The sequence below is a fragment of the Sceloporus occidentalis genome, unplaced genomic scaffold (genome assembly GCF_023333645.1).
Source record: "Sceloporus occidentalis isolate IW3139 unplaced genomic scaffold, rSceOcc1.0.p SCAF_118, whole genome shotgun sequence".
Lineage (NCBI taxonomy): Eukaryota > Metazoa > Chordata > Lepidosauria > Squamata > Phrynosomatidae > Sceloporus > Sceloporus occidentalis.
Window position 1 is genome coordinate 1,289,829 of NW_028317098.1, and position 142,929 is coordinate 1,432,757.

The 142,929-nt window shown below is 40.1% G+C and overlaps 2 protein-coding genes and 1 long non-coding RNA gene across 8 annotated transcripts; 1 reads left to right on the forward strand and 2 right to left on the reverse strand.

Moving 5' to 3' along the window:
* Positions 1–21,543: 21,543 nt before the first annotated feature.
* LOC149282338 (uncharacterized) lies at positions 21,544–24,208 on the reverse strand. Its single transcript, XR_016277967.1, has 3 exons — positions 24,096–24,208; positions 22,427–22,614; positions 21,544–21,627 (listed from the first exon to the last, which is right to left on the reverse strand). It is a non-coding gene; the product is annotated as an uncharacterized LOC149282338 (long non-coding RNA).
* An 18,098-nt stretch (positions 24,209–42,306) lies between these two features.
* On the forward strand, positions 42,307–46,163 carry LOC149282339 (DNA-binding protein inhibitor ID-2-like). Its single transcript, XM_089498328.1, has 3 exons — positions 42,307–43,139; positions 44,435–44,499; positions 45,511–46,163. Exons 1-2 carry the CDS (start codon positions 42,702–42,704, stop codon positions 44,489–44,491), a joined length of 495 nt encoding a protein of 164 aa, XP_089354454.1. The 5' UTR covers positions 42,307–42,701; the 3' UTR covers positions 44,492–44,499; positions 45,511–46,163.
* Positions 46,164–63,672: 17,509 nt separating this feature from the next.
* LOC149282340 (kinase D-interacting substrate of 220 kDa-like) lies at positions 63,673–118,665 on the reverse strand. Of its 6 annotated transcripts, XM_089498313.1 has the most exons (30): positions 118,558–118,665; positions 117,115–117,213; positions 116,165–116,263; positions 115,440–115,538; positions 113,788–113,889; positions 112,720–112,818; positions 110,118–110,315; positions 109,863–109,961; positions 109,309–109,407; positions 107,731–107,829; positions 107,410–107,587; positions 105,480–105,644; positions 100,786–100,965; positions 99,340–99,505; positions 98,394–98,545; positions 97,558–97,847; positions 97,091–97,231; positions 91,734–91,977; positions 91,451–91,539; positions 89,928–90,072; positions 89,472–89,634; positions 81,767–81,945; positions 79,436–79,662; positions 78,469–78,579; positions 76,997–77,053; positions 73,884–73,916; positions 70,740–70,880; positions 67,884–67,982; positions 67,046–67,291; positions 63,673–65,992 (listed from the first exon to the last, which is right to left on the reverse strand). In XM_089498313.1, the coding sequence occupies exons 1-30, from the start codon at positions 118,663–118,665 to the stop codon at positions 64,724–64,726; spliced, it is 5,376 nt and encodes a 1,791-aa protein (XP_089354439.1). In that variant the 3' UTR covers positions 63,673–64,723. The 6 variants fall into 6 exon arrangements, with proteins under 6 accessions (XP_089354439.1, XP_089354441.1, XP_089354440.1 ...); XM_089498315.1 differs by lacking the exon at positions 76,997–77,053; XM_089498314.1 differs by lacking the exon at positions 73,884–73,916.
* Between the last annotated feature and the right edge of the window lie 24,264 nt (positions 118,666–142,929).

The window sequence follows — 142,929 nt, forward strand, 5'->3', positions numbered from 1 at the left end:
CAGAGTTGCTGACCAATGCTCAAACCAGTACATAATGCTGACTCTTTGTCACAACCTGGCAAAATCTAAAGTCGTGCAACACATAATTACTCATTACTACTAGTTTATATAATGGAATGCTTTTAGTTGTAATAGGGTAGGCAAAGTTTATTCATACCTGTACATGTTATTTAATATGTAAATTTTGGATATAAGTTCACACACAGAAGGGGTGGGCAACCTGCTTACCCAGAAGGCTGCATTCCCATGGGAGTAATCTGCCAGGTGACACACAACCAGCATCAGTGGTAGGCAGGACCAGCCCCACCTCACTCTTTCTCCACACACACATACACTGACCCCAACTCACATGCTTACATATATACATATGTTGATTCATAAATGTACATAGCCACTCTATTATAAGGCTTAATCTTTCTGCCCTTCAATCCCAATCTGGATAATGTCCCCATGGCTCTGTGAAAAAGCTTTCAAGTCTCTTTCTGTCTATAAGAATTCTTCATCAGTTTCAAGGGGGAGTAGATTGGACACAAATTCCGCACACCTTCACACACACACTCCACAATCACCATCCCCAACACACTACTCAATTGCCCAGCAACCCTCTGTATAGTAAAGCAAACAGACTTGAATACTTTAAAAAATGTAGAAATAACTATTAACCCCAGGTCCCCAATCACTAAGGGATTTAAGTGCTCCAATGCACATGTTCTCTGTATGTTTTCACAGAAATGAAAGTCACAATGAGTTCAATGAGTCTTGCTCTCCACAGTGCATGAACATATAGAAGAGGGATGCCTAGATAGAGAGACACGGAGGGCCAAGATTTGGCCACCCCTGTGCTAAACTTTGTTGCTCGAAATAGTTATCACAGATGCATCCCATCCAATGGTAGCCGGTGGCACCCACTTTAAGAGAATGACGATGAATACACTTCAGGTTTTACTCCAGCCTTAAAGGAACTACTGCATGCATTCTGGTGATAGTTTTCAGCAGTTTGACTACCTTTACCATTTGGATTAACATGGAAGCCAGCAGCCACCCATCAACATGGATCAAATACCCTGTCAATGTGTTCTAGATAAATAGCTAACTAAGAATTATAGCTCATAGTGTTATCCACCAGACTTCCTTCCCCCAACACAGGAACAAGTGGTGAAGTGGGACCTGCTCTTTCTCATATTGATAGGTTTCACTTGAGAAGCCCCAGGTCACCTGGGGAAAGCCCCCACTGCACCACCTCCCCACACTAGCATCCCTGCTCCAGAAACTGAAGTAAAAAAGTAATGATGTTCTGGGGAGGAGCTGAATCCTTGGGTTCCTCTGTCTTTCAGAACTTGGTAGAACAGGAAGGAACAGAACAACAGCAGTTTCTGAATGACTGATATCGTCTGAGATGCTTGGGATCCATAATTCTTCTGGTGATCTAGAGAAGCAACATAAGCAACATTGTTAAGGGCTGCATAGGAACTGCAGAAATAATCCAGTGTAATACACTTTAACTGCCATGGCTCAATGCCATGACAGTTAAATTGAATTTTGAGAATAGTGGATTTGTGAGATATTTAGCCTTCTCTGTCAGAGCTCTGGTGTCATAACAACTACAATCCCGAGAATTCCATAGCATTGAGCCATGGCAGTTCAAACGGTCTCAGATTGGATTATATCTGAAGTATGAATGGAGGCAAGGAGAATTTTTTAAAATCTTGATCTCTCCTAACATTCTCTTGATCACAGTAACTCCATACCCACATTATGGTTGAAAACAATGAATATTTACAACATTTGGATCATTTGGCTGTAAACTTTATAGATTTAAGTCAGATTCTTCGGGTTCATGTACCAATAAATTCCACTAAACTAGGGTCCAAAACACACTGCAGAAATAATCTAGTTTGAGACTACATTAATTACCCTGGCTCAGTGCTAGGGAATCCTGGGACTTGCAGTTTATTGTGGCACCAGAGCGCTCTGACAGAGAAAGCTAAATGTCTCACAAACAGTACAGTTCCCAGAATTCCCTAGCATTGAGCCAGGGCAATTAAAGCAGTCTCACACTGGATTATTTCTGCAGTATGTCTTAGACCCATGTAAACATTTCTGATTTACTTTTCTGCAAATGAAACATCCTGTGCTGAGTACAGACATGCAACTAAAATTAACAGATAACTTCCACTCCCAGATCTGTATTATAAAGATATACATGTAGTAGGGGGGGAAACACCATTACATAGCATTTGGAGTTGCTCTGAATTGCTTTATTAGGTCTCAAGAGCGCGGACCCAAATTTGCTTATGTCCTTGCACTATTTTAGAATCAAACAGCAAAATGCCAAGACTTGGAGGATCATGGTACCAGCACTGAAGGGAGTAGTCTCCTGAGATTTAAGACTTAGGAACAGTCTTCAAGATGAACATTATCCTGGTGGGCTGCAAGTAGTGTAGAATGTATTCTCCCTATTTTAAGGGGGAGAACAAAAATGTCCTCAAACTCTGAATAGAGGAATAGAGGAATCCTGGGTTTTACCATAGAATACGGAAGGATGTGCATTATCAAAGTTGTGGCCATCCGATAATTCGCATGACAGTGCATTTTGGCAGACAGGCATTTAGTTATTTCACTTGTGAAGGCAATAGGCATTCACCCCTCCTTTCCTCCCCCAGTTGTTAACTCTTTCTGCCCTCATTAAACCTCCTGATACACTGCTTTGCCTGAGAAATAAGAAGAAATTAATGTTTAGTGAATGTTATGACTGGGTGGATAGGGAGCAATGACTGTCCACTTTCCCCCTGGCCAGGACACGGCTTGGAAGGTATCTCAGGTAACCTTCTTGGTGGTCATTGTTTCCTCTCCTCTTGCCCACCGCCTGGGAGAAGAGAGGCCTAATTATATTAAAACCCTGCCTCAGTTCCTCAGGAGCTCAAGTGGTGGGAGATGAGAGAGAGAAAGAAGGCTTCACATGTTGTTGTTTTTTGTTCTGGAGAAAAGACAAACACTAAATTTCTGATCAAAAACATATTTAAAGCCAAGATCATATGAACAGAGGGAATAGGTGACAACACAAGTGGAAGTGTGTGGAGTTTATCAAACGGGAGGAATTTCTCTTAAATTTGAATGAAAAGAAAGCGGGGCCAGAACGCATTCACTTAAAGTCGCTAGTTTCATGCAATTACGTGAATACGCATTGCATTTGAACCAGCTCCCCACTGCCCAAAAATAGTATGCCATTGCCCAAATTTGCGTATGGCAGTCTATCACGCAATAACGTGAAACCACATGATTGCATTCGGACTGATTTCCCACTGCTCGAATTTGCGTGTGGCGGTCTATCACGCAATAACATTAAACCCCATGATTGCGTTCAGATTGCCATCGGATTATACTTCCAATTTCCCTTGTCTGATAAACACCTGTATGTCCTCCCCTTTGTGGCCAGTATGCATGTGAATAGGTAGGAATCCAATCAGAGAAATGTGGGTAATTGAACATTGATTCGATGGTGCGGAAATCTGCATTGGTTCACATAACACACTGACATGCAGATAGATCCTGTGCAGGCAGAACACCAAACAACAAAATTGAAGCACCTTGCTTCTGATACTATTGATGCTTCTACATGGGAGAGGTAATGCAATCTGACTCCACTTTAACTGCCATGGCTCCTGTCTTGGAAGCTGTAGTTTTGTGAGGCATCAGCAATCTTTGGTAGAGAAGGCTAAAGACCTTGCAAAACAACAAATCCCAGGATTCCATAGGATAACACTACAGCACTTAAGGTTTTGTTAAGCTGCATTATTTCTACAGCATAGGTGCATCCTAAGTGGGATGGACACAAGGTGAATGTCAACCCTGTGACATTGGGGAATCAATCATTCCATCATTCACCAAGCTTCCTGAATATAAAATGCTAGTTCACAGGTAACAGGTTTTTTGGCCTCACAGCCATTGTGTAGTTTAGAGTGCTTGGGATAGCAATGACTTGCAAAATTCCCAGCTGGATAGATAGAGCCCATACACAGAGTTTGTATGCATGTTGGACAAACCTTGCCTTGTTTAATCACCACTCCTTAACCCTGAACCAGATCATGGGAGCTGAAATCCAAAAAGGCAACGTTTTCCAAGCTCCAATGTTGGATCACTCACAACTGCCCAATAGATGGGCACAGGGAAGAGACAAAGCTAGCTGTCATTATCTCATTCCTCTATGTGCATCCAGTGCACCAACTTGAATGCGTGATACAGACATATTATGTGTACCATTTTAAGGCTGTTGAGAGGAATCAAAATTATGTGATGTACAGTCTTAATTTCATTTCCTCTCATTTTCCCTGTAACTTTAGCAGTACATCTGACAAAACCAACATGTTCAACTGAATCTAATTCATTTTTAAAAAAAAAAAAAAGAGAGAGAGATAATACACATGGTGCTTTATTTCACATATTATGGAAAAGAACCTAACTTGCTTTCTTTGAAGTCCATAACAAAATGGCCATTGATTTTCAAGCTTCTCAAGATCAGGCTTTGATGTCCGAGAGCAGACAAGGCCCAAACAAGAGCTCGTGATTGCATATACTAAGCAAAGGCAACGTCTTAAGTGGGTTTTATAAAGAGAATCAAATGGACTCCTCATTCATTCGTCATGACGTAAATATGGAAAAGCCTAGCCTGTAAACCAAGCTTTCCCAGTATTGAAATCTCACATCACTGAAAGGGAAGAAACAAGACTGCAAAGAATGAGAATACGGAGAAGAAAAGGGGGAGAGGGGAACTCACAGTGTGGGTTTTCACCGTGCAAAACCTGACTGCAATAAGTGGGGTAGGTAAAGCATCTATGCAAATTCAGCAGAACTGCATTGTGATGCATGTCATCCCCTGTCAAAATGCTCAGCAGTGTTTATTGCACTTTGTGTGTGCAGGAGATTGCTGCTGAGATCTCTGTACCGCCAAGGGCCTCGCACCATTTAATGTGCTTTGCTGCTGAAGAAGCAGATTTCCTTGATTCGTGACAAAAGATTTCTCTTTTTTTCCCCTTTTTCTTAGGGATCAGAGCTCTTTCCCACCCTCTGTATGCAAACCCAACAACACAAACTGCATCCATTAGCATTTCAAGGAGCTTCCCATTTACAGCAGCCAGAAAAGATCCTCTTGGTGGGTAAAGTCTTCTCTTCTGTGACATCTGTTCTAACTTTCCAAGCCAGAAAGGAAACCAGATAATGCCAAAGAGCCTTTTGATTTACTGTATTGGCATTTGCAAGGATGTGTTGAACCTCTAAACCATGTAACCCTACCGGACGTACATGACTGTGTCAATGGGAACATCTGCATATTCCCACCACATAGGGTGAATGGAAGAAATTCCCCAGCTCCTCTTAGCTAGCCTTTTACTTATCACCCATCACAATTTCAAGCTTTCTCTGTTGGGTAACAATTACTGAGGTTGGTAAAAGAAGAAAGTGCAAAGGCAGGCTTAACGCTGAACATAAAGAAAACAAAAATAATGGCCACAGAGGAACTACACACATTCAACCTAGACAATGAGGAAATTGAAATAGTTAAAGTGTTCCCATACCTTGAGTCATACATTGATCAGAATGGAGACTGCAGTCAAGAAATCAGAAGAAGACTAGGAATGGGAAGGGCAGCTATGAAGCAACTAGACAAGATCATAAATAACAAAGATATACAACTGAGCACTAAGGTAAGAATGATCCAAGCCATTGTATTCTTCATCACCATGTATGGACGTAAGAGCTGGACAGCAAAGAAAGCAGAGAAGAGGAAAATCATCTCTTTTGAGATGTGGTGCTGGAGAAGAGTGCTGAGGATACCATGGACAGTCAAAAAGACAAACACGTGGGTTCTTAAAGAGATAAAGCCATAAATTTCCCTGGAAGATGACAAAACTGAGGCTGTTGTACTTTGGCCACCTCATGAGAAGGTATAATCACTGAAAAGACAATAATGCTAAGAAAGATGGAGGGCAGTAGAAAGAGAGGAAGACCACATGCAAGACTTGACAGCAGTCAATAATAACAACAACTAACAAAAACTGTTGGGTAAAAGCCCTGTTTTAACTGCTTGATGCTGGATTGTTGTTACTGTTTTAAAAATCAAGGGCTTGGGAAAGTTCCTTTTGTGAACTACAGCTCCCAGACCTTCAAGCCAACATGGCCAGTGGCTCATGAACTCTGGAAGTTGTAGTCCAAAAGCTAACCTCCCAAGGTCTGTGAAGAAAATAATGGTTGTTTCTTTTTCCATCAGCTAGCTTTCTTCATTAAGGGCATGGCAGGTAACTACAGTCATGTCAGCAGAGGTTCACTGGCCTAGTGGTAATTTATGGTGTGCAAAGGCTGAGTGAATTTTTACTCACATTCATTATGAAAAATGGCAAAATGATGGTTGATATCAACCCAGAAGTGAAGGAAAGAGGTTATAAGAATAATGGGATATGTGTTTCATTTTATATACATACACACATGTGTGTACACATGCACATGCATGCACATGCGTGCACGCACACACACACACTGCAAGGATAAAATACTAAATTTAAAGTCTGCAGATTACTTTCTCCTTTAAACCATCTGTGCTGTATAGCTCTTAGGTCTTTTACATTGGTCATCCTGGGAACAAAAAGCTGAAAGCAGATTCCAGCAGTTTCCCATTCACTATTCATTCAGAGGTTCATCAGCTCCATATGGATTCAGCCAACTGCTGTGCTAAATCAGAGGCCTTTCCCAGAATTGACATGGTAATGAAGTCATGCTATTGCTCACAGAAAAGGCCTCCATAGGTATTTCATTCTCTAACAAACCCAGCCTTTTCACCCTATTCAGTCCCCAAAATTGTCTCAAACCATTCTAACAGATTTTTTTTTTTTTTTTTGGCCTACTGGGTGAGCAATATGTTTTATTTTGCAATCATGTTTTAAGTACTGGTTAACAGTACTGCTATGTGACCCAGAAGGAGCCAATAAGTAAAAAGCACAGCCCCTTTGCTTGGTTTCTGTTCCAATTTTTTTACAATAACCATTTTAAATGTTCTCCTATCAGAGGGGGAGTTCTGAAATGAAAGTCTTATGTACGTCAGATGTAGTCTCTGCTGAGAAGCACTTTGAAAGCCAAAGCAAGAACAACAAAGCTACTGAACTATTTATCAACAAATTGCTTTGCATTATAATCGTGAATGAACAAATGCCTCTCCTTCTCCTCTGCATCACTAATATATAAGATTCAAAAGAGCAGGGAACTATTTAATTCACACTGATCAAGGTTAAATGAAAGACATGTTTTAATTATATGATGTCTACAAATCATATACACACTTCAACAAGTGTGAAAGCACATCTCTGTTTACATCACTTGCAGCATACGACAGCCAAACATTCAAAACTATGATTTATAGGGTCAGACCTCTTCAAGCAACACCCAAGGATGCAGACAATGTTCTCAAATGCACAGGAGTGTATATGGCCATTTTCTACTCCTTGTGTGCCCCTCTGGATGGGGATGCGAGAGAAGGTTTTTCAGTACAAGTGATGTCATACACAGAAACCTCAATTCAACAAGGAATCTTAATTCAGTGAAGAGCACACATTTTACTATATTTTTGAGCAGCTGGACAAGATGGTTGGACTGGAGGGTCTTTGTGGTCTCTTCCAACGCTATTATTCTACGATCCCATGAACATTAGCTGCAGGACTAATGGACTGAGGATAGCAGGCAATTGAGGAGACACTTCTTGTGTGCCAATATGATGGTCCCTGTCACAATTCCTGCTTGCACTGGAGATTGTTTGTGCAAGGGGGGGGGGGGCGCACATCAGTTAGCTGCTTCCTGATCAACAGGGGAACATATTCATCACTTGCAGTGACTGCTGAACAATAAGTGAGGATTATGGGGCGGGGGGCACACCTCTTAGCTACATAATGTATGTGGTTATGTAGCTGTAAGTAGGTGATACAGAACTCTGGCCAATGTTTTGTGCATTAAAAAAATGAAACGATTGATAAGAAAGGTGCAAAAGGCACAAATCATTTTGTTCTCACCCAGAGGTAAAAAAAAAATTACCCAGAGGTAAAATACAAAAGGTAAAAAAAAATTGTGAATACTCTTTATATCCATCCCATCATCCTTATTATAGTACCAGACTTTGACCCCGGTATAAATCCAGTGTGTTGCAAAACATCAAACTTACTCAGAACAATCTGCATACATAAAGCAAGAATATGCAAATGTCAATTTTAATTACCACAGAAAAGCTTCTTGAACATAATATCTGAAGTTTTCAGTACTGAGTTGCAATATCCCTACATGTATCAAGATATTTCAGTAGAGACAATGCAATTTAAATTACAGGCCTTAATTTAACCATAGGATAGCAATATTTTAAAAATATGAGGAAAGAGGGAAGTTTTTTGCTGGTTCAGAAACTGGAGGAGGCACCAAGCAAACCTTCACAGGCAAGGCACCATCATTAAAAAGTCTCTGGGCATTCACACTACACAATTATACCCTTATAATTCTACTTTAACTATTAAGGCAAGATGCTAGGGATTCCTGCAATTTGTAGTTTGGAGAGGGACATTTAAAATTCTCGGCCAGATAGCTCCTCTATTGTTTTTTCATCAAACTACAACCCCTCAGATTCCTAACAATGCAGCCATGGCAGTTAAAGTGGAATCATAGTGCTATAAAGCCATCTTCAGTCCCATCCTGGAAGAAAGGCAGGGTATAAATGCAAAAGAATTGTGTAGTGTGAACGAGCCCCTATTCTTTCTGGTAATGCCTCACCATACTCACAGTCACAGGGACACAGCAAAGGAAATCCCCATATATGACATCTGTTATGGAAAAAGACAGTTCATTAGTGATGTGTGTGTATGTGCCTTTATGTCATTTGCCAGTATATGGCAATTCCATAACATCAATAGAGTTTTCTAAGCCAAAGAATACTCAGAAGTGGTTTTACCAGTCTCTTCCTCCAAAATATAGCTTACAGCACCTAATATTTGTTGATGGTCTCTTACTCGGGTACTAACCAGGCTGACCCTGCTTAGCTTCCATGATAGCATTAGCAATAGCATTTATATTCCTATACCGCTTATCAGTGACCTCAGCACTCTCTAAGTGATTTACAATCTGTAAGTCAACTGCCCCCAACAAGCTGGATACTCATTTTACCAACCTACAAAAGGATGGAAGGCTGAGTGAATCTTGGAGCCCTGGGATTGAACTCAAAACACTGTGGCTGCAGTACCAGCATTTAACCACTGCATCACCAGGGCTCCTTAGATAAATCAGGATCTGGTGTCTTTAGGGTATTTAGCAAGGGATCATCAGCGATCTAATGTTGTTGTGTGCCTTCAAGTCATTTTTTACTATGGAAACTCAAAGGCAAACCTATCATGGGGGTTTCTTGGCAAAAATTAGTTCAGAGGAGGTTTATCACCGCCCTCCTCTGAGGCTGAGAGCATGTGACTTGCCCAAGATCACTCAGTCTGTTCCATAGCTGTGCTGGGAATCAAACCCTGGTCTCCAGAGTCACAGTCCAACACTCAAACCACTATGCCATGCTGGCTGGTTCCTAAGCCAGTCAAAATTCTAAAAATGAACACTGGCCCTTTGCTTTAAGCCCAAATACCACATAGCAGTCCATATACAAATAGCAATTAATTATGACAGTTGTCTCCTTACAGACAAGTAAGGGTTGAGAAGCACAGAGTGTCTTTTTTTAAACAAAAAAACCCAACCAAGTCAGTAAGAGGTTGGAAGGAAATGCTCTAGCAGTTATGAAAAGGCAGACATTTGCACACAGGTGTGGAGGACAGATGGATCTTGCATAGTAGATTACTCAGAAAAGTGTACTTCCCGTGATGTAATTGCACCCCCTGAACATTGAGATGACAACTGCTGAGTCACATAGAATTGTTTTGTCCCATGTGATCCTGTGCTTGCACATTCTTGAAAGTTTACAGTACAATTGGACAGAAGTCCAAGAACCTTTGCAGCCAGCTGTGCCATATAACCTGTCCCAAGCAGCAAGTATTAATACCAAACAGCAAGTATTAATACTACAGAGAGAGGAGGCATGGAAGAAGCACGGATCACAGCTCAGACACAGATTTATCCTGCCTAACTAAACTTTCAAACCATAAAGCAAAAACAAATTACAGTTTTGTGGTATATTGTGTATTGTTTTATTATCTGTTGTAAATCACAGTGTGCAATAAAAGTGTCAGCAAAAACACTGTCTCGGATGAAATAAAATCAAAACAACACACACCCCAATTAAGGAGAAGAATTTGGTAAGCTTGTCTCCGGTGTTCTCTACCTTTTCTCTAACTGAGATGTTCATACTGGTGGTTAGTGGTTTCCACGGCAGTGGGTTGGTCAGTCTGCTCTGGATTTTAGTCCAAACTTCCAAGGAGCTGTCCAAAGTGCTACACATATCTGGGAAGGAGGTAGAGTTCAACACCTTGGATGGCTCCTTCAAAATTCACACTTCAACTTGGAACAGATTCATCATGACATTAACATGGAAGCTGGCAGCTGCCACTGGATGCTCATGAAGGAAGATGAGTGAGTTCAGATAAGCATGAATGGGACACATTCCCAGCACAAGGCAGCTCAGCACCAATAAACTTCAGAATCCATACTCCATGCCCTCCTGCCAAGAAATGTCCAATGAATGATCTTGAGTCTACAGTAGGATATTTGTTTTGCACATTCTTGCAACAAAAGGCAAGGGCAAATATTCTTTAAGAGGATTTAAAGTGGGCAGGGTGCATGCATGAGTTGGTGTCACAATTCTGCTTGTACATGTGATTGGTATACAAGAAACAGATTAGATTGTTATATTGTTGTTGTTTGAGCATTTTATAATGAAATTTCAGCAATTTCTTTCAAAAGCTCCAAATTGAGAAGTGCGTTTTTGCCAATGCAGTAGAGTAGTAATACTCTCTTTTCCTCCCCCTCTTCCTCACAGCATTGCTAACACCCAAATGCTGCCAAATAGGAAAGGGAAACATCTGTCAGTTTCACTTTCTCCTGGATCCAAATGTATTCGGTTTTAAGTCCTTTCCATCCCAGATACAGAGAAATTTGCTGCTTTGCTAAATTCTTCAACAACAAAAACAACAACAAAACTGAAATGAAATTCTCTCCTAGCTGCACAGGCTAAACTCAAAAAGTACAATTATTCCAAACACAAAAAGGAATAGACCGTACCTGCCTGCCATATTGGTCTTCAAGATAAGGAGCTGCTGAGAAAATAGAGATTGCAACCCTACATCACCACCAACAGAATTTAATGCCCACGGATCCAAAGCCTGATTTTTAAGCACTCACCATTCCTGTTCTCACTGTCTGAATCTGACCATTTTGATTTCTCCTCCATTCCATTTTTTAAAAAATTCTTCCATCCCTAATATGAAGGAATCTGTAGATTTTAGTAAATTCTTATTGAAAACAGAGTTGGGGGCAGTTTTTAAAGAACTGGATGGGGTTTTTTTTCCTGTTTCAACTGTTTTTGTTTTTTTACATTAACGTGTAAGACTACACGAATATAGGACCAACTGCTTTCATTTCTGTGCAGCTCTCACATCTATACATAGTGATAGGGAATACAAGGGCTTGAACGATACTAACTTTTGTGCTCGGTTAAATATATACTTTAGGATCTTGTCTAGTCCTTCATAGCTGCCCTTCCCATTTCTAGTCTTCTCTTTAGTTCTTGACTGCAGTCTCCATTCTGATCGTAGGTACAGGAACTCTTGAACTATTTTGATTCCCTCATTGTCTAGGTTAAAATTATGTATCTCTTCTGTGGTCATTTTCTTACTACATCATTCCAGTGACTTGCACTAGGGAAGGAACCTAATGGAAGAAGTAGCTTCCATCCTCTGAGGTAGGCATTATGGGTAGAGGCAGCCCTAAAGAGTACCCATTACGATGGCTTTGTCACAGTAGTGAAAATAACATTGCTGTTGTGGCCAAGTGAGATATTTTGCCACATGATAGAATTGCCACACTCTTGACAGCGAATCCAATTATCACATGTGTACATTACGTGGTGTAACATAATGTAATTTTTAATCCGTTTCCTCTGTACATCCGTTTCTTGCTGATGCCTCACCTCTGCAATACCTCACATGCAGATCTTTTTTCTTAAAAAGCTGGACATTCCCATACAGGAAAAAATGTTTGAGAATTATCAAACAGAGCAGCTTCTAGGATCAGGAAAACAGTTGGATTTGACAGAGTTCCCAAGCTGCTTATAGACGTCCATGTGAATAACATTCTTATTGATCTGCTAATTCTAGACTCAAGATACATTAACAAGGAGACAAAGAAAAAGGTTAGCCCACTCTTTAGGCAGCCTGAGGCCCTATTAAAGTTCAATGCACAGTCTCTCTGGACACAGACCTGCCTGTATTCATTTACCAAGCACACATTTCTTTTTGTCCTTGTCAACACTATAGATTTCAAATCTTCTCACTTGCACAGACTCAGCTATGAGTATCTGTGAATCTTTTCAAGCACAGCTTCATGAAGGGGGACACAGCTCTATTTTAAGAAAAACAAATTAAAACCCCGCTACTGAAAACATGACTGGAAACAAATCCTAAGAAAAACTGTTCCCCATTTGGGTTTTTGATACCTCCCTTTGCCATGTAGTTTCTGTGTGCATGCCCATTCAATATTGCCTTCCCAATTCAAAAACTGGATGACACAGTGATATACATAAATTGGAGAATACAGTTGCTTTCTACAGCATGCGGAAGAGTTGTCTTCCCCATGAAATTCCCACCCTCTCCTCTACTTATGGTAATTCTATACACCACAGAAGAATGGAGATCTTCTGGTAATGCTACATATTGCTGAGCTCTACTCCACAACAGATTACATTAGATTAGAGCATTGAGCATAATGGTACCATGTAAAGTACCTTTCTCTCTGACGATAAACACTCAAGCAATTCTAATTTTAGGTGAAAACATTTTAATGTATTCAATTTGCTTGTTTTATTATATATTTTTATAGTTAAGGTAGATATTGCATACTGATTGTATATATTGTGCTATGATTGTCATGAAACATTTGCAAGGAAGCAGATTGCTCAGTCACTCAAATTAGTGATGACCAGTAGCCTCTAATTTGTTGCCTTACTTGCTCTCTTGCATTTAAAAATAAAAGTGTGAGCTACAAAAGGAGAAAAATTATTTAGAAGATTCTGAGATATTGCCGAATCTCCTGAGGAACAGAGACATCATGTCAAACATCAGGCATTAATAGTACTGTTAAGGTGCTAATGAAAACTGAACTATGAAGAAACAAAAGGTGTCAGGAAGTCTCCCAGTTGGATGGAATTGAAGATTTCCGTTTTCGTTTTGTAATTTTGAATCAAGTGTGGGCAGCTTGTGATCCTCCAGAGGCTGCTAGACTACACCTCCCATCAGACTAATTCAACACAACCAATGCTGAATGGTAATGGAAATCACAATCCAGTAACATATTCTGCTGCCCTATTCAGTAGTTGTTTCATTCTGATATATCATTTACTATTCTTAATAGTTTTTGTTTGTAAGCTCCTTTGAGCATATGTTTTGTCAAAAGACAGTATATAACACCTATATATAAGCAAACAATATCCAACATCCTGAGTTGTACATGGCTGGTTGCGCAGAACATTCTGGAAGGCTGATGTTTTGCAGTTCATCTGACCAAACCCTGTTCAGCAATAATGTGCTTCTCAACAAGCAAAGTCATCAACTTTAATGTCCTACTCTGCCTATGTTATGAACTCCTGGAGAATGGCCAAATTCAGTCAGCTGAAGAAATACAAAGGAGTAGCTCAGAGTCCAGCATATCAGCAGGGCTTAACTGAAACCAGATTTCATGCGATTTAGTCTTTTATTGCCTTTGGAGGTTTATTCACAGCAAGTCTAAACTGGGCACTATGAGAAGGCATCTGGACCAACTGATTTGTTCACTATTAACACATTAAAAATATACTCTCCTGTATTTCAGAAAAAGTTTGTGATAGCTTACAATGTTAAAACAACAGCAAAACACTAAGAGCGAACTATCATATGATGCTATGCAAGCACAGAAGTGGAACAGCATATGAACACAGAGCTGCAGGAGTTGGAAAGGTACATTTAAGGAGAATTAGCATAATGACAGGCTCGCCATTCGACCACGGCTCACTTAGGGATGGCTTCAGCATCTCATTATATGAATTCACCTTAGAACTAACTTCACAAGCTCTGAATAAGAATATAGATGCCAAAGCAATGTCTCTTCACACTGATAAGGTTCATTTTAATTCAGTCACATGAGTTTGTTTGGTTTTAACTCATCTTTTTTGCATTTCTTCATGGATTGTGTCCACAGTCCAAGCATTGTTTGTTTGGTCTGAAACAACTATGTAACAGAGGTACCCCTCCACTCTGCAACCACTGTGATCCATATGAACCAAGTAGAGATCAGACCCAAAGTCTGTCTAGACCAAGATTTTGTTCACACAGGGCCCTTTCGGAAGCCACAAGTAGAACATGAGTGCTAGTGCACCTTTCCAGTTCTGTTCTCCAGTAACAGATATACAGAGGCATACTACCTCCAGTATGTGAGATAATATAAAGCCATCATGACATGACTAGTAGCTAGCCATTGATAGCCTTATCCTCCCTACATTTGTCTAATCCTCCTTTAAAGGAAAGCCAACGTGCAGTGTTTTGAGCATTGGATTACTCTACTAGTAGAAGCAACATACTGTGTGAGGACATGCCACTGGGCCTTCTCTGCTGTGGTGCCCAGGCTGTTGAATAGCTTTCCCTTGGAGGCCCTGGATGCTGAAACCTGGCTTTTTATTAAAACTTTTGGGCCCTAATGATTTCATTCAAATCTGTCCCTGTGCATGGTAATAAACCGTTTTACCTTTTTTCATTGTTCAGTTGTTTAATACACTTTTAGAATGTTATTTTTGTTTTAAATGTTGAGTTGTTTAAATTGATTTTGCTGTAAGCTGCCCTGCTGCCCACTTTCTGATATAGGGAGGAATCTAAATATTTTAATAAGTGATAAAATAAATATAATTGATTAAACTGATTAAAGATAATTTGATTTATCAGCTGGCACTTCTCTAATTAGATGACAACCTTGGTTGGAAACATTTTGAGAAAGGTAATCTTTGCCGCAATGTAGCAACTGTACAATTCTTTGGTCCCACTGTTGCCTTTGGTGAAAGCGGCTTTGAAGGTTTTTACCAACCACCCCACAAAATTGTTTACCTGTGGTGAAAGCAAGATAAGACTTCAAGCTTTGATCACTCTCTCCAGCCCACTTCACCTCTCTGGGGAAAAAGGAAAAATAGCTATGATATGTCTCAAGCCTAAGATGGCGAATAGATGCTGACATCAGCAATATAATTGATATTTTGCAACTACTGAACACATTTAAAAACAAACAAACACCAGTACCAAAGTTTTCCAGTACCAAAGTGTTCCATACTGAATTGATTTCAGCTTCTATTGACTTAGTCTGGAGGGGCAACCTACAAAAAGTAAAACGCTTCATTGCTAGATTTATGCATACAGTCCACTTATTGGTATTCTTTATTTCTAAATCAGGAATTATTTCAGATTTGTAGCATGTGTTTTAAACAACCTAGGGAAAATGATTCCTTGAGCACATCTCTGAACCATGCAAGGATGCTGCAGTGAGCCAGAATTGTAGAAATCACATGAGATCGCTGCAGGCAACAGCTGGGTTCTGCTACACATCTGAAAATGACTGATAATAAGCACCATGGTTACTCCCCTAATACCAGTAATAGTAGTGTCAGTTAAGTCACTCTGCTGAAAGCATCTGTTTTACATTACTCTCCATTTCTGGTTTGGTGGGTCAAAATGGAGCACAAGGTAATACCAGCACAATGAGCTTCCAAATTCACAGAGAATTAGCTCATGTACGACCTGGAGATCTCAAATCTCCCCTAAAACTGTAAACTATTATTATTATTATTACTGCAGTAACATAAAAATGCATGGCACCTTGTACAAATCTATTTTAATCACTCCCCGCCCGGTCTATAACAAAGGTCAAACTACCACCTCCCTCAAAGAGTCACCTGGAACCCATTTACAAGATATCCTTGCTAATCCAATTTCCCATTCGCCACCCCAAGCCCCTCCAATGAAATTAAAATGGAATTCTATGGACCTTTTTCCTTGGGGTCTCACTCATCCCTTGAAATATACCACATGGCTGAAGTGAGTAAGACAGGAAGGTGCTTTTCTAAAGAAAAAGTAAAATTTTCTAAAGAGAAAGTCAAATCATCCCATTCTTACATTGCATCAGACAGAATCTGCAATCAGTTTTACACCAGACTCATCATTTTTGTAAGAACAAAATGCTGGGGACATGTTAAGGATCCAAACAAATAAAGAAGGACAAAGATCCAATACGTTCATTACACATGTGCCGAATTTTAACACAGAGTGCAACAGAAGATTAATCTCCATACCAAATGAAAACACTTCACACAGATTTTCATGGAACCAATTTGAGTAAATGAGGAGATATATAAATTAATCTGTGTGGCACAGTGGTTTAAATGTTGGCCTACCCACTGGCTCACCTTGAATAAGTCATATGCTCTCAGCCTCTGGGGAAGGCAATGGCAAACCTCCTCTGAATAAATCTTGCCAAGAAAACCCCATGATAGGATTGCCTTAAGGTCACTGTAAGTCACAAACGCCTTGAAGGCACACAACAACAACAACAATACAAACATCAAGTTACTTTAACACTTGGAAATTCCTACCTGACCAGAAAAACTCATGATGAAAAGCCACCTGACAATGAGCTATAGAAAGTCCATCTGTCCATCTGGTGCCATCCAGCCATGGAAGGAGAGATGCAGGCCCAGCTCCATCGGACCTGGCCTAGGAAGCAGAGCCCTGCCTCCAGTCCATCTGCCTTGGTCCAAGCCTCAGAGGGAGAGAAAAACTGCTGGACCTGATCCCTTTCCCCACCACCATTCCCTTCTCCTTGTCTTTTTAAATTGTAAGCCTGAGGACAGGTAACCATCTAATTAAAAATAATAATAATTGTAAGTTGCTCTGAGAGCCTTTAGGGCTGAAGAACAGGGTATAAATATCGTAAATAAATAAGTGATGGGTCTTGACCTGGGGCCCAGTCACACTACAGAATTATAGCACTACAATGCCACTTTAACTGCCACAGACCCATCCTATGGAATCCTGACATTTGCAGTTTAGAGAAGGGTACCTAATAATTCCGAGCCAGGGCGCTCCTCTGGTGCCTCTGACCTAGATGGAACCATGGCAGTTTAAAGTGGGGGAAATAGTGCTATATATCTGCAATGTGTGAATGATCCCCAGGTCTGGTCAACTATGGTATGCTAGGGGTTCTTCTCAACCCTGTTACCCAAGGAACAGGTTGCCGGCAAGGAGTGGAATGGCTCTTTGCCACTCCTTTTTTCAACCTTGCCTTGAACTCCCAGAACCCTGACCATTGGCCATGGTGTCTGAGGTTACTGGAGCCAATGTCCAACATTTCCATACCCTGAATGCCCCATCCAGATATAAGAAGCCCTGTAGAAGAGAATACCATTTCAAACTTCAGTAGGCTCAACACAAGAGCCAGTGTGGTGTAATAGTTTGTGCATTGAACTATAACTGCAGAGACCAGGTTTCGAATCCCTGCTGGGCCATGGAAACCCACTGGGTGACCAGTCCAGCATTCCTGAAGGGAAGCACAGTATTTACACACTGACTGCTATTCATCTCACCATGTCTGCAGTCTGAAAAATGGGTGGCTCTCTATGGACTTCCCATATATATGAGAGGACCACACCCTAAAAATGGCGCTGGCTCTGGTTTAGTTTGGGTGAATAGGGGCAGTCAAGATGCTAGCAGAATCAGATGAGTTGGTATTTAGAAAGATGTTACCATATAAGGTAATAAGGTTCTTTGGCTTCTGCGATTGGCTTGCATTACATGAGGTGATGTTACCATATAAGGTAACAAGGTTCTTTGGCTTCTGTGATTGGCTTGCATTACATGGGGTGATGTAGGGAGAAGGTATAAAAGATAGATAAGCCCGATAGGGGGCGCTGCAGTCTTGGTAACACTCTCTGAGTGTGCTGCAGCCCTGCAGTAATAAATGGTGTTTTGTTTCTCTTGATTTTCGGTTTCCTGACTCCTTCTTCCAGCGGCGGGCCACCAGCCTTAGGGCTTGTGGGTTTCGGCGACCCCTCAGTTTGCTACATATTTCTGGGGGCTCGTCCGGGATCGCCGCTGCCGTTTTGGAGGACGGATCGGGATAGGGCCATTGTCCCCACTTCGTTGACATTTCCTGGCCGGACGGCGCAACCGACGTGCGACGAGAGGGGCCCCTACTAAAGACCGTTGGCGTGGCTTCTGTCGTTCGGACAGGACATTGCGACGCAAGTGCCGAAACCCTACGGGGACGAGAGAAACAACCACCTCAGGGGGACCGGTGCACCGGAGGAGGAGGAGGCAAGTATTGATTGGGATTCTTGGGAGAAAACTGTGGGTGGCTTTTGTGTGTATTGTGTGAATCGGTTCCAGAGGTTTTGCCGCCTCAAAACCCAACAATCACTTCCCCCATCCTCTACAAGTGATTGTTTCCCTGTTATCCCTGAATGAATGTTGTGATGTTGTGTGGGTTGGAATACAGTCTAGACGAAGAATAAGAAACATAGAAGGTACCTAAAGGGAATATAAAAGAGGTAGACAATTGTCAGGAAGTCGGACTAGTGAGGGTGCCCCAAGACCTAGATCCGCAATGGGACAGGGCCAGTCAAGTCAGGCAACGCCCTTAGATTGCATGTTAGGAAACTGGAAGGAATTCAAAAAATACATAAAAGGAGGGACTAAGAAATCAAGTACCCTTAGGACCTTGTGTCAAACAGCTTGGCCTACATACCCAGTACCAAACCCATGGCCAGCAATAGGGTCTTTAGATCTACATGTGGTTGCCGGAATAGGAGAATTTGTGGCTAGACACAAACCGAATGAATGGTATTACATTTCGGCATGGTATGATATAGTTTTGGATCAACCAGAATGGCTCAAAAAATGTGAGTGTTCCAAATTATGCATGATGAAATCAAATACGTTAAAGGCAAAAGAGGAAAGGGAAAATGCAGGAAAGTTAGAGGCACCCAAAGAGGAAGGGAAGATACAGGAACTCAAAGTTCTACCTGACTCAGGGGAAGATGGCCTGGTGCAACCACCTCCATATGTGCCATTATATCCTGAAGTTCCAAAACCCCAATTGGTGCCTCAGCCATTAGAACAAAGGACCAATGAAACAACTGGAGTTATGAATCCAATAGGATTGCCAGTGACCAGTCCAGTAAAGACATTGCCTTTACGGCAAGTTCCCCAAATTGTGCCAACAGAAGACCCCGATACAGGACGACCCGCTTATGCAACAGTTACAGCATATCAACATGTTCCCTTCACCAGTAGCGATTTGCTGAATTGGAAGGCTAGCAAGTCCGCCTGGTCGGAGGACCCTAGGTCTATGACCTTATTGATAGAGGGAGTTTTCGGAACCCATCTGCCTACCTGGCAAGATGTACAACAACTCATGGACACACTCCTGTCTCCCGAAGAAAAAAACATGGTTCTCAATCAGGCACGAGAGGAGGCAGGGAGAGACTATATGGACACAGGAGGACAGGAGGCACAGAGATTGGCAGAAACAGAGTTAAAAGTGCCCACACAAACCCCTAACTGGGACTATACGACATCAGAAGGTAGAACTCAGTTACAACAGTATCATCAGTACATAATCAAGGGATTGAAGAAAGGGCCCCCTAAGGCAATAAACCTGAAGAAGATTGCAGATATTGTTCAAGAAAGAGATGAGCCACCAGCGAAGTTTCTGGAAAGACTGAGGGAAGGTTACAGGAAATATTCCCCTTATAACATGGACGATGAGGCAGAGGACGGACAGAGCCAAACACTTTTGAAAAATAACTTCATTGCCCAATGTGCTCCAGACATTAGGCGAAGGCTACAGAAGGATACAGGGTTACCTGGAATGACAATGGGAAGGGTTTTGGAGATAGCGACACGAGTATATGTGGGAAGAGAAAGTGAAGCGCAGAAGAAAGAGGAAGAAAAGTTTAATAAGAGGACCCATTTGGTGGCAGCTGTGTTCCAGGGAAACACAGCCAGACGAGGACGCGGAGCATCAAGGGGTCGAGGTAGAGGAGGTCCCTCCTTGGGACGTAACCAGTGCGCCATCTGTAGAGAAGAAGGTCATTGGAAGCGGGAGTGTCCTAAGAAAGGGACCAACCAGAAGGGTGAAGGAAGTAGAAGACAAGGACGTGGACAAGGAGGATTGAATCCGCGAGCAGAACCATGGATGGGAGCGGCGGTAGGACAGGCCTTGGGACAAGACCTATATGGGATGGCTGCCATGGATGGAAATGAAGACTGAGACAGACCGGCTCCACAAGGATGTAGGGTGATTGTAAATGGCCACCAGGAGCCATTGGTCAAGATGAAAATTGGTGGCCAGGAAGCAACATTTTTAATCGATTCGGGAGCAACTAAATCTGTAGTAAATAAACAATATGCCCCTCTTAGTAAGGAATCAACTGCCATAATAGGAGCCATGGGCAGAAGACAAATACGCCCTATTCTGACCGACAGAAGTTGTAATTTATCCACCTATGAGGTTAAACACAAATTCATTTATATCCCTGAATGTCCAGTTTCTTTGATGGGAAGAGACCTACTTTGCAAAATGAGAGCACAATTAATGTTTGAGGATGATGGAAAATTAGAAGTAACTTTTAGAGGCCCGAAGGAGAAATCTGAGAATAGATTGATGTTGATTCTACCCCAAGAAGAGGAGTGGAGGTTGTTTGCTGCCTTGACAGAGAGAGTAGATTGGATGTCCTTTAATATACCTGGTATTTGGGCAGAGGACAATCCTCCGGGGATGGCCAAAGATGTACCACCGGTAATCATTCAACTTCGGGCATCAACAACTCCTGTTATAGTACCACAGTACCCTTTGTCTAGACAGGCTGTAAACGGCATACACATTCACCTTAAGAGACTAGAAAATTATGGAATAATTAGGCCATGCCAGTCGGCCTGGAACACCCCCTTATTGCCAGTAGAAAAAGAGGATGGAAGTTACAGGCCTGTGCAAGACTTAAGAGCAGTTAATAAAAGAGTTGAACCCCTGCACCCTGTGGTACCTAACCCTTACACCCTACTTAGTTTGGTATCTCCGGAGGCAAAGTGGTTTTCAGTATTAGATTTAAAGGATGCCTTTTTCTGCATTCGATTACACCCCCAGAGTATTCCCATTTTTGCATTTCAATGGGAACAGCCGGATACAGGCCAGAAACTGCATGTCAGTTGGACTCGTTTGCCACAAGGGTTTTGCAATTCCCCGACTATTTTTGGACAGGCACTCGCCCAGGATTTAGTTCCACTCACCCAAGCAGGAAACCCATATGGCATCCTCCAATACGTAGATGACATCTTGATAGCAACGACAACCCGAGAGTCATGTATAGAGGCCACAGAAAAGGTTTTGTTACACCTAGAATACAAAGGATATAAGGTTTCTAAGAAGAAAGCACAATTGATACAACAAGACGTCAGATACTTGGGCTTCATTCTCAAGGATGGTATGAGAAGGCTGGGAGTCGAGCGGAAGGAGGCTGTGTGTTCTATTCCAAGTCCAAGGACGCGGAAACAGGTGCGAGAGTTTCTGAGAGCAGCTGGATTCTGCCGGCTCTGGATTCCTAATTTTGCCGTCATGTCAAGGCCATTACATGAAGCCACCAGAGGAGGTAAAGAAGACCCCTTCGAATGGACAGAAGAAAGAGAACAGGCCTTTGTGAAATTAAAAAGGGCCCTTATGGAAGCCCCTGCCTTGGGACTACCCGATCTGACTAAGCCCTTTACTCTATATGTAGGAGAAAGGGAAGGTATTGCAGTTGGAGTTCTTACACAAGTCATTGGCAATTGGCCTAGACCAGTGGCATACTTTTCAAAACAAATGGGACCAGTAGTAAAAGGATGGCCTCCGTGCCTGCGAGCAGTAGCGGCTGCAGCCACTATGGCCGAAGAGGCTAATAAATTGACATTGGGACAACCAACAACCTTGAAAACACCCCATGCTGTTGTGACTCTGATGGAACATAGAGGACACCATTGGATGACAAATGCAAAATTACTAAAGTACAAAAGCATTTTGGTAGACAACCCAAGTATCAGTTTGGCTACATGCAACACTTTAAATCCTGCTACCTTGCTACCTATAGAGACAAAGGAAGAACAGGAACACGATTGCTTACAGGTGATGGAAGAAGTTTACTCAAGTAGACCAGACTTACGTGATACACCGAGGTCCAAAGTAGACGCAACCCTCTTCACAGATGGAAGCAGCTTTGTAGAAAATGGGATCCGATATGCAGGCTACGCTGTGGTCACTGAAGAAGGAGAAGTTTGGGAAGCTGAACCTCTACCAGCAGGGACTTCAGCCCAGAAGGCAGAATTGATTGCGTTATATCGAGCCCTAGAACTGTCAAAGGGAAAGAAGGTGAACATTTACACAGATTCAAAATATGCCTTCCTCACTTTACAAGCCCATGGAGCATTGTACAAGGAAAGAGGACTTTTAAATTCCGCAGGACAAATGATTAGAAATCGGGAAGAAATTTTAAGGCTATTGGAAGCAGTGTGGAAGCCTAAGACGGTATCTGTGATGCATTGCAGAGGTCATCAAACAGGAGATGGACTAATTGAAAAAGGAAACCGCTTAGCTGATCAAACAGCAAAGGAGGCAGCCAGGAATGGAAATACACAGATTCTTACTTTGAATACAGTCACTGAATTACCGAAAGAAATTATTTACACCCCAGAAGAAAAACAATGGGCTAGAATAGAGGGAGCAAAAAGATTAAATGGGCTTTTCATATTTCCAGGAAATAGAGTCTTTATACCTAGTTTCCTAGCTGAGGCTTTCATACAGAGGGTACACGAACAGACACACAGTGGTGCCATAGCTATGTTAGAATTATTAAATAGACAGTTTTACATAAATGGGGTTACAGCTATAGTTAGGAGAGTAACTATGAAGTGTCAGGTATGTGCCATGAACAACCCCCGTACTGGACTCCTCTTACCCCCAGGAGTACAATATGTGGGAAGGAGCCCTTGGGAAAACATTGTGGTGGATTTCACTGAAATGCCAAGGGTGGGAAAGTTTAAATACATGCTGGTGTCTGTATGCACTTATTCTGGTTGGGTCGATGCATGGCCCACAGCAAATGAAAAAGCTGAACAAGTATCTAAAATTCTGATGAGGGATGTTATCCCTAGAGGAGGGATACCCTTTACAATTGGAAGTGATAATGGGCCGGCCTTTGTACACAAAGTGATTCAAACACTGGCTGACCTTTTGGGAATAAAATGGAAATTGCACTGTGCATACCGCCCCCAATCATCAGGAGTTACTGAAAGGATGAATAAAACTCTGAAAGACATTTTGGGAAAATTGCATCAAGAAACGGAAATGAATTGGGTCCAATTGTTACCTATGGCTTTGTTAAAGATAAGATGTACACCCATTAAACATTTAAAATTGTCTCCATACGAGTTGGTGTTTGGACGACCACCTATGGTCAGTCCAATCACTACCTACAATTCCCAAAATCCAGGAGCTTTGGGAACAAAAGGATTGGCCAAAGAAGTTATAGCTCTTGGCTCAGTATTGGACAAACTGCACAAATATGTGAGCATTGTGAGGTATCCGTTCCCCTTTACTGCTCTACATTCTTTCTCTCCAGGGGATTCGGTGTGGCTAAAAGATTGGAAAATAACACCATTGGGACCAAAGTGGAAAGGACCGTACATTGTATTGTTGACAACGCCAACTGCAGTGAAATTGGCAGGTGTGAAGTCCTGGATCCACTACACACGCATAAAGAAAGACCACACCAGCTCCCCTGACAAGTGGATAGCACAACCAAACAAGGATAATCCGCTTAAGGTAAAACTTACCAGGAAAAGGGTTCCAGATGGAGGAGAGGGCAGCGTCGCAACAGGAGCCCCCTCTCCAGGGTCAGGAGACCAAGCTCCACCCTGAAGAACAGGAGGGACTGCTACCCGAGAGCAGTTCTGAAAGAAAGAAGGGACATTTGGTTAATAAAAACACAGAGACATTTGAAAGGGATTGTTTGGAAATAGAGATCCCTGACAACCCCTTTTCCTTAGACCCTTCAATTTGCCCTCTTAGCTCGCATTTGCGAGGTGTTACATTGAACCTTATGGGATACATGTTATTGTTAGGATGTATAGTGATGATGTTTATATTTCCCATGGGGTGTGATGGAGAATGGGGACAAAATAGGTTTCACCAAATGGTAAATAATATTTCCAAGGAATTTAATCAAAGCAGTTGCTGGATATGCTCCCATGGCCCTTCACACCATGGCCAGGGTTGGCCAATTACAGTTTCCGCAACTTTGAGCTTGACAGGATGGAATATGACCAGGGTATATTTAGGGGTTAGAGACCCTACAAAGAGAGGTAAACTCTTTGGCAGAGGTTTTAGTACAACATAAAATCGCATTAGACTATCTGTTAAGCCGAGAGGGAGGATTGTGTATGTGGCTGAATACTACCTGCTGTCATTATATTAACGAAAGTGGAATAATTGAAACAAATGTGGAGAAATTGCATAAAATAGCTGAGAATGTAAGAAAAACATATCAACCAACTGGAGATTGGTGGTCGTGGCTGACATCTTGGCTACCAAATTTAGGATGGATGAGAGGCATAGTTTATACAATATTTTTAATTGTGATAATAGGATTGGTTCTATGTATGTGTTTACCTTGTATAATGCAATGCTTGCAGAGAATGATGCATAAAATGATAGATGGAATGTTGGGTGAAAAAGTTATGATGCTCCAAGCATATCAGAAAATTTCCTTAGAGGATTGTGAGAAGTATGATGATGTCACTGCAAAATAGATATTTGCAGTAACAAGAAAAAGGGGGGAAATGAGAGGACCACACCCTAAAAATGGCGCTGGCTCTGGTTTAGTTTGGGTGAATAGGGGCAGTCAAGATGCTAGCAGAATCAGATGAGTTGGTATTTAGAAAGATGTTACCATATAAGGTAATAAGGTTCTTTGGCTTCTGCGATTGGCTTGCATTACATGAGGTGATGTTACCATATAAGGTAACAAGGTTCTTTGGCTTCTGTGATTGGCTTGCATTACATGGGGTGATGTAGGGAGAAGGTATAAAAGATAGATAAGCCCGATAGGGGGCGCTGCAGTCTTGGTAACACTCTCTGAGTGTGCTGCAGCCCTGCAGTAATAAATGGTGTTTTGTTTCTCTTGATTTTCGGTTTCCTGACTCCTTCTTCCAGCGGCGGGCCACCAGCCTTAGGGCTTGTGGGTTTCGGCGACCCCTCAGTTTGCTACATATGGACTATCCAGACCCACTGTGTACTATCCAGTTCCAGCCCTGTGCTGCCAAATTACATGTGCTCCAGACCTTACCCACTTAGATAAAGCAGAAGAGGTAGAGATAAGGGAGGTGCATGCAGACCTCCCATTTGTTACAATGGCATTATAACTGTGCCAGAGTACACCATTTCCCCCTATACCAGCACTCTATATGAACAGGGGGAAACTGGTTTTCTTTATAAAATGAGTACGGCAGAAAGGAGCAAACTTTGGCCCACTGGTGCAGGAATAGGCACCCGCACTCCAGCAGTCCTTCACACACACACACACACACACACACACACACACACACACACACCAGTTATGCTTGATCCCCCTCCTTTTCTTCTGTCCACACATAGAGGGTTGAGTGACCTCTCCTGAAAGCTTTTGGAGAAGTGATTCACTTTTTAAATAGGGTTTGTGACAATAACATTTTCTGCCCAAACCAGAACTGGATCCCTGGAGATTTCCAGTCTTATTTTTCTTAGTTTTTTGCATTTTTGACAGTCCATGCAGCCCCTAAAGCATCCCAGGGTGGACACTGGGACTCTACCCTCCTTTTAATTGCTCACCCCTCAACTAGCAGAAGGTCGCCATCCACCTATTTGCTGCCCTTATCTTGACTTATGTTCTCTTGCTGCAGTGAGGCTTTTGAACAGTATCTGCTGGCAATGGACAAAATCCCAAATACACATTAGTGATGCTATTATTAGGCTAACCAGAAGGCACAAGAAAACATTAGGCTAGCTTTCAAAGCTTACTGGCTTCTTCAGGAGGCAATGATGGTTTTAAAAATCACAAAAGGGAAACAAAACTGCTGTTCTTGGGAGTGTTACCCAAATTGCACAGAGTCAAATTGCCTTCAATAGGGAAATTAATTTAGCTCAATAATTTAGTAGTGAGAGGGCCAGAGTAACTTCTGGCTGGGAGCTTGGTATAACGGTTCTAAACCCAGTCCACCTCACTAGCACCCTTCCCATAGTGAAGGAATTTTGCTGATTCTGATCTTGAGGGATCCCATCATGGCTAAGTGCCTTGGGCTTCTCCCATGTTGTGCCATCTGGATGAATGTGGTATAGCTAGTTCCCTGCGCTGGGAAGCCCCATTTTGGGCTACTTGCTTAAAACATCCCTTTTCACAGAGGGCTGACTGAGAGCTGGATTTTGGGCTACAGGAGTACAAAAGCCTTTGGTAGATATACTGTTGGCAATGGAAGCTCTTCAAAACCAAATTGCATCAGGTGGATATGGATGGAGCAGTGGCACAAAGAAAGGGACAAGTTTAATTTGAAAACCCAGGAATTCATGCAGCACACATGTATGACCCCTGACTGTCTGCAGGCTCCTTGGTGCCTTTCCACTGCAGTTGGGAGACATGTTTCATTCACTCTACTTCTGTTTATAACTGCAAACCACCAAATATCCAACTGTGTGTTCTGCGTAAAACCAGACACCTCAAGAGAATCAGCTGTACTCAAAGTCTAAAAAAGAAAAAAAATGTGCAGAAGGGTCGATCTCTTTTTATAAATTGGAATTTTTGTCGGTTTATGCCTTGCATCCATTTGTGGCTACTTCTCACATCTCCTTATGGATGGATAAGGTTAGAAGGTGACTGGATCACTTTTTATTGAGTGTCACCTCTCGCACCAATATGTCTCTAATTATAAGGCCCCTCCTCTGTAGATGCTAATTCTAAATTAGCCAATCTTGATTGAAAAGCAGGACACACATCCATATTTCAGAAATTGAAATACCATACACATTTAAAAGATGAAGATACTTAGAAGTTTTTTTCAGGGGAAGAGGGAAACTATTACCAGTGACTAGCTGCTAGTCTGTAGGTGGTATATTTAAAAATAAGGGTGGTCTGTAAATAGGCTTGCCATAACCCGGCTGCAACCGGGAATTTCCCGATTTTGGGGGCCCTGAGCCCCTCCCGGCACGGGTGCAGCCCCAAAACCGGGAGCCCCCCGGTTGCAGCCTGGGTTGCTGCGCCCCAGGCAGGCCTCGCTGCTCTCCTCCTCTTCCTCGGGGAGGCGGGCAGGAAGAGGAGGGCAGTGAGACCTGCCTGGGGCGCAGGAGGCGAAGCTGGAGGCGGCACCTCCCTGCGCGCCTGCGCCACCCTCCTCCTCCGCCCCCTCTCCTCCAGGACGCGCGGAGGAGGCGAAGGTGGACAGAGGCAGCACCTCCTCCGCGCGGGGAGGGGGAGAGGAGGTGGGGGAAGGTGGCGCAGGCACGCGGGGAGGCGGGGGATTCCCCCGGGATTCCCCCCCCAGCGAGGCCCTGGATGGGGCTCCGCGATCGCGGAGTCCTCCAAGGCCTGGCATGGGCTTGGAGGATGCTGTCACCCAGGCCCCAGCAAGGCCTTGGACAAGGTTTAAAAATGTAGGACCTTTTTTTTTTAATTTCCTGGCTAGGAAATTTTTAAAAAGGTCCTACATTTTTAAACCTTGTCCTACACTTTTCCCAGTTTGGAGGTCCCCGGGGATGGCAACCCTATCTGTAAAGCGCCTGTGTGACAGGATTGCTTCAGGGTTGCCATAAGTCAAAAATAACTTGAAGGCACACAACAACTATATCCAGGGATAGCTATGTTGGCCATATAACAAAGTGCAATAACATCCACAATCCCCTAAGCATTAATACATTTACTGGAGCAAACAAAATGAACAAAATTCATGTTGCAAGCTTTTGAAGCTCCAAACCCAGCGGATACCAAGGGCCCACTGTTATTTGTTTTATTTTATTTTTTAAATGTTCAGCATTAATCTAACCTTGGAACTTTCCTCCTTGACCTTAAGTAGAATCATACAGAAGAGAATATACATGTGTATGTATATATATTATGTACACACACACAAATATACACAATAGTGCATTTTGGTTGTCCCCATTAAGGTATCACTGCTGTGTGGATTCTGGATGTTATTTTACTACAACCATGAGGCAAAAGCTTTTAGGACAGTGTGACCAGATGTCCTCACTGTAAAAGAGGTCAAGGCACCGCAAAATGCAGGACAGTCAAGAAAAATGGAGGACATGACCAAGTAAAAGCACAAAACACTTAATAGAAATATAAATTATTGCTTTTTAGTCATGTTCAAACTGGAGAACATTTTGGAATTCCTCCTGGGCAGAAGGATGAAATGGTGGTGTGCTCCTGTGTGCATGCCACTTTTTCTCTCCCCACTTGCCATCCGCGAAGGAGCGACACCACAAACTCAAAGTCCGTGAACAGGGGAGGGACGAATCTATAGAGTATGTATATGTGTGTGTGTATAGGTATACATGTATGTATATGTGCATGCGTATGTATGTGTGTATGTATGTATGTGTGTATATATGCGTGTGTGTGTGCGCACGCATATATATGTATGTGTATATGTATATATGTATGTGTGTGTGTGTACATATATGTGTGTATAGGTATATATGTATGTACAGTGCACCCGCTTCCCATAGAGTCAAATGTGGTGCGTGCCCATGGCGCGTGCGTGCTGCCGCATCACAGTACTGCATGTGGGGCTCGAGCATAAGTGTTGTTTGTTTTATGCAGGGGAGTCCAGAACGGATCCCCCGCATAAACAAAAGGCGCACTGTATATGTGTGTGTGTGCGCGCACGCATGCGTACGCATATACAGTCGCCCCTCCTAACTCATGGATCTGAGATCTACATTCTTGAATATATGCGGAGAGGTGACCTCCGCTATTTGCAATGGCGTGCATATGCCCAGGCCGTGTGCACAGGGGTTTGCACCATTCAAGCCTCTGGGACTTGAATAAGCGTGAGCCTCTTTTTGCAGGGAGTACAGAACGGATTCCCCGTGAAAACAGAGGGCCAACTCTTTATGTGTGTGTATTCGTATATATGTATGTGTATATATATATATGTGTGTGTGTATGTGTATGTATATGTATATATGTATGTCTATATATATATATATGTTTGTATGTGTACATGTGTTTGTGTGTACATATGTATATATGTGTGTATACAGTGTGTGTATACACACACACACATTATGTAGGTGGGTCATCCCCATAAAGATATCAGTATTGTGTGAGTCAGGATGTTATTGTACTACAACAACAACAAAGGTGAAGCCAAAGCTTTTAGGACAGAGTGACCAGATGTCCTCACCACCAAGGAGGACAAGCCACCGCAAAATAGAAGGCATTCAAGAAAAACGGAGGACGTGCCCAAATGAAAGCTTAAAACTCTCACAGAAAGAACAGTTGTGCTCCATAGCCATGCTCAAAATGGAGGAGGGCGTTGTGGAATTCAGGAAGGCTGAAATGGAGGAAGTTTTGTCTTGGGGAAGGAGGACGCCTGTGTCACCCGGGCTCTCCTCTTCCTGCTCCTCCTCCTCCTCAGGCCTGAGCTGGGCCACTGTTTGTGTGTGTGTGTGCTTTTGTTTGTTATGGAGGAAGAATAAGGAGAAGAAGAAGCAGTCCTGCCTGTATGGGGCCGCATCCCCTCCCTGCTTCCCTCCCTGTCCTGGAACTGGAGCCACAAGGAGCGTTTACACAGCGCCAGAGCCAGAGCAAGCAGAGCACGCGACAGGCGTGTGGCGGAGAGGCCTAGCGCTTTGGGAGACAGAGAGGAAACTGTTGAGGAAGGCAGGGAAACTCTGACTGACTGACTGTCGTCCCAAACACACTGCAGAAACAATCCAGTCTGAGACTGCATTAACTGCCTTGGCTCAGTGCTAGGGAATCCTGGGATATGTCACATGTACTTTATTGTGGCACCAGAACTCTCTCTGACAGAGAAACATGTCTCACAAAAACTCCACTTCTCAGGATTCCCTGAGTCTCAAACTGGATTGTTGTTTCTGCAGTGTGTTTTGGGCCTTTTGTTTCTTTCTGTGACAGTCAGCCCTCAGAGGGATGCAGAGAAGAAGGATAAAAAGGGTGAAAAATGGTTCAGCAATCCTCTTGAGAAGCCATGGGTTGAAATGATGGTGAAGTGGCTTGAGTGTTGGGCGTTTAGGACTCTGGAGACCAGGGTTTGGTCCCCAGGTTGGCCATAATGAAACCCACTGAGTGACCATTGGCAAGTCACACTCTCTCAGGAGAAGGCAAGGGAAAACCTCCCATCCTCTCTGGAGAAGTCTTGCCGAGAAAGCCCCAGGATAGGTTCTCACCTTAGGGTCGCCATAAGTTGGAAATGACTGACTTGAAGGCGCACAACCACAACACTTGACAAAGATTGCAAAGGAGGCTTGCAAAGACTGCAGTGGAGAAAACCAAAAGGGAAAGAGCATGAACCCCTTTGCTGGATCTGCACCTTGACCGTCCCACATCAGGAACACAGCCACCCCCTTTTATTAAGAAACGTTTAAACTGATGGCCAACTTTTCCAAGGAGGCTCCACTGGCTTCCCACTAACTATACTCTATTTTTTGTTTAAATGTTCATTTTCTCCCAAAGAAAAATTAAACACAATGTGTTTCTTGTTACAGAGCTTTGCTGTTTTCTTCTTTCTCCTTTTTTCCCTATTAAAGTTCCATGGTAATATTAGGCAGTAAGTTTCAGTTCTGGACAAACAATCTCTTGTTGCATCTCTGGGATGCAAGAGGAGGGAAAAAGGAGAAGAGAAAGAGGAGGGGGGGAGTTAATGAATTCCCACAGATGATGATGATGATGATGGTGTGTGTGTGTGTGTGTAAAAGGGAGGGCCCTCTTTTTGGCTGGGGAGGGGAGGGTTGGGGTGGGGTGGGGAGGTCAGTAGAGAAGCAGGGCTTTGAAGGGGAAAGGCTGCTGCCTCCAGCAGGATTGTTTCTGCAAGCTAATTGTGAGGCGGCGGCGGTGGCGGCGGCGGCGGCGTGCAGCTGCAGCCAGGCTGGATCAACAGCCCGGGAAGGGAAGGGAAGGCAAGGCAAGGCGGCGCAGACTTCCTGACGCCAGCCCTGCAGAGCTCCCACCAACAACACTGGCGGCGCCAGACTCCTCCTGCTCTCCCTCCAGCCCTTCTTATCTCGACCCAGCTCCCTCCCTCCTCTTTTGTGGCCGAAACAAAAGTCAGAGAGAGGGGGAAAGCACTGGGGAAGGAAGGCAGGAAAATCCTCTCTCTCTCTCTCTCTCTCTCTCTCTCTCTCTCTCTCTCGCTCACTTTTGTTTCGGGTAACACACACACACATATATACACCCATAGATACACATGCATACATGCACATATATTATTACATACAAATACACCTACACATGCACACACACATTACATACACATATTACATACAAACAGATAGATACATAAACATATAGATGCACATACACATATACGTACATGCACACATACATGCACAAACATATAAACACACACATATACATAAGCACACACACGTATATACATACACACAAACATACATGCACACAGACACACACACATATACCCATACACACCTCTATATACATACCTGTACATACATCTATATACATACACACACATATGCATATATATATATATATATATGCACATATAGATCCATACGTACACATACATGCACACACACATCTTTATACATGCACACACAGTTCTAAATACATACACATATATCCATACGTACATGCACACACATCTATATGTTTACATACACACATATTTATATTTATACATACATATACATATGTATACATACATACACACACATACACACACACATATATCCATAGATACATACACACATATATACATAAAGACAGACAGACACACACGTATATAAACATGCACATACCCTATCTTTTTGGTCTCTTCCAACTCTATGATACACACACACACATACATACATACATACACTGAAACCAACATGAGGTTCACAATATTTTGCATTCTTCCTTCTCACACACACACACACACACCCCGCTCCCTCTTCCTTGTTCTTCTCCTCCTCTTCATGCTTTCTCAGACTTTTGTACAGATTTGGCAACCGAGTATTATTATTATTTATTTCATTTTTATTTATGGAGGAGGAGAAAAAGAATGCAGGGTGGAAGAAAGGAGGGAGCAGTTGAAATTCATTGGGGTTATTTAGCCGGAGACACCGCTCTTGGCGCCTCGCAAGGCTAAGTGCCCACAAACATAGGTATAAATCTGCAATCCTGTTTTGGGGAATAAGTACAGCTGGACTAATTTTTGAGTAGATCTGCATTGGAGTGACTCTAAGAAATATAAAGTGTAATCCCAGATAGGGCATAATGGCAGAGTAGGTTGTGAGAATGTCTGGCTTCCATTACTTCATTGGGGTTCTCTTAATGGGACAAGACTTTAGTTGTTGTTGTGTGCCTTCAAGTCGTTTCTGACCTAAAGGTTTTCTTGGCAAATTTAATCTTCCTCTGAGGCTGAGAGAGTGTGACTTGCCCAAGGGCACCCAGTGGGTTTACATGGTCAGGATTTGAACCCTGCTCTCTCAACACTCAAACCAAGCTGGCTCTCTGTGACAAGACTACAAGGTGGTTAATAGGAACATCACGGTTGGAGGAGTGTGCAGGCCTTTTGTTTTGTGACAATTTACAATAAATACTTGATTACTATCAAATTCTAGCATTTGGCTCTTTCTCATCATTACAGTGCAGTTCAGTCCACACAGGAAATCAGTCCATTGACTTCAAGGCTGCATCCACACTGCAGAACTTAACCCAGTTTGACATCACTTAACTGCCCTGGCTCAAGGCTCTGGGAATTGTAGTTTATTGGGGGCACCAGAGGTCTCTGACTGAGAAGACTAAACAGCTCAAAAAACTACATAACCCATAATTCCATAGCATGGAGCCGTGAAAGTCAAAGCGGTGTCAAACCGAATTATTTACACACTGTGGAAGATCTAAAACGCATCGTAGAAGAAATAATCCAGTTTGAGACCGCTTTAACTCTTCTTCTGGCCCAAGGCTATGGAATTCTGAGAGTTGGAGTTTGTTGTGGGCCCAGACCGGAGCGCAGCTCCGCTCTGGGCCCCACAACAAACTCCAGCTCCCAGAATTCCATAGCAAAGAGCCAGAAAAAGAGTTAAAGTGGTCTGAAACTGGATTATTTCTCCAGTGTGGTTCGGATGGAAGACTGGTGTGAATGTGTGAGAAGCCCCCCCTTATTTTCTGAGGGGAATGTGGGACTTGTTTCTTTGACACTGACTCAGGTGAGGAGGAGGAGGAGGGAGGCCTGGGCCGCCAAGCCAAAGAAGCGAGGCCTAGCCTCCTCCTCCTCCTCCTCCGCCTGCTCGCTTACTGAGCCCAGGGCCGAGCCCCGGTTGCCATGGCAGCCGCCTGAGCGGCGCCGCTGGCCTGGGCCGGGAGGGAGGGGGAGGCAGAGGGGGAGTGACGTCACAGGGCTGGCGCCGCGGTGTCGGACTCGGCCTGGAGGAGGAGGAGGAGAGGCCTTGAGGGGAAGGAAGGGAAGGAGAGGCTCTCTGGTGGAATCCCACACAGAAGTCCTCGCCGCAAAATGGAGGACGCTCAAGGATCATGTGAAACTCGCGACCTACTGAAACAAATGATAGGGCTTTCTCACAGGGAGACTATACTTGCCCATAGGGAGACACTGAATGATTGCCCTATGTTTCCTTATGGGCAATTATTCCCCTGTGTTTCCCTATGGGCAAGTACTCGCCAATGATTCTCTATGGGGCAACTGTTCCCCTATATATCCCTATGGGCAAGTATCCCCCTATGCTTCCCTATGGGCAGCTATTCCCCTATGTTTCTCTATGGGAAGGTATTCCCCTATGTATCCCTACAGACAAGTACTCACCAATGATTCTCTATGTCCAAGTATTCCCCTATGTATCCCCATGGGCAAGTATTCCCCAATGATTCTCTATGGGCAAGTGCTGTTATTTGTTTTAGTAAGTCCTTGTAAACTTCTTAGTCATGCTCAGAATGGAGGACATTGTGGAATTCCTCCTGGACAGAAGGATGAAATGGAGGACATGTCTTGGGAAAGGAGGGTGTCTAGTCTCACACAGAGGCACACAAGTGGCATGCTGGCAGCCCACCCCTCTCAGGGTGACCAGAGATCCTCACCACAGAGGAGGGCAGAGCATCACAAAATGTAGGATCAGGAAAAATGGAGGGTGTCACCAAGTAAAAGTGAAAATGCTCATAGAAATGTAAATTCATGCAAATCGTGCCCAAAATGGAGGACATTTTGATATCTTTCCTAGACAGAAAGTTGAAATGGAGGATCATCCTCCTCCTCCCCTGCACACACAAGGCAACGAAGGACATGGCACTGCAAAAATGGAGGACAGACAAGGAACATTGAGGACATTGCAACATATATGTAAATCTTGAAATCCTCAGATATAAAAATTCATGCTTCCTAGTCCTGCTCAAAATGGAAGACGTGTTGGAACTCCTCCTGGACAGCAGGTTCATGTGGAGGACATGTCCTTGAAAAGGAGGACCTCTGGTTACCTTGCACTCTCTTCTCTCTCTCTCTCACACACACACCCACACAGCAAACGCTATGCTCCAGAGAGCTGTACTACTCATTCCCTCACAAGGGACTGAAGGGAATTCTGGAGGAGGGTTGTTGTGTGCCTTCAAGTCATTTCCAACTTATGGTGAACCAAGGTGAACCTATCATGGGTTTTTTTTTTTTGCCAAGATTTGCTCAGAGGAGGTTTGCCATTGCCTTCCCTGAGGCTGAGAGTGTGTGACATGCCCAAGGCCACCCAGTGGCTTTCATGACCCCACTGGGAATCGAACCCTGGTATTCAGAGTCATAGCCCAACACTCAAACCACTACTCCACACTGGCTCTGTGCACCTTTTTTGCCCACATCAGGTGCCCTACATACTGGGCCAGCCACCATTTACCCTCTCCCTATACCAAAGTGAGGAGCAGGTGAGAGAAGGACAATCAATCTCTCTTCTAATCCAGGTTAAGGGCAAATCTAGGTATGTATGGCATTACATATACTATCCATACCAGTAACCTTCATCTCTGGTAGAGGGTTGTATGGATGGCCCTTGTGGTCTCTTCCAAATTTGCCCTTCTAAGAGAACATTGACACTTGGCCCAGGCACTCACGGTGTGCCATTCCCTGTACATAAATCTTTTCTTGTGTGCATCAGAAAGGGATTGCAACCATGTTAGAGTTGCTGAGAGGTTACCCATCCTCCTCCCTAATGGTGCCCTGATAGGAAAGAAAAAGAGGTGTCAGTTACTTTGGACAAAAAAAGGAACACACTAACTAGGCTTATTTTTGTACTGTTGTTGTGTGCCTTCAAGTCCTTTCCAAATACTTATGGCCACCTAAAATGAGCCCATCCTGAGGTTTTCTTGGCAAGATTGTCCAGAGGTGGTTTGCTATTGCCTTCCTTGGAGGATGAGAGAATGTGACTTGCCCTGTCCTCCAGAGGCATAGTCCAACGCTCAAACCACTATACCACACTGTCTTCTTTTTGTGTGTACTAATCTGGTCCAACAACAAGACATAAAAAGGTGGACAACCTATTGTACTCCAAAGCCTTCAAGAAAGCCTTCCTTCCCCCAGCCTGGCTATTAGCCACCTTCTACAGTCTAGTCTCCCATAATGTTTAAAAAATGCAAATATCTTGCTGGAGCTACAACAGGAACACTTGAGCCTTGACATTCCTCAGCGGTATGCTGTTGATGAGGTCTACAAAGACATGAAATACCTCAAGATTAGGCTGCGGGCTTTGCACCCTTACATGAGAGTAGCCTCCAGCCGAATGCAGTGGGATTTCTCACTCAGTGACATGGTCACATAGCAGACTGCCCTTGGCCTTGCACCTTGACTGCTGATGTCTGCAGAGATCCGTCTTGGCAGCAAACCTATTCACAGAATCAGGCACTTTGTGGTAATATAAATAAGAGGATGAGATTCTGGTGGATCTACTAGCATATCTGTGGGAAAATGCGATCAAAAGGCCTTGTGAATCTGATCCCATATGACCACGAGTGTGTGGGGAATGGGTGAGGGGGTGTTTCCACAAACACCCATGATCAAGGCTTTTGTAAGATACTCCTTAGATGCCACCTCAGGTTGACCAATGTCCTCACCACGAAGAAGGACAAATGGGGGACATTCAAGAAAAATGGGAAGACATGACCAAACAAAAGCTTTAAAACACTCATAGAAATATAACTTTGTGCTTCCTAGTCATGCTGAAAATGGAGGACGTTTTGAAATTCCTTCTTGACAGAAATATGAAATGAGGACAGGTCTTGGAAAAGGAGGATGTCTGGTCACCCTTTGCCACTAAGGTATAATGCATGCTGCTTCGCCTTCAATCAAAGGATACATTTGAGCTTAAAACTATTTAAAATGGATAAAGAACATGCCAGCGGAGAGGCATGTCCCAACCACAGTTAAGGCATTTGGCATCCCATTATTTCAGTGGAGAAAAGCATGCACTCACTGTGCAGTACAATTCTATGTCTGTCTCCATAGAAGATAACCCCAATGAATGCAGTATGACATATTCTCATGGAATCATCTATAGGATTCTGGCCTAAATCTTCCCTGCATAAATCAAAAGAATCCCAACATGTTTAATTTTGTATCATGCTCAAAATGAGTTAATACTGGGTTGAAAAAAATAACTTGTATAAAAATATTAATTCAGGTGGAACCATTGCTAGCTTTAAGCACAGTATTTATGGTATTTGCTTACCAAGTGTAACATAATGGTAACTCCATGAACTTGATATTTGAACTACTAGAGGAATAATAAAATACTATTCTATCAAAGGGCCTGGTTTATTCACAGTCAAGCTCTCCTGGAGCATTGATTTCAGTGGGAGAAATTTAAATTTAAACATGTACTTGACTTTCTTTCATGAGGGAGAAAAAGCATGAACCTGAAACTTTGTCTGTCTTGTGCCCACAGTATTTAATAAAACTATTATGTACCAAATATGATTTAACAGTGACAGCTATCATCCTGATACTACCCGTTGTATGTCAAAGTGTGCCTACCACCTATGGATATATGTGTTTCTTCTCATTTAAGCACCTCTCCTTTAAATATACGGTGACAAATTCCTGGTGAGCCAGCATGGCGTAATGTTTTGAGTGTTGGACTGGATGCAAGAATTTGATTCCCAGCTGAGCCATAAAACCCACTGGGTGACCTTGAGCAAGTCACACTCTCTCAACCTCAGAGGATGATCATGGCAAACCCCCTCTGAAAAAACTTCCCAAGAAAACCCCATGATAGGGTTGCCTTAGGGTTGCCATAAATCGGAAACGACTTGAAGGCACACACCACACATATACAACAAATTGCAGGGATAAAGCCAATCGTATTTCTGTACAGTCAGTTCTAAATTGCAAACCATTAAGTGATAATCCTGATATAGATCTAACATATGAAAAGCTATCCCCAAGCAACATTTAAGGAATAAGAGTTACAGGAAATTGCTAGATCTTCTGGAACCCCATATTGTATGAATTATCATAAGATATGTAAGAAATAAAATCGGTGTCTTAAACCTGCAGCCCTGTGTATTTATTTCTGCAGACTGCAAGATGACAACACTTACTAGTGAGTAAGTCTCACTAAACTCAATGCTGTTTATTTTTTGACTAGGCACATTTTGGATCATTCCACATACCACATTAATTATATTGCATTCACCCCACGCAGTTATCTTTTGTTACTCAGAGCTGTATTGAATGGGATTGACTACCTTGTATTGTGTAGACAAATAAAAGCTTAGCAAACTTCCCTTTACATTTACATGAGTGGCTGCCCAAAGACTGTGGAATGACCTGCTGTAGGTGATATGATAGCTTTAAAAAAATATCTCTTCTGGCAGGCCTACCCAATCAATTTTAAATCATGACTTTTTAATTGTATATGTACTCTATGACTGTATTTTAATGATTTTATAGTGTTGTATTTTAACCATGGGTTTGTGTGTTTTGTATTTTAATATGTTGTCCCCTGCCTTGAGTCTTAGGGAGATGAAGCTATTATTATTATTATTATTATTATTATTATTATTATTAAGGAGCTACCTTATATCTGGTTAGACCACTATTAGTCCATCAACAGCCATTGGCAATGGCCTTCAGACAGGAGTCTTTCCTAGCCCATGGACTCAACTTTGGCATGCCAAACATATATCTTTGCTTAAGTACACTGAATAGGAATGAAAATTTAATGGTGTGTTGTGCTTGAAGCAGTGAAACTGTCCACAAAATATCAAAAGGAAGGAGGGAGAAATGGGAAAAGAAAGGAGCATGTCTGTGAGAGAGCAAGAATTCAAAGATACAGCCATGTTAGTCTGTAGAATCAGTACATAGATCTTCTAACACCTTTGAGCCTGAAAAAAAGAAGGTGGCAGCATGAGACTTAAGTCCAAATGCATCTGAGGAAGTAGACTTTAGTCTACGAAAGCTCATGCTGCCACCTTGTTTCTTTCAGTTAGTCTCAAAGGTGCTAGAAGATCTCTCTACATAGGGAGACAGCAAGTCCAGGTTAAACATAGATACTGAGTGCAAGGGCCAATGCCACCCTTGCTGCCCTCCATCTTCCACAAACATGGAAACTGAGCATCTTCCAAGATGACAGATGCCCATTTGTGTGGCATCTCATTCGTGTGTGATTTCCACCTCCCCAAAGCACAGGAGAAAAAGTGTACAGACAGAAATTCCATATGCATGAGCATTTTTATTGAGTCCCAGTTCATGCACCTGGGATATGAGATACAAGACCGGGAGGGACACCTACCTGTCTTCATCAAATGTGGGATGCTGCCCCCAAAGTAGGAACTAGATGAAAAGTCAAGCAAGCATGTCAGAGTAAAACTCAGTATTCACTGAGGTCTGGTTATGTGGGTGGCTTTCGGATGCACACACCTGTGTTAGAATTGATCAGCCAAAACTTTGACTGCGGTCTCATTAAGCTGCTATTTAAAGAATGAAACTTGGGCTCAGGCAAGAGGTTGCAACAATCATTTGGGGACAAGTGAAAATATTTGAGTGGAGATGCTAGGTTGAATGGAAGCAAGGACAAGGGACTATAGCTCACGGAGAGGCCTGGACTCTCCCAGGAAGGATACACCAAAGTGCAAAGGCTTTCCTTCTGATAGCCCTTGGTATCTGCTGGGGTTTGGTTCCAGGACCCCCTGTGGATACCAAAATCTGTGTATGCTCAAGTCCCATTAAATAGATTGGTATAGTAAAATGGTGTCCCTTATTATATGAAGGCAAAATCCAGGTTTGCCTATGGGAATTTGTATATTTTAAAAACATTATCAAGCCTTGGATGCTTGAATCCGTGGATAAGGAGAGCTGACTGTAATAGTAAAAAGTAAGAACCCTTAATATTAACTGATAGTAGGTTTTCAGCTAGTGAACTTTCGTAAGCAGAATGACCCTGATGGGGCAGCATAGCGTTTTGCTCTGTGCACCAGCACATCTCTTACAAGGATATAATAGTGGTGAAAGGGAGACTTAAATGTTATGTTTGAAATGCTTCTGGCAGCACTGACTACAGTGATCATTATCTTCAGCAAGGCTGCACAGAAACAAACACAGCAGGCATTCATATTTGTCACCAAGATGCTTTTGTGATGAATTAAATGATGTACAGGCACTGAAGGGGAAGAGAGCAGGAACCTTACTCAGACAGAATAGGTTTATGGTGTGCTCTGTATGGACGTTAGCTTAAGGCCCTATACGACTTATGTCCAGGCTATCTGATAGACAGTATCTCCCAATATGAGCCTCCCCAGCCCCTGAGATCTCACAAGAGAGTCCCTCTTCTATGGGTCCATCTTCCCAGGTACGGTTGGTGGGAACACAAGGAAGGGCCTTCTCTGAGGCTGCCCCTAGACTTTGGGACTCCCTCCCTGGGGAAGCTAGAATGGGCCCTCCTTACTGTCCTTCCAGGACTTTTCTAGTCAGGCAGCCTTTTAAGTACTGTATTGTTTAAAATTATAATGTGTGACTTTTAAAAATCTGTTTAAAGTGTATGTTTTTAAAATGGACACATCTGGGTTTTGATTTTCACATGGACTTTTTGTACCTTTTTAAACTGCAAACCTTTTAATCTGTAGGATGCCTTGAGTCCCAGTCCTCGGAAAAGGTGGGCTATAGACAAAGTTAATAACAACGACAAGAAGTTGCTGTGTGCCTTCATGTTGTTTCCGACTTACGGTGACCCTAAGGCAAAGCTATTATAGGGTTTTCTTGGCAAGATGTGTTCAGATGAAGTTTGCCATTGCCTTTACCTGAGGCTGAGAGAGTTTGACTTGCCCAAGGTCCTCCACTGGGTTTCATGGCTGAGATGGAATTCGCACCCTCATCCCCAGAGTCATAGTCCATAGCTCAAGCCACTACATCACACCAGCTCTCAAATGGCAGTTTTGGTTAGCGTATCTGTGAAACGTCTGGGCTCCAGTAGTACAATGGCCATCAGATATGCAACACAATAAGGACTTCATCACACAGAGGCAAAGTGGAGGCAAATTGGTTAAATCCCATGCAGAAATGGGCGGGGTTGTTTTTCAAATGCGTTGTCATTAATCCAAAGGTAAAGTCGACAAAACACACTCCTTTTAACTTTTGGGAAGTTCCCAAAAATAGGAAGGAAGGGGTTTTGTCAGCTTTGCCTTTGGATTAATGTCGTGTTATTTCTCATTGAGGCAAACATCGTCTGAAAACTACCCACTTTTGTGGGTTATTTCTAATTTCTCTTCAGGTGAACACCGAATATCATGTGAAAAACAACCCGCTTTTTTTTGGGGGGGGGGGGTTCCTTCTCACTTTAAATGAAGTTTCTGCACAGGATACATCCTGTGTGATAAACTCCTAAAGGATCTTGCAGCACTTTGGAGACTAACTAAAAGAGAACTTAGCAGCATGAGCTTTTGTAGATTCGATGCACCTGAGGCTGAGAGAGTGTGACTTGCCCACAGTCACCTAGTGAGTTTTTTAATGCTCCAGCGGGCAATTGAACCCTGATCTCTAGAGTCCAGAGTCCTAATCCAACACTCAAACCACTATGCCACACTGCTGTCACTACTCTTAGCTTAATAATGATTTTTCTGTTTCTTTCCCTTTCCTTTTTATAGGCAGTCCCTCGAAAGCCAAAGGACAGCCAGTATAGCATAGAGATGTGAGTGTTGGACTCTGGAGACCAGGGTTCGATTCCTACCTCTGCCATGATGAAACCCACTGGGTGACTTTGGGCGAGTCACACTCTCTCAGCCTCAGAGGAAGGCAATGGCAAACCTCCTCTGAACAAATCTTGCCAAGAAAACCCTAAGATGTCACTATAAATCAGGAAACCTACTTGAAGGCGCACAACATACATATACACACCTCTAAAACCACTCATATCATGTGATTCATTCGATAGGGAGAAAAATTAATTAAAAAATAGTAACTAAAGTGCAATGAATAAATTATTTATGTATGTATATTATTTATAAATAATATAACTAAATAATATAACTAGACTGGATGCCCTGTGGCTTGGAAGCAGGCCAAGCAGGATGCCCAAATGACCATTGCACTGCTTTTCTCCTCTCTAAAGAGAGAGAGATTCACTAGCCGCCACAGCTGTCCAAGGTGGCCACGCCTCCCTTTGTTGCGATTGGCTCCGAACGCGGAAGGCCCGAGCATTCTCTGGAGCCGCGTCTACTCCAATCCGAGGCTCTTCCGCGCGTGACGGACACCTCGCGGGCGTCCAATAGGAGCGAGCCCAGGGGGTGGGCTGGACGTGGACTATAAAAGGCCGGACAGGCAGCTCCGTCTTCATTCGCGCTGGAGGCGAGGCAGCGGAGAGAAGGCAGGAAAAGGAGAGGAAGAGAAAGGGAGAGGCGCTACTGAGAAACCGCGGCAGCCTTTCTCCTCTAGACACACACACTTGTCTACTTCAGTGTGTTGTGCTTTTCTTTCACAGACACACACAGCCTTTGTGTGCTTGGGTTGTGCCTTTCCTCCACACACACACACACGTCTGCTTGAGTGTGTTGTGCTTTTTTTATAGACACACAGCCCTTGTGTTGTGCTTTCCTTCCACCCAGAGACACACTTGTCTACTTTCTTTTTTGCACACACTTGTCTACTTGAGTGTGCCTTGTGCCTTTCCTCCTCTCACTCACTCACTCAGCGCAACAGAGTGTTGTGGTTGCGGGTCCTTGTGCTGCTGGTGCTGCTGCTGGTGCCATGAAGGCTCTGAGCCCCGGGCGGCCCTCCTCGGTGCGGAGGGGCGGCGGCGTGGGAGGCAGCCTGCTCTCTGACCCCGGGCTGGGCATCATCTCCCGGGGCAGCGGCGGCAAGGGCTCTGCCTCCTCCTCCTCGTCGTCTTCCTCCTCGTCCCTTTCGTCGGAGGACCCTCTGAGCCTGCTCTACAACATGAACGACTGCTACTCGAAGCTGAAGGAGCTGGTGCCCAGCATCCCCCAGAACAAGAAGGTCTCCAAGATGGAGATCCTGCAGCACGTCATCGACTACATCCTCGACCTCCAGATCGCCCTCGACACGCACCCGGCCGCCGCCCTGGTCAGCCTCCACCACCCCCGGGCCCAGGGCCCCGGCAGCCCCGCCGCCTCCAGGAGCCCCCTGGCCGCCCTCAACACCGACATCACCATCCTCTCCCTCCAGGTGAGCGCTTCCCTTGGCTGGCTGACCCCTTCCCTTCCCTCCCAGCAAACTACACATCCCAGGGCTTCCCACAGCAGCCCTTAGAAGTTGTAGAGGGCATCTGGCACCCCAAGTCTCCTCTGATGATAGAGAACTTGGGTGCTCCCCCTTTCCTTCCTTCCCACTAAACTACACATCCCAGGGCTTTCCATAACAGCCCTTAGAAGTTGTAGAGAGCATCTGGCACCTCTAGCCTCCTCTGATGACGGAAAACTCCGGTGGCCCTCTTTCCTTCCTCCCTTCCCAGCAAACTACAGATCCCTAACCACCTCTGATGGAGAACTTGGGCGCCCTCCTCTCCTCCCTTCCCAGCAAAACTACTACACATCCCAGGCTTTCCACAACAGCCCCCAGAAACAGTAGAGAGCATCTTGCAGCGCTGGGAACCCTAGCCTCCTCTGGTGATGGAGAACTTGGGTGCCCTCCTTCCCTTCCTTCCTTCCCAGCAAACCCCAGTAGGAACACATCCCAGGAAACATGAGAGCAGAGGAAGGGAAAGAAAGGAAGTTCCCAGGGATAAAGACAGCATTGAGGACGAGGATGACAAGCTTTATTTTTACCCCGCCTCTCTGTCAAGAGACAAATTGAGGTGGCTTACAATAAAAATCCATGTAAAATGACAATATCCCAATTATTCCCTCCCTCTCCCCTAAAACATCAATTAAACACACTTAATTAACTGTTAAAATAATCAAGCGATGGGCAGGAAGGGGCCAGGTTTGCTATTCAGGAAAGGTTGGGATGAGTTAAAAGAGGTGTCAACCTCCATGATGATGATGATGATATCAGTTACAAGAGATGTCAACCTGGATGATGATGGTTGATCATTATTATTATTATTACTGCTACTACTGATTTGTATCCCACTTGTTTCCCAGAATTGGGACTCAGGGCAGCTTCACAACATAAAAAAAAAACACCCACATTACTATTAAAAACAGAAAACAAGTTTGTGTTTGTGCAACCCCTAAAAGTAGCAGTGTTGTGGTTCCCCCTTTTCTGGGTGATTTTGTTGTGTGTGTGTCTTTTTAAAAGCAGAGACTAGGCTGCAAAGTGCTGGGAAAGATACCTTTTGGCAACTCCCTTCTGTCCATGGTGTAAATACCACTCTGTGTTGTCTGTGGTTGTTGGTTTGTCGATCCCAGTTTGAATGACTTTGTAATCTGGAGTTAGTAATCTATGGTTCTATGAACTGTTAAGCATCTTAACATCACCACCTTCTTCTTCTCCTCTTCCTTCTTCCTCACCCCTTGCAGGCAGCTGAGTTTCCTTCAGAGTTAATGTCAAACGACAGCAAAGCACTTTGTGGCTAAATGAACTGGTAAGTGCTCAGTTATTGGGGGGTTTTAACATTCAAAGATGTAGTAGCAGTCTGGAAAACCTGGTGAAAGGGGACCTTTGGAGACTCACCAAAATTAAAGCAAGTGGTAGGAAGAGCTTTCCTAGACTTGAATCTACTCGGCATTTCACTTGAGCCTACTAGCAGCATACAACTGGTGAGGAAATAGGCTCAATTCTATGAAAGCTCACATTGAGTGGACTTGTCTACATATGATATCTCATGCTACTATCTTTCTTTCTTTGGGTTTTTAAAAAGTATATGATCTTAAAAGGGTCTTGCAAAGTGGGAAGGTGTTGGGGATTTGGAGGGAGGGATTGACAAGGGGTTGAGAAAACATACAACTGTCTAAAACTGTGCCAAAGTTGAGTAAGTTGGCCATTAAACTTCAAGATCTTAAGGGGGTGACCATTAAACTGCAAAATGCCATCTTCTGAACACTATGTAGAGAGATCTTGTGGCACCTTTGAAACTAACTTGAAAGAAAAGTTGGCACCATGACCTTTGGCAGACTTAAGTCTCCTTCCTCAGATGCATTGAAATATAATGCACTATATTTACTTGAAACATTTGCTATAAAACGAGAGGCAGAACTTTAACCTAGTGAAACATCGGATACAGGATTGCTCCCAGTGTCAGCTGAGCTTGTAGTCATTAAATCGCTCCAAGACATAGGTTCTGGCCTCTTAGTCTTTACAGAGAGATTCAGACACTGAATGTATAGGGAACTGGTTTTTCTGCCAATCGCACACCCCTGAAACAATTTGTGTTTCTTTCCTATATCCTCTGTGTGTGTGAGAGAGAGAGAGACAGGGAGGGGAGGAGGAGGGAAGCACATTTGTGTGCGCATACTGCATCTGGACGCCAGGGTTTGCCCAATCTTTGAGTGTTTGGTTAAATGTTCAAACTGTGGCTTCCTCTCTGGCGCCAGTCTGTCCGGATCTCTGCCCTGTTAGCATTCTTCTAAATATGCCTCTCTTCAATCTTTTGCAGGTGTTTGCTGACTTCTTTTTTTTTTGCACAAGAAGAGACAGCTTTTCCCTTTTTTGTTCCTTTCTTTCTGCAAGCTGCTGAGTCTGATTTTCAGTTGTATCTAGAGGGGAAATCCAGATCCAGTTAAATGGACACTTTCCAAGAGAAATTGTGGACACCGCCTCCCTTGTTCTCCACGCGCCATGGACTAATATCTTAATTATTTATGAACAGACTTTTAAAAAGCGCCCTTTCCCTAGTTGGAAGGCTTCATTTATATACTATTCCCACAGCGGGGAGCGAAATGAAAATGTAAAGATCTCTTGAGGAATTGCCCGTATTAAGCAGACTTTGCCTTTTTGCCTCCAAAAGGTGGAGCGTGAGTACTAGAAGGATTTTAGTGTTCAGTTTTTCAGTGAAGTCTTTTGTCAAAATTGATCTTCTTTTGACACAAGTTGTAGGACTGAATGCTTTGTAAATATTTATATATATATATATAAATATGGGAATGAAACTCTGAACTCTTTAATTAGAGTTGTCTTGGATAGTAGCAGAAATGCCTATTTCTGCAGAAAGTGTAATGATGTACGTAATCATGCTGAACTTTTTATAAAAGTTTGGTTGTAAACCTAACCTTTTTATACAAGATCGAAATAAATTGTGTGTTTATTGAACAGCTCTGATTGCTTTATTCACAGGGACCAATGTTAATTTGGGAGTTTTGGTTAAAAACAATAGAAATAACTAAATGATTAAAATACAGAGTGATTTTAATAAACGCTTGAAATGACTGCTCTGGTCAGTTGTGAAAACAAAAAAGCCAAATGGTGTATCAATTAGCTCCTGAGATCTTGTGGGAGAAAATGCTTAATTTGTTCCTTACCTTGAGAGCGATGTTGAACTTTGACAAACTCGGCTAAGCAGGAGAAATTCCTTTGCTCTTCTCTTTTTTACCCAGAGGTGATTGCCTTGCATGAACTTCTCAGAGCAACTATAACTCTGGTTAACTTGATCTTCTGAATCATTACCCAGAAATGAAGGTTTGCAGATGGCTGTCAGCTTTCTCAACTGCTCACTTCCTGTAAAATCTTGCAATGCAAAAGCTGATGTAGTATAGTCACTAAAACGTAAAAGTTCACATGAATCTCTTTGCAATATGTCAAGGAAAAAAGGGCATTAGTTAATCAGTTGCAGCAGCTTCCCTATATGACTAAACTGTTGAGAAATGAAAGTCACCCTCGTGTTATTGATTAAACTTTGGCTGCTCTAAAGCACTGTTCTCTCTCCCGCAAAAAAAAAGAATCAAGTTGCATTTTGTGGAACTGCCTGAAGGCTGCAATCCTGTACTGATCTATGTCTGAATTGCAGAGACTTCAGTGGAATTTAAGGAACACACATGCAGGATTTGATCTACTGTCAATCGTGATTCTTTAATCTAGATAGCTGTTACTATGTTTACCTATGGAAAGTTCTTTCCCTTTCCTTTTTACCAAGCTGCAGGAAAATAAAGCTGTGCATCTGTTGAGTAAAGGAGATTTGCTAGTGATGCATTGCTGGGCATCTGGGCTGTGGGGACTCTTACAGTGAAATGCAGAAGGCTCACCTGAGGCCTGTAACACTTTCACCAAAGAGAACAGGTGTGTGGGTGGCGCCACAGAGTCTGCTGCAGCTGTCTTTTCTCTTTCTCGCCCTTGACATCAAATGGGAGGTGGGGGGGGGGCAGCTCTGATCTGTTGAATACAAAAGGTGCCCCAACCAGGCTTCCCAGAAGGGACCAGAGCCAGTCTAAGTGCAAAAAGGAGAGCTCACTTGCTGTCCCCTCTTAGATTTCAAATAGGAAAAGACCTCTAGCTTATAAGTGTGTATATCCATAATTCTGTGTCTTTCAGGGGCAAGTTCTACTTTTCCCCAAACTGGGCAAGAACAGTACTGTCAAAAGCAGAACTTGGCACATTTAGTCGTACTGGGGAACTTGTCACATAAGAGACATACCTCTCTGCTGCTATTTACTTTGGAGTGGGGCGAAGCTCCTATAGAGTATGTTGGCTGTTTTCCAGTGACACAAGCCACACAAATACAAGTCACTGTCCAGCTTTGCTCATCCTTCCTTTCAAGGCATTTCATCTAACATCAACATTCAGGCTTATACTGTGGGCGGAACATTGTCTTTTAAGACTGTCAAATATTAAAATTTACTTTGGTGTGGTTAAAAGTGTCAAAACCTTTTAGCAATTAACAACTTTTGGGATAGTCATAACACAATGGAAAACTGAAGTGCTGTATGAATAACTACATGTGTTTTAAGTTTCTCACATCAACTGTAGATTGGGGTGCTCAACACCCAGGGTCTAGGGGCCATTTTTGCATTCCCCAGGGTTTTGGTGGGATGCATCCACTATGATCCCCTCCCCTTTGGTAAAATCACTCCCCAAGCAGCAGAATAGTTTGCCACTTAAATTTTGACTCCCTCCCCCAGTCTGTACTAGAAGGGAAGAGGCATATTTAGAAACAGGAAGTGATCAGAGTCACATCTGATTTAGAATCAAAAAATGCTTTTTACTGGACTAACACAGGCCCCATGGGATTGGTAAAGTAGCATTTAAATAGGAAATCATGCTTTCCCCCTGACTTTTGAGAATGCAGTTTGTTATTCTGAAGGTGAGAGATTGGAGAGCAAGAGATGATTCAGACACTGCTGTCAGCCTCATGTGCCCCATGGGCTGCACTTTGCCCAATCCTGTTGTGGAGGAATGAATAGCAGAGAACAACGGGAACAATCAGTACAAACCTAGGCTTGAGCGTATGCAAACACATAACACATTTTATGAATTATCAGATTTGATAATACTCCAGTGTGACAGACATGGAGTGTACATTAACACAAAAATGAACAAATTTCTGTTAAGGCACAGAGAAGCTGTTTACACCACAAGTCTCTAAAAGTTAGGGGCGGGGGGAACCACTTCAGGTTTTGAAAAATAGGTATTCTTTTAATGTAAAACAGGGTAGGGGAACACTCTGCGTATTTAAAGGCAATCTTCTGCTACTCCAGACTTGCAGAAGGCAAACCAATTTGTAGAAGACAATTCCACCCTTAGAGAAAGAATAGTCCAGGGAGTCTGGTGGGATTGAGGGCTACAAAAACAGACTATGGGAGAACACACTTTGCTCACTCCCAGGGTTGTAGCTAGAGGTGTAATAAAAATGAGGTCATGACCACCCTGTAAGAATTCTGCCCTCCATGAATTTTTCCTTCAGTACCCAAATTTCAAGTATTGTAATAACTTAAAACTTCGGTCGAGTATTTAGGAAGTACAGTTTAAGCAACCAAAGAAAATGGGCAGGCAAAATAAGCAAGCAGATGCAAACACAGCAGATACAAGAATTCTCATGAGTTTCAGCGTCTCACCTTCTGCAATGTTAGAAGTTTTGCACTTCTGTAACTGCACTTCTGCGGGTGGCAATGACTTCAGAGTACCTTCCTACTCAGGTTTGTTAATCTCTGGATCTACCAACAGTCATTAATGTAGAGAATGCTCATAACCAAGAGCTCTTGATATTTAATGAAGTTTAACATAACTCTCTTCCAGGTTAGCATTCTCTGAAGATGCCAGCCACAGATGCTGGCGAAACGTCAGGAATAAACATAGGGCCACATAGCCCGAAAAACCCACAAAAAACTATTTAGCATAACATTTCAGCTCCTGTAAGCAAGATGGTAAAAATGTGGTGATATGCTGTGTGTTCCTTTCTTGCCAAACAAGTCCTTGATGCCACATTGTTGACCATTAAATACAGATTAATACAGAAACTATATTGCAGTTAGAGTACATCCTACAAGACATCATTACAGCCACTAACTTAGCTCTAAAACTGAACTAAAGTCACAGAGGACAAGGCTATCAAACAAAAGCACAAGTCATAATGGCTACACACTATCTCCAGTATCAGAAACGCCATCCTTCTCAATTCCAGGTGCCTCCAAATACTAATCCCCTTGTGTTGTCCTTGTGGATTGCTCACATCCATCTGGTTGGCTAACAATGGAAATGGGATGTTTCACTAGAGAGGCCTTTGGCCTGATCCAGCTGCATGTTCTTATGTTTTCAAAGAAAAGATTCCATAATTTAAACACATTTTGGAAAGGGGGGGACCCAATCAGGATTAACTAAGCTTTATTAAGCAACTATGAGAACCTGCTTGGCAATGGTGGTTTCTGAAGGAACAGTGCACTGTGCCAATAATTTTCTCATTGAGACCTAAAGGGAGCATGGTGCCACCATTATTCAAGTTTACAGATTCGGTAAACACAAAGAGGTGGTTAAGAAAAAAGCTAAGTTGAGAGGTGGTGTGTTCAGTAAGGTAACCTAACAAGACAACTCTAACAACTTCTATGAACTAAGCCAGTCTCATAAAATATATTCATAAATTTCACTGTCACGTCCAAGTTACAAAATGTAAAATTAAGTGAACTGTCCAGTCATGAGTGTAGAGTTGCTAGGAGTTTGCCAAAACACATCAGAATCACAGCAAGCTAAACAAGCACTCAAACCTTGCCATTCAGACTATTCTTCCATGGCTGAGGAGATAAAAGTTCTGCGCTGTGATGTGTAATTGTAGGGAAATGCATGAAAATATTTAATAGCTCTGTTTTTGAGGTACATTCCATTCATGCCATCTTATTTTTGGTCCACTGTCACTGTCTGTGGAGATTGAGTGCCACCTTCTGGTCCAAGCATAGAAAACACATTTTTGAAAAAAAACTTCCTTTTTGTCTTTAGCAGCAACGCTATATTTAAAAACGATAACATAAAAACCCACAAAAATAGTGATCTCTTTATTGAGCCAATAAAAGTATCACAGTTCTGTGGATACTGGATGATATTGGGTATATGGTCAACACAGCTGACCCTGGATATGTTTACTACACAGTATTAAGAGGCATTGAATGCAACCTTCAAATTCAGGATAAATTCAGTCACCTCAAAAACAATTTTATAACTTTAGCTTAGCTGTTGAAGAATACCTCAGCAGATACCAAGAGCCCCTTGTACTATGGCATAAATTGGATAATGCCCAAAAAGGTGTTTGCAAACCCACCTTTTCAGTCCAGTAGTTCCCCCAAGTTATTCTATGTCAGGGGAGCATGGCAGATCAGTAGCAATGTCACCGGATTTTTTACTTTCCTTCAGCTGGAGACACTGGAAGGATATCACTTGCAGTGGCCTCCCTTGAATGGCTGCATTCCCCAACTCAGAAATGGCTATGTTAGATGGGGCTACCAGACTGAAAGGGTGGGGTTTGGGGATGGTTGCATTGAGGGCACTAATGTAGTTCCACCTGAGGAACTTTTACACTACGTTTCCTTAATACAGCATTCCATACTTTGCAAAATTTGTAAGAACTGGTACCTGGATTCCTTGTTTGCCTCTTTCTTTTTTCTCTTTTGAAAAATCATGTCTGGTGACATGTGGGCCTTGGACTGTGGTTTGATTTGGACAATGGAAATCTTGCTCAACTGTTTTAGTTTTGTAAATGCCACATTTTGAAGAATGAGCCCATTTTGTATATAGGGCACTATATACGGGACTGTTAATCTCTTGTGATCAATACCCAAATAGATTTACCCTCCATTATATCTTAACTCTTTTCCAAGGCCATGTACACCAGTGCCATCACCATATCCTATGTGAATTCCATCACTTACCTTCCATTTTCAGGCGCCCCAGGTCTGTGTAAACCTCTGCAGAAGAGGAGCACACTAGTCCTGCTCCTCTCTCATGTGTTTCCATCACTCTCCACTCAAGGAGCTTAGCTTTCTGAATAAAACTCTCTTCTGGTCAGGGAAACCTTCTCTGAAGCTCAGAGCCTTGACTTCCAAGAGTTCTCAATTGCTCACACAATATCTAATGACAGAGAAGGTTCACCTCTTGACAATGTCGCACGGAGGGCTCATGGGGTAATGGAAACATGTGGTGAGGGGTGCAACTAATACCCTCCTCCTTTCTGCATGTTTATTAGGTACATATTTTGAATGCCTGGGCTATTGTATTATGTGAAATAATTACTTTTGTCTGTTATGAAATGTCATTAGCATAACCTCAGGTTTAAATACTGAGATCCTTCTGTCCACTCTCTCTTTAGCCATGGTTTTACAAACATCTATCATGTCATCTCCCTCCCACACTTAATCTTCTTTCTTCCCCTGGAAAGTCCCAAGCACTTTCCTGAATCTTTTCACAGAGGGCAAGTAAATCCAACATTTCCCCAAAGGAATAAAGGTATGTGGTTCCTCCCCCATATTTTCCCCTCAAAACTGCCCTGTGAAGCAAGACTAAGAGCCAGTGAATGGTTCAAAGTAATCCAAGTGAGTTTAAAGATTTAGTGGGGATTTTCAATCTGGTTTTCCCTAATCCTAGCCCTATATTCTAACCATGCACTAAACTGCCTTTGAGTTGCTCTTTTCCATTATTATTTTTTCTTACAGTGCTGGAACAAGAATTTTATACAGTACTGTATTTCAAGTAAGACCAGACCATCCATTTATTATATTACTATGCTAGTCACACATATGTACCAGTTTGCCTCAGTAATTATCTCTCTCTGCATTATGGTTTTCAACATGACATCAAGATCTCTTGGATAGTCACAAAGTTCAAATCAATTAGCATGTCTAGCAAGGTGTACATTCAACTTTAGTTTTATTCCACTGTCCATTATTTTGGAGATAACTGCACTGATCTACATTTAGCATTTGCCATGCTATTGCCCATTTATTGGGCATGAGAAGTATTTCAGGATGATTCAGATTTCATAATAAATCGTTGATATGACCTGCATCCCACATGACTGCTACATGTATTCAGGAATCTTGGATAGAAAGACTTTGCTAAAAGACCAGTATGTATCAACTTATATATTTATTGACATTTTCAAAGAATTAGAAGACTGATAAGGCAAGACTGCCTGTTCAAAAGGCATCCTCAGGAAAGAAATGCTGTTATGTATTTATAACTATTCCAGAATTAATACGTCCAGCCACATGCTGTTCACTTCCAACATTGGAAGCCATGCTCCACATTCTTTGTGTTGATGTTTGATGGTCATACACTTGCACTAAGGCTTCTTCAGTCACAGCACCTCAGCTCTGCAATGCCAACCCATGGTAGTTCACTCCTTTTTTGACCACAGCCCATTTCTGGCTTTCAATCTTTGTGCTGCTAGCTGCGGTTAGTAATGTTACTAGTTTGTTAGCTATGGCATTTATTTCCAGACAGATGGGGTTTTGATTTTTCATTAATTTTGCATTCTGAAATTGTTTTATTATTTATGTTGTATTATACTTGGAATACCATAGAAGGTAAAAAAAAAAGCAGGGTAGATATTCTGTAAATAAAAAATAATGTTGTCAACAGATCCATAAGTTTTGTATCCATTTAAAATCCGTGTTACACTGCCTCCCTCTTCTGGCAAGGCAATGTTGCCTCTTTTTGTTAAAAGTTCTTTAAGAATGTTGCATTAATGCTTTCTGGGTCCAATGTCTTGTTGATTTATAACCAATTACTGTAACATGTCATACTTTGTCACCTTTCTTTGGCACTGCTGTTCAGAAGCCCCCAAATCTGAGACAGACTTCCCTTCAACATATTCTTGAATGAAGATGATTCAGTAACTGAAATGCAAACCATTTTCCTGCATTCTCTGCAATATCCTAAAGGTTCTACTGCCTCCATAGGTATGTGCAAGTGTGCAAACAGTTCCATATTATAAGAGTGTTTTTGCTTTTTATGGTTTCCTTGACTCTTCTTCTGAAACACAGCAATAGCTTCTTGGCTGTTTTGCTACTACTCTGTGTTACACATTTTGTCTAGGCTGTCAGTCAATGGTTTTAATTTAGTTTAATGTGAGGGTTTAATGTGAAGGTATGCGTGCACACACACAACATAGCTTTTCTTCTGCACATTATTTTTTGGTCCAATATTCCCACCTACAATGATTCTGTGACTAAATTTATTTCTCCAAAGGTTTCTAATGGTTTGTACTCATTATCTCTGCCATGTACAGCATAAACGCCTCTGCAACCTGTTTCATCCATCTGTAGCTTTTATATCTAGGCATCATTCTACCTTAAAATACTCCAAATATATGTGAAAACCTCTATAGATACTCATTAAATGGACTGAAGAGATTGCATTAATCAGCCCACCACTTGTAACACGCTTGCCACACTTACAAATATAGGATCTTTATGGACAAGTCTAAACCTTTGTTCTGCTACCAAGTACCACATGATTCTCCAGATGAATACTACCACATTTTCATCAAGAGAGAACAACTTTCCTTTGCAAAAGCTCCAAGACACCAAACAAGGATGAAGTTGCTTTGCCTCCTTAGGCTTGACTGCATTCTCTTCATTTTAAAGCAACTGACTCATGCCAAACAAAGACCAAGAAACCCTAATTCTTGTAGAACAATGTGTACCAGTGTGAGTACCAAAGGAAAAACAGGACTGTCTGCTATGAATACTTAAAAGGCCAAACTTGTTGGAGCTGTCCAAGGGACATGACATTTTCAGGTGAGGGGGAACCCCTTAATAATGTGCAGTTCCAATCTGAGGCACTGAGCTGGTCTCTCAGCAAATGCAGAGGAGCCAATGTGACAAAGGAGCAGTAGGTCACTGAGAGTGGTGTCTTTGGTAACTGAGCAGTGTAGGTTGTAATGAGGACTTTGACTTCAATTGGTCCTACACAATGACAAGAACCCAGGACAGATTTTTCAACATGGTATGTTCCTGGCAATGAAAAGGAGGGTGGGTAACATCCCAAATATCAAAACTTCCAGCTATCATCCGAGGGATGAAGAGTGTAACACATGTGTGAAATTACAGTTATGCTAACACAGCCCTCTAGGACAGTCTAGACCAGTGATTCTCAGGCTATCTGATGAGGGGGGAATGGCAACTATTTTTTCCCTCACTGTGCCAGGGACTGGCACCATATTTATGTCCACTGGGTGCAATTATTTCTTTCTTTCCTGGAAACTTACCAGGGACCAGTAGCCAGTGGATCCGGGGGCACTACTATGATCAGCACTGGTCTACACTAATCTAAATCCTTCCTCTCCTTACCTATGTACATGGGGATGCTTATCAGCACCTCCCTCTCTTTCTTTGCTACCAGCACTCTTAAGTCTCACAGGATAACACAAGTCCCTACATACATGTTTGTGCCACAAGAGAACAGGAACAGGTATGAAGCAGGGTCTCTGAGCTGAGTTGTGCTGCTGAGGATTAAAAAACAATCACTAGACAAAATGTTTCTCGAAAGGAGGTAGCTTTTCATCCTAAAACTCTGACTCTGAAAATAAAATTACTAGTATCTTTTAAAGTCTGCCTTATTTAATAACACACAATGGCTGAGAATAGAGCTACTACAGATGTCTTATTTTTAAAAGTGCAGAATGTTTAGTCAGGAATGCCCTCAGAACTAGAGCGTACAAAACATTTTCAAGTGTTCCAAACTTGTCAGAAAACACAAACATGAGCAAGTGTAAACTGACTACTTAAAACACAGATCTCTTGGAAATAATATTTTTGAATCAACTATACAGAAATGTTCTGAGCTAAATGAGCTCTATGTCAAGATATGAGCTAGAGTGATGCAGCAGAGGGCCTCCTTTCGGACATCCTCGCCTAACAGACTTGTTTCATCATCATCATCATCATCATTTGCCCTCAGTCTTATTGCTTTCAGCGTTTTCTGTTTGCATACTTCCAGAGAGATGGTTCCTAGTGCAAATAATCAAAAGACACTGTGTAGCTCTTCCACTTTTTCTGATTTAACATATCCTCCCCAACAAGAAAACAGACAGAGGAAGTGGTGAGCAAACATGGGGGGGGGGGGGGGGGGCTGTGTTTTACAAGTAGACGATGATAGTGTCTGGACCCCCAGTAGACTTCTCTGAATGAGGCAGCTCAAATGCAGAATAAACGCTTAGCCCAGACTGGGGAAATATTTGGACTGGGGAAATGGCAGGCAAAGAAAAAAAAGGCTCCTCTTTCACTCTCAATCACACCCAAAGCAGCAACCTCTTGTTCTAAAATCAGCTAGTCATTAGACATGTTTGTGCAGCATGTGCATTTTAGCCTACAAATATAGCTCAGCCACATCAGTCTACCTCTGCAGGTTTTATATGTTGCCTGGCAGAGCTTAGAGAAGTTACTATTTAGACTACAGTGGCCATGCTGGCTAGGGAATTCAGTACTGCCATCCAAAAAAGTAATTTTTCTTAAGCTCTGCAGTTAAGTAGTAAGTTAGAAATGTTCTTCCAACCTTTAAAAAAACCTCACAGCATTAAAGCATTAACAACGTCTACAGCCATAAAAGATTAAAAGGCTGATATAACAGAAGTTCTCCTTAAGATTTCAGCGCAGAGGAGTTGGAGAGAAATAACCCATACAAGAGGATATGCATAATGCTCAGATCGTGTTGATTTCCTTGTGGGCTTTCTCCAGTACATGGAAGGAGATAGTGCACCTGTGTGGTATGTATGCATTTCTTCTCTCTCACCCATTCTTCTCAAAACATTACAAATACTGATGCTTTAGTGCAAAACAGATGCCTTTATTATGTTATTTAAACCCTGCTCATAGAAAATATTGCTGATATTTATTTAGCATTTAAGTAATAATACCTAACTGAAGAATAAATGTTATAGGTTAGGCAGGTCCATCTTGCCTAATGAGCCCACCCACTCAAAAGCAAGACCACCCAGTCATCCGATCCAGACAAAATTGTCACTTAAGAGAAGGGAAGGAAGATGCATTAAGGCCTTCATACACACACACACCTCTCTCTTAATGCAACAGTGAACTCTAAAATGATAGTACTTTGCTACTCCTTTGGGCCTTTGTGTCTTGGCATGGCTGTGACTTCTAAGACTTTCCTGAAATTTGGCTGATAACAGTGTTTGATTCTGCTGCCAGGACTTCCCAGCCTTGGTATGTTCTTCTACCTCACTCCCAGACAACCTAACAGAAAAGTGATCTTATTCTTGCTTCATGGGTTTTAAAATAGTAAGCTGAAAGAAGCTCTTGAACTGTTAGCAGCAAGAAAACTTCCCTACCCATGTCCATACATTTGGCTGTTTCTCTCTACTGACCTAGCAGACATCCATGAATTATATGGAAGGGAGGGAGCCAGATTATTCATCCTGAACTTTCTCCTGAGCTTATTTGGAGGAGGTTGATCACAGCTGCTATGGAGAGGAAAACCATCTCCTTTCATTTTGTACTCAGCATAGGCAGATGGGTGCCTTCAAAGCCTATAAAGAAAGAGTATTTGTTGCCTCTATATTTTATGATTCTGAGCCCATGTCAGGTTGGGCAAAGGGTTTTACTGAAGAATAAATCTTGCCATTGCTAAGCCTGTGGACATACATGTGTACACATGCGTGCGCACACACAAACACACACACACTAAATCTAAAAAGAACAGTGTAGCACCAACTTGAAAAGAAGAATTTAAATTCCTCTTGTAGGTTAAAGAAAGTAAACCTCAAAGAAAGCCCTACATGGCCTGGGTCCAGTCTATTTGAAGGAATGCCTCCTCCCATACAATCCTTCCCACACACTCCGATCCTCTGGGAAAAACCTTTTACAATCCAGAAAGACCAGACTGGCGGTGACCTTCCGGAGGTCCTTCTCTGCCACTGTTCCAAAAACTTGGAATGACCTGCCAGAAGAGATTCGCCAATTAGCTTCACTTGAGGCTTTTAAAAAGGCGACAAAAACCTTTGTCTTCCGGCAGGCCTTCCTCGATTGATAATGTCCAGAACCAAGTGAATCCCCCTCCTTTTATTATTTTTCTTATTTGTGGTTTGTCTAGTAACTTTGTCATATTGTTATGTATTTTTAACCATGTTTTATTGTTTAATTTTATACTTGGGAGGGAGGGTTGGCTGGGGTCTTATGGGGCTTGTTGTTTTTATTGTTGTATATTTTATAAACTTTGCTGTTATCCGCCTCGATCCTCAAAACAGAATAGGTGGGATATAAATATTTATTATTATTATTATTATTATTATTATTATTATTGTTATTGTTGTTATTATTATTATTACTATTAAAGAAGGTATATCCTAAAATCACATTTACTGAATGAAATAAATGGTCAGGCCCCACCTGGAATACTGCGTCCAGTTCTGGGCACCACAATTCAAAAAGGACGTTGAGAAACTGGAGCTTGTCCAAAGGAGGGCAACTAAAATGGTGAAGGGTCTGGAAACCATGCCCTATGAGGAACGACTTAGGGAGCTGGGGATGTTAAGCTTGAAGAAGAGAAAGTTAAGAGGTGATATGATAGCCCTGTTTAAATACTTGAAGGGATGTCATATTGAGGAGGGATCAAGCTTGTTTTCTGCTGCTCCAGAGAACAGCACCCGGAACAATGGATGCAAGCTCCAGGAAAAGAGATTCCACCTCAATATTAGGAAGAACTTCCTGACAGTAAGGGCTGTTCGACAGTGGAACACACTCCCTTGGAGTGTAGTGGAGTTTCCTTCCCTGGAGGTATTTAAACAGAGGGTGGATAGCCATCTGTCTGGTATGCTATGATTGAGATTTCCTGCATGGCAGGGGGTTGGACTGGATGGCCCTTGTGGTCTCTTCCAACTCTATGATTCTATGGCGGGTTACAGACCGCCGAAATGCGGTGGTCTGCTGCCGCTGCCGGTTGCAGCATCCAGGAACCACAGCAGCCAAACGGCGTGGTTCCCGGACGCTGCAAAGAAGGAGCGCGAAAATCATGCTCCTTCTTGCTCCTCGGAAGAGACGCCGTGAGGCGCTAGTCGCGCACTTCTCGCATCATTTCCGGGGCGTGATGTGCGGACGCAGAGCGTCCGTTATGTCAACATGGTGGCGGCCATGTGGAACGGCCGCCGCCATTTGTTACAGACTCAGTCCATGCTAGGGGTAGGGGCCTATGATTCTAAGTAGAGGAGCATGAGCATCAAATCTATTTAACAGCATCCAGGAAATCTCGTAGAGGAATAGAACGTCTACCTGGCTAGCAGATATTGGTTTTTGTTTTTTCCCCCAACAATTTTAAATCCACAGCATTTTTATATATTTTATTTATATACATATTTCTGTGTGTGTGTGTGTGTAATTCAATGTTGCAGCAGATGGAGTTTTTAATGGGATACTGTTTTTTATTTTATTATGTTTTAAATGTGTCTTTAAAACAGCTTTTAACTTGTGTTTTAATGTGCATTTTTAAAATAGAAATTTGGTAAGTGTGTTTTAACATTTATATTAACAGTTTTTACAAGTAGTACCATGTTTTTAAACAGTTATAAGACACCTTAAATCTCATCCTGGGAGAAAGGCAACATAGTAATGAAATAAAAATTTCATCTGTTTGAGATTCTGATCATATCAGAAATCTGTTTGACAAAAAACTAGTGATGATTTTATGAAAACCCAGATATCCATTTATTTAAACACAGAACATCCAGCTAGGATTCAGAAGACCCAAATGATGTACATTGCTTCAAGACACTTCTAATGTAACCTGATCAACTCTTTTATGTGTGTTTCAGTCTATAGTGTCCACACAGTGCCTCAGAAGTGATATGAGCCTAACAAAAGAAAAAGTTGGTGGAACTCATAATTCAGACATTTGAGTTGCTCTCAGCTTAGTCACCAACACTCTGTGCTCAGAAGTCATAACATCTGCCAATTCTAAGTGATCCTTCTCCCATACTATGGCGCAGTACACAACGTCTGCCACCGCCTGTTTTACTCTGGAGGGACAGCGCAGCCCCCAAACCTCACACCATCACTCCAGAGTAAAAAGAACCCGGTATTTCTGGGTTCTTTTTGTGGCACTGGAGTGCGCGCTCGCGACGTGATGCGTAGCAATGTGTGGACGCCACGCATCACTTACATCAAAATGGCGGTGCCATTTTTGTGCCGCCGCACTGTACTAGGGTTACAGACTGTGCGGTTGGTGCGTGGTCTCTAACCCTAGAATTGGCGCCAGCATGGCGCTTCATGCCCGTGTGTATAGGGCCTAAGTTAACAAATTTCTGACAGAGATGAATGCTGGCGATTAAAAAGGTGAAGAAGTGGAAAGTCAACCAGAATTACACTTGGTTAGGCAGGAAGCATTAGGTCTTCCTTTGGTGAACAAGTATAATCTGTAACAATGTTACAGGTAAAATATTAATTCAAACTATTTAAAAACACAAACAGATCGGACACTAGGGCAGACAACTGTGACTTTTTCAGATTTTTTTTAGCCTAAAACTCATTTCATCGCAAAGGTTAAGGTAAGAGAGGTATACCAAAAATACCTGACGGAATACAGTTGCAAACCCCTGCAGTATGTGAATGAACTGTGGCATGCCTCTATCTAGCTTGTGTATGCACACACATAACACATGTTAGAGAAGGAAACTGGAAGCACCTGCTTGAGGAAAACTGCTTTGTTTAAGTCTAGAAATATGAACACATTATCCACTTAAAACAGTTTTAACAAGTAGGTCCCTGAGTTTCAACAAAACTGGGAATACCATGGATAGTTTAACAGAGGGAGATGCCTCTGGCTAAAGAGCAAGAAAATGTTTTCTGTCATATCCCACCTGACTTTAAAAATATTTCAGAAATAATGGTTTACCAACAACATCTGGTTAGGGATACTTTTTAAACAAGGTTTTGAATGCCTCTTCTGCTGTGCTGTGTTTCATTTCTTAGCATAAAGTACATGGACTTAACCATCAAGAGAATGACGAGTCTGCATTAAACTTGAGTAGTACTCCTCTTGACCTATTTCTAAAAACACATACACTGACCAGTAGCTTTGGAAATACGAAACTGCAATTACCAATTTGCAGCCTGACATATATAAACAACTGAGAATGTGTAAACCCACCAAGTATAATTTCAACTATCCCAGGTACTGTCCTTATTAAGGTTGGTATTATGTGTTTAACTGCAAGTTCTATTCAGCACAGGATTTAACCCTTCTGTGTAAAACTAATGTATTTACACTTTCCTTATTGTATGTTTCAAAAAAAATTTCTAATGCATTATTCCTAACTACATGTGTTATATTGCCTTCTGTTGGACATGCTATTCAAAATAATAATGGATGGCTGTCTAAAATGTCTTTGCTAGAATTCAGAGATGACACACAAGATTTTTATAAGCTCACTGTAAAACATACTATACATAGAAATGATTATTTGCCACCAGCCATGCAATATTCCAAACTCCTCTGAAGACTCATCCTTATTTTGAAAGAAGTACAGTCATCTCTTGCGATCCATGGAGGATCTGTTCCAGAACCCCCACCCCCACGGTTAGCAAAAAACATGGGACCATAAGTCCCATTCTTTTCAATGGCCATGCACTCAGTGCACACGCACCCATTGAAAATTTTGGGTTTGCCATCTGTGGAAGCTCAGATCTGCAGATGGCAAGTCCACAGTTGGTGCAGGCATGCTGTATATGAGTCAAAGAAGTCCAGAGAGGAGGGCAATCCTATACTGTGGAATAATCAGTATTCTCAGATGTTGTTGAATTGTAATCCCCAGCATTACTATTAGCTACGCTGACTAGGCATGCTGGGAATTTCAATCCAGCATCTAGAAGGCCACATGAACCCCACTCTTGCTATACTCATTTGCCTGGGGAAAATCCTCATCAAACTCATCAACCTTGGCTTCTGAGCAGACAGGTATAAAACTTACAGCCCTGAAGTTCTCCCACAACCAGTTGCTCAGTTTGTGGTAAAGGTTTGGCACAAAATAAATAAATGGTGGTGATCCAAATGGCATTTTGATAGTGTTCTAAGAACAGGAAATGTAATATATATTCGTTGATAGAGTATTATTTTATATATTGCTTTCATCATTTAACATGCATTGTTAAAACATCAATAATTTTAAATATCTATTATACTCTAACTCAGACCTGGCTTTCTCTATCATCTGCTTTTGAATCTCATTCTTCAGTCATTATCTTCCTTAGTTTTCCTCATTCTCATGATGATACCAGTCCCTTCTCTATTTTTGATTTTGTTCATCCTGTAAATATCAATAAAAAACTTTTCAATAAAAATGTACTTAACTCATTCAGGTCTACTTCTCTCAAAATCAGCACTATCTGTCACACTAGCAATAGTACCTAAAAGTACCTGGCTCTTACATGGACTGGAAAAGCCCTATTTGATATATTGAGACTTTCAAGCAAAGCTACACAGATCTATAAAATTGCATCTGACTGAAGTTACAGCTGCTGAGACCCACAGGCATCCTTGTTGCCAAGGGACCTCCCTATTGGCTCTATGACAAGCTTTCCCCCTCCATGCCAGTAAGAGGGGTTGCCCCATAGCATGGGGAAAGGGTCAGTGCCATAGCAGTGTTCACTGGAGTACTCCCACACCCCATCTTACAACCATATACAGTAATTTACAACCAATGCTGTGATATGGAAGTCTGCCATCAAGTGGCTAAAGATCCTATTGCATGATTCAAACACATGAAAACATTTAATCAAAATTGACACATTTTAAGAAAATCATCACATTTTGCAAACTCCTAGTATACTAATAGTATAACATCAAATTTCAGATATCTAAGTTTCATGGCCTTTGAACTATTATTCTGAAAGACAGACATATATGTTTCCTTCCTTTCTTTTTTTTACTATATTAGTTGACCTAAGAGCACACACTACTGGGTTAGTATATACACAATATAATTCAGTGACCAAACTGAAAAGTCTTGAATTATGCCCAGCTCCTTGTCAGAATGGTTCATAACATATTGCAGAAATAATCCAGTTTGAGAGCGCTTTAAATGCCCTGGCTCAATGCTAGGAGATCTGTAGTTTTATGAGACATTTAGCCTTCTCTGTCAAAAAGCTCTGGTGTCACAATAAACTACATTTACAAGGATTCTCTAGCACTTACCCAGAACAGTTAAAGCGCTCTCAAACTGGATAATTTCTGCAGGGTGTTTTGGACCATAGTTGCATGTAAGTGGAAACAAAATTTACTGAAATCACCAATTCTTGTTTCCAAGTGGAAGCCTTAAAACTGGTCAACTATGAATCCCATAGTGGTAGCTGCTTCATTAAGAAACAACATGCTGGATAGTGGAGGTGGGTGATTTTCAGCAATGGCCTTTCCTAGCCCCCAAATCTGCTCTCAGGGGGGCGGGGGGGGGGGTCCCTATTTCCTCTGGGAGAGATTTTAGTGGGAGGCGAGACCAGCTGAAAACTGCACCCCTCCTTATTCTTCTGACAGAAACATTCAGCTGGGAAACCTGGATTGTGCCCTCAAGGTAAAACCATATGACACATACAGATCTATTACTGACATTCAAGCAAACAGTACAGCCTCTCACTGAGGCCTCATTCCCACTACCTTTTAAACCGGATTGTGATTCGGTAAGATCTGGTTTAAAAGAGCATGGTTTCCACTTAATTTGAACTGTTGAAGCGATTCAGAAAGGGGGTGCCATGCTTTTGACCCATTTAACCCATGTCTTTTTGACGCTGGTTTTTTCCACTTCTTTCAGCCCCAGTGGGAACCATGTGGATTCGAATCCGCACTGGCAGTCCCCAGCTTTCCCGGCCTCTCCACCCCAGCCTCCCCAGCTTCTCTGCCCCGGCAATCCCCGGCCTCTCCACCCTGGCCTTCCCCAGTTTCTCCGCTCCATCCTTCCCCGGCCTCCTTCCATCCCGGCCTTCTGTCCCTGGCTTCTCCCGGTGCAAATATAATGGGAATCACACTTGGCTGCAGATCCATTTGACCTGTAACCTGAATCTGGAATCTGAATCAAGTGGGAACGAGGCCTAAGAAATGTTCAGTATACAGCAGAACTCTTAGAAAGGTCATCTATCTGTGTGTCAGAGCAAGCAAAGCAAGCATTTCTACAAATGGTGGAATTTTTTTACTCTTTACAGAGCACCCAGCAGCTTTCAATACTAACTAAATAGAGACACAGGTACTCAATAGTCCTTTAAAGACAATCAAGATTTTTTTTAAAAAATAGTTCTGCTATAATAGTTCATACCTTTTTGTAAAACTGAATTGTCTTAATGCTTCAGATCAAATGAAGACACAAAACTAAGCAAACACGCACACACAAAAAAAATCTGAAACAAGAGCAGCATGCCTCTTATTTTATTACCTTCACTAGTTCAATACATACAGACCAAGTATCACATTTAAAACCATGCATTTTTCATTTGCAATACAGGTTACCCGACATTACAGACACATGGAAGTAGAAATGACATAATTATGTGCGGTTTTGCTACACAGTGACACAATGGCACACCTTACATTTTTAACGAGGTAATGACAACCTCCAGATCCATTTGCTTTCCACAATCAGATAAAACCTATTAACCAAATACTATTTTTTTAAGACTTTAAATATTCATAATTGATCCAAAACACTACATGCAGACATGGCTCAAAAACGATTTCATGTACCACTATGGCCAAAGCTACTTTCATCAATTACTTTAATGCTATTGTGTACACCACTAATCATGAAGAGAAACTTCTGTCAATTACATCCAAACCTCAGCCACAACTATCCAACATGAACCAATTCTTTGAAAACTTGTCCACGTTGTCACAAACATGACATTTTAACTTTTCTCTATCAGAACTTACACCATCAACACTTAAAACTGTCACATACAGAACTGGAAAATTTAAGTTAACAGCAATTTGGGTAGGGATTGGGTTTATAATACTCTATTCATTTTACTTCATCTTGACATGATGCATTCCTTCCCTTCTTTTACCATTTTTAAAAAAAGAAATAGGACCTTATGTTGCAGAATTAGCAGTATTTCTTTTTTAAAATGCAGACCAAGGAATTTGGGAGAAATTAAACACTGCTTTTATTTGAGAAATAGATGGTGATTTTTATTCTGTTTGCTACTCTACCAATTTTATGCACATACATAAATCTCTTTCACCGAAATCTATGGGACTTAGGCATGTTTAAGTTTGGATTAATTTTCCATGTGCACTTACTTAATTTTCCATGATAATGACCAAGAAAGCAGCAGACATAGTCACAGCAAGGCACAACTAATCTTTTTTTATAACCCAATTGGGAACATTTTAAAAAGTGGGCACAGTGTCCAAACTAAAACATGGTATTGTTCAGGAACCCTGCATTTTCCAATTGGATTGTACTTCCTTTACAGAATACTCTCCCTTTCTTCTCCAAAGCCTGCAGCATCAGAACCAGTAACTGTAAGGAGCTCAGAAGCATCTTTTGAAAGCCTGGCATAACTTGAACGCTGGCTGCGTTTGTGGGCCACACCTTTGATGTTATCATTGTGACTGCCCCCAGAATTAGAACTAGATCCAGGGCGCAGAATGATTTGAGAAGGCTCTCTGATACTTTCAACCTCTTCAAAATTTTGATTTGGCCGGTTAGCTGGTGCACTGTTGTTATTCAGGGTGACTGTGCTGGGTGTTCGATTCAAATTATAGACCTTCTGGCATGCTGGCCAGTTCTCCTCAGGACTGCTTGCTATTAAGCTGCTGTCTGAAGGGCTTTTCTTATCTTCTGAACAAATTGACATGCGTGCCATGGTTGAATCCTGAAGACCACTCAAGCTATGGGGTATTCCTCTTTTCCCATTGCGGGCATCATCTTCCAGCTCAATGAGATTTGCTTTTTCAAGCTGAGAGTCATCTCCATCATTATGGAGAGAGTGATTTGGAGAGCTTTCACTGGATCTTACCCCAGAATCAGAGGAATCCTTCTTGTCTAGAAGAGCATCTGTCAAGTACTCCTTTGCTTTAATCAAAGTTCTAATGGGCTCCGATCCATGTTCTGGAGATTTTGGTTGCTTCTCTGTTTTCCCTTCTATTTTCCTATCTTTACCTTCCTTGAGAAGGGGAGTATTATCTGATTCTTCTGTTCCAGATTCATCTTCATCACTTGGAAGCTTCTGATAGCGCAGAGCTACTCCCTTCAGCTTTAAATCTGCAGCCTGGAAAATGCTGGTTCTTTCTGAAGATTTCTTCCCTGGAAGAAGCTTTGATCCAGACTGATCCGATTTTTCATCCTCCTCAGTAATGGGATCCAATGGAGATGCATCATTAGTAGACACACCTGAAGTACTGTAGTCTGCAACGTCATTCCGTTTAATCAAGAAGTTTTTTCTTCCATCATCTTGTTTCTGTTCAGCATCCTTTCCTTTATCTTGTTCCATATTAGAATGGAGGGATCCGGTTGAGGTGCTCTGGCCCATATAGAAGGCTGCTGAGCTATGTGGGGAAGATCTACCACTCACAGTGCTAGAACTTGCACCCCCTTCTAACTGTGACATCTGAGCAATATACTCTCTATATGCATCTCTATATTCTGCCTGCACCTTATCAGTAAGCTTTGAAATCTCAATACTAGAATCTTGAGAATTGAGGCTTGAAAGACTTGGAGTTCGGCGAGCTTGTGACTGTATAAAGAGAAAGGAGATACAACAATGCAACATTTTTGGGTTTGTATCAGCTCTTTAAAAATTGAGAGGAAAGTTATAAACATTATCAAGTAGAAGTTAAAGTTTTGTTTGCACAGATCACCTTTTTAGGTCTTCAAAGGTTATTAGTAATAAATTAATCCCAACAAGAACATTGTTGGAAAAAAAGGTGTGTTGTATTTGGCCCCCTCACAAGCAGGGAAAGATCAGTGGAAGATCACTTGATTCGTTTATGATTGAAATATTCAGTATCAGGCAAGCTAGAAATTACCCACATAGAGAATACTGAGCAAGTCATTATGAAAAATTAAACCAGCATGCACATTTCCCATGAAGAACCCAACTTTTGGCATTATTTCTATTGCCCTATTCTGATGCTTAGCATGAAGTTGATATATACTGTCGCCGTGGTGGCGCAGTGGTTAAATGCCTGTACTGCAGCCAAAACCGTAAGTTTGCGAGTTCAATACCAGCAAAAGGGCTCAAGCTTGACTCAGGCTTACATCCTTCTGAGGTTGCTAAAATGAGTACCCAGATTGTTGGGGGCAATTAGCTTACAGTTGTAAACCGCTTAGACACTGTTAGTTCAGTATGAAGCAGTATATAAATGAAGCTGTTTTGTTTTTGTTTTGAATATAAAAAAATGAAGACATCTATAATGCAACAATACATTCGTATCCCGTTCTGGAATGTTGCATGAGAAGGCTTCTCCATTCATTTCAGTAAAGGCAGCCCTCTATTATCACCTTTATAGAGTTGCCCCTCCATTGAACAATTCCAGCAAGGGAACGTATCTGATGGGACATAAAACTGCACAGCCTGAAAAGGCTCTTACGAATGCCAAACAAGAAATGAGCATAAAATATGGTGTTCTCTTTTCATACATATTAATCTACAATCTACCAATGTACCTTTTGGTTTGAAATCATTAAAAAGCTTTTATTCCTTAAAATGATGGCTCACACTAGTATAAAATAACTGTTCTTAATACAGAGGAAATGAGTTGAAATAACTATTCTGAAGAGAGATTACCTGCCAGCTTAGGTTACTATGACGTGGAGGGGCTTCTTCTAGACCAATGGCATTCAGTTCTTCAAAGCTGAAATTAAGAGCATACGGAGCTTGACCAGGTAGACCAGTAAGTTCAGTATGAGGCAATTCACTATTCAATGCAGGACGATGAGCAATATCATTATGCGGAATTGCGCTGGCATGTTCATTCACAGCTCGAGAATCTTCATGAACAGCTTGAGTCTCTGCATTTCTCATTTCAAGTACCTAATACAGGAAAGTACAGGTATCACGATGTGGCTAGGAAAGCATGAAAATCTATTAAATGATAAATCTGGTTAAATTTCTTAGATAAAATCTATGGAAAACAGGCCAACAGAAGTGTGCACATTAAACAAAACACAGTTAAGATTGAGAAAGCTGCAAATCACATGTTCTATGAGGACACCAGATCTACAACCCTTCTGCCAAATACACACAGTTTTTTTAAAATGTAAATTTTAAGCACTCTTATTAACTGTCAAAGAAGTGATAGTTCTGTAACAATGTAACTGACACAGGAACAATACTTTACCACAACCTACCCTCTTCCTCACTGCTTTCCCCATGTGCTCTGGTTTTTAATGCCTAAGCTGTTTAAAGAAAGAACTCTAGGCACAATACTGTGCTAGAGTAACTTTTTAAAATTCAAACAAGAAAACAGAATGGTGTAAAGGCTGCAGTCCAATGGACACTCACTAGTTCTAAACAATATTGTTGAACACAAGGAGGACTTACTTACAGGTAAGCATGCAAAGGCTCACACAACTACTATTGCCAAGGCATTTGTATTTCTGCATGAGACGTAAAACTTTCTTACTGCACTCCTGAAGAGATGCCAATCACCAAAATTCATATTCATCTCTCGCTTCAGTTCATCAATGTTGCACTGTGCTAACACACGACCATTTATGTTTGCCTAAAGAAAAATTAAAAGCACAAAATAGTGAATTGTTTTATTACCACCTGTAAATATTTATAAGGCTGAAATCCTATTTTGTACATATAGGCATTCCTCAATTAACAAACCAAGTCCTTATGCCCACCCAGCCTCCCCTCTTCCTTCTTGTCCTCTATCTAGATGGATGCTTTTTAGCCGCATTGGCACTGGGAAGAAGATGAAAGGGCTGGAGAAACAAGATTGTGAGAGTCAAGTTGAAGCAGCAGGCATGCAGTAAACAATGCAATAAATGTTTAGCTGGGGAAAAAGTGGTATTGTACTCTTGCTAATCCTTCTGTAGTCTATAACAGACAATGTAAATGTAAACAGGAAATGTAAACTCAAAAATCACTTATTGAGTATGCGTGAACAGCAAAAGAAATGGAAAAGGGAGAGCAAATTACTCTGCTGATTTTTCTGGTTGGCTCAGTCTGCAGTATCTCTCATGTTCCTTGATTCATGTTTGAACATTGCGTTTGGTGGTCCCTATGTAGACTTGTCCGCAGCTGCATGATATGCGGTAAACTCCTGCGGCTGCAAGAGGATCTCTTCTGTCCTTCGCTGAGCGCAGCACTTGCTGGATTTTCTTAGTTGGTAAACCATTTGGAGGTTGTGTTTTCTCAGTTTCCTTATTCTGTGTGTGACTCCTCTGATGTATGGTAAAAATACCTTCCCTTTGGGTGATTGTTTGTCTTCACTCCTCTGGGTTTTTCTGAGTCTGGCAGCCCTTCTGATGTCTGAGCTGGAGTAACCATTAGCCTGTAGAGTTTGGTGGCCAACACCAACAATGTCTTCAGAAAGAAGCCTTCCAGTTTGAAGTACACAAACACTGTTCCTAATGAGGCACCTGCAGCAGCGGACAAAAAGGAACTGGAGGGTTTCATCAGGAAGCCCCTTATATAGGACTGCCAGAGGTGGGTCGGGCTACTGCCCAAACTCTTCAAAATGCTAAAGAATGTTGTGAAAGAGGGATTGCGCATTGGTTGAGGCAGCAGAATCTTTTTTGACTGGATTTAAAGCCAAATCCAGGCTCAATCTCAGAGTTCTACAACAGCTGTTTGATGAAGCCTTTCCGCAACCCAGATGATACCATTATCGACCGAGCCAGTCCCAGCATAACAGCTACCAGCCTGTTCCTGCCTTGGACTTCAGCCTGACATGATAGTTTCAATCTGTGAATTGGTCTTCTTTTCGCTCTTTTTTCTTTATTTATTTCTTTTTCCTTTGCATTCCCCCCCCCCATTTTATTTTTTCTTTGCATTTTCTTTCATTCTTTGTTTTATTCATGTTCTCTCATTCCATTAATTCAATCTTTATTAGAATTCCATTTATAGTATCTATTCTAATTTTTCTTCCAACCACTTCCTACCAAGGATGCTCTGTGAGACACATTAGGTAAGGGGAGGGAGACTAGTGGAGCATTGAATCACAATACTTTCTCCAGCTGGAAGCCTATGGGGTTTCTTTCTTTAAAACTATCTTCACTTTTTTGTTTTTTGGAGGAAATTTGGGGTTCTTCTTTTTTAAAATTTTTGCAACTACCTGAGCTGTTCATTTTCTTTTCTGTTTTATTCACTTAAATATTGTAAGCTTTCTCAGAGTTTATAAGATTACCATAAGCAGTAAAATACAGATCACAACTTAGGAAATATATGCTATTTTATGCAATTTATCTTTATCATGTTCTGTAACACTGGAAATTATGGGGGTGATGTAGATGCTAAAATGTACTGGAGGTATAATGCTTAATGTAATTTCAAGGCATACTGAAAGGCTGCAAAGGATAAACAAATCAAATGCTTTCTGGGTTTAAAGAATTTAAGGCTGACATTGCATTCCTACAAGAAACCCATTTGATGATAGAAGATATAGACAGCCTTCAGAAAAAATTGGGTTGGTGATTTGTTATTTGTTTATTCTTATTTTTTCATTATCAACCCATTTCTCTAGTAACCCTAGCAAAAATTAGGACATGTGCTTAGGTAGCACATTTGATAATAGTCTGCATCTTTCTTTTTAGTATAGGAAATTCAAATTTTGTTTGTTCAAAGCCAAGGCTTTTATGTTTTTCAATTTTCTTACAACTCTATCACCCCCAAGAATCGTGGGGTGCAAATGGTTTTTCCCATGGCTTAGTGCAGCTCATATGCATTTACTGTGTGCATATATCATACTTTATTTTCAAAAGGATAATCCTCCCCCTCACTTAGTTAGATCCACATCTGCGACTTTGACTTTTGCAGATTTGATTATTCATGGATTTTATTAATATGTCCTCTTTAGGAAGATCTAGGTCCTCCAGCGCAACTCTGTGGTCAACTAACCAAAGGTCACACTGAAGGACCTAGAGATTCCTAGAGAGAACATCCCACTAGGCATTTGTAGCTCCTCCAGGACAACTCTATGGTCAATGTCTGGCAGATGTTGACCACAGTTGCACTGGAGGACCTAGAGATTCCTAGAGAAGTGTTCTCTCAGGTAAAAACACGATGTTCTTGTTATTTGCAGTTTTTCCACATTCACAGGGGTCCTGTGCCCCTAAGCCCAGTGAATATAGATGAGTGTATATTAACTTCTTCTATAATATTTTGTTGAATGAACAAAATATGTAGGTTTTAAAATATGCTTTGTATATTTGGTATAATTACTTAGGCCTTCTTCTCCTGCAAGGCAGATACTGAATAAATTCTTACAAGATAATGATAACCAATGCAATTTAGACATGTTGAAACTCACCTTCTTTATGGTTGCAGAGTACTGAGTCAGCATAGTCTGGTCTAGTCCTTCTATCTGCTTCAGCTTCTCACATACAGCATCGACAGTCATCGAGCTCAAAGGCACATGGGATGCTCCTGAGCTAGTACCTGGCATTGTTGCCTATGAAAGGGAGAAGTACATACATGCAACATGTTCAGGTTTTCATGTCTTTTTTTCTATGGGTGGCTGAGACAGTGACACCTTTGCTTCCTCATAGTTCAATGTACACAAACTTTATTTCATGCACAAAATTATTAAAATTATGGTGTAAAGTTACCTTCAGGCTATGTGTATAAGATGTATATGAAACACAAATGAATTCTGTGAATATACTTGGGTCCCATCTCCAAGATATCTCATTATGTACCTATACGCAAATACAGGTACAGTATTCCAAAAACAAAATACCCCATGCCCCTGACTGAAGAATCATATTTTTGAGGATAAAACTTATTATTAAATTGGTTTCAATTTTTTAAAAAGTATAAACCAGTGATACACTGTTATAAATGAAGAACATTTATTAGTGATTTCCTCAAGATGTTCATAATATTTTAAAATTAAATGAACCTTGGAAATCTTGGTGAGTTCTGCAATACTCTTGTTCTTCAGCGATACTGTCAGTGTTTTATTCTTCACTCAGAACATGGTATGTTAGCATAGCAGGAAGTCCCATTAGAACAGAACAAGAGAAGATGTTCAGAATATAACATACCTGTCATAATAGGTCCTGGTACTTTTGAAGCATACCAGAGGGAGGCTGGAACATCTACTGAAGCAACTCCCAGTATCTTGACCTTGCATCTGACCCTGGCTAACATGGCTAAGTTCTAACATTTGCCTGAGTCAGTTAAGGTTTCACAACAGGTTTTCATCCTCATATATTCATTTCCATCTTGTAGAAATATCTATCTAGCACTAAGGGCTATCCAAGAGATCATTGTGTGTTTTCAGTTTGAGCAAGTAATATATGAAGAACATAAATGCATATTCAAAAGTAGTGGTATAAAGGTCTGAACAGGGCAACTGTGGGAACATATTTTATCAAGATATGTCCATCTCCCCAAACCAAGGATTTTGGAGCACCATCAGTCAACTTGGTCATTTGGGAATATCTTTTCAAGATTCAAAATCAAGACTCAGAATCATTTCCCTGAGGTAGTAACTAACTCTTTTTTTATATTTCAAAAGACTGGAAAATCTCAATGACTCAAGGATAGATAATGGTGATATATGATTAGAAATTCCTGTTGAGACCCCGAAAATATTGGCAGCAATGGCATGATTTCATCTAGAGAAATCCCCAAAACAAAACTACTTTAGGGAGGAACAGCAATACTACATATTTTCACAGCTTTCCTATACTTTCTCTGAAATGCAGCAACAAAACATGGGGCTTTTACGTTCAGCTAACTTCCAGGTAGATTTGACTGAAGAGCTAGCATTTTTAAATTTAATTTAATTTTAGCAGGCCAAATTATGGCAACAAACATGACAAATCTAATCAGTAAGACTGCAATAGTCAGAGGCAAGACAGAAATAAAACAGAGTAGAAAAATATATAGAGAAGAGCTGCCTGCCTGTGCGGGCCCAAAAAAGACTTCATTCAATGCTCAAGCCATGCCCATTACTAAAAGCATTTGGAACAAAATGAAAGCAGGAGGAGGGAAGATGCCTGGTTTATTAATAATAATAACAATAATATACCGCCTTTTCAAAAATATCAAAGCAGTTTACAAAATTACAAAAAAAACCCACATAAAATGCATAAACAATTTACACAAGCAAATAAATAAAATACCTAAACAGTACATAATGTATACAAACTAAAATTCTAAATTTAGGTAACCTTTGCATAATCTATATACTAGAATACTATTATAATTCTAAATTATTCTGAATTTGTCACTTTAATAAGAAAAAGACATAAAATCTCCCATGAAATAATAAAAAAGGGTTTTAAAATATTTTACATGGACAAGTTTTGAAAATATTTATTTAAAAGATTGGTTTCATGACACAACAATTTCTAAATACCAATCAGTACAATTTCCCTCCCTCCCTTCCTTAAACCAATCTCCTTCGTCTTGATACACATCAGGTGTTTTAGACTGCAGCTCCCATAAGCACAGCTAACATAACCAATAATGAGGAATGATAAGCACTGATGTGAAAGCTGTTATTACTGGTTTAGTACTGAGGATAAAATGGTAGCTTTTAATGTGATACTAAATGTAGTTTGCATCCTTCAAAAATACTGAGGCAAAAAAACTTTTCCTATGTGCACCAAACCAGACAGGCTTTTGTTGATACACTTGACTGGTGCTGTGTAGACACAGATAATGAGTCCTTCCATCTTTCTTATTCAGTATGTAGCAGTAGCAGCCTGGGTTGCACAGTGTAACCTCTTTCTCCAGTTTGCAATACTTTCTTCACAGGGGTTACCAATATTGACAAAAACCTCCAACAGGAATGGAACCAATAAAGCCCCATACAGCAGTTTCCATTTTAGTACATTTTATCTATATTAAATAAATTCTGTATTACACCCCTACTAGGGTTTTCCAAATTGTGATTCTTTTTATCCATACTATGTAAGAAACAAGAGGAAAACAAGAACAACTAAAATACAAAACACAATAGCTTTTGATAGGTTAATTCTCAGAGTTTTAGCATGCAACGTAAGGTAACACAGGGAAACTTTTTCTCCATAAAAATTATGAGAAAAAATCCAAAAATATGTAGATTGATGTCAATGAATGAATCCTATGACATACTCAGTTTAATCCAAAACACGCCTAATAAAAAGCAGTGTCTAAAAAAAGCAGTGCAAGTGCTTTTAGTGATTTTTTTCATAGCATACATAATTATACACACACATAGCATAATTATCCTTAAAACTGATTTTCCCCACAGTTTTAATGTTTTTCAGAAATGCTGACAGAACAATTATTCTGATAAACATTTGCCATGCACAATCTAAAAAGCAGAATGTCAAAGCAACCCTCAATGCTGGAAAAGTGCATTAGTATATAGACAGCCTGCATGAAGTGCTAGTATATATGTACATTCTACAATGATAATATAGAAAATAAGTGAACAATTTGGAGAAAGTTGCTGTACCTGTCTCTGTCTGTTTAACCCAGTTTTACATTGCTTTAAGAAAAAGAACAAAAAATGAAAGCTCAACATGAAACATAAGATAATGTCTATAAAGAATAACTAGTATAGTTATTTATATTCCCACTTTAAAGTGACAGAAGATCATAGCTGTCAAAAAGAGAAGTATTTTCAATTAAAAGATGCTGGCCAGAATCCATAGAACTATACACAATCCAAAGAACCATACAACATACACCCCAGAATATGTTGAGCGTGTGTTTCTCTAAAAACTCTCATGCTGCAATAGAAGCTGCTTTTACACTTTCAGAAACAGTTTGTGATACAGGTTCAGGCGAAAGAGTGCTTAAGCAAAACCAAAACCCTACTGAGCACTTAGAAGGTCTTATGCACAGTTAAACCAACTCTTTGGAACTCAGCCACATACAGTATACTCTAAAGCAGAGTTCTCCTGTCCACATTTCAAAATTTTCAGTAGCTTGCACACTTTTGACTTGAAATAAAATTAAAATTCCCACAGAACACACTAGCTTCCTATTACCTAACTTGATATTGCCATCACAGACTATAGTCCAGTATGTTTTCCCTTCAAGAACAGCTAGGCTTCCCATTTCCACTAGACTGACTTGAATTGAAGGTTCCTTCCCTGGCTGCATGTTCAAGTAAGGGTGGAGGTAGGGATATATCCCCGCCCCCACCAGTAAGATTCCTCTTTAAAGTAATGGTTTCAGTGGGACTCAGGTCATTATTTTGAAGAAATGTATCTGGAGGGCCCATGACAACAAGAGAAATTAAACTTATTGCATGCGTAGCACCATTAGGCCAAAAAATAAAACCACACCATGCTTCAACATGGAAAATGTTCCATTTTTAAGGCAAGATAGATAGCTCATATTTATGTATTGCCAGTATCACTAACTGATGCAAGCTATAATTAGGGGTCTGTTCCCCCCACCCCATAATGACAAAATGGTGCAGTAGGCTATTTTATTAGCTTCACTCTATTTTACTACTATTTTACATATACTTGTGTAGTTTAAGTTGTTGCAGCCAGCTAAAAGCCTTGCAATTTGTAGCAGATAAAGGAATGATTAACTGTGGCCCTTCAGTAATTCTTGAGCAACAACTCCTAGCAGCCCTACACATCTTACTTTATGGTAAGAAATTATGAGGAATTAAGTGAGTTGCAATCTGAAACAGAGACAGCATGGTGTATTGGTTTGAGTGTTGGACTACATCACTGGAGATCAGGGTTTGGATCCCTCCTCAGCCATGGAAACCCACTGGTGACATTGAGCAAGTCTCACTATTTCCATCTCATAGGGCAAACCCTGTTTAAAAATTTCTTGCCAAGAAAACCCAGTGATAGGGTCACCTTATGGTTGCGATAAGTTGGAAATGATTTGCACACAACAACAGACCAAAAAGAATCCAAAAAGCCACAATTACACAGCTCTGGGCTAGAGCAACCTTCTCCAACCTGACAGTCTCTAAATGTTTTGGAGTATCATAGAGTTGGAAGAGACCGCAAGGGCCATCCAGTCCAACCCCCTGCCGTGCAGGAAATCCAAGTCAAAGCATCCCTGACAGATGGCCATCCAGCCTCCGTTTGAAGGACCTCCAAGGAGGGAGACTCCACTACACTCCGAGGAAGGAGTGTGTTCCACTGTCGAACAGCCTTTACTGTCAGGAAGTTCCTCCTAGTGTTGAGGTGGAATCTCTTTTCCTGGAGCTTGCATCCATTGCTCCGATTCTCATCCTCCCCAAATAATGGTAGGACTGCTAGGAAGTGCATGCTAGTTATAGTTGATGGGACACAGTACAGTGTTACAGTGAATTCCCAAATCATATCACATGATTGCTACAATTTTTCTTGGTTATTAAGTTAGGTCTAGCTTCCTGCATTTTCTATGCAGAGCCCAGGAAAAGAAGCTGTGCCTGAGATCTGCACCAGTTGCAAAAGAGTGAAGGATCTGCTGTCAATCAAACAGCAAGTATGCACAGAGAGGCATATCAAACTCTGTCTGCCAGAGACCACACTACACTGGAGCTGTGGTTTTCCCATCTGTTCTACAATGAACAGTGAACTGTGTGGAGGAGTTGGGAGAGGGAAAGGAGTGGGGTGGAATCTTTTTCTTTTTCTTCCAAGTATTTGGAAGAGTGTGTGTGTGTGTGTGTGTGTGTGTGTGTGTGTAAGAGCTGACTCCCCCATGACTACAATATAAACACAAAACCAAAGCCATACAAGTAAAAGCTGTTGCAGAAAACAGGGTAAAGCCATTAAGGTAAGAACTGCCTTCCTTCTTTGCTGACCAGAGGTTCGGCCCAAGATGCGGACACAAAGATCTACAGTGTATCCAAACTCAAGTTACCAATTTTAAAAGAGAAATTTTTTGGAAATAAAATCTAAGATTAATGTAACTTGTGAAGATCTGTGAACAATAGGAAATAGCAGAATACACACATTTAAAGCCTGCTTTCTCCCTATAGCTGATGATAGTACAGTCGCCCCTCCTTTCCCGCGGACCTGAGGTGTGCAGTCTTGAATATTCACAGAGAGGTACGCACCTCGCACACGCTCGTGGGCATGCACCCCATTCAAACCTATGGGCCTTAAATATAGGTGAGTCTCCGTTTGCACGGTGGTGGTGGTCTGGAATGGATCCCCCAATCCTCACAGTTGCCCTCTAACCAGCTTTGCGCCTGACAAACTGCAACAGTTTTATGCAATGAAGGAAGAGGGTCCATTATTTGGCTAAAACATTTAAAGACATCAACCACTCACATCTACTGAAGTGTATAGCTAATATCCTAAGTCCCTTTTACTAGTCAGAACAATGCTACTAATGAAGATGGAACACACTGTACTTTACTAAAAACACTGTATTCCACAGACTACTGTAGCAAGGGGAAGGCAAATGATACAGTAATTTTTAAGTAGACTATTAGCTCTTGTATTCATTCACAAACTATGCTTATTAGTCTTTATCTAGTCTATTTGCTCATCAAGCCACAGATGCAGTGTTAGTGAACTGCAGTTATAATTAAAGCAGACTCATTACTGTTGAAGAAGCAATGAGATGCTAATGTTCCACACCACATGACTACTCATTTACCATTGAGGGGTCTGTGGGTGAAGGAACCCACTCATCAGCATCTTCCTTGATAATATCCTAACAACAATAACAAATTATTTTGATTTAGAGAACACTGTTAAACATGCAACAAAAATATGAAGGGATAATGGATGAAAATATTATATCCTATAAAACATTACTTTTAAGTCAATCATAGGGAACATAAGACTTGCAAGAGCTGAATATGGCCCATCAAGATTTTCATCCTTAATCACTCCATTTGGAACACACTTTAAACCTTCAGACGCCCACCTGAGGAATGGTAATTCACCATTACATGTGAAATGGTCAAACCATGGTCGGTACAAACCATGATGACCTTAGAAAGCTGAGGAGGGAGAGAGAAGAGAATGGCACAAAGGAGTACAGGGGTATGATTCTACACAGGAACTGAAATGAGCCTGTGTAATAATTTAGCAAGAGACCAGACTTTCAAGGGAAACAGGAAGAAAATCTTTCAAAAGACAAGTCTTTGAACATAATTTGTGAGCCAAAGGGTTTGAGCTGCCTATTCTTGTGCTTAGTATGAATTTTAGAATAAAAGTTGAGAAATTTCTGTCTAATCTCCCCCTAAAGTTATCCATATTGTAGAACAGCAGAGTATCTCAATACAGGGTGTATTTTTTTTAGCATTTTCTATTTCCCTCTACACTGAAGTTTCAGTGTGTGTAAACTTCTGTTATGATATTTAAAATTTATGAAATTATGCTCCAGTTAGTGCATAAACAAGCATAATACTCAGTTTCTGCTTTGACAGAAAATCAGAATTGTAACTGAACAAAAAAAAATTTTTTTTTGCATCTGAATGAAAATGTACAAATACTTAATTAGGCCTTAAGCTAAGCAAAAAATGAACCATCGGCTTTCCTAGGTTTGCAAATGTTAATTCTATACAAATGTTTAATAAAAACTATGTGAATACTCTGTATTTTTCCTCTGTATTTTCACTCTAGTGATACCCTGTAAGCTGCTAAGGCCAGGATCCAGTGGTGTACATAGGCGAAGGAAGACTTTCATCAGCAGATCCAGGAGGAGATTTCTGTAACCACTCCCCATGCAATCCATGCATGTCCTCAAAAGGACATCCTTCTTCTCTCCCCTCCCCTTCTATGGAAACTGTATGGGGAGAAAGCAAATTGTCTCCTCCTGGATCCACTGTTGGAGCTTATTTGAATAGCGAATGGGCACAATTCAATCCTAACCTTAGGTACTATTCTTAATAATGGAACTCAAAATTTATAAAAATGATATGCAAACAAACTTGTTAAAAAGGTGGAAGATGATTCATTTTCCAATCTTACCTAAACTTGTCTCAAAGTTTTAGAAATGGTATATGAGAAAAATTGCTTATACATCTATGCACCAACATTAAAGACATCTATTTGTGTTATTATTATTCACTAATGTTACTAAGTAAGTTAGTATGTTCATTTACTGTTTGAGATACTTACTAGACCATTGTTCTGTTCCCTGGACAAACTCGATTTTAGTGATGGACGTGAGGTGAGATGAGAATTGCCAGGGTAATACCTTGGCATGTAAACATATGGGGCAAAGAATGGCTATGGAAAGAAACATGTAACAAAAAGGGACCATTACAAAAATCAAAAGAAAAAACTTAATTCAACAGATACGACTTACTTAAAAATGTAAAACATAAAAGTTATTAAAAATGTTTACTTCTTGAGACAATTTAAACAGGCCTATGTTGCTTGAAACATAGGTGAAATTGCTAGGTTGGTACCTACCCCACTTGAAGTCAGTGGAAGAGTTCCAGTTTAGTTCAATGAAAGACAAACATTAGGGTAATGAAACATTTTTGTAATGAGTTATAACATTTACACACCTTTAACTGAGAGCTACTAAATGATGCAGTTTAGAACTACTGCCAAAACAGCGACATTAATGCACGTTAGTTTAATTTCCATTCCAACAGAAAGACAATCTCATGTGGGAAAATGTGATTGGGAGATCATGATTTAAGGATCTGGAAAGTGATGTCCAGATTCCAATATATCCTGATTCACCCAGTTTTCAGATATGTTTAACATGTACCACTGGCAACATGCTCATCCACTGTGTAAGTTGGTTCAATATATGGCCTGAGTCTCTGCATAGATAGTCTAGTAATAATTAATTTAATCCATGCTTCATTATACAAATATTCTGTGCATAACTGGAAGCATGGGTCCTAGTCTTTCATTCATTTGCATACCTCCTGCAATTATGCAAAGATTCACAGCCATTTTCTTCAAAAATTTTGCATTAGGACTGAGATTTGTCATACACACATACTGAAAAGGCTACCATTTTTGTCAGTTTTCTACTAATGACATGCAGTGTTTTTAACCAAGATTTTATAACATCTGGACAAAATACAGTCCTGTGTACATTTGAAACAGTGGGTCTCTTTCTTACCCTATTATAGAATGGATGCTGAGGTCCTGTCATTCCACTATAGTAGCTACTGTGAGGCTGGGGTGACACAACACCCCCATTGAAAGGCCCATTAAAGGAATGTGTTGAAGAGCAAGCTGATGATGGTTGGCTAAACACTGATGAAGCTCTTGGAGCTGCCTCTTGTAATGGCAATGTGGGATATGGGATTGCCCCAATGTTAACTTGGTCTCTTGCAGCACGGACATCTGAAATGTGACAATGTGATCAAGACACCATCAGTGAATAACACTCTCTAACACAAGAGATTGCAAAAATAGTTTTTTTAACATTTAACAAGTGAATTTCTTGTATGGTTTCTTGATAATTTTCTCTAGAAACAGAAAGGCATTAAGCACTAATATGAATCCCTCTCAAAACCAAAATGGCAAGCACAAAAACTTGAAAATCTGAGAAGAACTAGAGATTTCCCGTTTCCTCAGATCTCTACTGAAGCAGTGAAAACACTGAACCACAAAACAGAAAATTTTGAAAGCTGTAGCCTGAGTGTTTCTTGGAATGCGTCAGTTGAGGAGAGAAAGAGAACACTAGATTCTTGAAACTTATGAAAGGAGGAATGAATTAGGAACTCAGGGAAAAATAACACCAAAAATGTTTGAAGAAATGGGGCTTCTCATGGACAAAGGAAAGGGGGAAACCCATCTTACTACATTCGGAATGTGTATGCCAACTTTGCTGCTTTGAAAAGTGGAAAGTTTGATTTATTTCATTCCTTTTGTGTTTCCTTGCAGAGAAAACTAAATCATGATTTTTATATATGTATTTTTCCCCGTATTAAAAAAATCTTGCAAAGCAAATACAAATATTTTTTGGTAGTGCAGAATATTGTATTTGTATGATTTTTACAGACTGCTGCTGTCTTTTAGGCAGCTAGAGAAAAAAATGCACTAAAAAGATACTTCCCTCACTTTCCCACTGGAATAACACAGCTCCTAGATCAGTGAAAGATTCCATCTTGTTAAAAAAAAACTCTTCCAAAACAAGAGAGCATTCTGCCTCAAGTAAATCCTTTCTCTGGAACAAACATGAAGATCTGTAAATAGATGGCTTTTCCCAAATGTTGCAACACGGCGGGAAAAACAAGGTCTTCTACAGTGTTCTCCAGGAAATGAAATGTTTATTTTGTCCCTAGCTGAGGAGATTTTTTGTTTTTAATTGAGGGCCAGGAGAACACAGTGTGCCCTTCACCTTATTATTTCCAGACAACCACCTGCTAAGAGGTGAGCAGAAAGTTTAGAGCCAAGACACTCAAATAGAAGATGCCAATACATCTTGAAAAAGACTGCTTCCCAATTCTTGCCAGGCAACACAATTGGGGAGAGGGCAGATCAGGGCACTTCTCCTCCAGAGTGGCTAGAGTGCCCTAAACTCCAGTGGGGAAAGCCAAGATGGCAATATGTTTATCAGCCCAGCATTTGTGATTTTGTGCTCTTTTATATTTGTAATGAGGGGTACAGTCTTACAAAGTGACTATGGTAGTGACTGATCTATCAAGGATGGAAAGAGAGTTTGTTAAGCAGACCCTAGTAATACATTATTCTGTATTGACAAGCCTATCTATATTCTAACCTGCCTGAGTGACTGAGAAAAAAACTTACAGAAGAACTAAGAGTAGTATCTTTCTACTTCATTTTAGGAAAGAACATATATAGTGGGTATGGAAAAATGGAAATAAATCTTTGTCTGCTAAGAATATGAGGCAAGGGTAGACACATGTAAATTACTAAATCAAAGCAGACCATATAGATATATTATAGATTTATTATTTTGGTTTTTTATTGTTTTAAGCTGTTTTAGAGGTAACAGATGGCCTACAAATATGTTAAGTAAATGATCTGTGGGGCAGATCATATCTATTTTATTACTCATTCTAAGCATGGGAAAAGCCCATAAAAGTATCTCCAAATTTCTCTATGAGAACACATCATCTACATTATCAGTGCTGTTAAGATTTTATAAATAAAATATCAAACGTTAGACAGTGTTCTAACTAGTAACAAATGGAATAAACTAGAAGAATGTACAGGCCCAGAAAAAACCATGATATATTACATATGGGGTAGAATAGGTGAAAGATAGAGTAACATTCTATAAAGAACTGGCAATTATTTATTAGTTACTGAAAGAGAAAAATATACCAAATAGTGATCATATGTTTGATTTGCTCTGTTATGTTCCAATGACTCTATGCATTCCTTGGTTTGGATAACAGAAGTTTCTCTTACTTAGACAAAAGAATTACATATACTAGCAGCATTAAAATCAAAGCTCATTATTTAGCAATACATTTACCTGCAATAATTTCTCGGAGCTTTGGATCAAGATTTACTGTACATGGTAAAAAGGTTTTTACATCACGTGATACAAGGACTGGAGTTCGTGAAGACAAAAATACTTCAAAGTTTCGAATATCCCCATCAATTTCAAGCAGAGGCTCAACGTCTTTAGTTGTTGGAATATTCTTTGAAATTCTAAACAAAGCAAAAGAAAGATTTTTAAAAACTGGTCTACAGACTTTTGAGATATTTCTTTTAATATAGTTAAGACTCATAAACCAGCATCAGGTCCCCTATTTATTGAAGAAATACCAAGCTTTTTCTCAAACATTTATGAACTAAACCTGTGTATTTTCATATTTAGGCATACAATTAATGCCCCAAATGACAACCAAAGAAATTAAAACCGAAAACAAAGGGTTAAAATGGTTTCCAACCATCTGATTTTTGCAGAACAAGATTACAAAAAGAAAAGGAGCTAAACACAAATGAAAAACCACAGCTGAGAAGTCACATGAAGCAAATTAGCTGAATGTCAATGCCAGCTCTGCTTAAGTCTGAATGTGAATAGTGTTCTGCCTATGGTGAACAATGCTCCTGTTCAGAATGCAATACCCTACTGCTGGTTTATGGACTGAAATCTCTATTCTAACCTTCTGAGCTCAATACATTCAACTATTATGTTGAAAGATATTTATGCAAATTATAATGTTTTGGCAAAGGGCCACAAAACTATGCAACTGTACTTCTCAGATAAAAAAAAATCTCTAAAACAGTCATACAGAAATGTATTTGCAACATTACATGTCCCTAAAGTCTAAGTCAATTTGAAAACTAAATAGCTATGTCAAACATCTGCTATCAGTAACAGTAGCTTTAAAAAGAAGAGGAGATACCAAGAATTCACATGAAATTTACAAACAGTAAGACCGCAATGGTAAGTATTTTAGGAGAGTACAGGCTGAGTCTCCGTTATATGAAATGCTTGGGAATAGAAGTGTTATGGATTCCAGGTTGTTGTTTTTTTCAGATTTTGAAATATTTGCATATATACAATGAGATATTTTAGAAATGGGATCCAAGTCTAAACATAACATTCATTTATGTTTCATATACACCTCCTATACACAGCCTGATGGTAATTTTATACATAATATTTTTAATAATTTTGCGCATGAATCAAAGTTTGTGTACACTGAACCACCATAAAGCAAAGGTGTCACTATCTCAGCCACTGATGTGGACAATTCTGAATGTTTTTGAGTATTCTGGGTTTCAGAATTCCAGATAAGGGATACTCAACCTGTACCAAAAGAAACCATGTATACTATTCTGAGTTCCTTATAGGAAAGGCTGGGACAATAACGTAATTAGCCAAGTTGCAATCTTGGAGGAAATTTCTAGTTTATGAAACCAAATTTCATAAATGATCACCTAAATTACCGGTGCTTAATCCTTGTTCCTCCAGATGTTTTAGACTTTACCTCCCAGAATCGTTGGCCATTGACCAAGCTGGATGGGACTCTTAAAATCTGAAGTGTAAAACATCTGGAGGACCAAATTTTGAGAGCCACTAGTCTAAACAACTGGAGGTCCCAGAGCCAGGCCACAAAAGGAGCATCAGTCTTAGGCGTTGTTACCACCAGAAATGAGTGACTATAATCAGTGGCAACTGTGGAATCCAAATTGTTTTCATAAACACCAACATGAGCCAGGACATAACCTCCTTTCAGAAATGTACAACCAGTGAATAGCAATGGGGTTTTTTACCTGGGCCACAACATGGATGGAAAGGACTAATCTGATCCCACTTGTGGTCCCAGTTGTGAACCCCCACAACTTCTATTTTGAAAATAAAAAGGAACATTGAATGCATTCACATATTTAATATGAATCAGTCAAGCAATAACAGACATAAATAGAGGGAAGATTCTTCCATTTAAAACAGCTGGTTAGAAGGCCACCAACCCAGGACTTTCACATTAGGGAAATACCATATTTCTGGAAAACCATGCCAAAGCTAAGCTTTGGATCTGAAGTGGACCAAATTGAAACCTCCACAACACTTATCTGGATTGTGAAATTCTAATGTCGTTTAGAGACCTGTTTCTAAGGTGATTTTCTATCTCTGAAAACAGATTTAGAAAATAATGTATTTACACACCGATACAGAGCAAAGGAGCAAAAATTCTATCTAATTCATGAAGGTTATTATATAATAAGACTAGGTGGTGTTAAAAGGTGAAAGAACAGAAAATCTCCACAGATGGAATCACATCTCACATTCTGCTCTGAGGGCAGCTCTCTCCAAAACATATTCTAAAAAACTTGTAGGGTAGCCTGGTGTCAGTAAAATATGCAGCTGGGATAAGCTGTCATCTAAGAGAATGTGCTTTGAAGCAATGAGGCAGCCTGATGTGAACATATCTTTGCATTCACTGGTTTTCTTATACAAAGAGATCTTAAGACATTACTGACACACATTACATGTCAAATATACTAACTCAAACTGCCTCTCAGGTGTAGGCTATCCAAGGCACTCAGATGTTGTTGCTGAATTCCCATTATTCCTCACAACTGACTGTGCTGGCTAGGGCTAATCGTAGTTGCAACCCAGCAGTATCTTGAGGGCCCAGAAGCTGGCCACACTTTCTACAGGTAAACTGAAGGAATTTGTTATGACAAATTCTGATGTGGAAATGTAAATAGAGGTGTTACTAGGAAATTCCTGTGCCACATGACTACTAGGATGGTTTGAAGAGGAGACAACTGGAAGTAATACCTGCAGCTACTAACACATTCCTTGGAGATTCCCCAGAGCAGAATGATCAGATGCTGGGAAAAACAAGTATATACTTTAATGGGATTAAAATTTTGTGAAGTGTAGATTATTTGGCCTGAAGTAAACTTTAGAAATCCAATTGTGATCGCCTGATAATCTGGAATAAGGCATCAAGTAAATAAAGTAAGAAAATTAGAAGGTCTACAAAGTGAAAAAAATGTGATACCACTCAATTACGTACCCTAACAGCAAGAAGGCAAAAGAGGTAAAAGAATAGATTAAACATAAGCATTATATTTTTGTCAGCCAAATTAAGAAATTACTGAAAATTACACAATTTGGTATATTTTTAAGACAATCTGAGAAACTATGAACACAAAAAGTGAGATAACTGAAATAATAAATAAGATACACTGATTTTATATATAGTAATAGAGAAGGGACTAGATCAAATAGTGGCTTTGCCTTAGCAGAAAGCATTCACTTGTGTATGTGGATTTTTCACCAATACTGCATGTTTAAATGCCCTCATGGATACATACATACATATGCATATGTATACATGTCCTCATACTGTCACACACACACATGGCTTCTGATGGCAGGGAGATGCTCTTGAACAAGATGGGATGTGGCACAGAAGGTTGCAGAGCTGAGTGGATTGGTGAATACCAGGTACCTGGACATGCATGGACAAAACCTCTTTCCACAAAGGTGAAGTCACCAATGAATGCAAGCCACAATGATGATGAGAATAACTATTTATACAGAACTACTGATGTTCAAAGACCAGGAGTCTGCAGTATTTGCAAGATCACCACCAACACCATCACCACCACCATGTGTTATTTCCATGTAGCACTCACACACAAAAACTCTTTCCCACTGAAATCAAACTACTTAACTGTACTCCAGATTGTGCCCATATGTTGTTTGAGTCAAAGAAACAAAGCAAAACCGGAGCGGGGGAAGACCTTATCCTAATAATTCCAATAAATCTCAAAAATTTCCCACACTTTTTAAAAACATAGAAGTACCTAAATACAGTATAAAATCATATATGGAGGAATCCTTTAAAAATAATGTAGACGAATACTTTTAAAAAATTGTTCAAATATTTTCATTTTAAAACAAGCTCAAACACATTTAGCACAGAATGAAGAATAATCATGTTTAAATGTAGCATTGGAGACATGGCCAGAAAATGCTTGAGTTTTCCCTTTCTTCTTTCCTCGCATTTATGTATATGTTAACAACAACAAAAACGGTTTAGACAAAAGTTTTTAGCTCAACACATAATTGCAATAAAATTACAATAATTGTCCCAATTAAAATAATCCTGAATGAACAGTTTGTCATCTTAATGTTCCAGTGGTTTATAGAAGGATCTACTTAATTAGCTGAAATTGCTTTCCAACGTTAGTATCAAATGTCATTTGTTAAAAGTTGAACGATTTAGAAAATAATTTAACAAAAGCAACTTTACCAAATACCAAGAACCAACACTTTCTTTTTCCAGCTGAATAAAGCAAGCAGATGTATCATCAAATTCCTATAAAAATAAATGAGGTTTTTTTATAGGGAAAAAAATTAACTTTACTGCCAGTGCTAAAGATTTCTGATTTTTTATTCACTCAGTTTTATTTAGTAAATAATGTATATCATTTATGCTATCACTGATTTGTGCACTGTAAATACACTTTGAAACCCCAATAACAAACCACTAGGTTGGAAATATATTCCATCTGCTAAAGAAAAACTGCAATATTAAAAATCTATGGTTCATTTCATCAATGAAATGTTTAAAAGAAGTCATTAGAAAGGATAAATATTGGTTTATTTATTAATACAATTATTTTAGGGCAACTTTTGGGATGGGATGAACAAAGTATGTCTCTTCAGATGTTGGGCCTCCATAATCTTTCATCACTGACAATGCCGGTTAGGTTTGATAAGCATTTCAGTCCAACAATATTTGGAAGAATGCATAAAGCCTAGTTTGTTTAAGGACATAAGCCTCACAAGGCTGCTTACATAAATTAAAAATCAGGAAGTCTAAAAGCAATCCATAACCATTTTAATTTAAAAGAAGAAGAAGAGGAGGAGGAGGAATTTTAACACATGGTATGTAGGCTGGAATGATTCTATGAAGTGGCAGCATTTCTTTGCAGAACTAAAGGCATTTTAATTACAGAATAAGCAGTATGGACTGGGTCAAATGTTTTGTTTGTTAATTTAAATATAAATAATGATGTAAAGAAAATACAATATGCAATATTTATTTATATAAAAGAAAGTACAACTCAAACAAAAGTATTTTAAAAAGCGAGGATAAACCCATATGTGGCGGATTGCGGCACATGCCATTGAAAGAATAAGAAGTCCTGAAAAAATAAACTGATTTAAAACAGTTTTTGAAGCATTTAAAACAGAGTGAGGATAAAAGTTCATGTGCAAATGTTTTCACTGAGTCGGGCCAAATGAAGCTCACCAGCTGCCTAGTTTATTTGATCTGGATTACCACAAGTGGTAAAGTGACATTACATATCCTGATCTGGCAACGTGACATCAACAAAGGCAAGCACACTTGAGGACTATGCTGTTGTAGCTTTATGCTGTTGTTGGTTCCACTTTCTCAGATTATGTGACAGTGGTATCCTATCCAGGTACACTAATGCAAACAGGGTAGCTGGTTAGGAACGTCAAAAAGTACAGTCTTTAGTAATCAGAGGGGAGCTGTGTTGACAGTGAATGCCTAGTGGTATCACCTATTGCGTGACTGGTTGCCCAACAATCTAACTATGGTGGCATAATTTCAGGATATGTAACAGGTAAACAGGATCTCAATCAATGCTTCCTACCTCTTCTGAATAAACATGGAACCACCAGACTAGGACAGGGGAGGACAACTTTTTCACATGGTTTTGAGTCCCTCTTCAGGAAAGGAATTAACAGAAAAGGGTACTTTTCATTGGGAACAATAAAGGTTCACAAAAAGCTCCTCTACTAATACTGACTCATTTTGACATCTAATCTTATACTCCCTTGATGCGGAGCAACCTCAATAAAATCTTTTCTAGTTCACCAGGGTAGCATGATATAGTGATTAGACCAGACAACAACAGGGAAGACCTGGGTTCACATTTTTGTTCACTTGTGACTCAAACTGGGAGACTTTGGACCAGTCATTAACTTGAGCTTAACTTCTATATTAAAAGGTTGTTAGGAGGAAGAAATGGGAAACAAAAACATATATCTTAAGCTTCTTGGGGGAAAAGAAGAGATGTTATTGTAATGGGGGGGAAGGTGAAATTAAAACCTCAGTTGCTTCCAGTCCTCAAAACCCATATCATGTAGGTGGCATTTCAATGTTTATTATGGTAGATAAACAGGACTCCTAGATGTTCATGAAATTTTACTGGCTAAGAAAAGCAAAGGCAACCCATAAAATCAGAATAAACTCTGTTAATTTGTGAGCAGGGATCTCCATTTTTTGTTGTTTTAACCCTCTCATAATGGACCCTTCATATCAACGAGCTGGCAATCCACAGATTTGACTGCTCACAGATCACCACACCCCCTATTATTCGTCAGCCCACAGGCTGCTGCCACTGAATAGTATGGAACACAACTGTCTGTGTTTTTACCACCCGTGGTGGGAGTACAACCAAATTCCAGACAGGAAGGGTCCACTGTACAATGTTCCTGACAGCAGGACTATAGTGAGCCTTCAGCTGGCGGCTCATTGCTCTGACTGTCTTGAGTCTGTGCATTTGAATAAGCGAAGTGATATAAATAAAAGCTCAAGATGAAATAAACTAGAATGTTTTCCAGGTGTTGATGGATTTCTTTCAGTTCATCTTGCCAATTTTAGCTTGGAGAGAGTGCCACAAATAGTGGGAAGACACTCTTGCCCCTTTTTGAAGGACATAAAGGCGGATTCGTACCATAGTTTCCATGGAAAATGAAGCATTCAAACAGCAGTATGAAATTGTTTCACAAACAATTGTTACAAATAAAGCCAATCAGAATGTAACTTCTGATTTGCACACCACAGCTTGGAGAGTACCAGCATTATGTCTGTAATGAGACTGGATTTTTTTATGAACAGGGTCATAACAATCATTCCTAACCCGCAAGATCTAAAAGTATTTTTCATCTATTTCAGCATTTAAAAATTGCAGTGTTGTATTTGACCTTGAGCAAGTCACATGCTCTCAGCCTCAAGGGAAAGCAATGACAAACCTCCCCTGAACAAATTTTGCCAAGAAGATCCCATAAGTTCACCATAAATCAGAAATGACTTCAAGGCACACAACAACAACAAATTGGAAAGCAAATAATAGACAACTTATTAAAGATGAGGATGAATATAAATTCTTATTTATTTTACAACTCCCTTGCAAATGTCTTCACCAAAATAATCAGTTATGTTAGTGCCATCTACTGGCAGAATAAAGCTAGCTGATAATGACAGATGTAGGTTGCTTTCTATTCACAATTGACGTGGAGTACCAGTACAAAAGAGGCACAGTCATTGCTTACTTTGCAGAGGTTTCAAGTACTTTTTCTATTATAGCAAAGCACTCAGACATATGTTTACCTTAAGTAGTTTAACCTCAAAATAATTACTTGTATGTATAGTAGGTGAAACAGGGAATCCAGCATCACACAAAGTGGCATCTACTTACACAATAGGGCTGTTCCCTCCTCTACTGCCTCCTGCATCCCCCAAATCTCTTTCAGAGGGTCCCCCGGAGGGCATACTATGAGGATGGGTCATTCCCTCCCTATTCTGCTGTCAGAAGCTATTCTGTCACTGGAAGAGTTTAAATTGGATGTGGTACAGAAATTTCAGATTATATAATGCTATTTTTGTTTTTACATGCTGTTTTCTGAACCACCAATGGATGTTTCTCATAATCACAGTTATCCATACCTCTCATAGATGGTTTTTAAAGTCAACTGATCTGGAACACCGTCAGTTTCTTCCAAATATAATATGAGCCAAGATGTCCTGTACGGCCACTGCTCTGTCAGGTTGATCCAGCTAGCCAATCTATCCCAGTTGAAAGTGATCTGATTAGCTCTCAATAAACGTCCTGTAAGATATTAAGCTCTGTTTACACAAACTACAGAATCTGAAATCTTGGAAATATCAAAAATTGTAAGCAACTTTGAGTTCACAGAAGTTTGGGTGTTTGTGAAAATGAAGAACCCCTTAAAAATACATCAACACTGTTCACATCCCCTCAAGATATATAATATGAAAAAAGAATTCAAATTTCTCAGCCAATATTCATTCGCATCTCCAAAGAATAGCCTATAATTCTGAAGGCATACTTGCTTCTTTGTTTGCATACTTTGTTTTGTATACTATGATAAGCAAACACACCTGTCACAGAAACAATATTCAGCAATCGCCTCATAGTCTGTGGACTAATATCACTGAACCAGTCTTCTGTAACCAATAGTTTGGTCAGGTCAAAAGACATCTGACGTGTAATGGTACGCTGCATTTGTCTTCTTCTGTAAGTATCCTATTCATAATAAAAACCAAAGCAGATGCATTTAACATTTATAGTTTAATAAAAGGCAAAAAACAAACAAACAAACCGTGATTGGCACACCTGAATGGAGCATACAGAAAATTCTTAAATTCCTTCTTTGAAATTACCTTTCAAACTGAAATTACCAGGAGAAATTTTTAAAATATTTTTCCAGTCACATGCCTAGAAGACAACTGTCCTTTTTCCCATTCCTATTCTGTATTAAGCATAATGTGCATGGCACAACTTCCTGGTAGCATGAAAGTTCCTTGCAAAACACCCCTAGAAGGGTGGGGGGGGAAAGGGGGGAACAAACCTGGCCTGGAATCTTATAAGATTGAGCAAGTTGCATTTTCTTCCTGTTTATGCAAGGAAGAGACTTCACAATCTCTCAACACTTGGCTGCCAGGGAGGAGAGGGTCATTGGGACCAAGGAATTCTGGGTGAGTGGCTTGGATAATCACTCCTGCAATGCTCTGCTGGCACACAGGGAATAGCCCAATTTTGTGGGCTGCTTCTCCACATCCATCCAGAGAATGTCCAAGCCAACCTTCCCAAAGCACCTGACTCAAGGACAAATCCACCTTCAAGAAAGCCACACATAGGAAAAATAGGCTGCTTTTTGCTGGCAGTCTTCCCCTCCCAACGACAATGACTTTATCTTTCTCCTTGGATATGGCGAGTATCATGCTAAGGCCAATACAGGGCAGCAGATGCTGGGGGGGAAACTAGGATAAGTATACCTGTGGATATGCTCTATGAAGAAAGTTAACACCAGTGGAAATCCTTGTCAAGAAAGAAATGCATGCAGAAGGCTTCAAGAATTCTGTTTGGCTCTCTTGCAGTTTACAAAAACGTCTTGAAGACGTCTTTATGCTGCTGAGGTTTATTTTATCTTACTGCTGAACCACATTTGTGTTTTTACTCTGAAGCTGGTTTTATTGCATTTGTATATTTGCTGTGGTTTTGTTAATATTTATATTGTAAGCTTGTTTATGGAGCTTACTCAAGAAGGTAAGACAGAAAAATACTAAACACTCACATACATACAAAGATAAAGAGGAGGCAGAGAGACTGCTGTACTGGATTAGACTAGAATCCCAGACACCATTTTGCCACAGCAAATTACATCAGTATGGGCCCCTATTTTATATCAATATGTAGTAATACCTACCAACAGTCATAATACTCAGACGCTGCTTCCTGCGTGGATGTACGATGTTCACTTCTAAAAGGTTTATCATATCTGACTAACAGTATTTGACCTAAATGGGTTTTAGCGGCTGTCTGCTACTAGCTCCGAATACATCCTAAGACATTCTCATGAGTTCTCTAAATTCTGAAACATTTCCAATTTGCTATTTCGTACCCGTCTGTTGAGAGCTGTTTTACTTCCAAGCTTGGTCACATCTCCCAGGCTATTTTGTGAAACTCTTCTATCAATTTCTTCATGGAATCCTTTTAGTAAAAAAAATCCTATTAAGATATATTTTCTTTCATCATGCAAATGGTAATTTCTACTATGACCCTTTAATATAAATGCAATAGCAATATATAAATCTTGCATGAAATTATATGTGATATAATACTAATTAATTCCTGGTATTACAAGTCTGCTTATTTTTAACCTTGCAGTTGCTACTACTGTATACCTGAACCATCTGTGTATGGAACATCCCCATTTGTGGTTGCAGCTACCATCATCCTTTTAGCACTACTGAGTCCACGGCTGTTAAGAAAGACTGGTAAATGGACTATATTTCTCATGTAATCATGTCCATTTATATTTGAGTCCCTCAGCACGCTGTTCAAATTTTGATTAATTGCCTTTATAATGATATGTGGATCACTAGCAAAAATGGCAATAAATGGACCTTTTGAGAATAGGACTCGAACCTGTGAAAAGGAAAGAAAAAGGTTAAATAACACCATTTAACTGAATAACAGCAAACTGACCTGCTCTGAGAAACACCCAAGACACATGCTTCTGCCTCTTGATTTGTGCGGTAACCTGTCTCTGTTCAATATGCTGGAGGAACTATTAGAAAGTGGGCTGTATACTACAGGGAAAGTAATAAAAGACACTCTAATATACTTTGGTGACTTGACTTGTAGCATACTTGTCCAGAAATACCACAACCACAGTACCCTACTGAGATGTAAAATTCAACAGGGAATATGGTTCCTATATAGCTGTAGAAGTTAACATTTCTAACCTAACTTTTTTGGCAGTAGGAGTATATGCACCAAATGATAACAGAGAGAAGTTTTATAGGGAACTCCATAATGTATTGTCCGAACACCAATATAATAATTTACTTCTCTTGGGTGATTTTAATGCTGTTGTGTCTCCTGTGTTAGACAGGAAATGTGGAAGATCTAAAAAGATAAAAAAAAAAACCAAGGAAAGCTCCCAAAGTCTTTTTTTCAGATGTGTGAAGATTATGGGATTCAGGATGTATGGAGGTTTAAATATGATCATTCTAGATGTTACACATTCTACTCCGAGACACATGATTCTTTTTCCAGAATTGACATGTTTTTGGCAAACAGAGAGTTATTACCATTAGTTAAATCTATGGATACTCGAGTAACGTCTATTTCTGATCATAATTTGATCCTGATGGAACTTACGCAACCAAAAAGAAAGATTCAATGGAGCTTACCACAGGATCTCCTGAATAATGAAGATGTAGTTAAGGAAACAAAAGAAGCATTGACACATTACTTTAAGGAAAATAACACGGAAGGAATGAAAAGGAAGATTATTTGGGATGCCAGCAAAGCTGTTATTAGGGGGATCCTGATCAAATCAATCGCCTCCAAACAAAAAGAATCTCAATTTAAAAGGGTCAAGATGCAAGAAGAGTTAGAGACTATAGAAAAAGAGTGGAAACAAAAGGGCGATAAAGAACTGAAAGCGAAGATTGAAGCTCTCAAACAGGAGATAAAGATATTGGATGTGAAAGAACTAAAAAGAAAATTGTTATTAGCAAAGCAAAGAACCTTTGAACAAGGAAATAAAGCTGGAAAACTGTTAGCAGCTTTACTTAAAAAACAAAGAGAGAAAAAGGTGATTTCATGTATTAACCACAATGGTAAAAAATATATAGAACAAAGAAGTATTAAGAATCTTTTCAAAGACTTTTTTCAGAATCTATACAGTAAACCTGAGGAGAGCTATGATTTAGGGGGGAAATTACAGGAATATCTGACAAACCAAAAATCTTTACTACTTAATGAAGAAGAAAGATTGAAAATTAATCATAAGGTAACTATAGAGGAGGTATCTGGAGCCATCAAGAAATTAAAGATTAACAAATCTCCTGGACCTGATGGCTTTTCTGCCATATACTATAAAAAAATGGAAGAAGTACTGGTTGGCCCTCTGAAGGATACCATAAATGACATTATAGATCACGGTCTACCTGAGACATGGAAAGAGGCCTTGATTGTGCTAATTCCCAAGAACCCTAACAATCAAGAGGATTTAAATAACTTTAGGCCCATTTCATTAACCAATGTAGCTTACAAGATATATTCTAGTATCCTGGCTGACAGATTGAGGAAAATACTAGGTAATCATATCCATGAGGACCAGTGTGGATTTTTACCGAATAGGCATGGAAGAGACAATTTGAGAATTGTTCTGAATATCATTGAGCATGCTGAACATGATTGTAGTAAGAAAATAGCTCTATTACTGTTGGACCTAGAAAAAGCTTTTGATAAAATCTATTGGAGTTATCTGAAAGAACTATTAAGATTGATGAATCTAGGAGATAATCTTATAACATGGATATATGCCATCTACGAAGAGCAGAGGGCACAACTTTTAGTAAATGGTGAGAAAACAGATTATTTTAAAATAGAGCGTGGAACTAGACAAGGTTGTCCTTTGTCGCCTCTTTTGTTTATAATGGCTTTTGAAGTACTAATGAATAAGATCAGATCTAATGATGATATTAAGGGAGGAGTTTGTATAAAAAAAAACATTCTTTCAAAGTAAGAGCCTTTGCAGATGATTTAATCTGTTTTCTAGAAGATCCGATTCACTCGTTGCCAGCTCTAAATAGTACCATTCAGATGTTCTCTGAGTGTTCAGGGTTGAAGGTAAATCAAAGCAAATCGGAAATACTAACTAAGAATTTGGATAAAGCAGAACAAACGGTATTAAGTGATAGGTCGAATTATAAGGTTGCCCACAAGGTTTAAATATCTAGGAATCCACCTAACTAGTAGGAATATTGATTTATTCCAGAACAATTATGATAAGTTATGGAAAGAAGTTAAAAAGGATATGCTATCCTGGTCGAAGTTACATCTTTCTTTTTCAGGGAGAATAGCGATATTGAAAATGAACATTCTGCCCCGTTTTCTATATCTGTTTCAAAACATTCCCATAATTGCTAATAAAAAACATTTCACTATACGGCAAAAGGAATTTTCTAAATTCCTTTGGGAAGGAAAACGACCTAGAGTGAGATGGAAATTGTTATCTGACGATGTGCTTAGAGTGGGGTGTGCACTGCCTAACTTTGAAATGTAGTATTTTGCATCATCTCTATGTTGGATTGAAAACTGGGTTACATTACAGAATGAAAGACTGATGGAATTGGAATGTGGGGACCTAAGATTTGGAATTCATGCCTATTTGTGGTATGACAAAATGAAAGAACATAAGGGATTTGAACGGCATTTTTTGAGAAAGGCTCTCTTTTCTGTATGGAATATTGTGAAAAATCTCTTTTTTTATTGGTCTACCTCTATGGTTATCACCTCAGGAAGCCCTATTTAGAAGAACTAGGGATTACAGTAAATCTTGGCTAACGTATAAGGATCTGATATATTGGAGACCGGATAATATTATTTCGTTTAAACAGAAAGATGCAATTATGGTAGAGAATCAGGAAATTGACTGGTACTTACATTTCCAACTAGTAAATAGATTTAGATCAGATTTAAAGCAGAAAGGTTTCTGTAAGGAAATGAATGATTTAGATAAGATCATGTTGGATAAGGGAAGAAAGCATTTGTCTCAATACTATAAAATTTTGAAAGCAAGACATTTGGAGGATGAACTAGTGAAGCATTCAATGATTAGGTGGGCACAGGACTTGGAGGAGGTTATAGATCTAGAACATTGGGAAAAGTCCTGGAAAGATACCAAAAGATTTACAGTTTGCCAAAATTATAAAGAAAACTATACGAAAATGCTTTACAGATGGTACATGACACCGGTTAAGATTAACAAATTGTATAAGACCTCAAGTAATGTTTGCTGGAAATGTGAGAAGCAAGAAGGTTCTTTCTTTCATCTATGGTGGGATTGTGAGAGGGCCAGAATTTTTTGGAAGAACATCCATAGAATAATGATTGATATCCTCCAGGTGGATATACCACTGGATCCTCGCATTTTTCTGTTGAATATGACTTGTGTACTGGATGATCCTAATGTAAAAAAGAAGTCCTTTTTAATTCTTTATATGGTCACTCTAGGTAGAATCATATATGCTCAATACTGGAAAAAGAAGGTAATCCCTTGTGAATTAGAATGGTTAAATAAGCTATGGGAAGCCAAAGAAATGGATATGTTAACAGAAAGTATGAAGAATAAAGATGTGAAGAGAGTTAATACAAGATTGGAATGCTTGGAAATATACTGTGGATTAAAGAAGCTATAAATAACTTAGGGTTTAAGAGAACAGTAACTCAAGATGTTTATATCAGTTTAGTTTTGTCCCTTTTTTCTTCAAGGCAAATCAATTGTGGGTACTAATATTTTTGTGTGTTTTTTTCCTTCTCCTTTTTTCACTATATAAAGATTATATTTAGTTTAGACAAGATAGCAAAAGTTAGGTTTTGTTTTTAGGTTTCAACCTAGCGGAATACGATATAATGTCAAAATCAGTTAAATACCTCAAACTGTGTTGGAAGTACTTGAAGGGACAATTTTAAGATGAGAAAATAAGCATGTATGTTTTTTTCTTGTTACTTGTTTGTTTGCCTTTTTGTTTTGTTGTGTTGGATGTTGGTATTGTTGTTTTTGTCCTTATTTGCTTGTTATGTATCGTTGTCTATTTAATAAAAATAAAATTAAAAAAAATTCAACAGGGAATATATAGTCAACATAGACTAGTTGGATCCACAGCACTGCTTGCAAAACTGAGCTTTTGCACTTTTCTGCTTCCACTGTAGCCTCACGATACTGCTCCTGAATATAAGGAGGCCTTCCAGAATGATTTGGGATGTGACACAGGAAGAGAGAGGAGAGTGGGAGAAATCTGCTGCAAGGAGTAGAAAATAACTACTCCTTGCAGTAGATTTCTGGCTGGCAGAATATCTACAGGCACAGCCCCTTTAAAAGGACCTCCCTTTTACGTAAATCTCTACTTCTAAAGCCATCTGAAGGTGGGGACTAGCACACTTTCCCTCTCTAATGTGCCAAGAACTGGCATTATATTTGTTCCCATTTATTACAGCTACTTCTCCCCCCCCCCCCCACTCAAAATTCACCCTGGAGTGATATTCAACAACTTGTGGATGGACACTAGTCCACAAACCACCATTTTGAACAGCACTGATGTAAAGAACTCTTTGGGTTTTAGCTCTTCTCCCTTTATCGTTTTATCACAAAAGGGGGAAAATAATGTATTAATTTTCAACTTAAAGTTTACTTGCTCAACAAATTATATGCATTTTCATCAAACAACAATTCATGTTAAGTCTTCAAAAGAAATTGATTATGAATAATAGATTACAGTTCTAGGCTTGTTTTACTTTAGAAGACACTCTCGGAACTCAGGAATATTATAAATGAACATGCACCAACTCAGACTGTAAGTTCATTGAATGAAAACAATGAATCTTAAGTAACTAAACTAATTTATTCCATTAGTCACAATTTTGCACTGAAGCCAAACTGTTCCACATAAAACAAATATAATGCCTATACACTTTGATCTCAGAACAATTCAAAATGTCAGAAAGGTAAAATTATGCTACTTACAGTGTCAAGCATCTGTAAAACTTTGTCTTGTTCACATGCATCCAATCCATCAATAATCACTACAAGTCTGGTCTGGTTCTGAGTAAAGCTATCAATGGTTTTGGCCATCTTTGCCATCAGCTCCACTTCACATTTAAGAACCTAGCAAGATCAACAATCTTCTTAAAATTGCACTATTTTCACCAACCAATATTGAGAGGAGAAGACATTCCAAAATTCATCTAATTTAAAAGACATATGTAGCATCCCCACTTTATTTAGAATACCCTTGAGTAATTCTAATTAAAATGCATTCTTTAGGTTTAGTGGAAATCTAGTATGCATTACTGGAATGCAAGACAAATACATTCTTTTTTATAACTGACCACCTGCTTTTTTTCCTCATGACTCATCACGCTTTAAAAACACCGAACAACCATTATCCAACTCAAAATTGCCGTTATATTTATTGTAAAAATGTATCTTACTTTCATAAACCCTTCACTCTTCAGCTTATGTAACTTGGAGGCAGCATTATGAAGCCGTTTTCTCTGTGAATTCAAGACCGAGTCCATCACACGCCACCATGTACGACAGTTCAATATGAAGCCCAAGCCCACAACACATAAAAATGATATCAGAATAGCATTCACTGTCATGTTTTCAGGATTCACTTTAAAATAAGCTATGAGTGTAATCCCAGCCACAATGCAGCTCAGAATGAAGAGGAAGATAACGAAGGATGGCAAACAACAAGTTTTCTTCCATTTCTTTTTACCTGGGAAGTAAACAAGCAATTGGTAACTACATTTCTACTTTCAATATGAAACTCAAGTATAAGTACCAAATTTAATAACCTCTGATAAAACGGTGATGAAATTGGAAGTTCAACAATTTGGTTTAAGTCTTTAAGACAACTAAACATGTCGAGTTGTATCTGAAAAATACTAATTTTACAGAAAGTAATTACTCTAACTATTACAATGATTCTCCAAAACTATATATGGAGTGCAATACAGAACAAATGAAAGATCAATCACATTTCTCTTTCAAAACAGAGAACTGCAGAGTAATTGCCTTCTGTTCACAGGAATATAACAGAAGCAAGTAAACCAACCCAATTAATTTATGAGCATCTACAGAAAAATGGAGTGAGCACTGGTTTAGTAGATCACTGGATCAAAGTGAACATACTCTGGTACCTGGATGTTAGTAAACTTTGAGTCCCACAAGACTTCATCCTTTAAAAAAGGCTATTTTCACACTTTTAGTAATGAAATGGTTGTCAAGGTGGGAGAGAAAGAGCAGCTCAGTTAAGAAATACCTTGAGTATCTTCAGTCTTGAACACTCGAAAAAGACGTGTTGCTAAGAAACCAAATTCCCTTTCACAGGCATCTGAAAGTGTGGCAATCATCTCAGCCATTGAAGTTTCTCCACCTACACTGGACAGTCTATTGTAATCGGTAAACAAAAATCTGAAGACAAATATTTAAGAGCATTAGATAATTACTGACTGCTGGGAATATGCTTTCCCTACAATTGTGGTCTACATCTTCAAACTGCTGAGCTGATATTAATGTAGTATTTTTTCAGTTCACAATTGTTTTTGCAATCCCCTTGTATTTAACACTTAATTCTAAAAGATTTCAAAAATACAATGCAGGGATTATTCCAACTGAGTAATAATCAGGAATCTTAAGTCAGTGAAAAGGTAATGTAGCATCTCCATCCAAGATGAAAACCTTAGAGCAAATTCAGTAGCGCATTGACAGCTATATTTAAAAGTGTATCTTTGGCAGATATTTTCCAAGCACTCTTAGGAAAGTCTATTTCTTTGCAAGTACCACTAGGTCACTTTGTATATGACTACAGGGGAGTTTGTCACTGTGATGCCAATAAGTTTCCTCTGTATAATTTATTATAGGATAATTCCCCTAAACACCAACAAATTTATAATTTGTGATAAATAAACAAATTCAGAAAGAGATGGATATACAGAGGATTAGAAATGGTACTGTTTACATATGCAGGTGATTTTGAGCTCCGCTCCAAGTAAAAGAGAGTTGAAATACTTTCTGAGAGTACAACCCCACCCAGATGAGCAACAGCATAGACAGCACTACATGAACAAAAACTAGCATACTAGTAAAAAGATCACACCATCATCATCATCAAATTAAGTTGGAGATAAGTGTTTTGCAGCATCAGACTTTTAAAAAAGCTTTAACATGATTTACAACAAAAGAACAATGTGTTAAGTTGCTCTAACCTGACAGGTAAGGCTTTTGTAGTTTGTTCAGGCAGCTCAGGTGGGTTCACAAACATGAGTTTAAGCAGCAACTCCATGTAGCCAATATGCCTGGCCAACCTTGTACTTAGTACCCATGCCCAGTTCCAGTTCTCTCCTTCTCTTCGGCTACCAAAGTATATCACAGCTAGAATGAAATATTTTACAAATATCTAAATGTTAATAGCAATTATAACAGATTTTTAAAAAAGGAAATCAAAACATTATGTAACTTGTACCATTGTTATACACAAAAATCATCACCTATTTTCATTTAGCTTCCTTTATCTTTCTGGATAAAGCATTATGGAAGCAGTCAAACCCCTAATTCCTATATGTTGTATATATAGTTGACCCTTCGTATATTGGGCAGTTCCATTCAGGACCCCCACACAGATGCCAAATTCCACAGGACGTCTAGTCCCATTGCTTTCAATGGCAGCTTGACGTGGGCGGGAACACGGTAGAGCACCTGTGTGAATGCACCGTCATTGAAAAAAATGGGATAGGGCCATCTGCACATACTCCAATCTATGGATGGCAAGTGTGCAGATGGAAAAAGCAAACTGCATACCCAATACACAGCAAACTATTTTTGTTAGCATTTATAACTTTTCCTCTTTAAAAAGTAACAGTAATACCCTAAACTATTATTTTATTATAGGGAAACCAATTCTTTTGGGGGCTATTTGGAAACATGTAGACTTTAGCGCTGGTATATTGCACAGCAAATCTGTATTCCAGTTTTTGGAAATGTTCTCAAAAATGTTCTCGAACATTCAGAATCAGAGATAGTCAATGGTTTCGTTGCTTGAGGCAGTGAACCCTAACTGAATTTTACAGGAGCTACTCCGGGTGTAGAACTCTAGAGTTTTAACATCCTGGATAGCTGTTAAAATTCAGTGCCCATAAAACCCAATTTTGATTCTCATAAAACGTAGAATTGAGTCAAAGGGCACATCTATTCAGAATTAATGGAACACAGATCTTACATGAAGTAAAAACAAAACTGAATCCAAATTAACAAATATCTAAAATTTATTTTTATAAATGTTTTAACTATTTTAATACATTCAGTTATGTGTAAAATCTAGAGGGGCAACCTAGACCTCCCAGGAGAAGAGTTCAATTCATGATCAGTTCCAGGGGTGGGGCAAGTTTTAGAGATTCTTCTTTCTCCCAGCACAATTGATTATGCCATTCCAAATGATCCCTTAAACTTCTGGAGCAAGGTTTGGGGTAGCACATGGTGAACTGGCTAAAGGTGCCTTCCCAACATGAATTCCCACGAACTCCATCTGCTATCTTTCATAATTTAATTAAACTACATTTTATTTATTTATTTTTTATTATTTTTATACAACTTTTCAGTCCGCTTCTGAATACATAGTATGGTTTTAATTCAGTCTAACATGGAACAAGACTTACTAAAGAATACATAAAGCAGTGCCAGTAAACTCAGAGAAACTGCTATTCCAAGTTTTGCATCTACAGTGAATGCAAGCAATATGCCAACGCCTCCACAGAATAAAAATGTAAGGAATACAATTAGCCAGGAAAACTGGAACAAAGGTTCAATCTGCTGTCCAGCAAAAGTCTTCATTTCATCTAAAAAAACAAGAAAGAAATTCAATCCACAAAAATCCCAAAGGCTGTTAATCTACTCCTTTTCAGAATGTAGGTGCTTTGATAGATATTATTTGCTTTCAGAGAGGTAATTGAGTGGTCCATGGACCACGCATGGCTCACCAATCCCCAACCCCAAGGCTCACTGGAGGTCCCATCACACATAAAAACTATATATATATATATATATATATATATATATATATATATATATATATGGTTGCTCTAGTTTAAGGCAGATTTGTCTAGCCTACAGTCACCCAAGCCACTACTCTATAAATTTCTTCCAGGGGAGCACTGAGAAAGCTGCTGACGGGAATGCTGACCTGGTAGAATGTGCTCTCTCATTTTGTAGTTTGGAAAGACCAAGGGATTCACAGGCCAGAAAAATACATCCTTTGATTTACTGAGTTAAGAGTAGAGACTTTCCTTCCTAGGGTAAAAATGGTCTGGTGCTCTTGAAGTACAGTTGCAGAGACCACCTGACATCCAGTATATGTCACTGCTTTTCTAGAAAGCGGTCTGGATGAAGATAGACGGATGGTAAGACAACAGCTGTGAGTTATGGAATGGAGAATTTATTTTAGGTTGAAAGCCAGGATCAAACCAGAGACGGAATGTGTGTAAAAGTGAAGTCCACAGAAAGAGCTGCTACTTATGATACCCTCTGGGCTGAGGTGATTGTCACAAGGAAGAGTATGTTTATGAGCAGAATTCAGAGCGGGACTGTCTTTAGCAATTCAAATGGAGGCTTCAAGATAGCTTTTAGTACCTTGTAGAGATCCCAAGATGGAAAACAATTGAATAGAGAAGCCCTCTTTAAAAAATCTCTTCACCTGTGGATTGGTTGAAACAGTTTTTGCCTAGTAAAAGTTTGGTGTCATAAGATATTGGGTTTAAGACACAGATTGAGGCCTGTTTATAGGAGATCTAAAATCTCTAAACAGCTGCTGTGCTTGGTGATATTTTTTCCAAGTCCACCTGAGTAAGGTTTTCTAGGTGGTCTCATATATCCTGAGGGTAGAATCTTGCCTGGAAGCCAGGATCATGTTTACCACCTTCTCAGAATAGCCTGCCCTGAAATAAGACCTCAGTTCAGTTGTCAGATGACTAGGTGAAGTCACCTGAGTCTGGGTGTAGAATGGAGCATTGACTGGGGTAGTTGGGCAGAATTCGAAGTGGTAAAGGTTCCCGGATCACCAAGGCCAACAAGGCACTTTAACTGTCCTGGCTCAATGCTAGGGAATCTTGGTGATTGCAGTTTACTGTAGCAGCAGAACTCTCTACTAGAGAAGGCTACATATCTCACAAGACTACAGCACCCAGAATTCCCTAGCATCAAGCCAGGGCAGTTAAAATGGTCTCAAACTGGATTATTTCTGCAGTGTATTTTGGCCCTAACTGCCCTTTCTATCCAGTGATCATAGGTGGAGAGAAATCATTCTTGTGTGACACAAGAAAGCCTGCCTCCTACCTTGGGAGGAGGGTAGTCACAAGGATGGTTTATTTCTAGGGGAGGGGTTCCATGGGGACAAGAGAGCCTGTTTGGGGCTCCTTAGGAATAAAAATGAAACTGGGGCCTTGATCAGGCAGGTTTAAAAGACCTGGCATCTCTAGAATGGAAGAATAAGCAAAAGGGACAAAAAGAATGAGACTGCTCCATCTTGTCTTTTTATAGCTTTTTTGACATAGAGGATATTGGCTGGAGTGGTCTGTGCCTAAAGATGGTGAAGAATCAGGTTGGGGGTCTTGTAAAACCAGTGCTGCTACTCCTTTAGATAAAACAAGAATAAAATCATTTTGACAGAAATCTCTCTCTGGATATGTTTTTCTGTTCCCTGAAGTGGAGCAATTCCCTTCCTCCGTTTCAGACAGGCCTCTGAAAGAAGTTGAATGAAGTGAAGTCTACATCAGCATCTCTAGGGAAAGACTGTTGAGAAAGGAGGGCAGGAGGGCATTCCTCATATGAGAAATGAGCTTGAATTTACTTCTTTACTTGATAAAATGTCAGCCCTATCTCTGAGATGCTTCCTTGGAGGGACTGGAGGAGCAGGGCAATAATGGAAGTGGAGAGGGTGGGGGAGAGAATTCTAGGTCATTTGGCTGCAGTATGGCTACTGGGGCAAGCTGGCTCAACCTCTTAACCTCATTAGCAACCATGGAGGTAAGTCACTGCAACTTGATGAAAAAAAAGGCCTAGGCAGAGATATAGGAACTGGAAGTATTTGGTTTCTTTGTTAAAATTACCTGGCACCTGGTTAACTCCCAAAACAACCACCACATTAAGAGCAGGTATGTGGATAACATTTCTGAAATGACTGCTTGGGTTTTGTACCTATCTGATATAGCTGTTCAGGTTTTGCTACTGTCTGGGTGACTCTACTTGGGAGCCAGGAGAAGTGGTCATCTTGACCGGTTGAGGAGAGGTAGCTAGGGAATGTAAAACTCCCTCCTCTATTTCCATAGCCCCGTCTGATCATCAATGCTAGCAGAGGCTGAACTACATTCAGGCTCAGCTAACTGGGATCTTGAAGTGAATTCAGCAGCTGTAACCTCTTTAAGGAGAAGGAACTAAGTAAAGAATTAACATTTGTTGTTGTCATTGTGTGTCTTCAAGTTGTGTCTGACTTATGGTGACCCTGTTCTGGGGTTTTCATGGCAAAATTCATTCAGAGGTGGCTTGCCAGTGCCTTAACATTCATTTTCTGTTAAATCAATCACCCGATATACAGCAGCAGCTCCTGTGGAGGTGGTAGCTGCAGCAGGGGTTGCTGGAGAGTCTGTATCTTTACAACTCCCCATGAGATTCTTGCAAACAAGCTTGTAAAATGTGGGCTACACATGGTAACTGTTACATGGATTTGTAATTGATTGACCGGCCGAACCCAAAGGCTGCTCAACAATGGCTCCTTTTCCTCCTGGAGAGAAGTGACCAGTGGGGTGCCACAGGGGTCTGTCCTGGGCCCAGTGCTATTTAACATCTTTATTAATGACTTGGATGACAGAACTGGGGGCATACTGATACCAAATTAGGAGGAGTAGCTAATACCCCAGAAGTTGGGATAAAAATTCAAAATGACCTGAATAAACTGGAATGCTGGGCCAAAGCTAACAAAGTGATATTCAACACAGAAAAATGTAAGGTACTGCACTTAGGGCAGAAAAATGAAATGCACAGATATAGGATGGGGGACACCTGCCTGAACGAGACTACATGTGAAAGGGATCTAGGCGTCCAAGGAGACCACAAGTTGTACATGAGTCAACAGGGCGATGCGGCAGCTAAAAAGGCGAATGCAATTTTAGGCTGTATCAATAGAAGTATATTGTCTAGATCAAGGGAAGTAATAGTGCCACTCTATTCTGCTTTGGTCAGGCCCCACTTGTCCAACGGAGGGCAACTAAAATGGTGAAGGATCTGGAAACCATGCCCTATGAGTAACAATTTAGGGAGCTGGGGATGTTTGATCTGGATTTCCTGCATGGCAGGGGGTTGGACTGGATGGCCCTTGTGGTCTCTTCCAACTCTATGATTCTATGATTCTATGTTTAGCCTGGAGAAAAGAAGGTTAAGAGGTGATACGATAGCCCTGTTTAAATATCTGAAGGGATGTCATATTGAGGGGGGAACAAGCTTTCTGATGCTCCAGAGAACAGAACAATGGATGCAAGCTAAAGGAAAAGAGATTCCACCTCAACATTAAGAGGGACTTCCTGACAGTAAGGGCTGTTCAACAGTGGAACACACTCTCTCGGAGTGTAGTGGAGTCTCCTTCCCTGGAGATCTTTAAACAGAGGCTGAATGGCCATCTGTCGAGGATGCTTTGATTGAGAGTTCCTGCATGTCAGGGGTTGGACTGGATGGCCCTTGTGGTCTCTTCCAACTCTATGATTCTAAGAGGTAGGTAAGAGCACTGTGTCTCACTGTTTGGACATGTTTGAGGGCTGAGGCACTCCAACCAATGGAGCTGCCTTTAGATTTGGTTTTAGCTTTCCCCAACCCCACTCCCAACCAAAAAGAACATGCAGCATGAAGGAAGGAAGGACGCAAGGGAGGGGGGAAGTAAAGAAGTCTAAGAAATAGTAAAAAATATTATTATCAAAGACAGATAACAAAGTGAGGGTTAGATTTTTTAAGGAGCAGAGGGAAAGGGGGGAAGAAAAATAGCCAAGAAAAAGACGGAGGAGTGAAATATATGACCTGCCCTGGGCAAGGCAGAGTGAAAAAACTGGGAAGGAGCCAGGGATCCAATAGGAAATATTTTATTAAAACATGTGATCCCTTGCCTTGCCTGTGTGGTGACAGGATGCCTCCTTCTCTGCTGGCTGAAGAGGTCAGCACTCCAAGCAGCATTTTCATCCCCCTAAACTGGTAGCTATCAACCCTCACATGTGGCATGACATAAAGAGTTACAAAATAAAGAGGTGTGTGGAATCAGGCAATATAGTGCTTTATTAATTAAAGAGATGACAATAAATATTTGACTAAATTTTACCTTCAAGTTTCTTGAGCAAAAACGATTTCCCACTTCCCCACTGGGCATAAAGTCCAACACAGATGGGTGGCTGCATAGTTGGTTCGCTAAGAATATCCGCTAGTGCACTGCTGTAAAGATCATAGCCCAACATATCACCATCAGATTCAGTTGGAGATAAATGTCCTGTAACATCAAACAAGCTTCATGTAATACATTTGTTACATAGCTATATAGTCTGCCGTTCATCTAATGATATCAAATCATGGCACAGTTTGCTGAAAGTAAGCTGAAATAACTTAACTAAGTCTTTTTATATTCCCTATCTTCTATAATATATAGGCAAATGTATTTATCAACATCTTTACTTTCTTCTTCCATGCTACCCCAAAACAAAAGGACAGCATCCACATATACCCTTATCCTCAAAAATTATGTTTCCATACAGATTTTATTGAATCTTTTTCATTGCTTTAGTAACTGCCAATATATGCTATGTACAATCTGTTATTCAATGATTTCTCCTTTGCTTCCAGTCCAGGTATTTTTCTACCAGGAACCCTTTTATGAGCCCACTCGACAATGACCATTTCAATAACATAAATCATTTTAAGCACCCATCAACAAATTTACTCATTCCTGCTGATGCATGTAAGGTAGTTCATAAACTGTAGTATCACAAAGAAGATAGTTTAAAAAAATATAGATTAAGAAAGATTTAACAAAGAAAAATGTAAGACTATTCCTATTATCTCAGTTTTTGTTTTTTGTTTGGTTTTTTTTTTGTTGTTGTTTTTGGGTGAAGATGTAAACATGCTTAGATTCCACCCAAATCTTCATTTTGTCTTCCCCCCTCCATAGGGCTGAAAGAGTTCAGAAGCTTTCATTTCAGCTTTTAGTTCACTGTGATTTGTTGTGTTATCTGAGTCAATAAACTATGGTTAAGACTAACCCTGCTTAGTTTCAAATAGGCCAGCTTCAAACAGTGTTTTTTCAAAACCAGCTTGCTGAAAACTTTGTTGTTGTGTGTGCCTTCAACTCATTTCTGACATGGCGACCTTAAGGTGAATCTATCACAGTGTTTTCTGGGGCTGAGAGTGTGTGATTTGCCCAAGGTCACCCACCCACTGGGCTTCATGGCTGAGCAGGGAACCGAACTCTGATCTCCAGAGTTGCAGGCCACCACTCAAATCACAACACCATTAGCTATAAATCTTAACCACAGTTCATGTGGTTAACTAGAAATGGCAATAAAGGCTTCCAAATATTTCTTGCTGGCTTTACAAGAGAAGCTGTGTGGATTCAGTATGCAAGTTCAATAGAACACTATATGCATCCCTGTTTTTCTAAGCCATAGTTTAGCAGGACATCTAAATTCAGCCATGGTCTTCCTTTAACATAGATGAATTTTTAATCAAAATGAGGTGTTTCATGACTTTATCAAGTTTGGATGCTGCAGATCATGCATCCTCAGGTTATAGACTCCACAAGTGAATCCATTTGCTTTTTTCTCAGTTTGTTTAAATCTGCCACAGCTGAATCCATTGTAAGTGGGGGGAAAGGGTTTTTAAAAAAAAAAATAGGTAAGAGTAGAGGAGAGAGCAGAAGAGTCAAAGTCAAGTGAAGTGAACAGATTGAGTGTGAAAAAAAATTGTGAGAAAGAGACTCTAAAAGCTTCTGGCTGGAAAGGCAGGAAAATAAAAACTGAGAGACAAGGGAGTAAATAGTGTATAGAAAGACAGCTAATGACTTCTGTTTCCTGAGCTGGAATAACCCATGTGACATGGATTTCTCCTCTGCACCATCTAGAGAATTCTCATTTTCAATCTGAAATGTATATGTGTGCATTCAAACTTGATCCAATTTAACCTTTTCCTCATTAAATGTAACACACTCCTGAAAACATCTGAAGTTAGTGCATTTTTTTAAAAAAAAAATGTCTAATACTTACTAGCACCAAATATCTGAGTTAAAATACTTTTCTGGTGGCTACAGTCAATGTTGTAAGGTGTCTCTCCAGCTTTATTGGGCCTGTAAAGCAGCCTGCCATCTTTAGGATTTCTTAAAAGCAGTTCTGCAAGCCTGCGGCTTCTTCCACGAATAGCAATATGAAGTGGAGTATCTCCTTTCTGTAACAATCATCATAATGTTAAAGGACATAAAACAAAATAGTTTACTATGAACAGTTTAGTTATTCAGAAGTTAATCCAGCAAATTCCTTTCAATTTGATCCCATACAGTACATAACCAGCAGCTATCAATAAGAGCATACCTTATCTACAGCAGAAACCTTTGCTCCTTTGTCAAGCAGAAGCTCAACTATTTCAATGTTTCTCATCTTGGTAGCCTTTATAAGTGGTGTTTCTCCATCCTAACAGCAAAAGCAGAAAGACAGTATGTGAATGCTTCAGGATTAGACAGACTCTGAGCAACAATACATTTTGTGTTCTCATATTTGGTGACAAAAATATGCAATTCCATTTTAAAAGTTGATGTCAGTAATAATTCTTACTACATCTGACATTTCTATTTCACTTTGATCAGATTTGGTAACTTCAGAGGCTGTCTCTAAAGCAGATACTCAATATCAGATAATAAACTCCAGTTCTTCTTCATGGTCTTTGTGCCTCACACATTTGGTTACTGCACAGGAACAAGATAACTTGAAGAACTACAGTGACAAGTCTGCACGCTGTCCTTACCCCTTAACACATTTCATTAACAAACACATTATGGAGTAAGTCGCAGTGAACAAAGTGAGACTTACTTTTGTATAAACACACAGAAATGCATAAGTACTATGATAGTCCACATTTGGGTACACTAAGGAGCAGTGATTATTTCTATGATGCTTTCACGCATTTCAGATTGATTCACGTAATTTGTATTAATGCTTTTAATGGTTTAATGACTAGTACTGTTTAACACAAAATAAAGATCCTATCTGTATATGAGATCTTTTTATCAGGAAAATTGTTTTTGTTTTGAAGTGTGAATCCATGTTGTCTCTATTTTAAATGTTTTTCAACTGAATATAGTAAATTAATATTTTAGGAAAGCTTTATTATAAATTGTATTTAGTTTATTAGGTATGGATGTTTGATGGTGATAAATGATATGTTATATACTAATTTGTGTTTTTATTTGTGCTTTGTATTTCATATTTCTGTTTACTCAATTGTGATGGCCTATATCTAGGAACAATAAACGTTACAGAAGAAAGCAGAAGAATATTTTAAGGAAAGTTATAGGAACCAGTTGCTAAGTTATTATAATACAAAGTTGAGGGTTGATTAACCATTATCTGAAATGGTTTGGACCAGGAGTATTCTGTATTTTTGGAATACCTGGATTTGCAAATACAAAACACATAATACAAGGGCTGTGGTACATATTGCATTTGCGAGGCTGGAGAGAGATGCGAGAGACGCACAGCTGAAGAGAGATTGAGAATCTGTGAAATGGCAGGAATCCAAGCATAGTGCACAGCACAAATCCATACCATCTGTCATTTCCTTGCATCTCTTGTGTTTCATTTGTTTGCTACTTGTGTTGTGCATAAGACATGAGGTTGTACTGAATGAGAAGGAGTGTCGCAGCCAGCAACTGAAAGGCAGAAGCAGGCAGCTGACAGTAAAAAGTCTCAGGCTTTAGAAGTTTTTGGATTTCAGGATTAGGGATGCTTAGCCTTCCCTGGCATTCTAACCATTCTTTTCTAAGGAAATTTTTAGTACTGAAAAGGAATTCTAAACTAAAATTTAGAAAACATTAAGGAGGGGACAACATTATTTAAAACACAAATCATGCATCTTGCTATTTTTAGGAGATAAGTAATTAATTATATATTTACCTTTGTACATATTTCAGTGTCTGGATTGCACTGCAGGATATCTCTTACCATTGTAGCATTTCCTTTTTCAACAGCCCAATATAAAGCAGTTTTATTATCCTACAAACAAATGCACAACATTTTTGATTAGCATTTCAGTGTCAGATTAAGACACTGCTTCTATTTAACCTATACAGTTGGCCCTCCACATTTGCGGGGGTTAGGGGTGAAAGACCTGCATGAATGTGAAAAAATTGTGAATAACCAAATGTAGCCTAGAACATTTCTGAACGCCTACTCTGTGGCAATGCAGACAGGAAAAAAAATCCTGGCACCACTGCCTCTGTAAAGAGGTGTCCAACAGAGCTGTTTCAAACAGTTAGGGATCTTTTATAACCTAACTCACAAGGAACTCACACTATTTTACCATTGCAGACAAAACTGATCAGATTCATTCCCAAAGTGGGCACTATTGTTGATATCAGCCCAGTGAAATGTTACTCCAGCCCCTGCTTGTACAGTGATAATGGAAATTGGTGTGTGGTGTTTTCAGAAATGAACACAGAATTACTTACCTGACCTCTAATGTCAATATCTGCATACTTATGAAGCAGAGCTCTCACAATTTCAACATGACCACCTCTGACAGCCCCAATCAGAACAGTATCTCCACTCTGCAGTTAGAAGAGAAGACACACACATTCAGATGTTGCCCATTTTTCAACCAAAATATACATTTAAAGTATTTCAAAAATAGCTTTCTATAATGTGCATTAGGTATAAAGGGGAAAATGTGAGTGCATGTATCCTTTATAAACAAATGTACTTACCCTATCCGGAATATTCACATATGTCCCTGCATCTAAAAGGTCCTGTACTATTTCGGTGTGTCCCTCCTTTGCAGCAATCGTCAAAGCTGTGTTTCCATCTTTATCTGTTAAGTTTACATTTGGATTTCTTTTCAGAATCTCTTTTACTGAATCTGTAAAGCCACCTTTTACTGCCACAATAAGTGCAGTCATAGAATTCTAGGGCAGGAAAAAAAAGAAATACACAGAGGGAAAGAGTATTATTTGCAAACTACCATATATACTCATCTATAAGTTAAGAAATTTATGCCCAAAAATTGACCCCAAAATTGCAGGTTGACTTAATTACAGGTTAGTATGGTAATGTGATAGCAGCTCTTTCAGATTTCTCCATGCAGTTGGCAGAGCAGTTTACTTCTCTCTTGTGCCAAGCAGAAAGAGTTCTGGGTGACTGATTGCTTTTAAACAAACAAACAAGAGTCCCTCTCCCACCCACTGTCTGGGGAATGAAGGATGAAACAAAAGCTGAAACACTGAAGCAAAAAGCCTCAATTAGAGTCTCCCTCGCTACACGCACACATACATACACTGAAAGAGCCTCCAAGTTTTACCTTCAACTTATCCACGGGTAATAATTCATAATTTTGGCCTGAAAACTTGCCCTTGAATTTACATGAGGTCAATTTATAGTCGAGTACAAACAGTACTTCAGACATATTACTACATTCCATATTGCTTTTAAATCAAAAGATTTAAGAGCCAGATAGACCAGCACTTTGTGCTGGCCGGGCTTGAACTAGGGTTTACATGCTCAGCAACTCTATTGTGAGCCCTGGGCGCCATCTTGGCACGCTCCTGTACAGATGGGGCATGCAATGACGACATCACTTGTGTGCAGTGCTTATACGGGGCTGTGCACGACAGGTGTCATAAGGCCGCACTGCAGCCCTTATGGTGCCTGTTATTTGCACCAGGTGGGGGTGTGGCGTGTGGCTGATGTGTCCCCAACCCAGCCCGTTCAGGGGCAGCATAGAGCTGCCCCTGAACCGGCTGTCTGTCAAGCCCCTGAGAAGCCATTTTAAGGCTTGTTGTTGTTGTTTTTTGTCATTTTCTACAACAGAAGCAGGAATATGTAACCTCCCAGACTACAAAGACATAGCCATATCAGTCTGGAATATCAGTATGCAAAAGTTCCACAATGACCATAATTAAAACTGAATTTGTCACCTCATCACCATACCCACACGTTTTGCATTTCTATGGCTATTCATATAGTCTGATTATAAACGTCCTTCCTGGACACAATTCACTCCATGCATCTGAGGAAGTAGACCTAAGTCTACATAGCTTATGCTACAATTTATTTACACAGTTAGCTTCAAAGTACTACAAGATCCCTTTGTATATAGCTTAGATTACTGACTATGATGACTGCAGCTGATTGGAGCTGAACACCACCTGTACAGCCACAGGTTCCCCTCCGCTCCACTACAGGAGTTTATTGAAACTTAGCAGAAGACAGTAGAACCATATTCCTTGTTAACAAATTTGGCACTATTTGTACAAATTGATTTCCACTCAGTAACACATTATAGCCAGCCATGTGTAGCCTCACTCAGACATTTCCTTTGTTTAAATTAAATTTCACAACAGAGCACCAGAGCATATGAAAACACCAAGATTTTGATATTAAATAACTAATTATTCCATTGTATGATTCAACAATATCTATGAGCCTAGCTGAAAGCATATTTAGAGCCGGAATACACCAGCTAAAAGCCGACTTCCTGGCAGCTTGGGGGCATGGCATTTAAATGCCATGCCCCCCCCCCCCCCCAAGATGTCTTGAAGCCACTCGACTGCCCAGAAGTGGTAGCTTCATGACGCTCTGGCAGTGCAGAGTAGCATTTACACATCGCACATCACCAGAATGTTGTGAAGCCATCATGAGGCCATGGCAGGATGGGAAAAGGTTGCTTTTCTGCCACCCAAAAAGGAGTAGATCTTTACCACTTATTTTTTGGGTAGCTTCAAAGTGGATTGGGGCTGCAGCATGTGGTTGCCATGGACCCAATTAATCTTTGGAAGGGTCGGCTTCAAACCGCCCTTTCCATCCATCTGTTTTGCCCTTTAGTCTGCTCTTCAGGCAAACAAGCAGCAGAGTGACTAACAACCAATATAAATAAGAGAGTTCCAACTCTCAGACTTAGAATCTAAAATGAGTAACATAGGGCCGGGGGTCAAGGATGTAATAATAATATATAATAATAAATCTTTATTTTTATACTGCTTTTCCTGGGAGATCAAAGCGGATCACAGGCAAATACAGATGTACAACACATCGTATTACAGCATAAAATACTGTAATTTGTAATACTCTATTTGTAGACAAATAAAAGAACTCAGGTAAAATTTCTTGTAGAAAAGCTAGGATAGAATGTCCAAGGAAAGGAAGGGCCAAAAGACATTGGTTTTTCAGCAGAGCTGAAGGAATGGAGGTTAATTAGGTGACATCTGAAGGAAATGACATAGGGTTACCATGATCATCCTTATTTGAGTCTATTTACTGTTTTAAATTAGAAAAATATTCAGAAATAACTATATCACATGTTAAAGTACTCACAGCTCCTTCTTGATCAACATCTGCTCCCATATGTAGCAAATACTTCACACATTCCAGGTGACCCTTTCTTGCTGCCCAGATCAATGGTGTAGTACCGTACTAGACAAAGAATGTATATTTTACATATTAGACACATTCTGGCTTCATTTTAAAAACTGAATTCCTGCTGCAGTGATAGATGTCAAATCTACATACCAACAACATACACAAAACATTTGTTTTGGCAGGGAAGAAGAAGTTCCTGCTAATGGGAACAGAATTTTAAGAAGAAGCAATATTTCAGCATAATGCGAGATCATTTCAGAAGGCAAATAAAATTGAAAATGAAGTTAAGTCAGTAAGCTGACCATATGCAAAGCTGTATACAGAGACTGGCCAATGTAAAAGAAGTACAAAATATAGGTAGGGTAAAGCTGCAAAATACACAAACACTCAGAGGATACAAAATTACTGGTAATTCAATAATCACATGTGGATAAGGTCATGGAAGATAATGCAACATTCCGACAGGTGAGCACTTGTCAGTCCTTTGGATAACTTAATAATTTATTTAAATCAATACTGTCACTCCAGCAATAATCGACATACTAGCCTAAAACAGAGCCTAGCAATATATAACCCATGAAAGTTATTTGCTTTCATACATTACTTTAAAGCAGCACAATAGTATTTCAATAATGAAAGACTACTGAATGAAGGTTCAAAGAAAATGTTCTCAAATGGCCTTCATATTAAAATATATTCTAAAGTATGTTTAGCACAACAGTCTCTCTGCTATGGTAAAACTAAAAAAAATCCAATTCATAAATATTAACAATGGGACAATGATGGAAACATACAGCACAGTACTATGCATCTGCATTCATATGTCAGTCTCACTATATTCAAAGCATTTACTGCTAGGCAAGTGCACAGAGGATTTCAGCAAGGTATTTTTAGTATGCGCTTTTTAAAAACATCATCATAAATTAACAACACTAAAACTCTTAACTTTATAATTAGCTTTATAATTTTAGCTTCCTAAGGTGAGGTAAGTGTGTAACTTAAAGGAAATGGTTTTCAACTTACTTTGTCAGAGCAGTTGACTTTCGCTCCATACTGAAGGAGAAGTTGTACTATACGAGAGTGGCCACGTCCTGCTGCCCAGATTATTGGATAGACACTATATTGCTTAAATAAGATTTCAAAATTATACAAGTACATTTGATTTTTTCAATCATTAATTAATTAAGAATACGACAGAACATGTAAGACTATAAAACAAGCACAGTATCGTGTTAGCTCTTTGATCTTTCTCTTTCAGTTACAACTAACTCATTTAAGTAGGGCAGTACTTACAAAGTCAGAATGTACTTACAAAATATAAGAATCAGGGTATCTTGTTTTCTGTGTGAATTTACAATAAAGGAAAATTATAGAATTTCTACAATGTAATAGTATACAAACCTGAATAACAGAAGCTTTAAAATTTTATAGTGATAACACTGGTGGGAGGAGGATTCTTCAGCAGAAGCAAATCAATATGCCCATTTACATATTACATGTTAGAAACCTAACAGTCTATATCAAAGACGAATATACACAGAGAAGAGGGCTTCTGCATACATAACCAAACCACTTACTTGTGCTATGATGCTAATTTAGGCATCACAAAAGTAGCTGGATTAATCTTTTTTTTTTTTTTATTTTAAGCCAAGAAAAAATAACATACATATACCATACATATAAGAAGAATATATAACAAGTAGGTATGAATCTTTTAATGTGGCTGGGGATGAGCATCCCAATCCTAGGTCACTTAAAGTATACAGATACATGTGCATGACCAAGAATGCTCAGAGTTTTCATGTTTAACTTATACAGTGGTACCTCGGGATACGAATTACCCAGCTTACGAAATTTTCAGGATACGAAAAAAATTAATTTAAAAAAACTGTTTCGGGTTAAGAAAGTTTTTTCGGGTTACGAAAAAACTTTTGGTGCTTTTCGGCGCTATTTTACACCAAATCGCGGCTTTTCCCCATTAGCGCCTATGGGGATTCGGCTTGCGAAAGCCTTTCGGGTTACGAAATTGACAGCGGAACGAATTAATTTCGTAACCCGAGGCACCACTGTATATCACTGTAACAATATCCTTAACAACCATAGAATTTTAAAGCTTTACTGTGTTTTAGAAGTCCTCCATACAGAAACAATAATCTTATACAAAAATAACATGCTAAAAGCCATTCTGTCTTTTATCAACAGTTATCCAAACAAGACAATCAATATCAATTACTCTGAAGTGCAAAATTCTTCTCTTGTTGTCCTCTACAAAAAAAAAAAAAAAAAAAGGGGGGGGGGGCGAGGAGAACAGCTTACCAGTCCAGTGGTGTTTGGGTTTGCTCCTCTTTCAAGGCTTTCGGCTTGCGAAAGCCTTTCGGGTTACGAAATTGACAGCGGAACGAATTAATTTCGTAACCCGAGGCACCACTGTATATCACTGTAACAATATCCTTAACAACCATAGAATTTTAAAGCTTTACTGTGTTTTAGAAGTCCTCCATACAGAAACAATAATCTTATACAAAAATAACATGCTAAAAGCCATTCTGTCTTTTATCAACAGTTATCCAAACAAGACAATCAATATCAATTACTCTGAAGTGCAAAATTCTTCTCTTGTTGTCCTCTACAAAAAAAAAAAAAAAAAGGGGGGGGGGGCGAGGAGAACAGCTTACCAGTCCAGTGGTGTTTGGGTTTGCTCCTCTTTCAAGAAGCAGCTCTGCTACTTCAGTACGGCCTTTGTAGCAAGCCCACATAAGAGCTGTCCATCCACCCTAACATGGGAGATTATCATTTAAGACAATTTTAACATTTACTTAGAATATTTAAATAAAATACTATGCAACATTGCTCAGAAAGCCAACATTAATTCTTTATTTTTACTGTTGTAACCCGCCTGGATTCCTTGTGATTGGGCGGGCTATAAATAAATTATTATTATTATTATTATTATTATTTAATTCATTCATTAATAATAAATAGTTGAATCTAAGTCTCTACATAAAACAAAAAAAAATTGTATACAAGAATTAAATCTGACATCAGACATGGCAATCAAAAACCAGTAGGGAAGCTTCCCTACCCACTTTGTATAAGACCTTAATGTGATCATTTTGAAGCACAAAGTTCGAAACATCTCTGCAAAATGCTCCTCCAATAAATAAATAAAAAAATCCCAAAGGGAAAATTCCAGAGTCTCCAAAACAAAAAGAGCTCTCACAAAGCTTCCCAAGAGGATTCAACTTTTGATGGATCTACTAAGGCTGAATGCTCACAGTTGTGAGGAACCTCCCCAAAACCAAAAACTAATTCATTTTTTTTACAAATACACAGTTCATTGTGTGTTTCTTCTTCTAGACAAAAAGCCTGCAGTATTTTGAAAGCCCCAGAGATATCATACCATGTCCCGATGTTCTATGTTCACATTGCAACCAAGTAGCTCTGACACAATGGCAACATGCCCCTCTTTAGCAGCTGAGATGAGAGCTGTCCAGTTATCCTAAAAATGGGGAAAGAATCTTAAAAAAGAAGAAAACGCAATCCAATATATGATTACAGTAAAAACAGTTTTAATACTAAGGGATAAGGCCTTTTAAAAACAATGATTGACAGATTTTACACTGGGGATGGAAAGAATATTTGAAGACTTGAGGAAAACAACATTAAAAAGGAGTCTCCAAAAAAGTGTCCAAAAATAACAAAGAGAAACCTTGTTAAGCTACATTCTCAGTCCCCCTTGTTGCCAATTTCTCATGCAGACTTGAAGACTACTTCTGCCCCACCAGCCCAGGCTCACCTATTTCCTGTCACGTTGTGGCTGGGGAGAGGTCAGGGGGGCAGTTGAACAAGGAACACTGTTGTAGGGTGTGTTTTTTTCTGATAGTCATCCCACAATAATGTCATCTGCATTGTTGTAAACCAGCTATCAGGACACAAGTAGCAGGGACCATACTCCTTTCTCAACTACCCCCAGCAACATCAAGTAGGGGGCATGCCTGGATGCTGGAAGGCCTCCACTATTTCTTTTCTTCAAACTCTTCAAAAACTGCAGTTTTTAAAGATGATTTTGCATTGGGAGGAAACTGACTAAATCTCCTGTAGGAATGAATATTTAAAACAGCACAGTCTATCTAATACCACAGGGCACTACATTATTAGCAAATAAGTAGAGCAAAATGGCATGCACAATATAATTCTAGGTCTTTTGTGGTGTTCAGAGTTCTTTGTACAGGTTATACACTGTTTGGGGGAATGGAAAAGATCAGCAGCAAGAGAACTGTTTGCATTGATCAGTGTGTGCAGGAGGGATAAAGACACAGCATAAGACCAGATTCTTCTCTCAGTACTTACTGCATCTTCCAAGTTGCAATTGGCACCTTTCTTTATCAATTCTTGGACAATTTCTAAATTGCCTTGCTCAGCAGCTAGCATTAATGGAGTCTGGCCATTCTGCAATCATATGAAAAAGGTACATGGGCTGTAAAACACTAATAGAATATTATCAGGTTTTATGATGAGTCCTTTTCAAGAATGTTGATCATAGTATGATTTCATACAGCACAGAACAGACAGCATGTAGAGTTATACAGCAGTAATCATTGTAATACATCTCCTAAAAACATCTTTAGAACGGTGAAACTATTATTACAAGTAAAAGGGATCATCTTTAGCATTACTCATTACTATTGAACAAATATGTTTCCCTCATCTATTTCTTGTTCTTCAACTATACTGCACTGGAAAAATGCATACTTCCTTAACACACTTCCTTGATCTTAAGGAAACATTTTTTTGCTGTATCACAGTCAAATTCCTTCCAGAAACATGAGGTTTGTAGTGTGTGTGTGTAAAATAATATCTTCACAAATACTACATTCCTGGAAAATGCCCATACATCACTTGGTATTCTTCCACTCAACATTTAACTGAGCATACATATAAACCTGGCATTCAGTCTGTGATTACTTTTTCATATAAACAAGCAATCAGCTGATTTTACAGACAATGAGTACAAGGCAACATGATTTTTTCAAATTTACTAAAAGTCAAGTTCCTTCTATATTAATGTTGTACATTCTTAACATAATACCTTATAGTACAAAACAAAATCGAACTCCTCCTCAAAACAAAAGGAATAGTCCCCTAAACAGGAAAACACATTTATACCTAACTACACTGTTAAACCAAATGAAGTAGTAGTTCTTTATTGTGTTTTTTTTTAAATAGCTAAGACAGAAATCTTATACAAAACTTCCTGGGAATTAGTAATGGGCTTACAATAGAAATATAACTTGGATGGAGTTTTGGAAGTTTAATATAGTTTCGAGTGAAAGGTTTTGAGTTGGGGAAGAGATCATATATGTAGCGATTATTTTGTGTGTATATTTTTTTATTTTATGTTGGGAGTATAATGTTGGGAAACTGAAGTTTCATTGAGTATGCAAGTAACAGTAGACAAGCAAATGTTATAAATATATAAACAAGATTCGTAGGAGGAGCAAACCAAGATAGTCATGGCTTGTAACCTTAATACATTACTACAAGTACAGTCTATCAGCTCAAGTAAAGGTCTACCATGAATAGGTACTGTATTTGTGTGACTTTCAACTGGCAACCATTTAAAAATGACCATATGATCTTAGAATCTAAGAGCAATATTCTTGGCTAAGTAAGAAAAACTATACTATATTTCATTCCAACATTATAGTACAAAGAGGTACCTATTATTATTATTATTATTATTATTATTAGTTATGTAAGGTTTTCAGAAAAAGTACTGGTGATTTAGATTACCTCATTCCGCTCATCTACATCTTTGCATTTCTCAAGAAGAGCCTTCAAAGCAGGAACATTTTCTTCTTCCACATATGTCACCAAACTCTGAGACACAAGACCTGCCATCTTTGCATGAAAGGTCAAACTCCACAATGCCAGTTATCTAGATGAACAAAACAAGCAGTTTTAATGTGTCACTAACATACTACTATCTTTATACACAGGGGAACACAAGACAGTGACTGACAAGCTGCTGTTACAAATTATTTCTATTGTAAGTGTTCCAAGTACTGTGTGATTTTTTTTAGCATCATGATAAAACACAGCACTAAAGTCTTCACTGAAATATCTGAAACTGATATCAAATTAATATCAATAAGTGTACATGAAACTACTTTGTATTTCGCTGAAAACTTTAAATTGTGAATGTAACGTGCTAAGAAGGATGAGAAGTGGAGGAGGAAGAAGAAATTGATAAACCGAGACAGACAGGATAACTATAGAATTAAGAAGGTAATTTGCCCAATACACTCTATATCAAAGACTTAATAAATATAAGGAAAACTGTATAATTAGGAAGGTAATTTGTCTGGTAAACTGCATATTTAAGACTTAACAAATATAAGAAACTAGAAATATATCCAAAACCAGCTATACTTCATGGCCAAGACCCTATTGCGTCAAATCACTTACACAAGAGACCATAGCACTTGTGGTTTGATATTTTTGCTGCTTGCCCAATGAACCATTCCAGACCTTGATGCACAACCTGAAGCTGTGACTTCGTCAACAGTGATTGCCTTAGGTGTCTCAACAGTGATGATCCTGCCATGACCAAACTGGCTTTCCACTCCGTTAACATTCAATGAAATCTTGAACCATACTAACAATTAGCTGGAAGTAAGGTATAACAAATTTTTCTGTTCTGGAATTACTACATAGTGCAAAGTGATGAGTTTAAAAAATACACTCTACGCTGCACATCACAGATCTCAATTGTGACATTTACTTGGGTCTAACTTATCCAGTGTGTATAAACATTTTAGGCACACCAGCAACATAATAAAAACCAGAACTGGGCCAGGCTCCCAGTTCTATGTCCTTCCAACCTTAACTTGGCATCATTAAAAAAAACTGTTACACATAGTTGCTGAGATAAAACAGAAGTGACAACAAAAATCTGGAGTTTCTGCTTTTAAAGGTACTGATATCTTCTCAAAGAAGCTTTATGAAACGGCTATTTCACTACAGATTGAAAGGCAACTGCTATTTCAATCTATATATATGTTGTACATTTCAATTTAGTGATAACTTAGTCGCAGTACCAGGAGAGAATTCTTTTTGATATGATTTGCTTTACTCTAGCTTCCATTTAAATCTCAAAGACAGCAATGGAACTAGTGCAGCAGTAATGCTGAAATAAAGTTTCTTCCAAGAATCTGTTAGGCTAGATAGTCTTTCAAAAATTATTCCCACTCCCCTGAAATGCTACCAATGACTGAAATATTTTCTTTGAGAACTTCATACCTTCAAGATAACAAGAAAGAATTAAGGACTAAGAAAGGCACACAAATATATGGCACAAAAATAAATAAATAAATTCCAAATAAACAGCTTTCTATTGATAACACTTCCCCTAAAATATGCTACCCAGAGAACCCAACACAGTACTGTGACAGTCAGCATTTTTGGCAGTTGAGCCACAACTAACATATGAAATACCCAGCACTAAGGAGAATGAAGAACCCTAATACTTGAGGGAGCTCCTCTCCCTACATATACCTGCCCAAGTACTGGAAGTTGCTGAGGAGGTTCTCAGTATATTCTTACTGTATATATTCATGTATAAGTCTAGAAATTTTTGTCAAAAATTTGACCCAAAAAAATCTGAACCGACTTATCCATGGGCCAAAGTATGTGTTGTATTTTAATTCCTATTTAAAGAGGAACCATCCCCTGGTGAAAGGCAAGAGCATAATATGTACTGGAAGCAATGACCCACTCTAGTCTCACATCCATCCAAGCTTTAGTGTGAACACAAACAGTTATGTCTACTGGAATGTTGTTAAGTTGTTTTGCATTGTTTTCCTTTGCTTCATGATCCTAAGTTTTATCCTCGACTGATCCATGGTTCATTTCAAAATCAGTAATTTTGGCCCAAAAACCTGCCCTCAACTTATACGTGATGACTTATATGGGTATGTGGTGACAGGGGAGAGGACCTTACCTGCTACGATACCCTGGTTGGGCAATGTCCTAACCTCAGATGGCTGATTTACCCTGCCTTGGCCTCATTTTGGTGCCAGATTACTAATTTTCTCCTCACCTACTATTTTGGGGGCAAAGTAATCACTACAGTCAGCCCTCCACATCCATGGATCCTTTATCCTCAGATTCAAGCATCCACGGCTTGAAAATATTCAAAAAATATATAAATTCCAAAAAGCAAATCTGGATTTTGTCATTTTACATAAAGAACACCATTTTATTATGCCATTACACTTAACAAGACTTGAGTATCCAAGGATTTTGTTATCTATGGGGGGTCCTGGAACCAAACACCAGCAGATACCAAGGGACCGCTGTACTTAGTTCTGACCTGCTGGGTTATGAACCTCTGCCCTTTGTTTTAAACTATAATTTTTAAAGTTGTTTTACGGACTGCATGCATACATGGAAGAGAGCAAGGTGTCCACACAGTTGTCTGTTCTTCCACCAGACACAAAACATAGATACATACACAAAAGAACCTCAAAGTTGATCAGACTGCATGTACACATACTACTAGTAAATGCATCAGACTCTGTTTAACAGTGGAATCAATCCTTAGATAACAGATCCTAAGGCAGTGCAATAGGGATGATCCAAAAAGGAGCTTGAAGGGCAGAAAGTCCAGGTGCTGAGATAACATTTTAGGTAAAGTGGTGTTTGTATAATTTACCCTTCCTGCTTAAAACAGATAAATCTCTCCACTTTGTGTCAGCCTAAGTCCAAGAGATGGCCTTATAGATTTCTTAGGGATAAACATTAAGCCTCTGTGTACTCTAAATCTTCCATTCGTCTGCATCTGCATATGGAGTAAAAATAAATCTCATTACATGTTAACCCAGATGCATACTCATGTTCAGCCTCAGTGAATTAACACTGTTTAAGTCAAAAATTATCTTTGAGCTGTAGAAGTTATTACTTGTAAGCAGGACACTGGACTACTGATGTGAGCCAAATACTAATTAAGTAGTGTACCTTTAACAGCATAGTAAGTAACACCTCATCTAGAGCTTGGAAGTGACAAGCTACAAATTACGTAATTGCCTTGAACCAACTACTTTGTAATAAATGTAAAATGAAGTTCTGCTCCCCATCATTCTAAGGCTAACTCAGGCATTGTCGCAAACCTATAAAGACAAGCGAGGCCACATAAATATGAAATGCCCACATTAGCTGAAATATGAGACCCTCACATGCCACTGACCATAGCATAGTAACATCCCAAAGACTTTTAGAAGAGTCTAGACAGTAGTAAGAAGATGGCTGCTGGCTGTCACATATTTCCCATATTATCAGTGATGGAATGACCACTGAATGACTTCTAACTCATTTTCCAACCAATGGCGAGTTACAGACCACCTATTTGGGGCGGGCTGTACCCGCCCCTTTCCCCGGTGTATCGGGGCCTCAGCTGCCAGGACGGCAGCCGCTGACGCCCCGATCCACCGCTTTTCAGGCTGCGGGGAAGCGGCAAAACGCCACTTCCCCACAGCCTGAAAAGGGGTGTCCTTGGGGCTTCAAGCCCCAAGGACACCCCGCGGCAGTGGGGAGGAGGAGAAAGGGGCCGCTTGGCCCCTTTCTCCCTTGCTTCGCTGGGCGCAGCCGTCTGAAGGCTGCGCCCAGCGAAGCAAAGCGGCGCCGCAAACCAGGAAGGAGCTCCGAAATGGAGCTCCTTCCTTGTCCGTGGAAAGGGCGCACTAAGCGCCCTGGTGCGGACCGACGACGTCACGTCCACGCCGCTGCGTATAGAGGCGGCGCGGTCGTGACGTCGTCATGGCGGCCCCCTTGTGGAAGGGGAGCCGCCATTTTGTACGGACTCAGTCTGTACTAAGGTTAGGGAGGCGTAGAAGCTTCCGCACCCCCCTAACCCTAGTACGGACTGACTCCGTACTTTCATGGCAGTGTGTAACCCGCCTCTGTGAATATAGTAAAATTATTTTCGTGTGTGTGTGTGTGTGTGTGTGTAATTTAGCAGTTCATGTTTTTAACTGGCCTTTAATTTTTAAGCATTTTTTTAATTGACTTTTTTTAGTATGTTGTAAGATGCCTTGAGCCCCAAACTGGAGAAAGAGTGGGATATTATTGTTCTTAGAAATAGCAGTAGTCAACAGCTGAAAATGCTCAGCGATTCATAATTACAAAACTGGGGATAGATAGCTATGTGGCAGTAACATTAAAGGTATTTCACAAAGGATTTAATAACTAATACTAGAATTAAAAAGTAAGGTAGCTGAAACTTATTCTACAAACATTTCAAAGAAGCTCTGAGGCAGAAATCTTACAGTTAAGCACAAGATAATGTTGCCAAGGTCAAATATAGTTCAACCAAACTTACTGGGTACGGGAGAAACACTTGTTGGTGACCTGATGTATTGAAATATATAGAGGAAAGTCACAGAATAAGATCAAAACAGACAAACACTACAATGAGGTAAGAAAGTAGGACCAGCAAAACCCATAATCAGCAACATCATTATCTGATGCCAGCTAAGCAGGCATGGACCAGACAAGGCCTAAAACCGTGGCCCTAATAGCTAGGTTTCAAAGGAATATGTTTGAAACATATCCAAACCTTGCCTTGTGTGAAGCAGGAGAACGCTATGAGCAGTCATTCAAAAACTGTCAGAAAGTAAAAGACGTTCAGCCTCAACATTTTGGAAGGGTGGTTTTTCTGATAGCAAAATCCTAAATAAAAGCAAAAAAAAGAGAGACCAAATCAGTGTTCCTAACTTGAATGCTCCACAGGGTCTGTACTTTTTGATCTGATAAGAGAGGTTGTTGTTATTGTTGTTGTTGTTGTTAATGAGCTGCAAATTCAACATGTATTCCCATAAATATAAGGGACTGTTGTATTGATATGAAAACATGCTATATGAAACCCATAACATGCTGTGTTATGACTGACGCTACATGTCAAACCACTGAATTTTGTTTTATATAAAATACAGTAAAGAACATAGTAAAGAATATAATGAAGTGTGGTCTTAAAGAGTAATCTCAATTTAGTACTACTATTTATTGAGCATCTATATGCCAGTAGCTCACAGCATCTGTCAGAAGTGACATTTGTTGATGAAACAGTTCAACATATTACATTAACAGTCCAGCCTAGGGCTGATAAAGTACAGAAGGTATGTGTGGAGAACTTGTATTAAGGCCTAGTTTGTCACATGGTGCCTGCACTATTTGAATGAAGGACAACACAGAAACACAAAAATTGCATTATGACTAATTGCAGTACACAGGCCATGGCCCCCTTCTCTGATGTAAACCACAACTAAGAAACACTTCCAGAGAATGTTTCAAATAACATACATCAAGACAGGGCTAGATGGCTGTAACGTTCTGCTTTGTCAATCAATGTAATTTATAATATATCTGATATATGGCAGATACAGCTTTCCAAAACAGGGGGGGGGGGGGGGACTGGAAGGCTTTGATGCAGACCCATTTAAAAAGATATTTCCCTTACTGGGGGAAAAAACCTAGTTCCTAAGCATTTTAAACCTAGCAGAAATAATAATGAAAGCCAATGTGGTATAGTAGTTTGATCATTGGACTATGACTCTGGAAACCAAGGTCTGAATTTCTGCTCAGAGGGAGGCAAGACAACCCCCCCCCCCCCCATAAATCTTGCCAAGAAAACCCTGTGATTAAGCCACCATTGGTCAGAAATGATTTGAAGGCACACAACAAGAAGAAGTCATAATTTATTACAGCAAACAGAATGGGTAGGATGCTGAGGTGGGCTCAGTGGAGTTCTGCTGGCACTTGGAAAATGTGGCATGGTTGCAATTATGCCAGATTCTTCCTTCCCTGTGCAACTGCTTCCCCAGCCTCCCCAAAATGCTCCTGAAGATGCAGCCTGGAGTGACACAGGAAGCCATGGTAGATGAAGGGGGAAGTGACCACTAAGTTCAGTTCTATCCATAGATGATAAAAGCCAAAGAAGGAAAGGTCTGGGTCCAACTCAGTGGGCCTTATGGTAAAGGCTAGCAAAAAGCTTTTGAAACATCTAGTAAAAGTTAAGTAAGAGAATATTGAAAATAGGCAAGATTAATAGCTACTGTAAATATCTGACAAGAGAATTTGACATCTGCTGTTCTGAAAACCCAAGTTCAGTTTTGATTTAATAAAGAACTCTAAACATGTCATATAAAAAGGAATTCAAAACTATAATCCAGTTAAGTCTTGTTCTGTTTGATCCCAGCTATAATTTATAAGAACATGGGAAACCATTTCTTTCCTGGTGTCTGTCAGTACATCCTCATGATTCATATCCTTCTGTATCAGTCTCTGGAATACTGTGCTTCACAGTGTTACACAGAAAGCCGAAGGAGAAAACGACCTCAAACGCTGTATCACTGTCCTACTGGTTACTTATAGAGGACAAGCTGAGATCACACAAGACCCATCTACTATTTTAAATATTCTGAGCTGAACACTGGAGTCCTGCTAAAAACAATCCACATGTTTAATCCAGCAGAGGAAATGCTAACACCTCAAAACAGACACAATGAAAGCAATAGGAAAAACTATTATTATAATATTTATTTATAACCCAACCTTCTCCCAAAATTGGGACTGAAGGCAGCTTCCCTGAATTTAGCAATCACACCACTACTGAGCGCATAACTACCACAAGGAAAAAAGTAGAGACAGCATGAGGGAGACCTTCTGGTTACCTATTTTTTTCTGCCACATCTGTACTCATCTCTCTACAAAGGGGTGGGCAAACTACTGCCTCCAGATGTTTTTGGACTGTAATATTTTGTATACATTTTGCACAGCCCTGATCTATACAAAACTGGATAGCTATGCTACAAATGATTAATCCATGGGTGTGCTACCTATGCTGTCAGATTAATTTCAAAAGTCTCATGCAAGCTATACATTTAGACTTCTGGCAATAGCAATTTTTGTTATCTGAGCCATCCACAGGCAGTTCACTGTGGAGGAAGAAAGAAAAGACAGCAGAGGAGATGGAGAAACAAAAAGAAGGAACAGTGTCCATAGCCACTTTCAGATGTGGTCCCAACCATCACTGGCTTCAGCCTTGCCTCTCATTGCCATGCAGCAACAGATTATGCCCCCAAGGAATGTGGCCCTTAACAGAAAGAAGTCTCACCAACCTTGCATTACCTTCATCATGCCATCCCAAAAACATCACTATCATTGCAATATTTTCAGTTTAGCAAGGCTCACTGTGCAAAGGAAAAAGTGTGTATGTGCTTCCTTAGGACCTGCTGGACGATGAATCAACATGTACTATGTTTCATACTTTAAAGGAAATGCTATAGTTAGGACTTCTACTTTTGACCAGGACATAGCTCGTGATTTTCCTATCACTGTCAAATGACACAAAGCCAATGCATCATCTGATACAATCTATCTAGGACTCCTTTCAGTACCATTAGGTCTCCTGTGTGAGCTTTACATTAGCTGCATTTTAAGATCAGTCCCTCCATGCCCAACATGAATATAAAACCTCCAGTCAACACATGTCCAGTGCTTTCTGCCTCCCAATTCCTCTTTTGCATTTGCAGCTCTCAGCACTGCTCAATATGGGCTCTGCTGGCTAATGTTGCCAATAACATCTGGGAACTACATGATTCGCAGTCTGACCACATAATTCCCCATCTCCTTCCTTCACACAAGACCAGAGAAGTGGCCTAGGAATACACACACACACACACACTCTGATATATCAGTCCCAATTAACAAATGAAGCTGCCCTAGTAATCTTTGAAAGGGAGAAATAAATGGAGAGAAGTAAACATAACCTGCTTGCTACACATCATGCCCCACACTGATCAGAACTTGAGTAATTATGTGTTCAGGACCTATCTGCATGGGGATGAGGTAGGTGGGCATATGCAGATTGGGATGAGATCTGTAGGCACAATCCCCCATACGCCAATATTCATTTCTAGGGTGAAGGAGTCTCCAACTCTTCTAATTGCGATTCCTATAAGATGTGCTCCCTGCTTCTCTGATTCATTTCTACCTGGAGTTAAGAGGGCAGGGCTCTGACTGACTCCAGCTGCTGAGGTTGTGTATGCTGCTGAAGATGTCTAGAGACCATCAGGGTGGCATTTGGTCTAGGGCAGTGATTCCCAAACTTTGGTCCTCCAGGTATTTTGTACTTCAACTTCCAGAAGGCCCAGACACCTTGGCCAACAGTCAGGAATTCTGGAAGCTAAAGTCATAGAATCATAGAATCATAGAGTTGGAAGAGACCACAAGGGCCATCCAGTCCAACCCCATTCTGCCATGCAGGAACTTTCAATCAAAGCATCCCCAACAGATGGCCATCCAGCCTCTGCTTGAAGACCTCCAAGGAAGGAGACTCTACTACACTCCGAGGGAGTTTGTTCCACTGTCGAACAGCCCTTACTGTCAGGAAGTTCCTCCTAATGTTGAGGTGGAATCTCTGTTCCTGGAGCTTGCATCCATTGTTCCGGGTGCTGTTCTCTGGAACAGCAGAAAACAAGCTTGCTCTGTCCTCAACATGACATCCCTTCAAATATTTAAACAGGGCTATCTTATCACCTCTTAACCTTCTCTTCTCCAGACTAAACATCCCAAAGACCTTTGGTCTAAAGCAATAAACCTGACTTGACTAAACATCCCCAGCTCCCTAAGTCATTCCTCATAGGGCACTATTTCTAACCCTTCACCACTTTAGTCTCCATCCTTTGGACACACTCCACTTTCTCCACATCCTATTGAGAACAGTGGCTATGGACACTGTTCATCCATACCAACAGCAGAGCCAAAGTTTGGGAATCACTGGTTTAGGGTTTATGACTGGGGCAACTCTGACTTTGTGATAAAATGTATTATTCTTGGGATGTGGATGTTTATTCCTGCTGGACAGTACCCTTTGGTGATACCTTAGTATGCATTACTAGTAGATTCTTTCATCTTTGTCTATATTTAATAGAGTGAGACATTTTGATCAGCTTATCGGTATAACTATTTAAATCGTGTAATGACCAGTAACTGTTAACAAATTACCTGGAAAAACTGCTATACTTTGTGTATTTTTCTGATGTTGCTTTAATGCAGGGGTAGGCAATCTTTTTGAACCGGGGGCCGGGTTGCTGTCCCTCAGACAACTGGGGGGCCGAAGCCGAAAAACAAATAATTAAATAATTTTTAAAAAAATTAATATATAAATAAACCAGGACAAATGTAGGACAAAATTTTCAAATGGAAGACACTTTTTTGAAAAAAAATTGAGGACACTCGAAAAAATTTGCTTATTTTTTTAAAAATGTTAATATAAATGCATGTTTCTGAGGCTTCTATAGACAATTGCACCCCAAAGGCCCCGGTGGCAATCGGCGGCAGGACCAGGTTGGGGCCGGTCCCAAGGCCTTGCCGGGCCGCATCTGGCCCGCGGGCCGCAGGTTGCCTACCCCTGCTTTAATGTGACAATCATAATGGATTTCCCCAGATAAAGGTGCTTTCAGTATGGTTTTCCCATTGAAAAGTGGCAATCAGATAAAGTGATGATCATTTTTACAGCCTTTGATCCTCTTAAAAAGGTGGGCCTCTGGTATCTCTGCCTCAAGGCCATCTACATCAGCTGGCACCAGCAACTCCCTGAAGTTGCCATCTAGGATCCTTTAACCACAAGCTCTGGGTCTGCCCACTGCTCCTTTCCAATAATAAAAAACCCTCAGCAAATGTATTAGTCCTTGTTGATTAGTCTAAGACAAGAGCTAGACTATAGCAGATGATGTGACCTTTACATAACTATCCAGAAATATATAGAATCTGAATTCAGATAAGCAAATACAGCATTACCCTTAAGGCAGCACATCTTCTGCAGTTTCTTTCTTACTACAGTTACTGCTGCAGCTTTAATGACAACAGGAATAGAAATTCACTGACAGGGTTTCTGATTTTTTAAATTCCTTTTTCTACCTATCTTGGTAGAAAGGTATCTTGGGAAATATGATGGTCACCTTAGAATAGCACCAGAAAAATACACAAAGTATAGCAACTTTCCTAAGTAATTTGTTAACAGTTAACACACCTGTGTGTGTGTGTGTGTGTGTGTTTACGTGCCTCCAAATCTCACATATACAAGGTGACCAAACGCCCTCCTTTTCCATGTCCTCCATTTCAACCTTCTGTCCAGGAGGAGTTCCAAAATGTCCTCCATTTTGAGTATGGCCACGAACCATGGATTTATATTTAATATTGGTGTTTTGAGCTTTTATTGGGTGATGTCCTCCTTTTTTTTCTTGTTGTGTCCCACATTTTGCGGGGCCTTGTCACCCTTGGCGGTTATGAGGACATCTGGTCACCCAGCCCATATATCACCCAAGATGAAATATAGACAGCTGCACACCCAGAGCATCCACACAATCAGGAATACAATGAACAGGGAAGAGACTAACGCACCACATCACCTTGCTGGGAAGGCTAGGAAGAGTCACAACAACAACGCCTGGTTCATACCCCCCCCAAAAAAAACCCCATACCAAAAATTCAGTTTCCTCAGGAGAAGGAACGTCTCTTCCCTGGATTCAGTCTCAACCTCACCATTATTAGGATGTTGTTGTTGTTGCTGTTGTTGTGTGCCTTCATGTCATTCTGGTTCACCTTAGGGTCGCCATAAGTTGGAAATGACTTGAATAATAATAATAATAATAATAATTGTTTATATCCCACACCCTTTCCCCAAAACTGGGTCTCAGTTCAACTTACTATATATATATATATATACACACACACACATACACAATTAAAAGCATATCAAAACAGTACATTAAAACAGAAGTTACAACCATATTAAAACCAAACACAAGAACAAGAACAACACAACAAATATCCAAATAGACAACAGCAAATATCCTGTCTCCTCTTCCTCCTCCATCTCTTCCTATTCTGACCATTATGGGATGATGACACAAGCCATAACCAAGCTCTACCTATGGAAAGACATTGAATCTGTTCCAATTATTCTACTCATTGGATTCTATTTCAATATACTATTTTGTTATGTTTTTTTAACTGTATGGTGTTGCTGTTGTTTTTTTAATGTTGTAAGCCAGGGGCCCTGAGTCCCAGCCTTGGGAGAAGGGTGGGACATATAAATAAATATGATAAATAACATAAAATGAATGCCATTTCCCTCTTTTTTGCTGTTGCTGGGTGCCTGCAAGCCATTTCCTGACGCATGGAGACCCTAAGGCTTAGCCTATCTATCATGGGGTCCTCTGGGCAGGGTTTGTTCAGAGGAGGTTTGCCATTGCCTTCCCCTGGGGAGGCTGAGAGAGTGTGCCCTGAGAGTGGCTGAGAGCCAGGACTTGAACCCAGGTCTCTGCAGAGTCCAAGGCTCAAAAGAAAGGAGGAAAAGGGCGTTTTCTCTTTGTTTGACTTCTCCCCCATCTTTCCCCTTCTTCACCTCCTCCCTCCAACCCTCCATTGTCTTGCCTTTACAGTACTTACTGGCTGGAGGACCACCTGGAGAAGAAGAGATTCAGGGGGAGACAGTATCCGTGGAGCCAAACCAAGGCGTTACTGGGGGGCAGCTACCTTTCCCTGCTGATGGCGCTGGCAGCCATCTTGAGCTCCTCCTCCTCCTGCTCCTCCTCCTTCCTTGCTTCTCTCTCGCGCCCCCTCCACAGACACACACAGACGAACACCCCCCCGCGCACTCTCACTTGGAACGGCCCGCCCCGTGCGCTGTAATTGGCGGACGGTTCCAAAAGGTTCCAAAGGGGGGTGGTTTTTCCCCTGCTGTGGTGGGTTAATTAACTTACTTTAGACTAGAGAGTGAGCCAGAGGGAAGGACAACAGTGGTGTGATGGAGGAGGATTTCTAGCCCCAGTCTCTCTGTTTTTCCTTTATGTTTTAGGATTAAAGACACTCCTTGAAAAACCAGTCTTAAAACTTTTAAGCTCCCAGTTCTGGGGGAAACAGTGGAATAATAATAATTATTATTATTATTATTAATATTAATGGTTCAAAACCTAGCACTTTTATTGTGGCACTGTTGTTGTGTGCCTTCAAGTCAACAACAAATACCCTCCCCTCAGCTTCCTTTAACAGAATTACATTTATTACAATATTAAAGAAAATTGTACATTAAAGTATAAAATACAATTGAAAAAGATGATGATGATGATGATGATGATGATGATGATGATGATGATGATGATATCATCATCATCATCATCCCACCCTTTTCCACCCCACTGGGACTCAGGGCAGCTTACAATGTTACAAAAACAGTACAGTTAAAAGCACACCAAAACAGTACATTCAAACAGAATTAAATTATTACAATATTAAAAGAAAATTGTATGTTAAAGTATAAAATACAGTTTAAAAAGATAAATAATAATAATTATATAATCTCAACACTCAAATCACTATACTGTAGCAGTTGTTCTCAGCTGTGGCATTACTAAACATAACCCCATATGAAATATAGATTAGATGTAGCATAGGTCCAAAACACACTGCAGAAACAATCCAGTCTGAGACCGCTTTAACTGCCCTGGCTCAATGCTAGGGGATTCTGGGAACCATAGATATTGTGAGACATTTAGCCTTCTCTGTCCGAGAGCTTTGAGACTGCAATAAAATACAATTCCCAGGATTCCCTAGCACTGAGCCAGGGCAGTTAAAGCAGTCTCAAACTGATTTCTGCTGTGTGTTTTGGGCCTTGGTTACTAAACATAATTGAGTGTGATAAAGACAAAGATATATGTGTGTAGCTTTGTATCCATGCATATACAGTTATGTACTCGAACCTACACAGATAGTTGTATGTAGGCCCTTGGATGTAGCGTGGGTTTTAAATTGTGTGCCTTCTTCAAGTCCTTTCCCATTTATGCCGAACCTATCACGGTGTTTTCTTGCCAAGAGGGTGTGTCATTAATGGGTTGCCGTAATTGTCCACTAAAACCAGGGACAAAATGTGGAACTAATTCGAGACCAAACTGTAGGACAACTGCAGGACAAAGCTCAGCCCAAAATGTAGGACATTTAAGAAAAATGGAGGACCTTAAATGTCCTACATTTTGGGCTGAGTTTTGTCCTACAGTTTGGGCTAGAATTTGTCCTACATTTTGTCCCTGGTAATAGTGGACAATTATGGCAACCTGTCGATTGCCTTCCTCTGAGGCAGAAACAGTGTGATTGCTCAAGGTTAACCAGTATCTAGAGCTCTTGTAGCACTTTTGAGACTAAAAGAAAGTTGGCAGCATGAGCTTTTGTAGATTGCAGTCTATTTCCTCAGATGCATTTAAGTCTAGGAAAGCTCATGCTGCCAACGTCTTTCTTTCAGTAAGTCTCAAAGGTACTAGATGATCCCTCTAGATACTGATTCTACTGACTAACATGGCTATATCTTTGAATTCCAAGGTTACCCAGTGGGTTTCCATGGCCAAGCATGGATTTGAACCCTGGTCTCCCAAAGTCCAAGTCCAGTGCTCAGACCACTGCTCACATTACCTCCGGAGTTACAATGGGTCAAACGACAAAGAAATGTAAGTAGAATAATCTCTAGGAGTGCCATTTTGGGTGTTTGGGAGTCAGGACCATTAAGTTCTGTGAAATATGGTTAATTCCCATGGATGCAGAGAAGCCCTGTTTCTTTGTGAGTAACAAAGCAGATTGTACCCATATACAGAGGAAGGTTTAAACTCCCCCCAGCTGGCTGTCACCCTAAGTTTGACCTACCTTTGTGGATAAACAGGAAGAAGGGCTCTCAAGTTCCAAGATTTAGAATCACGAGACAGAATATGGGTAGCCCGTTCCATTGCAATCCCCATCACCATGTAAGGATATGAGAGATGGACAGTGAAGAAAGCGAACAAGAAGAGTATCAACTCATTTGAGATGTGAGGCTGGAGAAGAGTGCTGAGGACAGATCAAGCCTGAAATACCCCTAGAAGCCAAGATGATCGAATTGAGGCTGCCATACTTTGGCCACATCATGAGAAGGCAGGACTCATTGGACAAAACGATGATGCTAAGGAAGGGAGAAAGTAGCAGAAAGAGAGGAAGACTGCACACACCCAGATAAACTGACTCAGTCAGGGAAGTCATGGGTCTCAATCTGCAAGACCTAAGATGAGCAATGGAGGGCAGGGGGCTTAGAGATGTCTCATCCGCAGAGTTGCCATGCACTGGGGACAACTCAAGGTCAGCTAACAACAACAACAAGGCAAAAGGTTATTGTGTCCACTGGCCCTTTCTCCCAAGTACTATGCATACAAATGCAGTCACTTCAGAAGCAACATTGTGCTCTGATGCAGGATTATTGTGGAGCAAATATTCAACCTGTGGTGGATAACTGTTCACTCCTGCCATGCAGTTTGGAAGTGATTTTGTATCCAAATGTGTCCCTGGAGGCTGGGCTGTCCTCAGTGGGGCATTTTAGGCTGGTACACCAGATGTGAGGTTGCCAGGTTTGGTTCAAGACAAGGCTTGTATTGTACATCCTCCCAGCTTCAATCTTGGATTTTTGCTTTGGGTTCAGCCAATTTTATTCACTTGTAAACCATTTTTAGGGACAGGACTACCACAGGTAGCAGATGACTGGCGACAGGGAGCAACAGTGGATGCTGGGTGACAGAGTTGTGTGTGGCACTTTCCCTGCACTTTCTACACTAGCCCTTCAGCTGCAGCACAGCACGCGGTTGTTGCCAGCAGTGTTCAGACAGCAGCTTACGCCGTTAAGTGTTTAGGTAACAGGCAAACCTTCTCTTCTCCCAGGCTTTTAATAGCTTCCTTATTTCTTATTCTTATTTTTTTATATATTTATTTATTTATAGCCCACTTTCCACTTAAAATTGGGACTCAAAGTGACTTAGTTTAAAAGAACAATACAAAGAGTGAGCATTAAAGTAGAATTAAACTATTACAGTAATAAAACACATCGCATATTAAAAGAATAAAATGTAACGTTAAAAATATAAAAGCTTAAAAACACTACAATTCAAACAGTAGAGTTATCCCCCTAATCCAGCCTTTAAACACTTTCTGATTTAAAAGTCTAATTGAATAAAAATGTTTTAGCCTGCTGGCAGAAGGACAAGGACAAGGCCATTGTGTCCTGCCTGGGAAGGGGGTTCAAGACTCTAGGAGCAGCCAGGTCTGGCATCTCAAGGAAAGGGCACAGTTTGGGCACAAGCTTTAAATGTTGAAAAGCACTCCTGGTCACTGCAGAAACCTGGTCCTCAAGGTTCAAAACTGAATCCAAGAGTACCCGCAAACTGCGAACCTGTGTCTCCAGGGGGAGTACGACCCCATCTAACACAGGCTGGATCTCTATGCCCTGATCTGCCTTCCAACTGACCAGAAGGACCTCTGTCTTGTCTGGATTAAGTTTCAACTTGTTTGTCCTCATTACTGATGACTGACAGACATTTACCTTTTAAACAGTGCTAGGTTTTACTCTGTAGCTTACTGTGTGGTTTATTATACTTTTCTATTTGCATTTGTTTCTGTATACCATTTTTAGGTCAATGTCAATAGGAATAAGAGAAATGTTCACAGTTTCCACTGAGGCCTGCTTCTGAGTAGACATGCTCAGAATCTGACTGTAAACATAGTTAAAAGTGCAAACATAACCATAATCCCATGCAGGTTTTCGTGAGTTAAATCATGCAATATTCAGTAGAATTTGCTTCCAGGAGAGCCCATTGAATTGCAACGGCCTTAAGAATTCATAAACCCTTAGAAATAAACATATGCAGAAACAGCAGTGTTGGCTCTGCAGCATAGTACAATAACATCCAAAATCCACAAAACAGTGATACCTTTATTCAGTCCACCAAAATGCACAAAAAAGGCAAGTTTTCAAAAACCCACTAGCTTCTTCATCAGGCAAAAATGTTCAAAAAGTCATACAGGAGAAGCAAAACAAAGATGTTGTCACAGGCCTGTATTTTCTCAAGGTGTTGTTGTTTTGTTGTTCTGTGAAGGGATATCTATGTAAACAGGGCCCTCCTCCTGCTGGAGATGTGGCACTGGGAACAAAGCATCCCGAAGTCCAGGACATAAAATGTGAATTCCATTAGCAATGCAAAAAAGGACTTAGAAATAAAGTGGATTTCATTTCATGCAGTATTAGAACCACCTCCTCATTGATACAGGCTGCATGGCCGAGTTGTTTTATTGTAAAAGTGGTTATGGTTTCCATGTTTTAAACAAAAAGAATCCAGACTTGCTCACACTGTCTTGTCCTTGAGAGTTAGCAATCCACATCTGAACACAGCAAAGTAGGTACAGAAGGGAGTGTCCTCTCTTAAAAAGTTAAAAGCAGGGTATGGTTAATTGCTAGTATCAGAAGTTGTGCAACTGGGAAGAACCTGGTTACAAGGCTAAAATTATATACAGCTCTAAAAACAGTGCCTGTGAGTCATCTGAAATGCTAACTGTAGACACCTCACATATAATATGCCCCTTGGAACCATTTAACATCTTACATTCCCTCCTTGGAAGTCTTTAAACAGAGGCTGGATGGCCATCTGTCGGGGATGCTTTGACTTGGATTTCCTGCATGGCAGGGGGTTGGACTGGATGGCCCTTGTGGTCTCTTCCAACTCTACGATTCTGTGATTCTACGTATACAGGAATTTACTTTAAACTCCAATGATGCAAGACAAAGACTCCAGGCCCACAAAATGGATTTTTCTAATCCTAATTGCTCTTCAGCAAGCAGATTCTCCCCCCCCCCCCAAAAAAAAAAACACAAACAAACAGAATTAGGATGATTTTATTCCTATATGCCATGTAATTTCAATTTTGATTTGAACAAAAACAAACAAACCCCAAATAAAGCATAATGGGGTGTGTGTGTCTGTTTGTCCTGTCCGTGAGATAAAATCAGGTGCCCTCTTCCCACTTACTACAAAAAGAAAGCCATTTCTCAATCAGTATTGCTGAGTTGTCATAGATTCCAGGAAGAAGCTGTAAATACTGGAAACACATAATTTGGCTTTCTAAAGGCTGCATCCGTACTGCAGAAATAATCCAGGTTGACACCACTTTAACTTCCACGGGTCAATGCTATGGAATTATGGGAACAATAGTTTTTTGAGACATATAGCCTTCTCTGTCAGAGAGCTCTGGTGCTATGGAACTGAGCCATGGAAGTTAAAGTGGTGTCAAACTAGATGATTTCTATAATGTGGCTGCAGCCGCAGATGCTATTTCTGGCATATAGCTATAGAGCCCAATTTGGTTAAGCAGAAATGTTTTTCATTATCTGCTTACTCTTTCTCATGTCTGCAACTTCTTCACAGATTTTCCACATTTTTGTGACAGAGATCAGGACTAAACTAAAACTTTCAAGATGATGGCAGTGCAATAAAAGTTTTCCTGCTCTGGCTCTGCTTTGCTTTGTTGCAGGGAAGGCCCAGCAAAAAATACCACTACTCCAAGATGCTGTATTAGTTTATCAAAGATATCACAAGGGCAAGTGCAGTGTTACAGAAAGCATGGAGGAATTTCAAATCCAGGCAGTTTTGGATGATGCTGGTTGTTTGGATCCATTCTAAATTGGCATTCAGCCTAGAAACCACAGAATATATTTGGTTTAAAATGTGTTCCTTTTCCTTCACAATTTCCTTTCCACCTCATTGTTTTAATGTTACCACCAAATAAAATTCATTACACATTGCCTAACAGTTCTGAAACAGATGGAGAGAAACAACTCCAGACGTGTTTTTTTTTAAACTACTGTTTAATCAGATTTGAAAGACACAAATTAGAAAAAACATTTATAGGCAAGTTAAAAACACTTTTAAAACATAGCAGTATGCTACCTGTGTGTAGCATCTCTGAGACAAAACTAGAAATAAGTAATTATTAAAATATCACGTCACAGTGTAAACTAACACAGTGGTATTTTAAATTACCATACACCAAGACTTAATTTTATGGATCTGTTGAAAAATAACAATTTTTTAAAAATATAGATATATATATATATAGGAATAATAAAAATGATATTCATGGTGAATGTCTTTATATTCTGAATCAGGGGAGTCAAGTTGAGGAAATACTGCAACTATCCACTTTTGAAGCATATTCTCATCTCAAAAGGCAGATATTTGAGGGGAAAAGAGCATAACTATTTCTGCAATGAGCTAAGAAAAGACCCCCTCTCAATGTGTGTCCATGTATGAATTAAACTCTGTATTTATATTCTTATATTTAATATTTTTTATATTATTTTTAATAATCAAGTGTGTCCCATGTGAATGGGTACCACCCCCCACCCCCCATTTCCATTCGTACAGAAATTTCTTTCTGAGCTAGAATACACTTGAGGTCTGGTTTTAAAAATAACTTATCTACATACTACTGCTTTTGCATGATACTTTTTGCCACTGTAAGACACATCCAAAGACACAGGCATATCAATGAACATGAACAAACAAACAAAAAGGGTATGAAATGAGAAATCAGTTCAAGTTAAAAAGCCAACAACATCCATACAAGGCATTAAAAATGTAAAAATAAAAAGTTAAGCAAATGCTTCTTTGATAAACCTTTCTGGCCAAAGCTGTACCTTTGATATGCAACAGCGAAAGAATCTTTTGAGTAGTCTGCTCTGGAAGCATCAGCATGTTTGGCAAGTGAGTGTAGTGGAAAGAAAAGAGCCAGGGTGAGCCTGAGGTGCCTACAGATAGCTACAGCAAACCAGGGGCTCACCTGAGTAAGTACCAAAAGTTTAATGATTTTAAAAGCCTGGTGTGACAGTGAGGTTTAAATCCCGTTAAAGACAAGGGATGGGAAATGTTTTCAGTATTTTCAAGTGGGTCCCAGGTTTGAAGTCACTTACTGTGGTAGGAGGATCTCTGTTGGCTCCCAATGTTACTCAAGTGGATATCCATTTACATAGCTGGGCTTTCTGTGTCCTCATAATTTCACCTGACAAAAAGCTGTCACTGGGGGTTAAAGTACCATATAGGAAGTCTTGGGATTTGACAGGAGAAGCTTCAGTGGGAAGAACTCAAAAAATCAGGAAGGGGAAAATGATCCACTCCCAACTGCAACCTCCAACAATATTCTTTTCTGAGGGTCCCAGTTCCAGTCCTCAGGAAAGGACTTTCAGGGAGCTGTAACAGCAGGATGGGGGAAGAAAACCTAACAGTGTGATGCGACTTCTGCTTACATATATCATACTCAGAAAAGCAGCTGTTCAATGAATAGTACAAAACTCTTTACAGCCAGTCACCAATTCTTTACTTTACAAAAGGAATTTTGATATTACTTTTCTACCCATAGAATATTGCCCTGATGTACAAGGACTACAACGCATGGACAAATATTTCTTATGAAGTCAGCTGTTCATTTCATCCAAAGTTAAGAATAATGAAAGAAGAAATGGCAAACACAGTACTAATATGCAGAATTATATGTGATTTTAAAGGATACAGCTCCCCCTTTAAAATGTTTTGCACAAACCTAACAAGGGCTATATCTGGACTGTAGAAATAATGCAGTTTGACAACACTTTAACTGCCATGTCTCAATACTATGGGATCCTGGGATTTATAGTTTGCTGTGGCACCAGAAATCTGACAGAGAAGGCTAAATATCTCAGGAAACTACAATGCCAGAACTCCATAGCATTGAGCCATGGCAGATAAAGCAATATCAAACTGCATCATTTCTGCAGCGCAACTGAGATCCAGGACAGCAGCACAAGCTACCTATCTCAATTAACTGTGTTGGAAATGAAATGCTTGCTTTTAATGTTGCTTTAAAACAGCATTTTAGAAACCCACAAAGTATCTTGGGGTAGTCATCTATCTATTTAAGGTACAATGAAGCAAGTGAGTGCTGCAGCTATTGTACCCATAATGTTAACGTCAGCCCACAAGAAAAACAAAATCCATTTTGATTTCACAGCCTCGAAGACTGCAGGTCTCATCAGTCCCAGTCAGCCGGGCCAATGCATGGTTAAGGATTGTGGGAGTTGTAATCCAGTAAATTTGGAGGCTACCAATTATCTACCACTGTTTTACTAGATTACAGCACTACACTGCTATTGTGCTGCTATTCCACTTTAACTGCTCTGGCTGCCTCCTGTTGCATTCTGGGATTTGCAGTTTAAGGAGGGGCATTTATAATTCTTAAGACAGAGAACTCTTAGGACTCACTGAAATACAAACCCCAAAAATGCAACAGGAGGCAGCCAGAGCAGTAAAAGTGGAATAGCAGCATTATAAGAGTGTAGTACTGTAATGTGGTTAGAGTCTTATGGCATTACAAACAAGCCAAGCGGGCAAACGGAGAGAAGCACATTTCTCTTTCTGTCTCCTCATGATGTCCAAGCACTTGCATTCTTCTCCAATTGTAAAAGCATGAGAGAGAGTCATAAAAGCATCCCTTTTGCCAAACAAATTTTTCAGTTTGGCAAAGCGGACACTTTTTACAACCCTCTCTCAGTAGTAGATAACTGGTAGCATGGTAACTGGTAACCAAATGAATGCATGCAACCACGGACTGTATAAATCTGAACCCCTAAATTAAAAGGATCAAATAGGTGATATGAAAAACTTCACCAAAGAGTACACCATGCTAGATGGAGAAATAATCTAACATGATATAAGATAGCTTCATCTGTCCTTATGCTGTCCTGGGATAGGGGGATTTACCAATCTTAGGAGCACCTTTTTGAGAAACATTAGATAATTTGTGCTCCTTCAAATTTATTAGACTGCAGCCCCTATTATCATCCCTTTTAGATATGCTAAGTACAGCTGATAGAATATGTAGTCTAGTAAACTCTGGAAGGCCACTACATTGCCATGGGAGAGGGATGAGTAGAAGGGCAGTTGTTACAATCAGGCATATCAAATTCACATTAGTCCTAAGCAACCAGAACTGTTCAAAAGGTGAAATTTGTGCATACACCTTATTAATAACAGCAACAAAAACAGAGTCACACACAAAACAATTTATATTTAGCCAACAATGACACACAGAACTCAAAAATAAAATAAATTGTTATCTCACTTGTGGTAGCAATCATAAATTAAATACCATACAGGCTGATTTGGAGTGCTGATATTATGAGGTGGTTTCCTCAGGATTTAAACCAGTATTTAGAATTAAAATAATCTGGAGTTATAATGCCTCTTCCTTTTTTATGCCCAACTGTAATCAGTCAAGACTGAATCTCACTGAACTGAAGAAACAGCATGATTCTGTACAGTTACTCAGAAGTACGTCCACTGACTTCAATGAAATGTAATTTCAAATAATCAAGAGCAGGATTACAATCTTAATTTTCAATGAGATTTAATCCCAAAAACATTAAATTCAATTTGAGGCTCTTTGTATGCATATAAACTGGACATGTTTCATTTACAATTAGAGGGCTGTTCTTATTCAAACTCAGGAAAATGTATATTATTTGCAAAAATTTTCACCTTGTAGAGGAGAAAGTATTTAGAAGTACAAAATCAAATTTATTTTTACAGCACCATTCTTTCTGTGCTTACTAAGAAGTAAATCCCGTTGTATGTTACATGGGACGAGTGGAGAAACATTTAGGCTCCTTCCTCACACTAACCCAATGGCAGAGCTTTGAAATAATACATTAAGAGTAACATCAATACTCATAATGTGCTACTCTTCTGAGAAACAGGGACCAATGTGTATAACAGTTTAATATTTTGACATTTCTAGTACATGAGGGTGGATGGGAATTATTGGCCATTTTGTCTACTATTTTGATTTTTCAGAAAACAAATAGGTAGGCACACTGGGCAACTTTTTCAGTTGCAGGAGCCAAATTCCCTCCCCAAACTACTCACAAACAGCAAGTAACAACAGTAAGGAGTGCATTGCAGTACTTGCCAAAATGTAAACAAAATAGTGTGTGTATATTTTTAAAGAAATAAGAAGATATTTAAAGGGAAATTACTAGTTCTACCCAGTGGACACTTCCATTGTAACAGTGGCACAAGGGACATATTCTAGCAACCTTCTGAGCTTTGGGAATGAGGCTTTAGAACTGTCAAAAACTCTTTCCTTACTCCTCACTATCATTAAACTTTACTGAACTTTAGCTATTCATAGAAATAGCTGTGTTAATCATGTTTAGCATAAAAAGAAACAGAAGAACCCAGTAGCAACTTTGAGACTACATAGGAAGAAGAAAGGCAAAGCATCAATATTTGTTGACCCGATCCACTTCAACAGCTTGTCTCTGATAAAGTGACTGTGCCCACGAAAGCTTATGCTAGGGAATTTCTAATCCCCAGTTAAATCTCAAAGGCGCAACTGGATTCTTTTGTGACTTTTTAAACATTTAGCTAGCTAGACAGAGACAGACATGAAAGTAGACTATCCCAGTTCGAGAACACTTTAACTGCCCTGGCTCAATGCTAAGGAATTCTGGGAATTGTAGTTTTGTGAGACATTTAGCCTTCTCTGTCAGATAGTTCTGGTGCCACAATAAACTACAATTCTCATGATCCCCTAACACTGAGGCAGGGCATTTAAAGTAGTCTCAAACTGGATTATTTCTGCAGTGTGTTTTGGACCTATGAAGAAAATCCAGAGCCAGTTCTCAGTGGTATATGGTGTGTGTGTGTGTGTGTGTGTGTGTGTGTGTGTTTTTAAAGGCTACCATTTTAGAGCCAGTTGGAGTAGACTTCCCTCATATCACCTTTTGTGGTGATCCAAGATGGGGATTTAACTCCTATTCCTCTGAATAATCACTGCCACTTACTCTGAGAGGAAAAGGCAAAACACTCCATTTCGACATTATTATGTACAGTGAAGCCAGACTGTACCTTCCTGGAACTAGATTGCTCTATTTCTACTGGCTGAGATCTTGTGCTATGGGTACACACAGTGTACACAACCCTCTGGCAGAATGCCTCAGTCCTCTGGGGTTTTCTTCAATAAATGTATACTTTTCTGTAGCACTGATTCCTCTCATTTATTCAATACAATGATAACGGATTAATATTGTAGCCCTACTTAATCAAACAGATAACCAACACAAAAACATGTAAGAATTGCTCTGTCTCCTATGTCACATATGCTGACTAGTCCATTTCTTCCCTCCCCTTCCATGTGTACAGCGCATATGTCTGTGGTAGAGTGGTTTGCACATACTGTTGTACACACAGACGTTTCCATGGAACCCAAAGCCTCAAAAGCACAGAGCTTGAGGTATTTTTTAAAAGCTTCTGCTTGTATAGCTACCCAGGGCACATCATATCCAGGAATGAGCTACTTGTTACAGCCTTGCTCACATACTGCTGAAACCACTTTATATAAAGACAGAATAGAAGTTACACCTTAACATCATTTCACCATTTCCAGTGTTAATATTCACCTCCATGACTGTTAGTATGCAAGCCTTTTTGAATGTGCAGTTACCTACCTACAAACGTTTCATTCTATATTTCTGCCACTGACATCATTAACATCATTTTGTTCCCTCACACAGAAGAGAAGGCACCTGTCTCCAACTATCCACAGATATTGGGGAGGCAGAATATATAAGTGAGACACTCAGCAATACATATTCTCTATTTCCTATTCTTGATTCAGATTTGATCTGTGAAAACTAAACTTAGAATCCCTTGAGGTTTCTGTATCATTTGCTTTCTATGCTGTCAAAGAGCAGATTTACCCTTCTGTGCTCATCTGAAATATTCAGTCATGCACTGCATAATTAATGTTATGAAACATTATCAGGAAGAAGCTTCAGTTTATTTTAGTAACAGCTCAATCTGGAACTTCATTACTTTTGCTGTGGCATTTCTTATATTTTAAAAGATAAAAGTGTTTTGCATTTACTAAAAAAAAGACAGTAAAATGGTATGAAAATAAGCAAATAAAAATTATAGCCCTTTAAGCATTTCTTTAGCAGTTATTAATGTTCACCAAAAAGTGATTAATATTTATCAATTCCCTTGATATACTTTAAAAATAAAAATGGGGAAAAAAACCCAGAACAGTTGGGAACATTTTATCAAAAGGTACAGTGTGATCTCCATATATGAAATCCTGGTTTCCTAAATCACAGACTGTCCGATGTTATAGGGTACATAATGTTAAGGATGAGCTAGAAAATGCCTATTTAGCAATTTCACCCTTTGTTTAATA

Bases quoted from the DNA above. Each gene is read 5' to 3' on its own strand.
- LOC149282339 (XM_089498328.1), top strand. From the start codon at position 42,702: ATGAAGGCTCTGAGCCCCGGGCGGCCCTCCTCGGTGCGGAGGGGCGGC. The intron at 43,140-44,434 runs GTGAGCGCTTCC...CACCCCTTGCAG, and splicing joins TCACCATCCTCTCCCTCCAG to GCAGCTGAGTTTCCTTCAGA.
- LOC149282340 (XM_089498313.1), bottom strand. From the start codon at position 118,665: ATGGCAGGTCTTGTGTCTCAGAGTTTGGTGACATATGTGGAAGAAGAA. The intron at 117,214-118,557 runs GTAATCTAAATC...ATATGATTGCAG, and splicing joins ATGTAGATGAGCGGAATGAG to AATGGCCAGACTCCATTAAT. The intron at 67,983-70,739 runs GTGAGTTTCAAC...ATTTTTCTTTAG, and splicing joins ACTCTGCAACCATAAAGAAG to GCAAACATAAATGGTCGTGT.